This window comes from Mauremys mutica, chromosome 1 (assembly GCF_020497125.1).
Source record: "Mauremys mutica isolate MM-2020 ecotype Southern chromosome 1, ASM2049712v1, whole genome shotgun sequence".
NCBI lineage: Eukaryota > Metazoa > Chordata > Testudines > Geoemydidae > Mauremys > Mauremys mutica.
The window spans coordinates 209,549,578-209,693,756 of NC_059072.1; the positions used below are offsets into that span (position 1 = coordinate 209,549,578).

General features: G+C 42.4%; 1 protein-coding gene across 2 annotated transcripts; it reads left to right on the forward strand.

Annotated features, from left to right (window-relative positions):
* Positions 1 to 29,639: 29,639 nt before the first annotated feature.
* EFHC2 (EF-hand domain containing 2) lies at positions 29,640 to 114,849 on the forward strand. Of its 2 annotated transcripts, none has more exons than XM_045002640.1 (15): positions 29,640 to 29,802; positions 37,816 to 38,004; positions 46,289 to 46,439; positions 62,749 to 62,972; positions 70,942 to 71,193; positions 72,741 to 72,851; positions 73,185 to 73,323; positions 82,937 to 83,102; positions 84,408 to 84,550; positions 93,245 to 93,441; positions 97,125 to 97,258; positions 104,532 to 104,729; positions 105,439 to 105,531; positions 111,516 to 111,621; positions 114,519 to 114,849. In XM_045002640.1, the coding sequence occupies exons 1-15, from the start codon at positions 29,761 to 29,763 to the stop codon at positions 114,612 to 114,614; spliced, it is 2,241 nt and encodes a 746-aa protein (XP_044858575.1). In that variant the 5' UTR covers positions 29,640 to 29,760; the 3' UTR covers positions 114,615 to 114,849. The 2 variants fall into 2 exon arrangements, with proteins under 2 accessions (XP_044858575.1, XP_044858576.1); XM_045002641.1 differs by lacking the exon at positions 29,640 to 29,802 and adding an exon at positions 36,408 to 36,459.
* Positions 114,850 to 144,179: the final 29,330 nt, after the last annotated feature.

The following is a 144,179-nucleotide window of genomic DNA, read 5'->3' on the forward strand; positions in this document are numbered from 1 at the left end:
GATTAGTCTTACTGACTTCAATTTGACTGGTTATGTGAGTAAGTGTAAGCCCATGCTAAAGCGTCTGCATGTTTGGGACTCAAATGGAAGATATTTAAATGAAGGTTAGGAATAGTAAAACTTTTAAATTGGAAGTGGTAACTTGCTGGCTACACATTTTTACTCTTTCAACAATGAAGCTCGTTTCTTCACAAACTATGGTCGGCGGCCTACAAGTGGTCTGTAAAGCTTTTTCATTTGGATCACAAAACCAACAGAAATGGTACCATCTATTGAGAAAAATAGAGGAATTAAGGGGATTGGAGTAATGAGTGAGCCCCACTCTTACAAAGAAAGGTGTAACTGACTTTACTATTGACTAGCTGGCCTTCTGTGTTTATCGAGCTGTTAAGTATTTAACATTGTCAATTGAAGTCAACACTACTAGTATATATTATCAAGATGCAGGTGGCAGTGTTTTGGGTTGTTTTTTTTCAGTTCACGGCCTCCAGTGATTCTTGAAATGAATTAACTCATCTTTCAGTAGTGGGAAAGGCTGATAACATTGCAGTAGTACTGTAGAAGGCTGAGGTGCATTTTGGAGTTGCCAGTGTAAAAAAATCTGAAAAAGTCCATATTGTTCCTCTTTATTCTACCTTCCATTCTTGTGTGTTCCTGAAAAAAACCAAAACAAAACAAAAAGCAATCAAGTCCATGGCTTAGTTCCCCGCACATGAAACATTCTATAGAGGATGATGTAGTTACATTTATTTTATCCATGTGTTTTTGGTAGGTTACCTGCTCCCATGTCTTTTCAGACAAAGTCTTTCCATTAACTTCAGTGGGTACAAGATCAGGCCCTAAGTGCTTGTATTTCTGAGTATATAGAATAAAGGATCTTATGGTTAGTGTCCTCATACTCATGAGTCTCATACTGACCAGAATAAATAGGTACTGAGGGCATATTATGATGTTATAACTAGTTTAGGTCTTTGTTTTAAAAGGGGGAGTTCATTGTATAAAAGTTGAGAGTGTAAGATATCTACCAAACCCTTCTGTGATATTGGGATTTTTTTTTCACTAGAAAAATAAATTCCTTTGCTAGAGGGCATGTAGGAATATTTGCTGTGGTTTGCTTAGACTTAATGTTATAGTTATTTGTCAAATACCATTTCTGTAGAAGATGGAGAGCTACAGAACTAAGAGTAAAACCAGATGACTTTTTCTGTCTCCACAAAGCAGTTGCAGTTCCTGTTAAATACTGAGCAAAGAAAAGTAATCTGTGTCTACAAAGTTCTTAAAAAAAAGTCACGACAAACTTGACTTAAGATTTGCGTTTGTACATAAGAAACACGTTTATAATATGGAGCAGCAGAGCGACTTGGTGTATGATTCCTACAGCATCATAAGTAGGCATTTGATCACCCGGGGCGAGCAAGCATATTTGCTCCCCCTACCTTTTTTTCCCCATCCCTGCAGCTCTGCACCCTGAGCATCTGCCCCACTTGCCCCACACTGGTTACGGCTCTGGATTCCTAAACTACATTTAAAAATAGTAAATTGAAGTGGGATATATACCACAAAACCCGCTATGAGGAAAGTAAGCCTATGGAAAAGCACATAGATAAATTAAAAGGGTGGAATACTGACAAAGAAGATTAAAATTGCAAATAAAAAAAGAAAAAATGACATTAAATAACCAAATGTACAAAGTTGCTAGGGGCCATCAGGATGCAGGAATAGATGGATGAGGTTGATAACGCAGAGGGCCTAAAGGAATTCTTCGCCCCAGTAATCACAGAAGCAACAGAAGGTAATATCCCAGGAACCGGGATACATTTTCCTGGGGGAAGGAAGTGAAATATCAAAAGGTTTTACTGTTGCACTAGAGTGGATAATAAGGCAATAAGAACTATTAAAAGTTGATGAAGCACTGGGTCCAGAATGATAAATCACATCCTAGAATTCTAAAGAAAGCAGACCAAATTGGAAAGCTTTTATGGAACATTTTTGATAGCTTACTAAAAACAGGGTTATTAAATGCTGGTGAGTACTTAATGTAGTTTATACTCAGAAATGAGTGAGGGAGGATACAAATCCAGGAATTTATAGACCTGTAAGCTTGCCTTTGGTTCTACAGAAGAAACTGGAAATGTTGATGAGTCATGACTGTATAATTTAGTAAGTGACAGCATGGATACACAAACAGAATATATTATTCAAGCATAAGTGTCACCAGAAATGTAAATGATGCAAATAGGGTACAGTCTATCATTGTACAAAGAATTTACATGCGTTACCTATGCAAATCCCTTCCTACCGATGCAAGAACAAATTTCAATGATATTAAACTTTACTGTTACTCTTCCAATAATGTCTACAGTTTAGTTGATTTCAAATGGTTTTCTGCATTTATACATTTTATAGAGAAGTTTGAAGTAACACTTTTTTAGTCCTCTCTAAAATTATAAATGCACTCTGCCCCAAATAATTTGTTTCAGTAGAGTATCCTAGTTGTAGTTTATCATCAGCATTTTTAATTACAATTTTTGGACAAAAAATATGCAGTGTTCTGGATGATCTAGCTCCATTCAACTCTCTAGGTCTAAGCTATATAAAGGTATTTTTTTTAACAGTATAGCTATTTCAGATAGGGGTGTGATTTTTTAATGAAATAATTAAATTGGTATAAATTCAAGTGTGGACGGGAGGGGAGGGGTGGCAATTTGCCCCAGGCCCTGGGCCCCACAGGGGTCTCCACGAGAATATAATATTCTATAGTTTTGCAACTTTTTTTTATGGAAGGGGCCCCCGAAATTGCTTTGCCCCAGGCCCCCTGAATCCTCTGGGCGGCCCTGAGTGTGGATGCAGTTAAACCAGTATAAAAGAGCATTATACTGGTATAGTTTATTCCTCTTTTCATATGGGAATAAGCCAAACCAGTATAAGCAAAAATTCTTAACCTGGGGCTCATACCCTCCCTTTCTTTATGGCAGAGAGAGAGAGAGAGGTGTAAATTAGTGGCAGGGGCATCCCCAAACCTTTTTCTGTTATAATGTGGGGTCGTATCTTAGAAAGTGTTGAGAGTCACTGCGCTAACTCATTCATTGTACAATATGCTTTTTTTTCCCCATTTCTGCTTCTCTCAACTCATCATCTTCACCCCAACCAAGTGTGTTCTCAGGTGCCTGAGCTACTTGAATAAAAGTCTGTAAGCTGCTTCCATGACTCATCCCTGCTTACCAGCTGGACCTCTGCAACAGCACTTTAATTTTTTTGCTCTGATCTAAATAGAAGAGATTTGTGTTTTGTTTGTATAGCTTTAAAAAAAAAAAGGTAAGTGAAGCTGATTCTCCCGAGGGAGTCAGAGAGCTGGTCAGGGCCAACATAGCTTAGATTGGAGCTGTCCAAGAATCCCACCCATTTCTGCCAATGCACTCTAGTTCTAACCTCTGGCTAGAATGACCCAGCTCCTATTTTGTACCTCTGCTGTGTATAGAACACCCAGCATCCTCAAAAAGCGGGTGGGATTGTGATTTGATGAGGTGTTTAGTCCTCCTCATTCAAGTGAATCTGAGATGATTTCTCTTGTGAACCAAATCAGAATTTTTACTCATTTAGAAATGAACAGCGCTAGCATTTTCTTTATTTTGCTACACAACTTCTTAATTTCCCTGTTCATGTTGCCAGCTAAAGAAGACCTGGCTTCATGGATGTAGAACCACTCCTTAGCCAGCTGTTTCACATGGAATCAGAGTGGCAAAATGAGTATTGATGCCATTTGTGTTGTGCCATATTTTTAACCATATAGGTTGGTTTTTGGTTTGGCTTCCTGCAATACACACCAAAGACTTCTTCAGAACAACAGAAGATGGTCTAATCTATCATAGTTTATGTGTTTCTAATGTGCCTATACTTAGGCATCATTTATAATAATACTGTAGTAATAAATACAAATACTTAGCTCTTACACAGCAATTTCAGTTGGTATGTCTCAAAGTGCTTTACAAATGATGTAAGTATTATTAGCTGGAAAGGAATTTATGAAAAGATACTGGGTAGGAAGACAGCCAGAAACTATGTTCATCATTCTGCTTACCTTTGGTACCTTTGCAAACAGAACCTAGCTGGAATTGCATAGATTGCCAGGGAAGCAGGGAAACAAAGGGAGGGGGTAGAAGAGTATGTAGCTTCCCTAGCCAATGTCCTCAGCATGTAATAGCTGAAGAGTCAGTCCCTGGTGTGGATAGTAGGAGTACATTTATACAAGAAGATGTGGCAATATAAAACACATGCCCATAGAATACAGTGCCCAGCACAATGGTTGTACAGCACGGAGCACAATGGGGGCCTGGCCCATGACCGGGGCTCATAGGCATTACCTTAATAATCAATTATAAAGAGAATCAAGTAAGGGATGGCTGGGAACTTGAGCATACAATGCATGCTCCACACATCACGCTCTTTATCACCTTTTCACTGATGCCTCGGTTATGCTGGAGGCGGCTATGTGGGAGTGACAGTGCTAAATGATGCTGGGTAGAACTTCAGTGTTCAGCAACAACATCTGGGGCAATACAGCTGTGCAATGTGAGTGCTATCCAGATGAGATCCAGAAAATGTGTGGCAGATGGTACTGGCCCAGGCTAAGCCCATGTTCCGACACCTCACATGCCTGTGCTGGAAGAATGCCCTGTCCATACAGGTTGCTTTTCTTCCTGGTACCATAGCTAACACCAGTATGTCCATGCACTGCTGATTACACTGGACTGTACCCATGCTTCCTTATACTAACATAACATCACACTTCCATTGTGGTACAAAATACCTTCTGTGTACTGGGAATGGTTGGAATCTTAAGCATGTCTATCATTCCTGTATAGTGGGTTGGTTCATGGCTCCACCTGTGTGGTCTCGCTGACATCCTCAACCAGTGTAAGCTGATGAGATCACTATGCTGCCCAGACCATGTCCTTGTGTGGTGTCAATTGCACATGTAAACAGTTATACATCCTGGTACACTGCCTGGGGGATAGCAAGCCACACGCACTGTTGCTACTTGATGTGAGTGAAGACTATGAATTTGCAAGGGGACATTAAGTCTGAAGTATGGCACTAAGGGACAGTGGTCTCAATTCCTATTTGCTAAGGTGACCTGCAAAGTACATACCAATGCCTGCTATCCTCGCCTGCTCCTCAAACTGCCTGTGTCACATTGCTGAGGAATTACATACATTCATAGAGTTTAAGGCTAGAAGGGACATTAGATCATCTAGTTCAAGGTTTCCCAAACAGGGGTCGCCGCTTGGGTAGGGAAAGCCCCTGGTGGCTGGGCTGGTTTGTTTACCTTTCCTGTCCGCAGGTCCGGCCGATCGCAGCTCTCACTGGCCGTGGATCGCTGCTCCGGGTCAATGGGAGCTGCTGGAAGCGGTGCAGACCGAGGGACATACTGTCCGCCGCTTCCAGCAGCTCCCATTGGCCCAGAGCAGCGATCAGCGGCCAGTGGGAGCCGCGATCGGCCAGACCTGCGGACGGGGCAGGTAAACACACTGGCCCGGCCCGCCAGGGGCTTTCCCTACACAAGTGGTGACCCCTGTTTGAGAAACCCTGATCTAGTCTGACCACCTGGATATTGCAGGTCATTAAATTTCAACCAGATACCCCTGTATTGAGCCCAATAATTTATGTTTGACTAAAGCACAACTTGTGTTAGGCTAAATCATAGTTTCCAGAAAGGCCTCCAGTTTTTATTTGAAGACACAAAGAAATAGAGAATTCACCACTTCTCCTTTTGGCAGTTTTCTCCAATGGTTAATCACACTCACTGTTAAAAAACTGTGCCTCATTTTCAATTTGAGTTTGTCTGACTTCAGCTTTCAGCTGTTTGATCTTGTTCTGCCTTTCTCTGATTAAAAAGCCCTTTGGTACCTTGTATATTCTCCGCAGATGGTATTTATTCACTGTAATCAAGTCCTCTCTCAGTCTTCTTTTTGATAAACTAATCAGATTGAGCTCTTTAAACCCTTCACTGTAAGGCATTTTCTCCAGCCTTTGAATCGTTTTTGTGGCTCTTTTTTGCACTCTCTCCAGCTTTTCACCATCCTTTTAGAAATGTGGACACCAGACCTGCATGCAGTACTCTAGTATAACACTTACCAGTTCTGTATACAGAGGTAAAAATCACCTTCTTACTCACTACTCCTCTGTTCATACATCCAAGGACTGCATTAGCCCTTTTAGCCACAGCATCCCACTGGGAGCTCATTTTCAGTTGTTTGTCTACCATGACACCTAATCCTTTTCAGAGTCACTACTTTCCAGGATACACTCCTTCTGTAGCTATGGCCTGCATTCCTTGTTCCTAGACATGTAACTTTGCATTTGACTCTATTAAAAGGCTTTTTGTTTGAATGGGCCCAGCTCAGAGGCGGCAGTTCTAGCAGGATAGTGGGGGCTAATGTGCCCACAATGGAAATATTGTGGGAGCTGTTCCCCTCCATCCCCACACAATATTTCCTCTGTAGCTGGGGAGGGTGTGTGATGGAGCAGCCCAGGCCCTGCTCCTTCTCCAGCCAAGGCTCTGTGGTGCCAGAGAAAGGGGGTGCTTGGAGGTGGGGGCTGGAGGCGGACTGGGCAGGGAAGGAACTGCATCATTTGGGGACAGAGGGAGGGCTGTTTCCCCAGCAGGGCAGAACTCACTGACGTTTGTATAAAAGCAGCAGCCAGGGTAGAGAGCTGGAGTGTCTGGAGGTCTGGGGTGGGGAACCAGGGATACTATTCTGCCGCAGACACCCTCACCACTTCCTCTGCCTGCCATGCCTCTGTGAGGCCAAGGTGAGTGCCCGCCCACCACTGCTAAAGCCTTGGCAGTGCCTGAGCTCCCTCTGCACCCCGGGCTCCTTAGCATACCCACCCCCGGCTCCAAATCTCAGCCCTCCCATTGCCTCTGGCTCAGTTTACCAAGTGATCCTGATTGTTCTGTATTATTGTTATTTATCATTCAGCTGATCTTTCTGTCACTGGCAAATTTTATCAACTGCGATTTTGTATTTACTCTCAGATCATTGATGAAAGTGTTGGAAGAGTGTTGAGCCTAGTACTGATCCCTGCAGAACCCCACTAGAAATACCCCCATTCCATGATGATTATCCATTGACAACTACTTTTTGAGATCTATCAGTTAGCCAGTTCTTAATCCATTTAATGTGTGCTCCATTAATATTGTATAGTGCTAATAAATGTCATGTGGTACATAAATTGCAAAGTTGGTGTTTCTGAGTGAAACTTGCACATGCATATTTCCATAAAGGGATTTGCCAAAGGCCCTGATGTACAGTCTCTGTTATTCCAGCTCTTCTCCTGGGCTATCTTTCAGGACCCACCGGACCTGCTCCACTGTGCACTTTGCGGGTAGAGCATGTGAAGCTGCAATGCTCAGGGTTGGATATGTTGAGTCCAATCTGGCTATTTCATTTCTTGCTCAGGAATGCCTATCTATCATTACGTTAGTGCTGTGAACATAGGTTTTCAGCCATGATGTGAATATTGGCCAACTTAATGCCATTAAATGGAGTAAAAGGTAAATGAAAAATCTAAATTAATTTGTTCAGACTCAGAAGATATATAGTCACTTTTACTTCATATTCCTTTGCTAAACTAGTCCCTTTAATGGTAATATCAGTGGTGTGAATTGATCTCCCTTACTCAATAAACAAAACACTAAAACGATAGAACTAAAAGCCTGCAATTTTTTGCTTCCTTTCGAAAGGTGACTAACATCTCTCACAAATCAATGGAAATAGTGCCAACTTAATTCTGGGCTTTAGCAAATCAGACAGATTTCAATTTCTGTGATAAACGTCTTATTTTTCAAAACAGAAAAACACACCCAAGTTTCTTGCAGACGTGTTTTTGAAGAGAGAAGAAGAGACAATCTCAGGCACAGAAATGAGCAGCATGATCTACAAGAATAAGATGAGTCCAAAAAGGTATGTCAGAAGCAACAACATTGGTTCCCGGTGGGTGAGGTAAAGCTGAGTAATGGAGTGACTGCTCAAGACTATATCTCAGTGTGTTTTGATCTCCTTGATCATCCATATTGCTTCTCCTAATCTCTAATTAACCTTATTGGAGATGGAAAATCTATTGCCTTAATATCCAAGATGACCTAATGTAGCCTTCTTTGACTCAGCAACAAATCACATAGGCTGCTACAAGTTCAATAAGGGATCAGAGGCAAAAGTCAATTAAATGCTCCAAATATTTTTTTTGGAACCAAACTGCAGACCTTTATCTCATTAGAAGGATTTACAGATTATACAAGGCATGGATAAATGAAATATCAGTTTAATGTCTGACATGTCTCCTGTCAAAAGATTAAATTCTGCATTTGCAGAGGGATGGCGATGATAATCAAATAGGTATTTTCTCTCTCTTCCTTTTATGAAAATAATCAAAGTGATCTTGCGTCCAACTAAAACAAAAGGGAAACAATATGGAAGAGTTACCCTGAGGAGAGAAAGACCTAACAAGTGCCCTCAGAAGATTGATACAAATCCATTAATGCTATACATTTTCACTGACTGCAGTGTGATATTTAAACAAACAAAAATCCCATATTGCTTATCAAAATCTGCAAAAGTGTCCCAAGCCAAATAATTTATTTTAAATAAAGTTTAATTTCAGAAAGCCCGACGCTGTATTACAATGCCTCCCTTTCATCCTCCAAAGTAACCACAGAAACATAAGATTAATATTTAAAATTAAAAGAACAATTCTTAGGCTAAACACACTAATAGAATCTATCTATCATTACCCCTTTGGTCTGAGTGGTCAGGTTGTTTCCATTAGGATATGAAATTCATGACATGAGTCAGGTATATTCCTGGTGTAAACTTGTGTATTTACAACAAAAATGTACACAGAGCCTGTTTCCCTGAACACGGTATAAACAAACAATAGCAGGCTGTTTTCTTGCTCAGAAATCCCCAAGTCTGCTACTCCAATGAATTCTGCACTCAAGAAGCCCTGTCCCTCTGCTTCCTCTCAGCATCATGCTGACAAATCCCTCTTATGGCTTTTTTCTGTCTCCAGCACAAATAAGCCTGCCACTGATATTGTAGCCCTTGCATGTGCAACCAGGGAAACCTCTCAGTTCACATAACTTAGCTCTGCCCTGCCATGCAGCCTATTGCCTTTGAACATAAGTGACAGTCCTGACCATAACTGACCCAGCACTATAGACAAGGGCAAATTGTGCTGAGAAGTGGCTTTCAGGAAATTGTGCTCAGCATTACACCAGTTTTCCATAACCGGTTGATACAATGTTAAACATGACATCCCTATGTTAAGACTGCACAATTTTCTTTAACATTGTGCTAGCTAACACAACTCCTCAAGGCCATGTTCTGACACAACCTAATTTTCTAGTGGAGATAATCTTTCATGGTGCAATAAGAGAGAAATAACCTTAAAAATAAATAGGAAAATATGATTGTAGAATACAGAAATTGGCAAAGGGGCCCTTTGCAGGATTGGTATCTGCAACTACTTTAAATTGAATTTTTTAAGCTGTCTTTGTTTTGGCTGACAGGGTCCCTTTAAAACTAAGCAGGTCATGTAGCTAAACTAAGCAAGAGCTGGTCTTCTGTATGAATTGCTGTGAGTCATGTTTGTACTCACAGGGAATAGTGTAATGCGTTAATTGAATCTCTCTCTGATTTAATTTTCAATTGACAAGTAAATAGGTCTGGTTTAAAAAAATTAACATAGAAAAAGAAGCTGTCAGTAATACTTTGATGATAAATTTCTCTGGTGCACATTTTTCTCAGATCAACAAAAATTGCAAGGGCTTAAAATGTGCAGCATTCTCTTTTCAATGAATGTTACCACGTTTCATTGCATTAATTTGATGGCTCAGTATTTTGGCACTTATTTCCAGAGCGATTTTCTTCACATCTTTATATAAAGCTCAGTGTTTCCCGGAATTTTAACACTTAATAGAACGTGTCATTTTCATAACCCTGACCCAAGCCCCAATACAGAATGTACAAGTAATGCAAAATTGATAGATAAGAAGCCCAGTTTGAGAGCAACATGACTATATCTTAGAGGTCAAATGCTCCCATCCACTTACAGGAGCAGAAGGAAACTGGAACCTCTTGATGTCTATCCAGGGGTGTGGAAGTGGACTGCATGTTCTTCTAATTCCCCAGACTACGCAGGAACTCCTCTCTTCCTTCATGGGCTTTGGACTCCACTGTTCAGGTGGGGAACACCAAAGGTAGGAAGGGGTTGTGACTGGGCCTACTGTACAATGACATCATTCTCCACCCCAGTTGCATGGGGCCAAGCAGCACAAGCTCTCATTGACTGAGCCAGCATTCACATGTGCCGATTCTTGTTCCACATTGGAAAACCTATTGTGAGGGGGAATTCCAGGGGCAGGGATGATATGGAGAGCCTCTGGACACAGAGTTTCTTAGAAGCCCAACAGCCAAGGAGCCTCAGGAAGCAGGAGTCAGCGCAGAGAAATGGAGCGTCTGTGCAGAGGGCCTTGGCTTCTGGTGGCACCTTGGAAATCTGTAAGCTGCTGAGCTACTGCCATTTCAAACCTTCCCCACTCCCTGCAATAGAAGAATTATGAGGAAACGCTGCACGTATCAGCTCATGGAGTTCCCAGTGCTCTACCTGAATTATTCCCAGGCAAGGAAGCATGGTGTCCAATCTGGTTTTGTTTCAAACAGGTTATTTTATTTCAGTGGGCCACTCAATCTGAAAAACCCTCCCTTATTTAATCATAACCTCATTTGTGTCTATAATGTCCCCCTGGAAATTTGAGATGGAGGGCCCTGATTCTCCACTATAGTCGAACTGCACATGGATACAGGAGAGTGATGGTGATAGGGAGCCAGTTGCTGCTCCTTGATCCTTAGCTGCCCAACTCCAGTGGAAGTTAGAGTAGCCCACCCCCAACTCTAACATCTGCTGCTGGTAATAGAACTTACAACAGTGAAGGATCAGGCTTAATGGAGCTTTGCTCCACCACACCTTCTTCTGTGTATGCTCTGTCTATGACCCATCCATGTAACATGGCTGACATAGCCCATGCCTTGCCTTGCAACAGAGGGAGTTTGTGAGGGGGAGAGAGACAGCTGGCATAGGAGGTGGCAGAGTGATCTCTGCTGTCTTTCCACAGACAGAGAAAGTTCCCCTATGCAAGGGAATTCTCCACTGACTATCTTTAGCCATTTTAAGATGGCTTTTTGGTTTGTTGTTGCAAGGTTGCTCAGCTGTGTTGGCCTAGTAGTAATACATTTTATTTTATTTTAGAAAAAGCATAGTCAGTCACTGGCTTGGGAAAAACACACATATAAAGAATGACACAGGCTTTGTAAGCAGATATAAGGGGATAAACTAGCACTGTAGGCCAAACTGGGGGCCTTCCAACCTGGACAGCATCTCTTTAACTTTCCATAGAACTATGTATAATGACAAATCTGTTATAATTTGTCATTATAATACTGCCCCTTCTCCTCAGATTCTATATGCCATTATGGCTGGAGCTCCCATGACTTTCATGGAGTTGATCTGGGGTGACTTTTCTAGGTGTATGTAACCAAACTTCTGCCATGTATTATTATTTCAAAAATCCCTTTAATTAGAAACATTAATAATTTACTTCATAATAGCAATGAATGGCCTCTGTGCTGTGTTTCTCTTTATGTGGACATGTAACATTAATCTCTGGAATTAATTGTGATTGCTCACCTCATTGTTTTCCTTTGAACAGCGGACTTTCAAAACAAAACATTCATAAATGTATGAGGTAATAATAACAATATTTTACTACACACAGTTGATATTTTAATTTTTACTAATCTGTATGCACTATGTTATTGTAAGTTACACAAGACAGACAAATGTAATGGTTGATTGTAATAGTTTACTGCTATAGCTACCAGGCATCCCGCATCTCTACATTTCCTAATGTACTACTAGCACCAAGCATGCACAGAGCAAAATCAACACGCTCTTATCTTTCTCTTAAGGATGGCAGCTTCACTATTTATTTAAAAGAAGAGCCAGAAGTAAAGAACTCATCTTGATGGCCTTTTTCCCATCCCACTTGTATAGATACAAAACTAAAGTAAATTTCTTCCATAGGAAGCAGAGTGGTACAAAGTACATGCTTTCATTATATATAGAGATGAAGGGCTAGACTGGGGTACACCTCAGGCAATCTAGGACTGTATTCCCAATAGAGCTTGAGCATGCATTTATTTGCAGGCACCATATGGCTTTATCATTTGTTAGTAGGCATTCATATGAATAGCTCCTCATTGTTATCAGAAGAAGATGGACCCCAGGTGAATAGAACATTGACATTTGTGTAATCATTGCAGTGGTTAATCACAGCATAAGCATGAGCAACAAACTTGGCTGGATAGACACACAAAAATGTCCTTTTTGATGATGACATTGAAAGGTGGTTTGTTGGCTTCTAAATGGTAAACTGAGGGTCACTGACAAGCTAATATGGGCTGTAGCCCACGAAAGCTTATGCTCAAATAAATGTGTTAGTCTCTAAGGTGCCACAAGTACTCCTGTTCTTTTTGCGGATACAGACTAACACGGCTGCTACTCTGAAAAATATCAAACCAGTTTCTGAAAAATGCAATCCAACAGTTGCAGTTAGAATCAGCATTAATGAATGCAGATTCCTTCTCCACACTTCTGAAAACCTCCCTAGGGTGAGTTCTTGAGATACCTGGGAGCATGGCTTTGTGCCTGACCTACAAAATTTGGTTCTGGATTCAAACTTCCCCAAAGACTGGTGGTATTTAGATTTGGTGTTTTAGTATGGCTCATGATAAAGATGGGGCCATAAGTAAAGTCAGGGTCTGGATGTGAACTGACACGAAGTTTAGATGGTCTTTGGATCTGGAGCTTCGGTTTGAGCCAATTTTTGTTGAATTAGGAATGCCTTATTGCAAAGTTTACAGTCATTTCAATTCAGCTCTTAATGATGTTATCTATCACAAGGAATTTCATTTAATATGAATAAAATAGATGCAGAGGCTACGTACACCTCTACCTCGATATAATGCGACCCAATATAACACGAATTTGGATAGAATGCGGTAAAGCAGTGCTCCAGGGTGGCTGGGCTGCACACTCTCGTGGATCAAAGCAAGTTCATTATAACGCAGTTTCACCTATAACGTGGTAAGATTTTTTTGGCTCCCGAGGACAGCGTTATATCGAGGTAGAGGTGTAATAGGAAACATCCAACAAATATGTCATAGTTTACAGTTCTTTTACTCTGCCTCAGTATAGAAAGCTGTCATTGTTAAATGAAAGACTAATTTCAGAAGTCACTGTAATTTTTTCCGGTATAATGCTCTGTCTGATCATCAAGCTAATTTACAATAGGAAGAAAAAAAGGAAAAATTTAAAGCCTTCCATTTTTCTAAAATTGAATTGTGGCTGGTGTATAGATTAAACCCCTGATGTGCTGCACCTTTAAACTATTTAAACTCCACAACCCCTCTCCTCTGTGAAGCCCACAGACAGTAACCCAACTCAATAACATTACTGTCACCTACCCATAAGACTAAACAGATCTGAAGCCAAAAGAAATATAATGCTAAGGCAAAACCATCGTTTAGGTCTCCCAGTGCAGTTTATGTTGACCATCTAGTTAGATAATAAGCACATTGGGCTATTTTGTGGATCAGAAATATTGAACGGCTATCTATTCAGTGACCACCATCTACCCAGTGCACTAAATGAGGTAGAAGTCCTGTGGAAAAGTAGTATGTGATCATGTAATTAAAGACTATTCATAATACATATCCACGAGAGGGCACAGGTAGCCTTAATTCTGGAATTTCCTAAATTTTGAGGGCTTGACTTTGCAACTTTAACATTCTTGCAATGTCATGTTTTGGGATGTAATATGAAAATGATAATACTATGAAGTATCATGCTAGGGCCAATGTTGTTTAAATGTCATTATCTATAAAAGGAGGGAGCAATTAGGTGTCAAAATTTGCAGATGACACCAAATTATTTAGGTTACTCAAATCCAGAGAAGATGGAGGAATTCCAGAAAGCTCTAACCAATTTAGGTGAGTAGACAACACAATAGCTAAAGTATGTCAGTATTGATAAATGCCAAGTAATGTATATTGGAGGGAATAATCTGAACTGTCAAAAACATTGCTAGTTCCTAAATTAACTGTAGCAAGTCAGGAAAACGACCTGAATATCATTGTGGACAGCTCAGTGAAAACCAGTGGTCAAAAAAAGCAAAGCAGCTGTTAGGACACATAAGGAATGTGATGGAAAATAACACTGAAAATATTAGAATGTCGTTATAATTTCATGTATGCCGTGTTGTTGTAGCTGTGTTAGTCCTAGGCTATTAGGGAGACAAGGTGGGTGAGGTAATATCTTTTATTGGACCAACTTTTGTTGGTGAGACAGACAAGTTTTCAAGCTTACACAGCTTCTCTTCAGGTCCAGAAGTTGGCCCAATAAGAGATATTACCTCACCCACATTATAATTTCATGGTATGCATGGTATAGTGTGTTCAGTTCTGGTCACCCTTCCTTTACAAGGATATTATATGTAGAGGTGGTTCAGAAGCAGGAAATGAGAGTCACCATAGGTATGTAAGAACATCCAGAGATGGAATGTTTAATTAAGAGAGGAGATGAATACGAGGAGTATACAAAATAATTAATTGTCCACAGAAAGTAGGTCACATTTTTTTTTCTCATCATGCAGGAACAAAGGGACATTTGATGAAACTGAAAGGCAACATATTTCAAAATGACAGGAGGAAATACTTTTCCAAGCAACACACAATTAACCTATGGAGCTCATTGCCACAAGATATCAGTGAGGCCAAGAGCTTAGCAGGATTCAAAAAAGGCCTGGACATTTATATGGATGATGAGACATCCAGATTTACATTAGTAAAGATTACACTTTAAAAATCCAAAAGATTGGAAGAAACAAAAACCCTCCTGCTTCAGAACCTAACCTAACTTCTAAATGAGTGGATTAGGAAGAAATTTTACCTACTGTGGCAAGACATCTTTTCTGCCTCCTCTGGTGGTGGGGGCCTGGAGTCTGATGGGAGGACAGTGTTGTGGAAGGGACTGAACCTTCTTCACTTGGGAGATGTGACAGACCTGCAGGGAGGGGCCCATTTGTGTGGAAAATCTATAAGGAAGATTTCTCTACTACCTCAAAAAAACCCCAAACAGTAGTAAGTTAGCACTTTCCCTATCCTATCACCTAAAATATCAATAACAGTTACCTTATTTTTTCCACTTCCTTCCCTCATATCCAGTTTTAAATTCTGTATCAAGCATATTCAGCATCCCTAAGGTTAATCTGATTTGATCTTGTCTTATTCCGTATATTTAGACATCTTTATCAGGCACTACAACTTGAAACAGAGATGTCCCAGATACATTATATAACAACAAAATTACATGTAAATGTAAAAATTAACTTGTAATAACTTGACTTAATGCTTGGGCTTGAGGATCAGCATGATCCTGGCCTCCTCATCCACATAAAAATTATTCAGCCACAAAAGGCCCTTGAGCATAACATGACATTTACAACATCTATCTGTATTTCTTGTTTATTTCTCATAAATTTCCTTTGGTAATAACTTGATAACTGAGAAACATTCTGCAGCATCCAAATACCGTACACGATTATCCCATATTTTATACAACACATGTTAAAGTAATTAATTTTCCCAGGCAAATGTCATACCATTTAGTTCATAGTTAAGAGCCAAATATTTGTGCACTCATTTGTTAGAAAGATATGCATAAGCACAGAACACTTTAGTTCCATTGTACTGAACAAGTGTAATTTAAAGGGACACTGTCACGGCTGTTAAGTTCTTAACTTTCACATTAGTTGTTGTTCCAGTTAATTGCAATTCCCTTAAGGATTCTGCCCAGTTTTATTTTTTATTTAAAAAAAAAATCCTTGCTACAGCATTTAACATGAAAAAACAACACCAAAAGACTAGACCTACTGTGTTGTGGAGTGCACTGCAGGCAGTCTGATATTTGTGTCCTATGGTGCCAGAAGGACATGTTTTATTTTAACCCTCTCTCGCCTTTTTATTGACACGATCTTGAGCCTGCCCCATTTTTGGTTTGGAACCATAGCAATTAAGACCCTGTAGGTGACTCATAAAAGCAACTGCATTTAATAAGAACTTGAACAGAATTGCAAGTTGGAGAAAGAAACTTCTTTAATCTTTCCCCCTCCCCACTTCCCCCCCCAAACAATAACAACTCTGGAGCAGCAATTCACAAGACAATACCCTCCATCGATGAAATACAAGTTAGCAGCATTACATCATCATAACAATCTCCCATTGGCGCATCATGCTCTGAGGGCATGAAACCATTTCTGGCAGTTTCTCATAGCTGTTTATTTCCAAATGAACCTTTTTACATATACTACACCCTATAATACAAAAGACACTCACAGCATTATATTTAAATTGGAACTGAACAAACCAGTTCAGTGAACTGAAGAGTAGAAATACACCTGAGCAACTACAAATTCTCCTCTCACTTGACAAGATTGGATTTCCTGAACAAAACCAGAAATTTCCATTGAAGGTTCCAGTTCAGCAATTCTAACCTGCACAGCCTCTCCTATTTCCTGCATGGCCACTTGTTCTTCAGCATGCTCAACATGCTTCCAACTGCTTCAGGGCCGCCCAGAGGATTCAGGGGGCCTGGGGTCTTCGGCGGTGGGGTCCCCCACTGCCGAATTGCCGCCAAAGACCTGGCACTTCAGCGGCGGGTTCTAGGGTGGAATGACCCCCCGCCGCGGGTCTTTGGGGTATTTCGGCAGCGGGTCCCGGAGCGGAAGGACCCCCTGCTACCGAATTGCTGCTGAAGACCCGGAGCAGAAGAAGCTTCGGTGGCCTGCGCCCCGCAAAAGTTTTCCGGGGCCCTCGGAGCACGTGAATAACCCCGCTCCAGGGCCCCCGAAAAACTCTCATGGGGGCCCCTGTGGGGCCCAGGGCCTGGGGAAAATTGCCCCACTTCCCCTCCCCCCCCCGCCCCGGGTGGCCCTAAACAGCTTTGGAAGCAGGGGGGCCTGATTCTCTTCTCACTTACATTGGTTTTCCACCAGTGTAAATCCACTGACTTCTGTGAAGTGAGAGGAGAGGTAGGCCCACACCTCTGTCAGTCACTGAAAGGCAGGCAGTTCTGCTTCTGGAGGACTGATTCAGAAATGGGAATGGGTGGCTTGGCAAAAAGTATGAGGAGGACTGGCAGACATAAAAGCAAAACATGAAGCAGATGAGAAGATATGGATGATCAATGGGAAGAAGTACAAAAGAGGCCATGAGAGTAAGGGTGATCAAGAAGAGAAAGAAGTAGCCAGGAAAGGGATGATGTGGGGAGGGAAGAAGGGAACGTAAGAAATACAAGACAAAGGAGAAAGAGGACAAAAAGAGACAGGAAGAAGTGCACAAATAAGAAAACAAAAAGATGAGAAAATGAAAAGAGATGGGGTTATGAAACATCTGATTTTATTCAGATCTCTGGGGCGTTCACAGATTTTTGAATCCTTAGAGATGCTCCCAGCACTGCTTCTAGTACAAAAATGTACCAGCTGTTTTAATATCTTACACTGCGTTAACAGTCTATATGGACAATATGCCATCCTATTCCAGGCAAAACAGATGATTCCTCAAAGCAGCTTTGATCAATACCAGATCCTCAAAGCAGCCTGCAAGGGTAGCTTGAAAGCTTTGTATTTACAAAATAAAAGGCATTTCCTCCTCTATTTTCTTAATTGAAATAGATACTGAATCTAGGACACAGTGTACCAGTAGCATGAGGTGGAGTACAAGTGCATCCTTAGAAAAGCCTTGATCAATATTAGAGTCTCAAGACTGACTGGAAAAAGAAAGGTTAAACATGGGCTTGGGAAATTTTTAAAATGTTTTTGTTTTTATCCATCAGCCTAAAAGCTTAAGCTGGGAAATGCAGAATTTGGAGGAGAGGGGGAACTGGTAATTCCTTCATGCAGCTCCAGTTGATGTCAAAGCTTTAAGGCAGCCTTCAAGGGGAAACTTGGAGAAATGCCTGGGGAATTTTCAAAGGCAGTAGGAGCAGGTTAACAACCCTTGATGAGCAGAGACAGCAACTGGGCTTTTAAGCAACCTGCTGTATTTCAGTTATTATATTTGATAGTGTTTACAATAGAGTATTCAGGCTGCAGACAAGTAACCAATGGTGGAAACAAGAATAAATTTCTCTGGGCACTTCCTCTGGGACAAATCTGTACATTTTGTTACCTGGGAACATCACACTGCACAAAGCAGAAATTCACAAGATGCATGTGCTGTGTGTAGTTTGTGTACTATCACTGAAGGGAAATGTTACCCAGTGATTAAAGTAAAAGGAAGCGTATATAAGCAAAGTACACCCCCCTCCCCACTCCCCCAATCTTCAGTTGGTGCAGTGAGAGTTCCTCCTCCTCTTTCATTCTACTTTAAACTCTGATGTTGCCATTCTGTTTTTTAGGTACTGCACCTTTAAATATAGAGGCCTCTCTCTGGCAGCTGCAGGGTTGGCTGGGGGGACAGATTGCCATTTTGCATTTCAGTTCAGTTGCAGAATGTCACAGAAGGAGTCACAGGGCTCTCCTGCCTCATGGTGACTTTATATTAGTTCTTTCTGTGCAGTTTCTAAATCTAAAATAAATGTCACCTAGATTGAGAAATACGATTTGTGTCTGAGAAAATATAATAGGGAGGCCTCAGTAAATGATGAAAAAATGGTTATTGCTGCTGAGCAGTGTATTCATACTTCCCTTTGTTGCTTGGGTATGCATGTCACTTGGGGCTAGAGCTTTCCTAGTCCTCCCAGCAGTTGCTGTGTGTTTTAGTAAAAGTGTGTCTAGAGTTTTCCTGCCAAATCTGCATTCCAGCTCTGAGTTTAATCAGATGCTTTACTTTCACATGCATACTATTTCACATGCTTTACTTTCACATGCATCTCACATTGGCCCATAATGTGGGGATGAATAGGATCTGCACAGTTACAGCATATCCCAGGTCACACTGAATATATACAGTGGTTTCACTTTAAAAGTTTTTGTCAGCTGGAAAATTTTTGCTGCTTTTACTGGCGATCCCCAGTATGGGTATGATTTTCAAACGTGCTCTGTGTAGGCCTAACTCGGCTTTTTTTTTAAGTCAATGATTAAATTCTCACTAAATTCAATGGACTTCTTCTGATCACCTCTGCCTACATGGACAGGGTATGTATATCCAACTGGTACGAACTTCAAAACCTGTAGAGACACGTTAAAAGTGCCACTATACCTGATGTGACTTTACATCCAGGTCTATCTCATATTCATGCTCAGTATTATAAAATGGCAGGCTTTTACTATGAAGTATTTCACACAAGCTCAGATTCAACCCTGTGTTAGGGCAGCTTAGCCAAAGTAACTAGCCACAGGAAGGTCACTTCAATATAGGGGGATCTGCCAGCAGCTCTTAAACCATTCCTCTCTCTGCAGCTGGCACAGGCAGTATGGCTGGAAGAAGGGGATTATGGTCCATGTGCCGTGGCTCTTTCCAACAGCTATATTGTAGATGTTCCAATTACTTGAAGATTTTGCAAACATGAAGGATGTATAGATTAAATGCATTCTTGGGACCTAGTTCTCCACCCACGTACACTGGTGTGAATCGAGTGTAACTTCATTGAAGGGAATGGAATTACTTCGGTGTAAAACCAATATAAATGAGAGGAAAATCAGGGCCTTTGTAACAAAATGCCCAAGTGGTGAATAGTTTTGTTCAAAGCAGATCAGGAGATCATAGTTTGAATACTGAATATTTTCAGATTTGCTTGAAAAACAGTCCCAATACAGATTAGAATCACTATGTTTCTCTTTTCACCATGGTAATAATATATTGGTTTTGGGTTTTTTTAACCCTTTGGCTTCCTTTCTGCCTTCTTCCTCCTTGTACTATAGAACAAATGCAGTGTCTGATGTACATTCGCCATCATAACTCTCTGTTGCTGTCAGGAAGTACAACTAATTTAATATTACTATCCTTTGTCATTAAAATCTTCATTTAATACAAAGATTTTATTAAAAGATATTTTCTTTTAACACTTTTTCAGTAATGGTACTAATTAATTTGTTTTTGTTTTGGCCATATTCTCAAATGAATATAAAAAGGGAGGAACAAAAGATAGCCACGATGAATCAATCTCAAAGAAAACTTGATGTGGTAACAGAATCAATGGTTCTAGACAGGATATATTGCTCCTTCACTTCACACTGCAAAATGTGACTGAAGAGTAGATGGAAAATGTTTGCAATGGTGTGTTTTGTTCTTACAGAGGAACTGTCTAGCAGCAGTTCTCAAACTGTGTTTCAGGACCCCAAAGTGCGTTACAACCATAGGTGCCAACTCCGTGGGTGCTCCAGGGCTGGAGCACCCACGGAGAAAAATTAGCAGTGCTCCTCACCCACCGGCAGCCAAGCTCCCCAGTCCTTGCCACCTCCTCCCCCGCAAGCATGCTGTGTGCATGCTCCTCCCTCTCTCTCCCAGCGCTTCCTACCCCCCCGCCAGCTAACAGCTGTTTGGCGGTGCTTAGGACTTTCTGGGAGGGAGGGGAGAGGAGTAGGGACGCAGTGCGCTCGGGGAGGAGATGGAGAAGAGGCAGGGCCGGGGCGGGGACTTGGAGGAATGGGGCTGGAATGGGGACGGGAATGGAGCAGGGCTGGGGTGAGAAAAGGCGGGGTGTGGCAGGGACTTTGGGGAAGGGGTGGAATGAGGGTGGGGTGAGGGCAGTGTGGGGGCAGGAAGACGCGGGGCTGGGGGGGGTCAGGGGTGGGGGAGGGGGATCGAGCACCCACCGGGCAGAGGGGAAATCGGCGCCTATGGTTACAACCCCATTTTAATGGGGTTGCCAGGGCTGGTGTTAGACTTGCTGGAGTCTGGGTCCAAAGCCCAAGCCAAAGTTGAAGCCCAAGGCCCCGCTCCCCCTCCAGGTCATGTAGTAATTTTTGTTGTCAGAAGGGGGTCACAGTGCAATGAAGTTTGAGAACCCCTGAGACAAAGCATATGCTTCCCTCATCACCTGTTACAACATGTAGGCCAAGCGAAAAGTCCTAACTGTGCTGAGTAATTGTGCAGGATGAGGGATGATGTGGAGGGAAAGCAGCAATTCTGTAAGTGTTCTCCTCCACAGCTGCCTCTGGCCTCTCCAAGGCCACTATGGAGGAGCTAATTTCCATGTAGCTAAGAAAAGCTTGGCCAGAATGTGGGGAAGAAGTCATGGGACTGTTCACTGTGGATGTTCCCTTGTTAGTGAATTGTACTTTGCAATGATGTCATCTGATACAATAGTAAGGGCTCAGGCATTTTTATCACCATGTGGTCTAATCTTTCTCTGTGTTGTGTTAGATAACATGGTAGCAAAAAGGTCTGAATCCTGTCTACAGTATGACTTCCACTCTTACTACCTCTGATGGAAGAGCTACATGAAAGGTGAATTTTGGCTGCCAGTTTTCCTAGTTAGATGCATGAAAGAAGTAGGAAGACGTGTGAGTGCCTTTTGGGCTATAGCTGTGTGAGTCAGCCCTGGTCTACACTAAGCTCGGGGGTCGAACTAGGGTACGCGAATTCAGCTACGTGAATAACGTAGCTGAATTCGAACTACCCTAGTTCGACTTACTTACCGTCCAGACGCCGCGGAAGCGAACTCCGCGGCTCCAGGGTCGACTCCGGCAACTCCTCCTGCCGCGGTGGAGTACCGGAGTTCGAACTAGCGCTTCCGGGGTTCGAACTATCGCGTCTAGATCAGACGCGATAGTTCGAACTCCGAGCAGTCGAACTCGCCGCGTCGACCGTCCCGGTAAGTGTAAACGTACCCTCAGACTTCCATTGCTATGTGGAAACAAGGACAACACAGATCTTGTCTTCATTGGAAATTTAGATCAAGTTAAACCCAACGTTGTGGGTTCATGTTAACTAATGGGATGTTAAACACAATTTTGCAACCAGTATAGATTCCTACAAGTTGTGTTTAACAACATGTCAACTGGTTGCGGTTAAATGTATAGTTCCATGACCATCTGACACAATATTAAACACAACAGTCCCTGACTATATTGGTTGCAAAGTCTGTTTGACAACATGTTAGTTAACATGTCACCTCAAAGTCATATTCTAACATGACCTAAGTTTCCAGTGAAGACAAGCCCACAAAAGCAACAAGGAAACCCATATATAGCCTGAGATCTGAAGGGTGTTCCCTGGGTATTCCTGTAGGTCTCTGGGTGAATGAAAAATCCTAGCTGGGAATATTCCTCCTGGGCTCCTGCTCTATCCAGAAGTCAGGAGAGTGGCAGCTTTTTGAAAGTCCTGAAACTTTGGGGGCTGTGTTTCCATTCTGTGCATTTTTACACAGGAAGAGAAACATATGGCCCACAGTAAATAACATGTTTATGCAGAGTGTTAATTGTGCTAAGTATGGCTTTCAAAACCTCACTTGGAATTTACTTATGATTTTTAATAGGATGCTGATAATACTGTAGCATAAAACCATCTCTTGTTGCTCATGACAGATGAAAGCACACATTCCTCCAGCTACAGAGAGGAAACTGATTTTTGTACAATTTAAAAATATTTTTACAATCTGATGTTACCTAGAATCTCTGTGTTCTTGGGGAACCAGGGCGCAGTACCCAGCCTGTCTGACTCACAAAAGACCTTTCACCCCCGCACCACCCCAGCCTCTGCTTGAACCAAAACCGATCGGAAGAAAGACTTACAAAAAGCAATGAAAAGGCAGTGAAAGACACGCCTAAACCCCTGGGATAAAGGTGACAGGATTGAGGAAACTCCCCTAGCCTCATCTGCATTGAAGATGGGACAAGGAGGCATCTCCATTAGCATACAGAATGGAGAAAAGAAATTCCAAGGTAAGAACTGCATGGAACTCTGGGACCAGGAAAGCAGGGAAGCACTGCATGATGGGGGATTTCTGCTCCAGATGTTAATGAACCCACACCTGCACACAGGGCCGGCTCTGGCTTTTTTGCCTCCCCAAGCAAAAAAAAAAAGGGGGGGAGGGGCCGCCGGAGCGGTGAAGCAGGGGGAAAAAACAAAAACAAAACCACAGCAGGGCCAGAGCGGCAAAGCGGAGTGCGGGGGACAAAAAAACGGCGCGGCTGGAATGGCAAAGTGGGAGGGGGGGAAACTGCAGCACAGCTGGAGCAGCAAAGCAGGGAAAAAAAACAAACAACAACATAAAACCATGGTGGGGCAGGAGCGGTAAAGGCGGGGAGGGGTGGGGGAAACAGAGTGCTGGAGCGACAAAGCAGGTGAAGAAAGAAAAAGAAAACACAGCGCAGCCAGAGCGGCAAAGCAGGGTGGGGGAAAAACAAAAAAAACTGCACGGCTGGAGCGGCAAAGCAGGTGAAAAAAAAAACAACCTGCGGCGCGGCTGGAGCGGCAAAGCGGGGGTGGGGGAACGGCACAGCCGGCAAAGCAGGGGAGACCAAAACAAAAAAACCCTACAGGGCGGCCGGAGCCAGGGGACTCCCTGTGCTGCAGAGTGCACGCCCGGTCTAATGGGGGGAAGAGGAAGGAGCGAGGGGGGAGAGAGAGAGGGGGACAGCCAGGGTTTCAGGGAGGCGCTCACCCCGCAGCCCCGACCTCCGCGCCGCCTGACGGGAGGGCTCCGAGCTGCTCCGGTCAGTGGGGAGGGAAGGACTCGGGCTGCCCTGCCAAATTTGCTGCAGGGCACTCCCCTCCTCTGACCCCTACAGGGCGGCCAGAGCAGCAAACAAACAAACAACAAAAAGCGTCAGTGCCGCCCTAGGATTGGGCAGAATGCCGCCCCCTAGAATCTGCCGCCTCAAGCACCAGCTTGCTCAGCTGGTGCCTGGAGCCGGCCCTGCCTGCACACACCCAGCTCAGACCAATTCTAGACCAATTCTAGTATTAAATACTTTATTGTATCCAAAATAGTGAAGCTCCCTAATTGCATTGTGAGCTCCCTCCAAGGAACACCACCCATAGCCAGGAATGATCAGCTCCCATTGTCTAGCCTGAACAAAACAACTTTGGTATACTCCCTTGAGCCATCAGTTTACACATAAACAAATCTAGTGTTCTCCCTTGAACCATTGTTTCTCTACAGAACCCCCCTACCCATGCTCAGCTAAGTGTTCTGATGCCTGGATCCAAAATCTGCATCAGTTCCATTAGGACTTCATCTTCTCATGACTGATCGTGCTGGGGGCTCTGCCTGTCTCCAGCACTCCGGACCCTCAGCTACCTCCACCACCTGGGAACCCTGATTGATTCAAGCTTTACGGAGTGATGAGAACCCAGCTCTCTCTCTCTCTCTCTCTCGGTATAGCCTTCTGACCCTGACTTGTGTGATCAGTTATAGTTTTTAAAACCTGACTTTTATAATCAAATTTAAGTTAGATTTAATATTATAACTGTTTTGTTTGTTTGGCTCCCCTATGGTTATTACCTGGCAATAAATAACTTTCATGATAAGCTGGTTGCTTCTCTCTCTCTCCTTCTCCCCTCCCCCCCCCTCCCTGGGTGATTTTTGGTTTCCTCATTCGCTCTGCAGCAACATTTCTCATACCTAAGCTAAAAGATCACTGCAGCACCCAAAAATCCTGTGGGGTTTGCTCATCAAGTGGGTTACTACCAGAACAACTGTAATGTGAAAGTGGGGATAGGGACGTGCTGAACCTGGGACATATGAGGGTGGCAGATTGAAAGTGCTGCTCGACCCAGCCTGCTCAGGCGTACTCTATTCCGGTGCGGTGCTCATGGCATATGAGGGTCACAGCTTGGAGGGGGTGTTTGATCCAGTCTACTGAGTCCAGGGACATATAAGGGGTCAGTTTGGGAATGCTGATTAACCCGGTCCTCTCAGACGCACTCTGTTAATGTATGTGTGTGTTTGTCTGATTCTGGGGCTGGAAGAACCCAGCCCTGGGGAATCTAGGTCCTGCAGGATAGCTCCATTGGGAGGGAACTTGCAACAGGGAGAAGTAGAGCTCCATATGAGAACACAAGTGACACAAGCAGTACATTGACAGAAGTACAGAACCTCCCCCGCCCCCCGCCCCCAGAAGAGTAACCCTAATAAATGAGCATACCCCAAAGTAACGGCAAAGCTGGTAACACTGATGATTTGAAATAATAAAGTTAAGGACATTATTTCAAAAGTAAAGTATATAGGAGGAAAGTTTGCATTTCTGCTTATTTGTCTTGGATTCGACAGGGCTTTAATAACATCATGCATCGACTACAAGAAAGGGACCGAGACACTTTTTCTGTTGGACCATATGAATTGGACCTTAAACTCACTGAACGTTAATTCTCACTAAATGAGTGTCAATCCATCCTCATCATCGTATCCACTCATTATACTCCACACCTGAACATAGCCATGTTATGAACAACATACCTTCATATCTCAATGTCTGTACTTTGACCCATCAACCTTTTACCCCCAATCAGAGATATTGCAGATTATGTATTACTTACGCCATCTGATCTTAAACAGAACTTCGTACCCCTTGATAATCTGTACGTTATTCCCTGATAACTCTACTCTGTACCGTTCACTTTTTTTTAAATCATCTTAATAATGGCAGGAGTCCATGCTGATGGAAAAGCCATGCTCACTCCTGTATTTTCACACCTTTATAGAATTGTCTCTACCTAATTTAGGATAAACTTTGCAGAACTTTCTCAATTCTTTCTGAGTTGAAAACTGAGCTATTAAAAGGTATTTTACTAATGTAGTAATATCATTTCATCAGCCTATTGGTCAATATAACAAATGTCCATGAATAGTAGTTATGACATTGCACTAGTCCATTTAAGCTTTCCCTGTGGTTAACTTGTGTAGTATGGGACAGGAGTCAAGAGACTGAACAGAAAACTCTATTTTGCTCAGATATTTTAAAAGGTAGAAATAATTTCTCACCATGAATTAACAGTGAAATGTATTTGAAAGTAGAACTTTTAATTGGATTCTCTGAGCCTATTTTTGATAGCGGCCCTCTTGCTTTCAAATAGGATTTATGATGCTGGATCTTTGGAAGTGTAAAGAAACTTCTATGCTAGTTCATTAATCACAAAAAGAATAGGGGCATATTGGCATGTAAGCATTCCAAGATGCTTTGCGTCAATGTCCTCCAGACCCTCTCTTTGAAATGAAAGCTACTAACATTGAAAGTTTTGCTGCTTGAATATACACACAGTGTTTCCTGAGGACTATACAGATAAATAAAAGATAAAAACACATTGAAATGGATAGAGAAGGTACATGTATTTCATGGATGTTCTTAGAACTTCAGTCAGCACAGAAAGGGGTTAGTCATATGAGTGGTATAGGTGCTACATTCACACAATGGCCCCTTCAAAATTTTTACAGCTCTTTGCAAACCTTCTTTGAAACTAGAGGTGGTGACAAAACAGGTTATTTCCCCCAGGGAAAATTTCAACCTTTCTGCAAAAAATCAAAAACTGAAATATTTCTACCTACAACCAAAATAATTTGATTAGGAAATGCTGCCATGGGGAATGTCTGAGTTGTTGTTTGGGTGCCTCGTGTTCCCATTTTTCTTGATAGGCTGGGTTCCCTGATCAGACAATATCTCCTGTGATACCCCATGGTCTTCTTCCCTCCTGGTGAAGGGAGGCAGTGCATTATGGGAGTCTCATGATTGTGGTGCACCATGGGAACTGAAGTCTGGCTGCAGAGTTTCACCAATGGAGAATACAGATATAAAGCAACTGAACTACAGTGCCCATGAGGCACTGTGGTGGCAGAATATCAGAATAAAAAAAATTTTTTTTGGCTGAAATATTTCAGCTATTGGCCAAAAATCAAAATCTTTTTGGATTTAGGCTGTCCATTTTTTTTAATTAAAAATTGAAATCTGCTGTGGAAAGCAGAACTTTCTGCAAAAAGATTAAAAAAAAATCCAAATTTCTGTGGAAAAACAGTTTTGATGAAAAAGTTCTAGACCATCCGTATGTGAAATACAAGGACAGACAGGCCATTGAGCTGCTGCTTTTCTGGACTATGTTTTGGAAGTGCACTGAGTATCCAGAATGCCCTGAAGAGGGTGTCCTATTTACAGGAGAAAATTAAACCTCCCTTGGACACTATCAGCTTAGTTTGTGTTCAGAACCCTGCTTGCCACTACTTATAGTGAAGTTCTTGAGTAAAACATTATTATGATGTTTTTCTTTTTAATTTCAGTGAAAACAGTTTAAAAATGAAGAGTACTTGTAGCACCTTAGAGACTAACAAATTTATTTGGGCATAAGCTTTTGTGGGAGCTCCCTGGTCACTCGATTACAGACCTCAAAGTCGCAATACTCCAACAAACAAACTTCAAAAACAGACTCCAATGAGAAACTGCTCAATTGGAATTAATTTGCAAACTGGACACCATTAAATTAGGCTTGAATAAAGACTGGGAGTGGATGGGTCATTACACAAAGTAAAACTATTTCCCCATGCTATTTTCCCCCCTAGTGTTACTCACACCTTCTTGTCAACTGTTGTAAATGGCCATCCTGATAATCACTACAAAAGTTTTTTTTCTCCTGCTGCTAATAGCCCACCTTCATTGATTAGTCTCATTATAGCTGGTATGGCAACACTCATTTTTTCATGTTCTCTGTGTATATTTATCTTCCTACTGTATTTTTCACTGCATGCATCCGATGAAGTGGGTTTTAGCCCATGAAAGCTTATGCTCAAATAAATTTGTTAGTCTCTAAGGTGCCACAAGTACTCCTGTTCTTTTTGCTGATAGTATCAGAGGGGTAGCCATGTTAGTCTGGATCTGTAAAAGCAGCAAAGAGTCTTGTGGCACCTTATAGACTAACAGATGTTTGGGAGCATGAGCTTTCCTGGGTGAATACGTCGGATGCATGTAGTGGAAATTTCCAGGGGCAGGTGTGTATATATAAGCAAGCAAGAAGCAGGCTAGAGATAATGAGGTTAGTTCAATCAGGGAGGATGAGGCCGTCTTCTAGCAGCTGAGGTGTGAAAACCAAGAGAGGAGAAACTGGTTTTGTAGTTGGCAAGCCATTCACAGTCTTTGTTTAATCCTGAGCTGATGGTGTCAAATTTGCAGATGAACTGAAGCTCAGCAGTTTCTCTCTGAAGTCTGGTCCTGAAATTTTTTTGCTGCAGGATGGCCACCTTAAAATCTGCTATTGTGTGGCCAGGGAGGTTGAAGTGTTCTCTTACAGGTTTTTGTATATTGCCATTCCTAATATCTGATTTGTGTCCATTTATCCTTTTCCGTAGAGATTGTCCAGTTTGGCCGATGTACATAGCAGAGGGGCATTGCTGGCATATGATGGCGTATATTACATTGGTGGACGTGGAGGTGAATGAGCCGGTGATGGTGTGGCTGATCTGGTTATGTCCTGTGATGGTGTCGCTGGTGTAGATATGTGGGCAGAGTTGGCATCGAGGTTTGTTGCATGGATTGGTTCCTGAGCTAGAGTTACTATGGTGCGGTGTGCAGTTACTGGTGAGAATATGCTTCAGGTTGGCAGGTTGTCTGTGGGCGAGGACTGGCCTGCCACCCAAGGCCTGTGAAAGTGAGGGATCATTGTCCAGGATGGGTTGTAGATCCCTGATACATACTAACACGGCTACCATTCTGAAAAAAAGTTTAAAAATGTTTACATATTGCCATGTAATCCTGGAAATGCAAATAGCAGGGCATGGGACCAGTGCATGGGAAGCAGAAAGTGAAATCCACTGAGCTAAATTTCAGGGTCAGAACTGTGTAACATGCAAGATCAAACAAAAAAAGTAGGAGATTCTCTCTTTAGGGGGTGGGGTTTGCACCTTCCGGGGGCCACGTTGCAACCTTTTCTCCACAGCCACCAGGGCTGGACACTAAGCTCCCGTCAGAGGGAAGACAGGCGGAAATGCCGCCGTGAGCAGGGCCAGCTCCAGACCCCAGCGCGCCACGCGTGCGCTTGGGGCGGCATTTTGCCGGCAGGTGGGTCCAGCGGACCTTCCGCAGGCATGACTGCAGACGGTCCGCTGGTCCCGCGGCTCGGGTGGACCTCCCGCAGGCATGACTGCGGATACTCCACCGGAGCGGGACCAGCAAACCCTCCGCAGCTGCGGGAGGTCCACTGGAGCTGCGGGACCAGCGGACCTCCCGCAGGCAGGGTCTGCTGGTCCCGCGGCTCGGGTGCACCTCCCGCAGGCATGACTGCTTGGGGCGGCCAAATTCCTAGGGCTGCCCCTGGCTGTGATCCCCTGACTCCGGGAGCTGGCGTTTTCAGGGACGCACCCTGCCACCCGCTACAAAAACCCGGGATCCTTCCCCACGCCCCGGCCCGGGGAAGCGAAAAGCGGGAGCCCGCGCTGCGCGCTGGGGCCACACGGGCGGGGCAGCCCGCAGGCAAACGTGCAGTGACCGCCCCGAGCCTGCAGGGGGCAGCCGAGAGCAGGCGCTCCTCGGCCAGGCCCCGCCCCGAGGCCATGACACCTCCCCCTGTGATGTCAAACGCACGTCTCTAGGCAACAGAATCCCAAACAGCGCGTTCACGTTCCCTCTCCGCCTGGCCTCGCGGGGGGCGCGAGCGGCCCGTGTCCGGGCAGCAACACCAGCCCCGGAGCGGCGCCGGGCTCGAGACCGGCACGAGCATGGCGCTACCGCTCCTGCCCGGGAACTCCTTCCAGCGCAGCGTGAGTGACAGCGGCAGCCCCGCCCCCCCCCGTGCCGCCCCCTGCCCCTAACAACCCCGCCTAGCCCCTTTCTGCACCCCCTCCCCTACAGCGAGCCCCCTCCTGCCTCCCTCCCATAGCAACCCTGTGCATCGCCCCTGCCCAGCCACCCCCTGTGTCCCCCCACTGCCCCTAGTACCGCCCACCCCGCACCCCTGCATAGGTCTTTCACCCGCAACCCTGCATAGCCCCTGCCCTGCACCTACCACTCTGCATAGCCTCTGCCCTGCACCACCTAGCAACGCCTGCCCCAGAGCTCCTTGTATCTAGCAGTCCCACTCAGCCCCTTCACCTGTACTCTTTACCCATCGCACCTACCCTTCACAGAGTCCCTACCCCTGTCCCTGCAAACCTAGCCACTGCACAAGCTCCTTGCTCTGCACCAGAGCCCCGTCTGCACTGCTTCTACCTTCTGGAACCCTCACACATCTCCTTATAGCTCCTGCACCTAGCAACCCACCCTGCACCCCTCTCCTGGCACCTGCCCCATGAATCCAACAACCCCCCAGATAGTCTTTATAATTGCCCCCCACCTACCCACACACTCCCAGCTCCCCCCTTTGTTCCCCTCTATATGCTCCCAAGGTATCTTCCCCAGCATACTGCCTAATCTACCACACAGGTGTCTGATGCCTTTGTTTTCTCATGTGTGGGGAAATAGGGATAATGATACTTGGCTCCCTTGGTAAAAAGCTTTTGAGATCTACTGATGGAAAATGCTATGAAAGAGCAAGTGTTGTTGTTGCTCCCCTTCGGCGTACCTCCCAAGTGCACTCTAATGAACCCCAGGCTCCCCCAATATTCCTCCACAACATACCCTTCAGCATTATCACTTCCAGTATGCTCTCTCAATATACACAAGTATAGCTTTTGATTGAACTCAAGGTGTGATTGCTTCACCCTATCTCTCTTATACTTATCATGTTCCTAGAAACCCATACATTTGAAATGACTGTGCTTATTCCAGGGGAGAAGGGAGAGTAGGTCTAATTTTCAGAAGATTGTTCAAAAATAAATATTTATTGCTGACATCAGGCGTTGGCAATGTTTGCACCTGATGAACTGTTGCTATGCAAACAGGAAAAAGATCTTGGAGTCATCGTGGATAGTTCTCTGAAGATGTCCACGCAGTGTGCAGAGGCAGTCAAAAAAGCAAACAGGATGTTAGGAATCAGGGGCGGCTCCCGGCCCCAGCACGCCAAGCGCGTGCTTGGGGCGGCACGCCGCGGGGGGCGAGTCGCCGGGAGGGCGGCAGACAGCTCCGGTGGACCTCCCGCAGGCGTGCCTGCGGAGGGTCTGCTGGTCCTGCGGCTTCGGTGGAGCATCCGCAGGCACGCCTGCAGGAGGTCCACCGGAGCTGCGGGACCGGCGACCGGCAGAGTGCCCCCCCCCCGCGGCGTGCCGCCGTGCTTGGGGTGGCGAAATTGCTAGAGCCGCCCCTGTTAGGAATCATTAAAAAGGGGATAGAGAATAAGACTGAGAATATATTATTGCCCTTATATAAATCCATGGTACGCCCACATCTTGAATACTGTGTACAGATGTGGTCTCCTCACCTCAAAAAAGATATCCTAGCACTAGAAAAGGTTCAGAAAAGGGCAACTAAAATGATTAGGGGTTTGGAGAGGGTCCCATATGAGGAAAGATTAAAGAGGCTAGGACTCTTCAGCTTGGAAAAGAGGAGACTAAGGGGGGATATGATAGAGGTATATAAAATCATGAGTGATGTTGAGAAAGTGGATAAGGAAAAGTTACTTACTTATTCCCATAATACAAGAACTAGGGGTCACCAAATGAAATTAATAGGCAACAGGTTTAAAACAAATAAAAGGAAATTGTTCTTCACGCAGCGCACAGTCAACTTGTGGAACTCCTTACCTGAGGAGGTTGTGAAGGCTAGGACTATAACAGTGTTTAAAAGAGAACTGGATAAATTCATGGTGGTTAAGTCCATAAATGGCTATTAGCCAGGATGGGTAAAGAATGGTGTCCCTAGCCTCTATTCATCAGAGGATGGAGATGGATGGCAGGAGAGAGATCACTTGATCATTGCCGGTTAGGTTCACTCCCTCTGGGGCACCTGGCATTGGCCACTGTTGGTAGACAGATACTGGGCTAGATGGACCTTTGGTCTGACCCGGTACGGCCATTCTTATGTTATGTTCTTATGGTCTAGCAGCAAGTGTAGATGAGGACAAACACAACATGTCCTTGTCTATACTTGCAGGTAAATCATGTTTCAGCTGTACCTGTTGTCAGCAATAGTTATTTTTCTCTTTTGTATATGAGGCTTTGCTTCCAATACACTTGTCCTTTCTGGCCTTGTCTGCACTGGAGAATTATATAGTATGTGATTAAAATATTAGTCTTGGCCCACATGTAAGTGCTATACTAGCGTCCACACTACCAATAATATTTCACTTGCACTTATCTCTGCATCCACACAGAACTGTAAAATAAGCACATTGCCCTCAGGAGTCAGTGATGGGAGGACTAATTGTCATATACAAACTAGTTTTAGTGTTTCTCATGTTCATGAACACTGTAATATTGAAAGCTAGCATTGACTCAGAATAACTTTATTTAGACTTGCTTATAGTAGGGCAAACAAAAAAAATATATAAAGCATGCCTTTAAAACATTTGTAGCAAATCTGGGACTTTCCGGAGGTGGGTGGGAGGGGGGAACTGACCTCTAGTGCATCAAAAAAAAATCTCCAATATAGGTACATTGTGGGTGCTTTTTTCTGCTTCCATTGAAGTCAATGGCAAGACTCCTATTGAATTATTTGGCAGCAGGATTGGGCTCCACAATAGTTGTCACAAGCAGAGTTAACTTAAATTCTGGAGTTTGTCACCTTCTCATTATACATTTATTGAGCAAAAGTAAAATAGTGTTACATTTATAACATTTCTTCTTTTTGAGGGCTTAAGTCAAAAGTGAACATATTTAGCAAGTAAGGAAGAACTGAGTAATCAACCAGTAGTTTTTAGGACAGTTTGAACTTTGCTTATTTATGTAACAAAGGAAAATGGAGAGACAAATACACGGTTTTAAAAAAAACCAAACAAATCAAAACCAGGACAGTTCAGGGATAAACAAAGTTAAGAATGATAATACATCATTCATAGCTGACAACAGCATTCTTTATATAGTTCCATAAGTATTCATGGCTGTTCGTAAATATGTAGAAGGACAAGGTTCTTACCATGAACTCTAAAATAAAAGAAAATAGAGTTTAGGCAGCCACCACTTTTTCAAATCTGCCCTTTAAGGATGGGGAAATTTAAATAATAAATTTGCTGAATAGTACAAATATTATCAAATATTTTTGAATATCAGTAGGTAAATACTTGGAAGTGAGTGTGACAAAATGAAGTTCAGGTTCAAAGGCGAGAGAGAGAGAGTTAAATCTTCCTTAGAATATTCTACTCAGTCATGTGGCCTCATTCATCTATTTTGTAATCATTCTTCAGATATTTTGGGTGCTGGTTGTTATTGCTAGCTTGTGCTGGTCACAGTGCCCTTTTCTCGGAGAAGACTAGGAGGTGTACTATATACAGACTAACAAAGAGGTTTGGACCATTCCCGCCACCGCTGCCTTCCCTTCTCTTATCTTCACCATGAGCGCAACAGGTGCAGAGCAGCAGCAGCGTTCTGGATGTTTGTGGAGGTCACTGCTTTTATATACTGGAAAAAACAAAAGCCACACTGGTTACTACTAGGAGCACTGTCACCAGTGCCTCCTCTTTTGTGGAGAAATCTAGTTCCAGCAATAGCACCTACAAAGCAAGAAGGACTAGTGGCCTTGGCATTGCTACTCCTGTTAGCTCTTAGCTTATTTTTCCCCCTGCTGTTACTTCCATCATTGCGCTTCCTGTTGCTGGTGTCATCACTACTACAACGACCATTCTTTTCTGTTCCCACTGCTACCAATATGTCAGTTACTATGCCTATGTGAAGGGCAAGAAGAAGTGTGGATGGAGAGGTGAAAGTACCCATTTTATTTGATTTGTACATGCCTAATCAGGAAATTTGCCTAACTGGGATGTCTCTCAGGGGTCCTGGTTGAACTTTGTGATAATTTATGGCAATTATTCTAGCTCAGTGGAGATGATATTTTTGTTAAAATTGGAGCTTTCATGATGCTTAGGTCTTTGTGTATGTCTCAGACTTATTCTGGTTCTGTATTTGTCAACATTTATCTACCAGCAGCATTCAGTCTCTCCTTAGCTATGATACATCCAGAAAGGTTTAATTTCTGCTTGTTTCCTCTTTCCATATCAACTGTACACAATAGACTGCTAAGATGGACATCTCACAGCTACCCTGTTGCTGGCACTTGGTAGGTAGCAGTCTCTGTCCCTGTTCTACTGTAAATAGTGCCTCCTCCCAACTTGGCAGCTTCCTGGAAAACAGTATTACTACTGAAATGGTTTATTCTGTTAGTGGCCATTCTACTTAATTGGGACCGATGTCTAACCATTTGGGCATCCCAGTTAATTAGACTCAAGGGTTATATATAAATCCTTTTATATACACCTTATAAATACCTATAGATTTTACTGTACCCTAATGCTTCCTTTTCACTGGATGAAACAGCAGAACTAATATAAACAGTGCAAGTTTTGATGTTCCATTTGCTGCAGAGCGTAGGATGCTTTCTGGTAGAAATGGATCAGGAGGCATCGGAAGTTTGAAAAATTTACTGCTTGCAAAGGGAAAAGGGAGGTACTCTTTTCCCTGCCCCCTCCTTCTTCTGCTTTTTCTTTTAAGGCACTTATCATGCTCCACTGAAAAACAGAGAAAACTATATTGTGCAGTTCCATTTTCCTGATCCTGCTAAGGAGGCCAGGATTAATTAAGAACCAATGGTGTCTTAGTAGTAGTTACAGCAACAGGACAAGTAAGCACAGCTTCAGGAGCAGGAAGTCTCAAAGGCCAACTAGCATTGCTATTGTTAATGTGGTGGTTGATTTTAATCCATGTAGAATGGCAGTATTTTGAGCTTCATATAGTCAGTGCCACACAAGCTGTAGGCCTTCACTTTAGGAATGCTGTTTGCTGGGACAGAAACTTGTGAAGCCTGACAACTATGATCCATCTGTTGAATCATCTCTGTAATGGATGTCCCAATTTAGAGCATGAGAGGTATGCCCAAGTAGAGCAGAAAGAATGCACAAGCTGTTTCGAGTCCAGAATGGGTAAGGAAAGTGATGCGGTGGCATGCCTGGCACTATCTCCCTCTTCCTCCTCTGTCATCCTACTCTCCTGCTGTTAGTACTGTCCCATCTGCCTCCGCTCAAGGTAGCAGTACCATCACTTGTATTCTCCATTCTCTTCTCCACTGGGGCTAAGGGCAAAAAAAAATCCCAACCTAGCACATTCATGTGGTAGCAACATGAATGCCTATTATTGTTCCAGTCATGCAGTGCTTTAAAACCAAGATCAAGCACAGCTCCTCTCACCCCACCATGCAGCAGATCACACAGCTGAGATGATGACAGTGGGCATGCAGCCCTTTAAATTAGTGGGGTGAAGGGGAGAATGCTGGCTTTTAGCTGACCAATGGATTTTTGTTCAAAAAGTTTGAGATCCTGTTGAGATGCACCTTTTCTCAAACAGTTCTGCCTGGTACTTCTCAGAAGATCTGAAAGTACAGACCTTAGAAGAAGGTGGCTGTGGGGGAAGGTCTCATCTTCTGTGCCACTAATGTTTGGAACAGCTCAAATTCCATGCATGCACCTCTGACTTCAACAGCTTACTGGAATTACCCTCAACGATGCTAATGTTGCTATTGTTACCACGACAATTGCTGCCTCATGTATTCTCTGCTACTTCTCCAATGTTGCCAACCTCGAGATCACAAGTTGCCCCCCCATCATGAAATTAAAAAAAAAAAAGATTACATTGTGTAAGGAGAATTTTGGGCTGTCTTTTGATTTTTGAGCACCCCCCGCCCATCCCCATGACAATTAGTGCTGCCCACTCTTCCACATGTGCTGGGTAAGGGGATGTTGGTCCCTGCTGCAGGAGCTCTCACCTCCACATCTGCATAGCCCCCACCCAGCGATTAATCCTGTCCCCCCCCCCCAGCCTCACCTCTGTTCCTTCTCTTCATTCCCCTTTTCCAGGCCTGCGGGGCAGGGGCCCTCTCTCCCTTCCAGGCTGTTGGGGTTCGTCCAGGGACTCTTCCCACCCCTCTGCCCCTTCCCAGGCTGGGTGCTGCAGGGGGAGGGGGAGGATCAGGGGATAGTCTGCAGGAAATCTTGGATGGTACATGGCTAGAAAATGGTCAACTTAAATTTGGCTTCTTTGTTATAGCTGTAAGGTCTAACATGGTGAGAGAAATTGCCAATAGATATTGTGGCAACTTCTGTTGCTTTGCTCATCCCTCAGTTTCCTGGTCATCCATTATTTCCGGAGAGAACCTGAATGTCAGAGTCACGTAATTGCCACCGTGTACACCACAGGTATTCACTTCCAGTGTTTGGTCAAAGCAACCAACAAACTATATGTGTAAAGAGACCTTTGTTCTTTTCTTCCTTTCTTCCTTAAAGGAACTTGCTGGCAAATACACACTGTTTGAAAAGTTTATTGTTCACAGAACCTTTTAAGGTTAGTTTGCTTCTAATAATGATTCTGCATATAACCATTTTTAAGTGTTCTTTATGTAGAACCCTCTACGATTTTGCAGCAGACAGTGGAAGATTCTTGATGGATTTAATTATTGGGCCATTTGGTTTTCATATAAAAAGTTACATTTCCGGAAGAATTTGTATGGGAGCAAATCTTGATCACTTAACTTAACAATTTAAGACACAACTAACCAAAATAAAAACCAGACAGAACAACAGGAAAACTTTCTCAGGACAGGCTTGAGATACACAACACCTGGTTCTGAGAGCTGTTTTCCTTTACCTAGATAAAATACTTCCCTCATTTATTGGCCACGCTTTTGACAGCTGCCTTTTTCTCCCAGCTATTGCTTCAGTAATAGATGGGGAAAAAATAAGAAATATTAGATGTGCCAAAAGTGGTGCTATTCTGTAGAGCCCTTTGGTATAAATCAGCAATTTCTGTCTGCAAATTTCTCTTTTTAAATTCAGCTTTATTATATTTATTTCCCATTTGAACTCAAATGTAGAAAGCTTTCTCCTGCTCTGTACCCCCCATACCACCTCTCTCAGTTTGGTGAGGAGCTGCTACGGTAATAAAATAAGGAAACGGAACAAGAGAGCAGTTGACCAGCATCAGAAAAAAAAAAGACGGAAAACAAAAGTAGGAACCCCCCAGTCCCAAACCTTTTACACATAAATTGCCATACAGGATCAGACCTGTGGTCCACCTGGTCTAGTGTCCCATCCCTGAAGGTAACCAGCATCAGATGCTTCAGAAGAAGATGCACTGTGTTATAAAGTAGCACTTCTTTAGTTGCTTTCATTCCTGGACCATGAACGTGCTCCTTATACTCTTAAACAACACTTCACTTCTCACTGAACATATGGGCGTACATTCCTATTGCCAGAGGCAGGGACAGAACGGAAAGGAGAGATCTATTCACCCTTCTACAGGCATAGGGGAAACTGCACACAAGAAGATGAGGGCGGACCAGTGGAGTAATTTTTGTCCAACAGTTGGATGGAACAAGGAGCTCGTTCCACAGATGAGCACAATTCCCTCTCCCTAAATCCCCTCACCAGTACTATGTCCTACATTTATACCATAAAAGTTTGTGTGTGTGTGCGCTCAAATATATCAAGGATACAAATATCCCTATCTGTAAGATGGGAATTGAGAGTTGATCGGCTGGATTGGTTCACTCAACTGGCAGCATTCTGGTTATGATATATTTTTAGAATTTCCATTTATGTTAAAATTAATTTGAGGGAAGTTTTTAAGCTGTTGATTTGAATACATCGTTTTATGATAATTTAATAATGCCTTATTCTCTTTTTTCCAATCTGTTTACAGCTAGGGAAAGAAAAGTTCCATAAATCTCAGCATTGGGGTTATTGCAATAAAATTGCTATGTTGGTGGCAGAAGATAAACCTGGAATAGGAGGTGAACCTTTGCATGGACAAAAGCTGAAACCTAAATATAGTGTGTTTCCTAGAGGTGTGGGAAGTGATGCTCCTTCATGGGTAGCATTTGATAAACAGGTATGTAGAAGCTGATCTCTGTTATAAAAGTGTTTTTACAGATGGTTAATTTATGCTAAAAAAGTATAAGATAGGTAGAACCCAGTTAAAGAAAAATAAAATATTTTCTGTGCAGCAATGGTTAACATTTATTTTTCCATAGTATTAAGTATAGCTACACTGATCTATATACTAACTGCAACTGTCTAAATAGTCCACCACAAAGCTCCTAACTGGGGATTGGAGGGTATAGTGTGACTTCTGGAGGAGATAAAGTATAAGGATGGACAATGATATATTTCTTTTTAGTGAAATATATGGGGACTAAGAAATTATCTGGTTATCTTAAAAAACATCAGTGGAGCTCATATATGAAGAGTTACAAGATGTAATTGGTAACTTCTATCCCTGTCCAGCGGTGAGCTGTGTGTGGCTGAGAGACCCACTGGAACAGGGTTGAGGCTCTGATTCTACAAAGTAATCTGCCCATCTAGACCTTTATGCCTGTGCGAAGCCCCATTGGGACTCCAGATGGGTGTAAGGGTCTGGTTGGATTGATTCCCTTTGTAGGTTTTAGGATTTAAACTATTATTTTTGCTTTTGTTTTGTAACGGAGTAGTGACATCCTTCAAATTAGCAAGTTATTGAAAAACTGTAATATCTGACAGTGTTACAAAATCAAACTATCATTACGTTTGATGTTTAAAGTTATGTTATGTTATGTTAAAGTTAGGTTCTGGTGACAAAGATCATTTTGCCTCTTTTTAAAACAAATTGCACAGAAATATTATGTGACAAAACTATTGTGGTGGGTAAGTATTTGGAGGAATTTCTAATCTCTCAATTTCTGCTTTAAAATAAATCATACCAGTAAGTACAGTTAAAACACACATTCATCTTTTTGGTCAGCCAGCATCAATTATAAATTCATACAGGAGCTCATCCTCCAAACACATACAAAAACAACTTTATTCTCATTAGCTATTCCTTTGAAGTCAATAGCACTGCTCGCAAGTAAACGTACTAATATGTAGAAGTGTCTGTTGGTTCCTTAGTTTGTGAAAGTAGTAAGGCCTCAGTCAATCCTGCAGACACCTATGCACATACTTAACTTAGTGCATGTGAGTTGTCCAAATGATTTTACTGGTACTACACACGTGTGTATTTATGCAGGCTTGAGACCCAAGTATATGAAATAAGTCTGTAAACTACATATTACCCTGCATGTGAGCTACAGTGCGAACACTGCACCATTTTCAGACTTGTGGTTAAATAAACTAGATAAACTATTTACATTTTGACTTTTAATTTTTTGGTTTAAAATTATTCCGCTTTTGCCCATTTCTTCTTGTTTAGTAGCTTTCCTCAAGATCTAATAAGAAAGAAGAGAATGCGTAGTACTTCATTTAACTAATTGAATAGTGAAGAAACAGTTTTTTGTAGTTTTCAACATTCAGTAGGAAGTAAGAGATTAAGTGTTCACATAAATGGGGTAAGAGTTCACAAATGAGACATTTTGTGCTTGAAACATTACTCATAATTTGTCCATCTAACTATACTATCAGGTAGGCCAAACTAAATGATGTTTCCAGGTGCCCCACAGAGTTTGTCGAATCTCTGTTCCTGTTTGTTGTTGTTGTTTTTTGGTATAAAACTTTTATTAGTTTTTATTAACTTTTATTAAAAGAGGACAGATACTCCCTAAATTCATATATTAAACATGAGTCTGCTGTTATATTGCTATCAGGAATGTAAAATTCCCCAAAGCTGAGGGATTTGGAAAGGCAGATGTGTATTATCCTCCCTTTTACTTTGGTATTGTCACAGCCAGGTCATGCGCAGCCAGACCTAGTAGTCAGAGCCAGAGTCCACAGTCGTGAGACAGGAGTTAGCTGGGTCAGGATACCATAAGATCTGAGGTAAGAGACAAACTGGAGGTTAGAGCCATAAGGCAGGAACTAAAGTCAGGCCGGGTCAGGATCCCAGGGAGTTAGAGGCAGGAACCACAAGTCTGATACCAAGAGTCAAGCTGGCTCAGGCTGCCAGGAAATCAAGCCAGGGTGGTAGGCGCAGAAGGCACACAGTCCAGAGAAAGGTGAACCCAGTTCCGACAGCTTCCTGTTCCTGCTGCTGACTTAAGGCCAGCGGGCCAATCGGCCCTCTGGGTTGGAGCCTCATAGTGGGGCTGGGCTTCATCGCTCCCAGGTAAGCTGTTGCCCTCAGGCTGCCAAGTGGAGGGTAGAGCATGACTTCTCCCATAAACCTTGCAAAGACCCTGGGGTCAGGACAGATATTATCAGTTGTACGTTTCCATTTCTTAGTTACTAGCAAAATGCTTTGCTTAAGCACAGTACATTAAGTAAACTGAAACTGCATCCTAGTTAAGGGGTAAAATAGCATATGTGTCACTGAGTATGAATTTCATGCTGCAACTGCAGATTTGTAGTTCACTTTTATAGCTATTGTATGTATCACTGTGATAGATTGACTACCAAAATATTTTAAGACCTTTAATATCCAATAGAAAAAATTAGTTATTTGATTTGTCACCCTAAATTGTGTTTATTGTTAAAGCGCTTATGTGACTTTTTTTTTTGATTAAAACATAACTTGTCATTTTTCAGTTTAAGGCAATCTCCTTTTCTCTTCCCCTCTACCCTCCTTTCTAAATGATTTTGCATTATTGAAATGGATGACTTAGCAATTGCATATATTTCAGTCTTACAAAGCATAAGCATATTCATATACAAGGGTATAAAGAGAAACAATGTTTGTGGAGCAAAAAGCTTAATTGATCAAACTATTCTAACAAAGTAAAAAAGCAATTGGGCATATGCGTACAATAAGGAATCATTATTTAGGACCTGATCTTGCATAGAGGTCCTTGCATGTGGGGTCTTCCATCTAGACGGATTCCCAGGGCGGGTCAGTGAGATTCCATTTGGGCACAAGGGACCAACTGCATGGATTCCTGTGCGGATCAGGGCATTAATGTGTAGAGGTGTGTCAGCACATAATGCATCCCATTATTATGGGGCCATGACTGTGCTCCAGAGGTAGGCTTGCAAATAATCTCATTATAAACCCTATACTTAGCCTAATCACATCTGTTTAATCAAGAAGCTGAAAATTTGACATGCTTACTTTATGGCAAGAGGAGTTTATTTTGCCAAGTTTGGAGGGTCTAGATAAAACTGGTTTTCAGTAAGAAGCAAGTAAAAATTCCCCCTACTTTTATAATATAATAAAAATAACTAATACTTTTTGGAGTGCATGTAATGGAAATATTGACTTAGTTTTGCTCCTCCCTGGAACAATGACGCTCCTGGGGGTTGGTAGTGGAATGTCTCCTTTGAGCACTTGCAAGCTCTGAGAAGAAGGGCGCTCTGTGGAAATGTGCTGTCCAGACCGGGGGGTGGGGGAGGAGGGAGTGGATGAAATCTCTCTTCTGTTCTCCATGCTGATGTGTCTGAAGCACCACACCTCCAAAAGTCTCCTCATTTAAGAAGCAACTTTGTCTCAACAGGACTCCTCCCCAAAAGGCAGATGATTTTTTATGTACAGCACTCCTGGAGGATTCGGCAAGTAAAGGCAGAATCTATCTTTGCCCTATGCTGTTACCAACCTTTCCTGCTTTAGCCCTAGTTAATGGAACATTGTACGACTTACAGGAAAAAATAGAAAATGATGGAACCATGACTTCAAAGAGTCCCATGACAGAAGTACTTTTCTACTAAATGTACGAGACAAGGGTTTTTCTGGCACACAGAACACACTACTGTGTAAAGAACTGAATGGGATGGAAGGACATACCAGCCACTGGCAGCCTCATGGTCCAGGTGCCCTGCACAATCAACTTGGTTCCAGCTTTATTTAAGTGGACTTACAAGCACTGGTTTTCTAGAGAAGCTTGAGTGGAGGTGGGAATAACCGAGGCAGAGAAGCTTGAAGGCTTGGAAAGGGATAGGTTCTGGAGGGCTGTAGGGAATGTCAGGAATGAAGTTGTGGGATGACACTTCCCCCAGGGAGAGGAAAGAGAGGATGGGGGAATAGTATTCACCCAAACCATTCTCTGGTTCTTACCTCGCCCTCTTCCCTCCTTGGAGGAATTCTCATTCATCATTTAACATGCCTTCTTTGAGATGCTAGCTATACATATGTCAGGCTGCCCAGTCACCTCCAATGGTTATTCTTGCTACCAGAGATAAGATTTAAGCTTCTACAGAATTAAAAATACCGTATATACTCGTTCATAAGTCAAATATTTTTGGTAAAAAAGTGACTCATCAAAGAGCAGGAATCGGCTTATAAATGGGTCTACACCATAATTTGATGATTTTAAACTCTATGGAATCATTGAATTGAATATCTAATACATTGTCATTTTGTTTACCTGGAGTGTCTGCAGGCATGGAGCCCCTCAGCTCCCATTGTCTGGGAACAGTGAACCGCGGCCACAGGGAGCTGAGGAGCTCCATGCCTGCAGACGCTTCAGGTAAACAAAACATCCCGACCCACCAGCGGCATACCCTGACAGGCCTGGAGCCAAAGTTTGCCAACCCATTTATTGATGTCAATCTGCAGCCTTTTAAAGTTGCAAAGGCTTTGTTTAGTGGACTAGATTGGCTTGAAAGGAATACTAAAAGAGCAGTGCTGCAGATCTGCATGACATTTGACCCATGCATTTCACAAAATGCTATGTCTTACAAGCCAGACGGAAAAATACAATGAACGACAGTACTATAGTGTCGGTCTGCTACTGTGTAATTTGATCTCTTCATGCATTTCTACCAATGGACCTCATAAGTCTGAAGCCAATATGAAAATATAATGTGCAGAATAGATGGAATCTCTAATAAAATTGAAATAGCCTGTTATCCACACAGACATGCCAATCTACAGGGCTGCTTTGAAATAAACAAAGAACAATAATAATGTGACAGTGATAAAGCAGGTGACATTCCTATATGAAGTCCTACAAAATCTATAACTACAATAATAATAATCTATTTTCATACTAGTATTTAAAATGAATGGTGAAATCAAAAGAAAACGGTCTGCTTATCACGCAGCGTTCAAACTTAAAGTTGTTGAATATGCAGAAGCAAACAATAATTGCGCTGCTGCTCGTGAATTCTGTATCAATGAGAAGCAAGTAAGAGAATGGCGAAAAAATAAAACAACACTAAAAGACATGCCAAGAAGCAAGAAAAAATGTCCAACGAGGTGCGCTTCATTTCCTGAGCTGGAGAAAGATCTCAGCAATTGGGTTGTTGAATGTTGACAAAATGGGTACATTGTCATTAGAACTGGAATTCATCTGTATGATCTGCAAATGTTGAAAGACGACAAATACAAGTCAGTAAAGCCATCAGTGTTTGTCGCTTCAGCGGGTTGGTGTACTCGCATCATGAGCCGTCATGGTTTCTGTCTTGGTCAGCGAACAAAGATAGCGCAAAAGCTGCCGAGAGATCTGGAATTAAAAATTGAATCTTTCTAAAGGTTTATTATAAAATATCGAAAGGAATATGCATTTGAATGGTCACAGATAAGAAATATGGATGAAACACCGATGACATTCGATTTCCTGAGCAACAGAATGGTAACCGGTGATGGTGAAAAAACAGTTTTAACTAAAACCACTGGCCATGAAAAAATCCATTTTACGGTGGTTTTATCATGTTTGGCAAATGGATCAAATCTCCCTCCTGTTGTTGTTTTTTTAAAAGAAAAACCTTGCCTAAAAACATGAAATTTCCTGCTGGTGTCATCGTACGTGCACACGAAAAGGGATGGATGGATGAAAGTGGGACTATTGAATGGCTGGAAAAAGTGTGGAATAAGAGACCAGGAGCACTTTTCAAGAAACCTGCTATGTTCGTTTGGGACATGTTCAGGGCACACAAGACGGATGAGGTGAAAAATGTGGCCAAAAATATGAAAACTACTTTGGCTGTAATACCTGGAGGCTTAACTTCAGTTCTACAACCGCTTGATGTCTGCCTGAACAAACCCTTTCAAGACAGGCTACGCAAAATGTGGTCTGAACGGATGTGGTCAGGCATGGCGAAGTTGACAAAAGGCGGGAATCTTATGAAGCCCGAAATCAATCTGGTCGCCCAGTGGATCAAGGATGCGTGGATGTCCATTCCTTCAGAAATGATAGAAAAATCATTTAGGAAATGCTGTATCAGCAATGCACTCGACAGGTCAGAAGATGATGCCATATTTGATGATGACAGAACAGAGGCTGATGATGAGAAGGAATCTGAGTCTGAAGACGACACTTCTGACATCTACGATGACAATGCAGGTGCAGCTGTGACTGAAGCTGAGTTTAATGAACTGTTTGGTGAATCAGAGACTGATTCAGACTTTGAAGGATTTAAAGACTTTTTAGTGTCTCATATTGTTCTAAGTTACTTGTTTTAAATATCCATTTACTGATTTTAAATATTGACTGTAATTTTGAAGGTGAATACATATGTGTTTAGTCAGGGGCGGCTCTAGGAATTTGGCCGCCCCAAGCAGGGCGGCACGCCGCCGGGGGCGCACTGCCGGTTGCCGGTCCCATGGCTCCGGGGGACCTCTTGCAGACGTGCCTGCAGAGGGTCCGCTGGTCCCGCGGCTCCGGTGGAGCATCAGCAGTCATGCCTGCGGGAGGTCCACCTGAGCCACGGGACCAGCGGACCCTCCGCAGTCATGCCTGCGGGAGGTCTACCTGAGCCGCGGGACCAGCGGACCCTCCGCAGTCATGCCTGCGGGAGGTCCACCCGAGCCACCGGACCAGTGGACCCTCCGCAGTCATGCCTGCGGGAGGACCACCCGAGCCGCCGGACCAGCGGACCCTCCGCAGTCATGCCTGCGGGAGGTCCGCTGGTCCCACGGCTCCGGTGGACCTCCCGCAGGCATGACTGCGGAAGGTCAGCCGGAGCCGCCTGCCGCCCTCCCGGCAAAATGCCGCCCCAAGCGCGCGCTTGGCGCGCTGGGGTCTGGAGCCGGCCCTGTGTTCAGTTATTTTAACAGTTTTTTTTGTTAGATTACATTAAAATAATTCTAGCAAAACTTTTGAGTGTTTCTTGTGATGCCAGCTTTTAAAATATAGCAGGGGTTGGCAAGCTTTGGCTCCTGGTCCGTCAGGGTAAGCTGCTGGCAGGTCGGGACATTTTGTTTACTTGGAGCGTCTGCAGGCACAGAGCCCCTCAGCTCCCAGTGGCTGCGGTTTGGAGCAAAAAGTACTTTGATAGTCTCTGATGGAAATGCTAAAGAAAGGCAAAGTATTTTACATAGAGAATTTTGACATCTTTTAAAAATTTCCAAGCCTACTTCTGTCAGACACCCATCAGTACCTGTATGGCATGAAGAATGGATAGCTAGAATCTTTCTTCCATGGTCAATTTTATCTATGGAATCCAGATTAAAAATACATTCTTTCATTATGTAAATCTTGAAACTATAATGATTATGAAAGAGGTACTAATTAGCACTGGTTTGAGCCGGACATGGTAGGGAAAAGTATGCAAGTTTCCGTAGTGTTTTCTTGCCTGTGTGTGCTATGCCTACTTTCCTGTTGGTTTATATACAAATATTTTTTACAATGTTCCCCAAGCTTGACCTCATGAATAAAGACAATAAATGGTGTCAAATTGTTTAGTAGTTTTGCTATGTGCACAAATGAGTATTAATATGCAAGAGCAAAACTCACTAGTACATGTAACCATATGGAAGATGTCAGGGTCTCTAGAGGTGAAAGCTGCTGTAGTAAACTATTGAGCAGTGCACCCACAAACATTTTTTCTAGGATTACTACTACTGTAAGTTATAGTAAGGGAGGATCTAGATTTGTGTTTGGGGAGGCCAGCCCCAGCCTTTCCTGATATTCACACACTCACTGAAACACACCACCAGGTAAGTTTTGAAGTAATTGTTTTGTATAGCCCTAAATGGCACCCAGTTATAGGAAGCTGATATGGGCCTTCTCTGTGACAGTAGCCTGCTGATAGCTTAATAGTAGATTTTTTTTTTTTAAATTTAATTTAATTTTTTTTTAACTGGAGTCTTCCTTCTCTACTCAGATGTAGTGATAAAAATGCCAGCCAAAAGAATATAAAAATATGCAATTTCATGTGGATTCCTATTCTTATATTTCTGAAAAGTAAATCTACTTGCTGAAATCCACACATTTGTTATCTTTATAATTAATTGTGCATCTGTACAAATTCCCTTTATTGACATCTTTTTTATTGTAAACACACTGGATGAAGACTTTGCTTCTTTATATTTCTTTATTTATGCTTTTTTGTAGGTATTGTCTTTTGATGCCTATTTTGATGAAGAAGTGCCTGAAAAAAATCAAGAGCTATATAGAATAAGACATTGTAAAATTTACTTCTATCTTGAAGATGACACAATTCAAGTGGTTGAACCCCAAGTCAAAAATAGTGGAATACCACAAGGTACCTATTTATAATAGACCTTCCTTTGTTTCTTCACCTCTGATCTTTTCCTTATTGAAGTCTTTCTCCATCTAAAAGGATACCTAAAGCATCTGCTTACATAGGCCTATTCTACGCTACAAAGTTTTGCCAGCATAATTATGAATTATTTAAGCTTAGTACCAATGTGGACACAAGAACAAATGGATATAAACTGGATACTAGGAAGTTTAGACTTGAAATTAGACGAAGGTTTCTAACCATTAGAGGAGTGAAGTTCTGGAACTGCCTTCCAAGGGGAGTAGTGGGGGCAAAAGACATATCTGGCTTTAAGACTAAGCTTGATAAGTTTATGGAGGGGATGGTATCATGGGATAGCCTAATTTTGGCAATTAATTTGGCAATTGATCTTTGATTATCAGCAGGTAAGTATGCCCAGTGGTTTGTGATGGGATGTTAGATGGGATCTGAGTTACTACAGAGAATTATTTCGTGGGTGCTGGCTGGTGAGTCTTGCCCACATGCTCAGGGTTTAACTGATCGCCATATTTGGGGTTGGGAAGGAATTTTCTTCCAGGGCAGATTGGCAGAGGCCCTGGAGGGTTTTCGTCTTCCTCTGCAGCATGGGGCACGGGTCACTTTCTGGAGGATTCTCTGCAGCTTGAGGTCTTCAAACCACAATTTGAGGACTTCAGTAACTCAGACATAGGTTAGGGGTTTGTTATTGAAGTGGATGGGTGATTCTGTGGCCTGCATTGTGCAGGAGGTCAGATTAGATGATCATAATGGTCCCTTCTGACCTTAAAGTCTATGAATCTATGAGTGTGAAAAAAGATCACATCCCCCTAGCTGACATAGCTGTCCTGACAAAACCCTCCTGCTGTCTTGGCAGCGGAATGCTTCTGTCAGGATAGTTAATGTTTGTGAAGATGGTTCTGGGAGAAGAACTTGTGGTGGCTTATGCCACATCTATACTAGGGGGCTCTGCTGGCCTAGCTATGCTGGCCAAGTCTTTGTAATGTAGACAAGTCCATAGTGTAGCTAATTTTGAGTACAAATCTATGACAAAGAGTATAGATAGAATTCTTTTTCTTGCCATGGCCATTAATGAGTACTTCCTCACAGGCTTCAGTTTAGAGCAGGGGTCTCAAACATGCGGCCCGCGGAGCTCTTCCCTGCGGCCCGTGGAGCTCCCCAGGGCCGCCCAGAGGGGGGGGCAAAGGGGGCAATTTGCCCTGGGCCCCGGGCTCCGCAGGGGCCCCCAAGAGAAAAGCGGAGGCTCCCGCCTCCGCCCCTCTCCTGGAGCCTCGGCGCATAGAGCGCCGAGTCTCTGTCCAAGCGCCTGAGCCCCGCCCCGATCCGCGCCACGTGGGGAGGGGGTGGGGCTGGGAGCTCTGGGCTGAGCGCTGCGCTCGGCGTGGAGCTCACAGCCCCGCCCCCTCACCACGCGGCTCTGAGCGGGACGAAGCTCAGGCCTCGCCGGAGACGCGCTCGGGTAAGGGGGGGGAAGCGGGAGCCGCCGGGGCCGGGCCGGGGCCTGGGTGGGAAGCGGGACCCGCCGGGGCCGGGGCCGGGCCGTGGGGGGGGAAGGGAAGCGGGACCCGCCGGGGCCGGGCCGTGGGGGGGGGGGAAGGGAAGCGAGACCCGCCGGGCCGGGCCGGGCCGTGGGGGAGGGACGCGAGACCCGCCGGGGCCGGGCCGGGCCGGGGGGGGGAAGGGAAGCGAGACCCGCGCCGGGCCGGGCCGGGGGTGGGGAAGGGCCGCAAGACCCGCCGGGGCCGGGCCGGATCGGGCCGGGGGGGGGGGAAGGGAAGCGAGACCCGCCGGGCCGGGGGCGGGGAAGGGAAGCGAGACCCGCCGGGCCGGGCCGGGGGTGGGGAAGGGAAGCGAGACCCGCCGGGGCCGGGCCGGGCCGTGGGGGAGGGAAGCGGGACCGGCCGGGGCCGGGGTGGGAAGCGGGACCGGCTGGGGTGGGGAAAAGAGGGACCTGCTGCCGCCGAAGCGCAGCCCGGTCTTCGGCGGTGGGGGGCCCCTTCTGTTCCGGGACCCGCCGCCTAAGTGCCCCGCCGCCAAGCCACCAAACAGCTGTTGGTGGCGCTTAGCACTTTCCAGGAGGGAGGGGGGAGGAGCAGGGAGCCGCGCGCTTAGGGGAGGAGGTGGAGAAGAGACAGGGCAGGGGCGGGGCCTCATGGAAGGGGTGGATTGGGGGTGGGGCCAGGGGCAGCAAGGGGGCGTGTCAGTGATGCGGCCCTCGGGCCAATGCACTAGTCCTCATGCGGCCCTCGGGGTCATTTGAGTTTGAGACCCCTGGTTTAGAGGATCCAGACCTAGTAGACGAACCTCCTGTTTTTGAAAGAACATTCTGTGACCAAGCTGCTGGGCAAAGTCCCTATTTTTACACAGCTGTGATTGAAATTACATGATTATGGGTCTGTCAGCACAGTCGTGTAAACTCTTAGTTTTCCAAAGGCAAGTTGTATATTATAGACTTCCACTCTTGTCTTGCTGCTACTACCTTAGAACTGGTTGTTAATTTCTCTATAGAATTCTAACGTTGTTTATTGCCCACTCGGGTAGCATGTGCCTGCCTTTGGTGAGGAGGTACAGCAGCTTTTAGTTCCTCCAGCTGTCAGTTCCTTTATTACTAGAGGTGGTCTTAGCGTTTTTTGATAGGGCCTGCTAAATAATTTGTCACTGACACCCCCAAATTAACTGACTCCTGTGCACTGTGTTCACACCAGTATCTGACCCGTGATCTGCACTCCACTTTTTATAAGTATCTGCACCTGTGTTTTGGGGGAGGGCTAGTGAGTTGGTTTTTCTGGAATACCCTCTAAATCTAATGGACTGGTTTTACATAAAAACTGTGTGATCTGCAGACCATCGCTCTGCAGCAGAAGTGTAGTGCAGCTGCAGTTCCTTGGCATTTATGGGGCTAGCTATATACTTCCCAGTATTTGAAACGTTTGCAAAAGTTAATAGTACAAATAAGTAAGAAGGATGGGGACCATTATGTCTCCCCAACCACTGGAGCATTTTGTGTACATTCTGATGAATTTTAGTACATACATCGATATGCACACATTAACTACTCAATCACCACAGTCCCCTTTGAGGTAGATAAGTATTATTAATTTCCCCATCTATCAAACAGATGTAAAGCAGAAATGTTACCTAACTGATCAGTAGAGCCCTGCAGATATCCGCTTTATATCCATGGATATCTGCATCTGCGGATGCAAAGGTGGTTGTATTGTTTACAATCTCAGATGCAGATCCCATTTTTTGTATCCATGCAGGGCTTTAACAGTGAGCTAGGGTGCTGATGCAGGTGCGGATACTTATAAAAAGTGGAGTGCTGATCACGGGTCAGATACAAGTTATCACAGATGCGGATCCAAATGTTTATATCTGCACAGGGCTCTACTGATCAGTGTTAGAGGTGAATTAAGATTCAGGAGTCCCTTTTCCTTAAGACAGTGCTTTGTGTACTGAATGACACTGCCTCTCTTGGTGTCAAATGGCCCCTCCTTGTGGTCAGAGGTCTCGCTGGCTGTTCAGCAGAGGAACTGGCTCTGGTTCCAGTAGGCACTCCTAGTCCTACCTGGGCAAATGCTCTATCAGGCTCTGGATGAAGGCTTGTCAAATCTCTGATTCTCTTAACCTGGGAAAATATGAAGAATTTAAACCCTCCGTCTGTGATTGGAGATGGCAGCAGGTAAAGCTGGTCCTTGGTTTATGTGATACAGAAATGAGAGAAGCTACTTCTGGGTTAGATGTTCACAGCCTTTCTTGGCTACTAGAATGATCTTCAACAGCTGGTGCACCTGAAGCTTGAGAGCCTGCAATACAACATAGGGTGCCACTTTGGGGCTTGTTTCACTAAAGCAAGATAGAGCAAGACCACTCTCCATTCCATTGGATTTGGGTGGTGGACAGATATTTATCCCTATTGCCCGTGTAGTGGTAGGAGTTGGAGAGGCCAGGCTGCTGGGCTTAGAATCCCACACAGTTTGCTCAGGTTCCAGTGGGGACTGGAAGGTTCTGACTTATGTCTTACATACTTGATTGAAGCTAGTGCTAACTGCTATTGGAGTACTTTTATTTTTCTTCTTTTGGTTCTAGATACTGAAACTTACCTTGAACATTATTGTAGAGAAGCAAAAATACCATCAGTGCACTATACAGGTGTATCTGGAAGAACTTTATGGCTTATACAACTCGGTCCTGAGTCTTTACTACAGAATTAGCAACTATTCTTGAGCGACAAGGTGGGTGAGGTAATAGCTTTTATTGGGCCAACTTCTGTTGGTGAGAGAGACATGCTTTCGAAAGTTTGTCTCTCTCACCAATAGAAGTTGGCCCAATAAGAGAGAGTACCTCACCCACCTTGTCTTTCTAATATTCTGGGACTGACACGGCCACAACACTGCATACAACAACTCCTGAAGCGTTAAAATTCATTCAAAAGGACTATTCTGAGATTTTTTTTAAAAATCTCAAACTCTCTGTTGCCACTTGGGTTGTTAAAGAGGCTTTATAATTTCAGAGTGTCTATAGCAGAAGTTTTCAGACTATGGGGCGTGGCACTATAGGGGGCCATGGAGAAATAGTCAGGGGGGCTCGGGCCAGCCCTGTGTGGGTGGGGGTGTGTTGGGCAGGGAGTGCCACCTCTACCCATGACTCACCTCAGCAGGCCATCCGGCCTCTGGGTCAGTGTCAACATATGCATGCCCAGTGCTGGCTCTACCCCTGGAGACCATCGTGTGCACCTTCCCCAACCCTGAAAACCCAAGAGGGGAGGGGTAGGTATGGGGGGGTGCAATCAAAAATTGTAACTCAAAGAGGGGGCTCAGCTCAAAAAGTTTGAAAACTGCTGGTCTATAGAGAGATGATATGGATAGAAAGCCTCTTCAGCCAATCAGATTACAGATTTCAGCCAAGTCATTTGAATAAAATGGTCCATAAAGACAAAATGAAGATTTTAAGTGTTCTAAATTTCATGGCGGCTGGTGATCTTTCAGTTGCCTGATGTAGGTAAACTGTAAAATACAATGTGTTCATAAGGAGTTTATATTTTGTGTTAAATACCCAGGAAAGGTAAGAAGTATGCATTAACTTGGCTTTTCTAAAAGCCAGGAAACTAGATTTTACAGAAGATTTTTAACTTTCTCACACAGTTTGGCTGAACACAGTAAATTTCTATTACTGGTATATATGAAAACCTCTATTACGGGTGTATTGTTTAGCCTGAGCACATTAAAAATACTTAAGCAAAGACAACATTTTAAAAGCACTGTTTTTTAAAAAAAATAATAAAAAAATCCAAAATCATTAGTTGCCAAGTACATTCAGTTGTAGATACAACAGTAGTTTAATGTTGTTAATATTATTTATATTCTAGTAACCCTCAGGAGCCCCGTTCAGGACTAGGGTCACACTGCATTAGGTACAGTATAGATATGAGAAAATGCAGTCCTCACTTAGAAGACCTTAGTCTTGAAAAGGAGGAGGGTGGGAGAACAGACAAAGGGTGTGGGAAAGAATTACAGCAAATAAGTGAAGAGATCAGGATAACAATGGCTCATATGTTAGTTTCACGTAGTTATTTTTATACATTTATTTTTGTTCATACTTACATGTTCTCTTTCGAGTGATTGTGCACTTTCGTTACACTGCAGGTGTATGTGCACCCAATGCACTTGAGTCAGAGACTTTAGCCAGTAGTATCACTAGGTGCTGCATGTGCCCTCTCTCATCTTGTGCACCTAGCCAAGGGCATAAAAAGGGCTGATCCACTGCCTCCCTCTCAGTTCCTTCTCGCAACCCGTGGCGAGAGTTGGAGCTCCCCATACCTTTAGCTTAGGTTTGCCAGCTTTCTAAATAATTGTATTGTATATAGATAGGTATAGTTAGTTCTAGTGTAGCTATAAGTTAATGTAGTTACTTAGATCTAGTTTAGCAAAAACTGGTCATTTGGAATGAAAAAAAATCATCAGGATTCAGGCAAAGTACCACATGCAGAGCTGTTTTCCTTGTGACAGGCAGGCATAAAAGCTTTTTGACTTGGCTTGGTGAGGGACACATGCAGTATTTGTACCTCCTTCCCTACCAGGACTAAGGGCTGGTCTACACTACGGGGGGAAATCCATCTAAGATACGCAACTTCAGCTACGTGAATAACGTAGCTGAAGTCGAAGTATCTTAAATCGAATTACCTACCGTCCTCACTGCGCGGGATCGATGTCCGCAGCTCCCCATGTCGACTCCGCTACCGCCGTTCGGGTTGGTGGAGTTCCGGAGTCGACAGGAGCTCATTCGGGGATCGATATATCGCGTCTAGATGAGACGCGATATATCGCTCCCTGAGAAATCGATTGCTACCCGCCGATACGGCGGGTAGTGAAGACGTAGTGTAAGAGACTGAGGGTTTTCCACCTCAAAGCCCTGATGAAGCAGGGTGATGCTCCCCTTTTCCTAACTGGACCCCAACAACAAAATAATGAAATCAAGTCAACAGGAAGAGTTCCTACTGCTACCTGGGATCCCAAGCAGAAGTCAATGGGAAAACATCACTCTTCACCCTCCCGCCCCCCAGCCTCCTCAGAGCACTCCCAGCATTCTGACTCTTCATCTCATAAGAAGGCTTCCAGTAAGCACTCCAGTACTGGTTTGAGGCGTCACAAGCATAAGCACTCACCAGCACCATTGGAGGTGACACTGTCAACTTTGGCTCCTCTGGGGCTATTGAGAGTGGTGTCTTCATCCTTACTTGATACATGGTCAGTACAGCTGATTCAGACCCTATTGGCACTGCCAGCTCTCCAACTATCCTACTTGAAGACTTACCTGTCTCAGTCCTGTTGACTCCTCAAGCATTGCTGTCTGCAAGGGAATTTCTGTGCCTCCTCTTACTGGTTACCGGACTTTTCATTGTTATACCTGGCTCTAGTTGGGGCAACTCAGTGTCTTTGGCACAGTTGATACTATCAGCACCTTCAGCACAATCAGTACTGCCGGCATGCTCAGCAATGCCAGCACCTGTGACATAGTCTGGGCAGACAGCACGTCTCTCTACATTATTATGCCAGCACCATTGGTACTGCCAAAACCAATCACCTTGTTGGTACTCCGGCCACCTTTTCCCTTGGTTTCTTTGGATCTGCTGGTGTCTTCCATACCCTGACCACTGCAGACTCCAAGAGTGACTGCCCCTCCCTTTTCTGAAGAAACCTATGTTTCTTCTTCAGACTTTGAAAGGGAGGAACTTGTATCACTTTGAAGGTCTTTTCGATCATCTTATAGACCTCTTATCAGGGTTATGGGTCCTAAGAATCAGGACTGGTTTTCCACCCTGGGCTACTCAGACATTGCAGTATCCCTCCTAGTTTTACTAATCTTGGGCTGAAGAGGGTTTCAGGAAGAGCAACAGAAGATGAAGTTTGTTTCGAGTGGAAAGCTGACAGTCCCTTTGGAATAAACTTGAGGTGTGGCCTAAGGGAAACTTTGGCTTTATGAAAGATCATGAAAGGAGGATCAGCCAGAAGAGCTTGAAGTTCTGAAACTCTTCTTGCAGAAGTGATGTTAGCCAGAAATGCCATGTTCATAGAGAGTAGAGGTAGTGAAGTTGTTGCCATAGGTTCGTAGGAGGATCCCATTAGTCTGGAGAGGACTAAATTGAGATCCCATACAGGTAGGGGATTAGGCACAGGTGGGTAAACATTCAGCAGACCTTCTTGATATCTGGAAACCAAAAGGGTGAGAGAAAATCTGTTGCTGGTTGTAGTGAGATATGGAAACCAGGTGGACTCTCCCAGAACTAACTGAAAGCCACATGATTTCAGGTGCACCAGATAGTCCAGTGCATGTCTAAATTCTCTTTGATGGGGCAATAACTGTTGTGATTGCACCCAAGTCATAAACCTAAACTTTGCTGCATACATGGATCTTTGCTGCATCTCTACTGGATTTTTCTGTTGTTTAACAAGATGGCTTGTCTATCCTGGGAACACGATCTCTCATGAGTGTTCAACCAGGGATCATCCATGAAGTGGGGAGACTGGAGGTTGGGATGTAGAGACTTGCCCTGGTTCTGAGAGTGGTGTGAAGCAGAGAACATATCCCTCCTTTACAGTGCTGAGGACCTACTTGTCTGATGTGATGTCTTTCCAAGCACAGTGAAAGAGAGAGAGGCGTCTTCTGAAGGAAGATGATCTGGTCAGTGTGCTGTCCTTGATCAAGCAGTCAAAATGAACGCTTGGAAGTTGAAGATGTCTGGTGAGAAGGGCCAGCTGTAGACAAAGTTGACGGGCAAAATCAAGATGGTCTAGACCTTCTCTTCATGTAATCCTGTAATGTTCATGAATCTTATAGTATGCTTGATGTTGAAATTGTTTCATCTGTTCCTGTGGCGTAAACTCTTAGCATAGGGAGCGTTACATGGGAGCCTTTCAGGCTATGCATAGCACCATCTGTTTTTTGGGGGAAATAGCTTAGACCCTATGAAGGGCAAGTCCTTGATTGTATTTTGCAGCTCCTTTGGAATGCCAGAAGCCTACAGATAGGAAAAGCACTTATGGAGATGGAGGTGGTCATAGAACGCAAGATCCCATAAGCGTCATCAAGTGGTGGTGATCAGGGCATGAGATGTCCTTTTGAAACCAGAGCCAGGAACTGTTCCTTATGTTCTTGTGGCAACTTGTCATGACATTTTGGAAAAAATAATAAAAGTATATTTAGAGAAGATTGCTCGATAGTTGGCCACTCTCATTTATAGAGTAGTGGTAGAATAAGCCTTCCGGCCATATAAATCCAGTCTCTTGAGCTGCTTGTCTTTGGGAATGGCTTTAAGATGGGACTGTCAAGAGCAGCCATGATCACTGAGGAATTGGGAACTGGTTGGGTGAAAAAGTAATTGAAGTCTGGCTGAGGGACTTGACAACATTTGTCCACCCATTCGACTATAATTGGTATAGAGGTGAGGCTCTACCCGATGGTTTTCACCAGCTCCAACAAGGCTTCATTAATAGGAAAGGTAATTCTTTCTGAGGCAGGGGTTTGTAAAATATCAAGGAGGCTGTATGTATTTTCTTGCACAAGCTCAGCGTGCACTCCTAAGGAAATGGCCACTCTTCTCATCAGGTTCTCTCTCCGCCCCCAGAGGCTTCCAGTGTTAATGAATTTAACCTCTCAATACCTCTGTTAAGAAGGGAAGTAAAATTATCCTCATTATACAATTGGGGAATTGAGGCACAGAGATTAAGTGTCTTGTGCATAGTCACACAGGAAGTCTGGCAGAACCAGGAAGTGAACCCGGGTCTCTAAATCCCAGTCCAGTGTGTTAACTACAAGAGCATCCTTCTGGTGCTTTCTAAAAAAAGGGTATTTAATTATTACTGAAAATGTATGGATTTTTTGAGCGTGAGGGAGCAGCGCTCAGGGTTGAATTGCAGGAGAAGGGATTGTTGGCGTAAGGGGAGTGGATTAAGTGAGAGGACAGCTGAGCGGGGGGAAGTTGGAAGGGTGAGGGGAAAGAAAGCAGAGGGGGTGTAAGAAGGATAATAGTCATGGAGAATCAGGTTGGGTAGCTAAGGGGCTGCAGTGGTAGGAAAGGGGCAGAATGAGGGAGAAACAGCAAACAGTGGCAGTAGAGGTAAATGAGGGGAAAGAAGTCCATGGGCCAAGTATCGGGGTTGATAGAACAGTAATAGAAGACTGAGAAGGCTCCTGCTGACTGATCCCATTTTTCATTTGGAGAGGATATAGGAGAGTAATCCAGAGGGTCTTTCTGGGTGTAGTAGTGCTGAGGTGGCTGGAGGGCCTTGACTTATCCCCTACGCTTTCAGCTGCAGATGGTTGCTTCAGTGAAGAGGCTTGGGTTTTCTATTGTCCATTCCCTGTGAGATCTCTCTAGCTTCTGCTGTATCCCATGTAGTGTAGATAGGGGGTGCTGTTCTGTGTGGGTCTCTCTGGGTATGGTGGGGTCATGGAAGCTTGTGAGTTACCCACTGTGCTCTCTGTTGTGGCTAGTGCTGGCTGCTTTGGTGACAGAGTATTATATAGACTCACATGCCGAGAGAACACTCCAAGGTAGAGACAAATGAAGAAGAGTTTTTCTGAAGCAAAAATAATGAGTTTACAAATGTAAAAGAATTAGCTTACAAACAAAATGAAAACAGCAGAAAATGTATGTTTACCAGTAATCAAACCCCCCTAAGAGTAAAGGATCTCCAGAAATGATTTTCAGAGACTTGAAAAAAGTTTCTGTGAAATTGGCAACACTATAGGGATGTGAATATAGTACAAACTATAAATAAGGCTGCTGTGAAGGAACTGCAGTTGTAAACTACATTTAATGCTGGGAGATGAATTGCTAAAATTTGAACTTACAATACTAAAGGAGGAAAAAAACCTTTGGGCTTGTTTTACCCAGTGGGGAAATGCGCTCTATGGAGGTGTGATTTCTAAAGCTCACTAACATGTTGCCCATTAAATGGTTCATATAGACCCTGATGGTGCTCTTTAACGTAGTGCTGTTTGAAGCAGAACTGCATTAAAGCACATTAGGGAACCTTTAGTGCACACCAGCAGGGTCTACGTGGACCAATTAATACACAACACATTAGTGCTTTGTAGAAATCTCGCTCCTGTAGAGTGTTACCTCACGGTGTATACAAGCCCTTAGAAGTATTAGAAGAAAGCTATCCAAGCAGAGAAACAAATACATTAATTCATGTTTTGCCAGGCCAATTTGAAACTGACTTTGGAGAAACTGGAACCAAAGCTAAAAAATACCAGGACAATCAAAATACACAAAACTAAGTAAGGCTATGGGGGAACAGAGTGAAGGAGAGATCAGTAACCTTGAAAACACATTAAAAACTCCACCTGCATCTTTCCAGGGTCAGAGTGTTACTGCAGAACAGTAACAAGAAATCCTCCATGTGCAGAGGAGACAAGTTAGGGTGATTCCAATATCCATTTCATAATCCCCAGCTAACTGAACCCTGGCTAGCTGACGCTCTCTGTTATGAAAGTCATTTATGTCCCATGGGGTTAACTGTAGTTTCCAGTGTAGCCTAAGCCCCACCATCTAGAGCACAGTTAAGCAGCTGGCTGGCTTCCCCAAGGTCAGCCAGCTGAAAAGGAGAGCAGAGCTGCCTGCTGGCTGGCTTCCCCAAGGCCAGCTGGCTGAAGAGGAAAGTGCAATCAGGCAAGCGAGGTTACAGTTAGCTCCTCCAATTTAACTGACTCTGATTATCTAAAGTTTTATGATGTTTCCTGGAACATTTAGATAATCAGGATTCTATCATGTTTATTCAGGGCCAGATCATGCTCTTGCTGCATGCTCACACAGGTGAGTGGATATAAGGAGCCCTCTTACTCCTCCATGCTTGTTTTTTCTATTGTGGGGTGAGCAGAGGCTCCTGGAGTGTTCTGTGAATGTGGCCTTTGAGTGAATAGAGCAGGGGTAGGTGACCTATGGCACGTGTTCCGAAGGCAGCACTGCAAGCTGATTTTCAGTGGCAGTCACGCTGCCCGGGTCCTGGCCACCGGTCCAGGGGGCTCTGCATTTTAATTTAATTTTAAATGAAGCTTCTTAAACATTTTAAAAACCTTATTTACTTTACATACAACAATAGTTTAGTTATATATTATAGACTTATAGAAAGAGCCCTTCTAAAAACGTTTAAATGTATTCCTGGCACGTGAAACCTTAAATTAGAGTGAATAAATGAAGACTCGGCACACCACTTCTGAAAGGTTGCCGACCACTGGAGTAGAGTGAAGGCTTCACTCATTTCCCTCTGCCTCCCTTTACTCAATGCATGGGCCAACATAGCTGAGACAGTGTGTACGGAAGGTAAGATATACCAGGAAGAGTGCTGATGCTGTTTACTTTTCCTGTGGAGTTAGGAGGATGTAGAGACTCAATTTTGACATAATTTGTTCCCTGCTCCGCTCAGCAAGATTACAATTTAACTTTAAGCCTTCCTTGCATCCCTTTTTGATATTAAAGATATCTTGTAAGATGTCATTGGACTTGTCCAAATCAAAAATAAAAGCACACTTTAAAGAGACACAGGCAGGGGTGCTCTATAAATATATTAATAACTTCCTGACATCCAGACTTCAGTGAGGATTGTGGAGAGTCAGTCCACCAGTCATGCCAGAAAAGTTAACATGTTCTGGCTCCTGGAGTAAGCATATAGTGAAAATAAATGCCAGCACCACAGGCTGGTACAGAAGAGAAGCTGTATTCCAGATAGCAAAATGAGTATAATGAAGAAGAGGGTTGGCCCTACTGAACAGAAGGAGATTAAAAAAAAATCAATAATGCCGTAGAATAGTCTGTTGGATGCTGCACTGTATGAAGTAACATCTACTTAATGAGGTGAAAGAGGTGTTAGAGTGTTCACTCATTCTGAGTGATCTGATTGGCTGAGCATGCATACACAGGTCCTCTTATAATGGATTCTTATGGCAATTTTTTTATGTGGAAAAGGTTTCCCCCCCCCAACCCCCGACGAAAGTAGGATACGGTAATAAAAGTTTAAGCTGTGCTGCACACAATGTCTATTAAATCTCAGATTCACCAGTCTAAAGTTTATCATCTACAGTACATGTGAAGAAATGAACTTGATCAGGCATAACAATAGCTCAATTTTTTAAAAGGGTGCTTTTGATACCCTCTGCACAAGAGATTTTCCATTGGCAAAGAAATTCTTACCTACCTAGCACCAAGATGAAATGTGTATCACAACCAGACACAGTATTCATGAAAAATTAGTTGAAACTGACTCTTGGAGTTTTTGTCTACACTGGGAAGATGCATCATGTTAGAAAACCATCAGCTAAAGTATTTTAACTAAAATGATAATTAAACATGATTTTGCCCCTTATATGGGTAAGGAAAGTTGTGTTTAAAAATATGTAGCAGGTCATGGTTAACCCAGGGGGAGACCTGTCAGGGCGATCACTAGGTAACTCAGTGAGGCAGAGGTGGAGCTGGTTTGGGCAGGTGCAGGTGGATGCTGGTGTAGGGCCAGCTGGTGAGAGCAGGCTGGAAGCCTGAGGCAGGAGCCATGCAGGCTGGAAGCCCAAGCAGTCAGTAACACCACAAGGCAGAGGGAGAGTTCCCAGCCAAGTGGTGACGTTGCACAGACTGGCTCACTGCTCTCTCTGTGGGATAAATAGCTGTCCACGGGGGTCATCTGACCTGGTCCTGGCTTGTGCATTGGCTGTTGCAGCATGCCTGAGGGATGAGTCATTTCAGGCTCTGGCTGAGGGATTACCTCACAAGACCCAGGTGTTAACCATGACCAGCTAACACGTTTTTAAACACCATCTGTGCCTGTGTACAGTTGGTGCTAAGTAGGGTTTTACATCATGTTAATTAGAATGTGTTATGATTTGTTGTCTTAGTGGAGACATGGTCTAAATGTGCACATAGGTAATACATTGATACATCATTAACCCGGAGGAGTATCTTTGCAACTCATTGTATGGCTCCATAGAGCAGGCTTTGTCTATCGTGGGTATCCAGACCTGGTGTTGGACTATCTAGATAGTAGCTCATAATTATTTTCCAGTGAGAGGTTAGTGACACAGATATGATATATGTGTGACTTAACTGGGTCTTAAATTGTAGCATGAAAGTAGGGGGCAAACACAGGGGGAAATTGTATTTATTTATTTGGTTAACTACCCTGAAAATTAGAAGAAATTGGCATCTTTTCTGAACAAGAGTGAATATTTGACAAATAACTTTGAGAATGCAGGGCTGGAATGTAACCCATCTAGAGCCATTCCCCAGGGAAATAAGATCTCCAATAAAGAGTTTCCATGGGCTAACTAAGAAAAAAAGCAATTCACACACCAAACAGGAATACATAAGAGGAATCACAGCAAAATTACCACTTCTCAACATTGGAGAAATTTAAAAAAGGGATTCAGGTGGTACCAAGTAGAGTGCAAGATGCACAGTTGAAAGATATTGGGACGAGACCTCCTACTTGTGTGAAGAGTAGGGACAAGACCCCATAGATATTGTATATGACACACACTTACACAGTACACACTTAATGTACTTAAGCACATCTAACTTTAAACAGGTATAGTCCCATTGAAGACAATTTACGTTTCCGTAAGGTCCCTTTGTGCTGCTCACAGTGTAACAGTGCATTAGTATAAATGAGACTCGTGTACCACAGGACACCATCTGCTGTTCATTCCACCCTTTCCCTGAGAGTCCGTTTTTCCAGGCAGAAATATCAAAAGGAAAAAACAATGCAAGACTTGCAGTGTGATGGATGTAAAGTTTGTCATTCTCAATGTTGGGAGTGCCTGTTGGGAATGATCAGCCCTAGTGGGACAAGTATCCAACCAAGAGATGGAAGAAGGGCTACTAATTCATCAGTTCTCTTCCTAAAGTCAAATGCGCAGACATTTAAAAAATATTATCTGTGAGGGCTTGGAGGTGGCATTGTCTGTTATCAGTTGTGTCTGTTTTTTGACTTCCATGATTCAGCATGGAGAGCAACGGTCTCTAGGATAGATGCTTGCAGGCACCCCTGGGTATAGTAAAAGGCTGAAATATGACAGAGAGGAGGTGGGGTGGGGAGAGGAGATTAGACTTGTAAAAGCAAAACTAAGGCTGCTGTGGATGGGCCAACTATGATTCGGCAGCTGGTGTGCTGTGACCACTGCTTATTGTTCTGTATTTAATTTGTCTCGTTACCTGGTGCTTCCCCCACCTGGTGGTTGTTTGTGCTTGTTATCACTCATTTCATAGTTAGATTGTAAGATCACTGAGGCAGGGACCATTTCCTTGTGATGTATTTGTACAGTGCCTAGCACAATGGGGTCCTGCTTCCTGATTAGGGCACCTGTGTACTACATAATATAAATAATAATGGGTAATTGGGCAATCAGCTGATTATGGCTGTCTCTGTGTAACAAGAAATAGGGCAACAAGCAGTTTGAAGGTTAATAGGATTTAATAATGTTCAGAACCTCTGAAAAGAGATTCCAACAGTTATAAAACGCCAGGAGGACTGGGGTTACTAAGTCAATGAATGCCCTTGTCTCCTTATCCTGTAGCTGCAGCACAGGACGTGGACTCAGGATTTCTGGGTTCTTGTCACAGACTATCTGTGGGAAAACTGAGGCCCCAGGAAGGGTTAAATTACTATGTTTCAATTGATGGATATTAATTCTGTCTACTTCATGGGTGGGATGGTGTTTACAAATACTAGTGAATTAACACAAAGTGCTATGATTGTGAATAATAGTAAAATGTAAAATATATACTGGTCCCCCAGTGTATGGCAGATAAAACAATAGTGGTTTCCTTTCTTACGTGTGGATATTAGTAGTCACCTTGTTCCCAGAGAGCTGGTCCTTTGCTTCAGGGATTATAAAGAATAAAATTAAAGCAAGTCCTAAATTTGTCTAGGTTCAAAGTGAAGTTTATTTTTTTTCTGATAGGGTTTTGGCCCCTGTCAGATTGGTGAGCCCTGAGCCACTTCTCCAAGGCAGTGGTCTGCATTTCCCCTCTGGAAGCCAATCAGTCCAATATTTCCCCTGCTTTCAACTTACTTCTTGGTGACCTTAAGATGAAGGCCCCTGCCTCCATGCTTGGAAGTTAAGGCAGTTTCTCCTGGGCAGGACACTTGTCTTCTCTTATCACAGTGATGGATTACTGTTCTCACCCTGTAGAGTGTTGTATAGGGACATCCCATCTCTGCCATCCTTTGTTCCCCAGACCGTGTCATCCAGATGTCCACCTCCATAGAGTTTTAGCCATTTGGTTTTTGTGTGACTTTTCAACTTTCTCTTTAGAAAATAACTGGTGATAAAAGGCAGTAGGGGCTGCCATAGCTTCTCAATAGAAGTGGCAAAGACTGCCCTCCCCCTTGGATGGTCATCCAGTTTAGAATGCTGCTAAGAGAATACCTGCCAATCTAAGGGCCCCAAGCTGGGAATCTGTTCTAATAACATACTTGTAAATCTTGGTCTCAGAAGGTAATGATTTTCTTTACTTGCGTCACAGAGGTGTGTTTGACCTCAGTATTTGGAGAGTGATTTGGGAACTTCTGAAGGTGATGAATGCAAAGTATTGTTGTTATTAGAAGAAGAAAAAAGATCGCTCTTTACATATAGTTATGTGCACAATCTTTGCTGAACAAAGGAATAGTTGTCTCACTTTTGCTGATTTTTTTATTTTATGTGGGTTCTTTCATTTTTTTAAAAATAAAACCAGCCTACTAGGTTAATGTGAAATTTGATCCTTGGAGCAAAAGATACTTACCTTATCATTTTGATACAGGAACTATTGTCCGACGTCATCGGATTCCACTGCCACCTCCTAACGAAGATCAGTTTTATACTGTAGATTATTTCAACATCAATACAGAAGTAATCTTTTATGCCCGAAGATATAAGATTGTAGATTGTGATCAATTCACAAAAATTTTTTTGAGGAAGCTGGGAGTCAGATTAAATCCTCCAGCATATCATCCAGAAGACCCATACACCAGAGACCGGCAAAAGGTAAGGCAAGACAGTGATGGTGAAAATCTAATTTTACAAACAAAAAAGCCTCTGTGAATTCATTTGCAAAGTATATTACATAAGAACATTTCTCCTGCAGCAAATTAAAAATGTGTCCAAGTAACTATTTTAATATATGTTAATTAAATTTGGGATTAATACAAAAAGAATAAAGCAGAAAAGAAAATACCCATTTTGTTTACTTTGACTTACTATCAAAAGCAATAGCACATAATATAGTCCCAGATAGGTCAATTTTCCTGTTGATGTGCACATCTACTTTGAAGCAGAGGGGAAGCATTTGGGGAATAGCTAGCATGAGAAATTCTTACGATAAAAGTAATATTGGTTGTGTGTATTTGCTTGATAAAACAGTTCTTATCTGTTACTGAAAAGTGTAAGAACACAGGAGTGAAATTGTCTTCAATGTTTGTGTGCATGTAACTGCACAATATTACATTTAATATCTATATGTATAAAATGAGTTACTTCCAGCCCTACATGTGGTGAATCAGATTTATTGAGACAAAGTATAAAGAACGAGATTGTCTGTAATAAATCTGATTCACCACATGTAGGGCTGGAAGTAACTCTTTTTTAATATAGATATTAACTGTAATACTGTGCTAGCTGTTCCCCAGATGCCTCCCCTCTGCTGCAAAGTAGCAAGAATTCCTCATGGTTGTTTCCTACATAAGAGCTCAAACAGGGAGAATCCAGTAGATGATTGGGGATCTTCTCAAATAGCAAACAGGGGAGGGATCAGATGATCCGAGTGATGCGGGCCCTCAGCAATAAACTTTAACATCCTTTTCAGGGTCTGGTTGAATTGTTCAACCAGACCATCCATTGGCGGATGATAGACAGACATATATAGAGTCTTTCGTTTTAGTAGATCACACTTCAGTAACCAAGAGGTAAAGTTGGTGCCTTGATCAGTAAGACTCTCCTTAGGTACTCCTTACTCTGGCAAAGATTTTTAGCAGTTCTTCTGTAATAATCTTTTTGCATTGGGGACATGCAGTGGGATTGCCTCAGGATAGTGGGTGGTGTAATCAACTATAACTAATACATGTTTGTACCCAGCTGCACTTTTTTCTAAAGGCCCTATGAGTTCCATCCTGAGGCTTTCAAATGGGATGCTTACTGTGGGGAGTCAGACCAGAGGGGCTTTTGTCACTCCTTTAGGTCCTACTTGTTGGCATTTGGGGCAGGAGCCTATAACTTCTTGGTGAATTCTGAGCCAAAATAAGTTATCCGGAATCCTGACAGGGTCTTCTCATGATTGAGGTAACCCGCAGAGAGGGTATTGTGAGTCAGTTGCATAACCTCACACCTCTGAGGCCAGGGAATGAGGAGTTGCAGCTGAACTTCACCTGTCAGTTGGTCTTTCTCCAACTGGTACAGTTGCTCTGCCTGGAGCACAAACCAGGGGTACTGCTCTGCTTGTTGAGGGTCTAGCACCTCCCTGTTCACCACTGGCAGTTGGTCATAAATAGGGCCCTACCAAATTCACAGGCCATATTGGTCAATTTCACAGTTATAGGATTTAAAAAATCCTAAATTTCATGATTTCAGATATTTAAATCTGAAATTTAATGGTGTTATAACTAAGGCTACGTTTTAGTGATGGGTATTTTTAGTGAAAGTCACGGACAGGTCACGGGCAGAAAACAAAAATTCATGGCCTGTGACCTGTCCATGACTTTTACTAAAAATACTAGTGAATAAAACTTGGCAGAGGGGACTGCCTGGGGCCCCCACGGCTGCCTGGGGGAGGGCAGCCCAGCTGCTTGGGTGGGGGGAGAACGGCAGCATGTGGCCCAGGACCCCTGCTGGTGCTGGGGGGGAGGTTTGGTGGGGCCAGCAGGCTCCCTACATGGCTCCGCACCTCCCCCTGCCAGCAGCAGCAGAGTTTGGGTGTGGGAGGTGGCAGGGGGTTGGGGCATGGGATGGGATGAGGTGGGATCTGAGCGGCGCTTACCTAGGGGGCTCCCCGGAAGCAGCGACATCCCCCTCGCTCAGCTGCTGGGTGGAGGCGTGGACAGGCAGCTCTCTGCGCTGCCTCCGCCTGCAGGCACCACCCCTGCAGCTCCCATTGCTGCTGGGGGTGGGTGCCTGAGCTGCCCCTGAGCCAAGCGCACTGGCCGCTGCAGAAGTCATAGAGGTCATGGAAAGTCACAGAATCCATGACCTCCGTGACAGACTCGCAATCTTAGTTAGTTATAACTGTAGGGGTCCTGACCCAAAAGGAAGTTTTGGGAGGATCGCAAGGTTATTGTAGGGGATTCGCAGTATTGCCACCCTTACTTCTGCGCTGCTGGTGGTGGTTGTACTGCCCTCAGAGCTAGGTGGCTGGAGAGCGGCAGCTGTTGGCTGGGAGCCCAGCTCTGAAGGCAGCGCTGCCACCAGCAGCAGTGCAGAAATAAGAATGGCATGGTATGGTATTGCCACCTTTACTTTTGTGCCACTGCCTTCAGTGCTGGGCACCTGGACAGCAGCCACCGCTCTCTGGCCACCCAGCTCTGAAGGCAGCACAGAAGTAAGAGTGGCAATACCGCAACCCTCCCACCCGGTGACCTCCTTTTGGGTTGGGACCCCTAGTTTGAGAAATGCTGGTCTTCCCTGTGAAATCTGTATAGTATAGGGTAAAAATACACAAAAGACCAGATTTCATAGGGGAGATCAGATTTCATGGTCCGTGACGTGTTTTTCACGGCCGTGAATTTGGTAGGGCCCTAGTCAGAAACCTTCCCTCTGATTCTTGATGAGGTCAAGTCCCTCTAGTTAGAATGTCCCCTTCCTGTTAGGGGGACCAAGATCACTTTGTTGTTTGGTGGCCCTTCTCACTGGGATGGATCCCCCCTCTCCAGGGTCCTACCTATACCTGCCAACTTTGCAGAGTTTGAGATCCCATCTCCCAAAGCACCCACAATTAATTCCTCTGGGGCAGGTTTAGACTCCCTCAGTACCTCAGAGAAATGCTCCCAATCCCATCCCCAGATAATGGGGCAGGCTAGTTTTGAGGCCAGCCCCACACAAGAGACTTCGTGTTTTCCCCTATAGTCAACTGCACGTGTACATTAGGATAGGGTTTAATATCTCTGTGAATATACTGTAGAAAGATAGACTCCCTGGGTGCTCAGGATTTGGGACCAAGTCGTCCTGGACCAGGGTCTGCCCACACTGGGAATCCATCAGACCATCATCTCTGTACCGTTTATCCGAACAGAGACCATTACTTTAGCTGGTGTTTGCTTATCGGCACAGCTATCTGCCTTTCACAGCTGTCCACAACCACACTCCATGTAGTGGCACTTGTGATACCGATGACCTGGGTGCCCACATGAAAAGCAAACTTCCACTGCTGGCTGAGTGGGCACTGGCCCTAAGCCTAATGTTTGAGGTAGCATTTCCTTATGTGGCTTTTCTGCTCCCTTCTCCAGGCTTTCCTGCAGAGGAGTCCATGTGGCTCCCACCGACCTTTGTTGGGGCTGGGGCCTGAGATGCTGGGGTTTCCCAACAGGGACAGCCTGGGGCCCCTTAGAGGCTGGTGCTTCTGAGACCATACTGCCTGATCGCCAATACCCTTGGTGAGTCGAGGGGCTCCCTTGGCATCAGGCAGGTTCTTGTGTGAGCCACTTCAGCAGCAAGATCATCTTCCATCAGCCAGACAACATCGGCTAGGGACTCTGGCTGGTGTTTGAGTACCTTGTGTCTACCTCAAGCTGGAAGCATGTGGGCAAACTGCTCCACCCATGATGAGCTCAGCCAACTGAACTGCTGTCCAAATCTCTGGCTTTAAACACCTTCAGCATAAGTCTCAATTTCTGGGCAACCATGCAGGGTCAGGCTCCCTGGGGGAATTTCTCCCCATGGAACCTCTGTCAGAAGGTCTCCTCCATGACTGCAGGGTAGTCGAGTACAACTGCTTTCACTTGCATGCAGTCGTGGGCACACACTGTGTCCAGCCCCCAGTATGTAGCCTCTGTTGGTCCTGTCAGGTCAGGTGCCAACCGGGTGGCTCACTGGTCAGGTGGCTACTGGGCTGCTGTTGCTACTCACTCAGACATTACCAGGAAAGCCTCTGGGTCCATCCTCAGGTCTCATCTTAGTGAGTTTCACTGACAGGTGAGGCCTTTGGGCCCTGGAGGGGAAACCCCTGGGAGAGCCTGGGCTGCATCAGGCCCTTAACTGTTGGACCAGCCTTTGCTGTTTTTCCTGCTGTTGTGCCTCTAGGGGCCAGGCCAGCTGTTGCTGTTGGGCTGCCACTTGCTGCAGGAGTTGCAGCTGCTGCTGATTCTCTATCATTCCACTTGAGAAGATGCTTGAGATCCATGTTGTCTGACCTACCAACTCAGACCTGTAGAGGTGTAGGGTGTTTGACCATCTAGGTCAATCAGTCTTCACCCTCTCCAGGGGTGGGAAGGAGTCCTGCATTCTTCACCAGTTGTGAAGGGGTTGACTCACTGATGGTGTCTCCTTGTGGTGAGGCATGGCATAGTAGCTCTCTCCCCGCTGGGCATCTCCTGGCGATGGTTCCTCCTCTGTGGTGATCTGCTCCTTCCTGTGACTTGGTCCTCCAGCCAGGTCACTTCACAGTCTCTTCACTTCTGGGGTAGTCCATGAGCAAAAAATGAAGGGAATTAATGCAAATAAACGGAATTAATAAGAGTCAGAGGGGATTGACTCCGTCTCAGAGTATATCAGAGTCTGTCCCTCACTTCCCTCAGAGAAGGCTTCAGGCAGTGGTTGTCGGGGAAACTCCTGCCTTCAGTCAGCCCTTTCCTCAGGGGCTGAGTGTTAACAGTCTGTCCTCTTCGCAGGTATGCCCACTAGTGAGCTGCTGTTAAGCTCCTCCTTCAGCCTGTGCATGGTTTGCAAGTATAGCGGGCAGAGCTGCCTGGGCCCAGAGCATGTCTTTCACCCTTTGTTGTCCAGTGTGGGGTTGTATACCCAATCACAACATCCTACTTTTGATATTGCGTAGGCTGAATGAATACTAATAAACCTATTAGCCCTCATCTTCAAAGGAAACCTGCACAACACTTTCAAAAGACAAGCCTGGGAGCTTACATTCAGAACTCTGGTAGACACTAAGAAACATGGACTGCATAGAAACATTGGATTTATGACTTATTACAACAATCTGTAACCCATTAACAACCCACCCCCTCAGCTTCCTCCTCCCCCTCTCACTTCACCTTTAATAGTCCCTTGAAATATGTGTTAACTACTTGTTCTAAACAATCTGTTCTACTTTATATTTAACTGTGACACTAGAGTACATTTCCCAGATCTGAAGAAGGGCTCTGTGTAAGCTTTAAAGCTTGTCTCTCTCACCAATGGAAGTTGGTCCAATAAAAGATATTACCTCACTCACCTTGTCTCCCTAACATTTTTAAAGGTAGATTTAATTGGGCTCATGGGGGGTTACCAATACTTTGGAAGATAGAGCTAAAATTCAGAGGGATGTTGATAAATTGGAGAACAGGGCTATAGACGACAAAATGAAATTCAACAAAGACAAACGTAAGGTGCTACATTTAGGGAAGAAAAATCAAATGCACGAATACAGAATGTGGGATAACTGGCTTTGCAGCAGCACTGCTGAGAAGGATCTGGGAGTTGTGGTGCATTACAACCTCAAAATGAGTCAGCAATGCGATACTGTTTCAAAAAAAGCAAATGCAATTTTAGATTGCATTAACAGAGGCATAGCATGCAAGTCATGGGAGGTGATAGTACCACTCTACTCTGCAGTGGTTAGGTCTCAGCTGAAATGCTGTGTCCAATTTTGGTCACCAGTGTATATAAAGGATGTAGAGAAACTGTAAAGGATCCAGATGCTAGCAACAAAGATGATCAAAGAGTTGGAACACAAGCCATGTGAGCAAAGGCTAAAGGAACTGGATATGTTTAGTTTGGAAAAGAGGAGATTCAGAAGGGGACATGATAGTGGTCTTCAAGTACTTGAAAGGTTGCCAAACAAAAAAAAAAAGATGGAGAAGAGTTGTTCTCTCTTGCCACAGAGGGCAGGACAAGAGACAGTGGGTTCAAACTACAGCATAGCAGATTTAGATTAAATCTCAGGAAAAATTTCCTAACTGTAAGAACAATAGGGCAATGGAACAGACGCCTAGGGAGGTTGTGGAAGCTCCTTCACTGGAAGTTTTCAAAAGGAGGCTGGATAGGGATAGCCATCTGTCTTGGATGTTTTAGACACAACAAATCCTGTATCTTGGCAGGGGGTTAGACTAGATGACCCTTGCAGTCCCTTCTAACTCTATGATTCTATGGTCCAAGCACATGTGTGACTGTAGACTCATTCATTTGGGCACTTTTCTATGTCCTCATTAATCCCTACCCCTTCTACTTAATAAAATCATACACACAGCTGTAGTGCAAATTCCAGCTGGTTCTGTGGCTCTTATTTTTCTGTAACTAGTCAGTGGAAGACAAATCTTTTATTTTACTATGATTGGGCTGCTCAGGACCACTTTGAACAAGGTGAAGCCTCTCTTGGCTAGATAGACCAGGGTCTAAATAAGCAGATGGCAAAAAGAGAAAGATATGAGAGAAGCAGGAGGAATAAGGTGGGAGTGGAAAATGCTACACAAACAAGGTGCAGTAGGAACGTTAGATTCACAACTCTACAGTTGCTCAGACATAGCCATGGAAAAAGTAATGTTGCCTAGTTCCCTCTTCTTGTTTAGTCTGATCATGGCACCTTGGAGGTCTAGGGAAAAGAATGCCAAATTGTGTGGTGGTAAATCCCTGCATTCCAAAGTTGGGGGGTAGTGGTGGCGATGATGGAAATGCTGGTGCTGGTTGGTTGTGACATGGATGTGCAAAGCTTCGGATCACGTTCTAGAAAGTTTTCAAGTTCCCCTTAAGGAGAAGAAAATATCCAAAAGTTGTCCCATCTAAATGCTGTATAGGTCAAAGGATGCATTCACATATAAACCATCAAAAATTTGTCTCGATTCATCAAGTTTAGTCTGTTTCTAAAACAATTATGTAAGCTCCCCAGAAGCCTTGAAAACTCCAAATCAACAGTTTTTTTATTTCAGACACCTTGGTTTACTTCATCTCTTTGACTGAATCCTATGTTTTTTTTTCAGCAACAATTTTACATATTTTTTGCCAGTTAAAATGACAATTCTGCCATCTTTCATCCTCTTTGGACAGTGCAAGTTCTCAATTAAGGAAAGCATCTGTATTCAGGACAGCATTAAGCATGTGTTTAAAGTTAAACATATATAAAGGCTGTCCTAAATTGAGGCCTAAAACTTTAACCCAGAGTAAGATTCAATGCAACACTTCTCCATCCTGGAACTTCCTATGACTGGAAACTGCTGCTTTTCAGATCTTGTACTAAACGGGATATACTTTCATTTTGAAGCATATGTGTAATTCCTATTTATATAAATGAGTGCATGCCAAGAAGAGAATATACACCGTTCAATAAGTGTAAACCACATAGATCACTTTGTAGCTCAAGGTTTCATATAACCAAATCATTATCTGTTAAACTAAAAATTTTTTAGTTTAACCTTTCTTCCACAATAGTTAATTACTGATATAAAATATCTTCAAAGCAATCAAAGAGGGTGATGTTTATCATGAAATGTAGCCATATAGGTACCAGACATAATTTGTTGAAACTTGTGTGGTACAGGTTATTAATATCTTATCATTAAAAACGTGACAATTTTCTGATCAGAAGGACTGTTTATAGCAGGAGAAACAAGGATTTAAAAGTCTAAAAATAATTGATCTTTTCAAAAATATACCGAGTATCCTCTTTTTTCAAATACTATGTTGTGTTTGATTTACTGTAGCTAAATTACATAATTTGAAACCCGTAAACTAGTCTGAGAACATGTCTTTACCGTGTGTTTTTTTTCCTGCACTTGAGAACATGTAATTTTAAAAAAGCTGTCTTTCATTTCTCCTTGATCTTCAGATTGCAGATAGTATGAAGCCCTTGCGCCCTTATGAGCGCTGTGACACTCTGAGACAGTTTCTGGAGTACGATGGACACGTTTTACGTTTTTACTGTATATGGGATGATACAGAATCCACGTTTGGGGACCCACGAGAACTTATTCTGCACTATTTTTTGGCTGACGATACTATTGAAATAAAAGAAGTGATACCAGTAAACTCAGGCCGGGATGCTCTTCCACTTTTCCTCAGTAGGAAGAAGCTACCAAAGGTGAAGAATAAAAAATACAGCATATTTTAAGTTCTTTTGCCAACTAACAGCTTAAATGCATTATTTTGAAGTTCCTGTATTAGGAGTATAATGATAATTACAGTATATTATCAAAATGACTGAGAATAACCACAATTATAGGATTTTTTTCTTGCCTACGTATTTGATCACACAATAGGTACAAAAATTATAAAAAATAATAGGCTTGGGCATGCTGTACTTAATCAAGAAGAGAGAAAATTCAGATGGGCAAACTAATAGGTTTGTATTCTACAATTTCCTTTTACTTATAATTTTATACCAATGGAGAAGTTTAATAGTTTATTACTCCAGCACTCCAGAGGAAATCAGTGTAAATCTATTGAAATCAGTGGAGTTACACCATCATAAAACTGATATGCATTCAGAATTAGGCCATGATTTTTTCCTAACTCCTTAAAAAAAGTCCAGTTTCAAGATTCAGCAATGTAAATTGTTGCTAGCAGCTACAGTATCATTGCTTTCACTTGAATTCTTAGAGTAGTGCCTAATCTAAAGCCAGTTGAAGTCAATGGGAGTCATTCTACTGACTTCAATAGATATTAGATCAGGCCCTTAGAGAGGGTCTACTAATTAGTATTGTCCTCCATAACTTACTTACCATTTTAGAGTTTGAATACAATGTTTTTGTGTCATTCCGTTTTTATACTGGTGATGGACTTGCACCATTATAGGTCTGGAGTAATGCAGTGATGAATTATTTCCCCCCCTCCTTTGCTTTTAATATTTGTTATAATATTTAATTCTATAAGCCACGGGTGTTTACAGGCCAAGTTTAAAAAACAAACAGATCCCTGCCTTGAAGAGCCAACAGTCTGGGACCCTGATCTTGCAATAAGCTCTGACTTAGCAGACCCTGTACCCATGCACTGCTCATTGAAGGATTGGGATTCAAGGGTCTACTTCTCTCTGAAGCCCATGGAAGTTAGAGAAAGGGAAGCAAAGGATTACCCAAAATGGGGATGGTATACAGGAAGGACTGGGGTTACATTAAAGATAATGAGATCTGTTTTAGTTATATGCACATCTAGTTGATTCTTTTTGGTTATAACTAGAATAAATTACTAGTATAAATTAAAAACCTACTATAGGAACATTCATCACAATAGAATAGGCTGATTAGCTCTTCTCTATATTTGTGCAGCACCCAACACAATGGGGCCCCAATCCTGTTTGCAGCTTTTACATGCTACAATAATATAATAACTACCAGTAATAATAAGATATGCAATACTTTAGTTGTGCTAACCTTTGCTTTCCAGTTGCTTCAGAGAAAGAGACTGTGCCCTTGGGTGCACAATAGGACTCTGAATGTTTAGTTTGAACAGCAGAGTGGCTTTGGAGGTCAGTAACATAAACACACCTCAATATAGTCACTAAAAATGTTCACACAAAACCAGTCATATAAAAATTGTCTCATACAACCACTGGTTTTGTTTGGTAACTGAAGTCTCTGTTTTTTGCTTTATTAGATGCAGTTCTTAAGCATCTGTTCTCTTTCCATGCAGTATGCTCCAGCAGGGCTGTATCAGCCTGGTGCAATCACAGATCGCACAGTTCTCAATGTGTTTGGAGGCTTAGTAGGAAACAAAGGCCGTTACATTCTGGACAATCGTAAGGTCAGATATTTTTGAATACCTCAGGCAATCTAAAGTAATTACAGTTGTTTTATCATTTCTAACATCCTGCTTATCTAAAACAAAGGAGGTCATTTGTAAGAATGGTAGTGTCACTGTAGAACTGCTTAAATGAGCAGTGTTGACATTTAATATGCAGTGTTTGTGAAAATGTTTAGAAAAAACTTTAGCTTGGAGTGGGAGTAAAAACATCTAAAATGTGAAATATGGAGGTTTTTTGGTTAAAGATCAAATATTTATGTAAAATTTCAACAGTTTTTTTTTTTAAAGAAAGTTCCATAGAGGTGCTTCTTAAATCTTTTTTTCTTTTATTAGACAGGAACTGTGCATCAGGAATTTTACAAAGACTCTGACCTGACAATAGGAGCAGTGATCAATGTTTGGGGAAGGAGGGTAAAACTCTGTGACTGTGATGAATTTACTAAAGAATATTATATGACAAAGTATGGAATCAGTAAGTAGTTTATATTTATCCTTTTCTGTGCTTGCTTTTAAACTTTGAATTTTTAAAAGGTTAGTCTCTATTAATAGAAACCCTTTTATTTTTTTGAATTAGAAACTTGGAGCAATATAATCTGCTTTACGTAGCTAACAGCAAAATAGTAGTTTTGCAGGGGTCCCAGTGGAGTTGTTATAGAGTCAAGGCCAGAAAGGACCACCCGTCTGACCTCCTGCACATCACAGACCACTAAACACCATCCAGCCACATCCAGACCAAGCCCAACAAGCAGAATTAGACCAAAGTGTTACATTCTTCAGGAAACTGAAATATTGTGTGCCAAAGTCAGTGAACAGGACTGAGGTGTACCGATGCAGTGGCAGGGAATTGATTTAGTAAGATATACCCAGATGTTCCTAGCAAGTGACCTGTGATCCATGCTGCAGAAGGCAAAAAATGCCCAATGTCTGTGCCCATTTGACTTGTGGGAATATTACTTCCCATTCTTGGATATGGTGGTCAGTTAGACCCTGAGCACATGAGTGAGACCCACCAGAAGCCCCTGAAGTGTGAGATTTTAGGAACATAAGGCATGAACTGTAAGAGATGTCTAGAGGTGCCTAGCCCAGTCCTCTCTCAGTGCAGGCAACCCTGTCATACAATCCTACTTCATACATTATCTAAAAGCTAATTAGGTTGTTTACCCCCATAGCTCCTGTTGGGAGGCTGTTCCAGATCTTCACCCTCTGATGGTTAGAAACCTTCTTCAAATTTCCCCACCATGGTCAATTTATACCCATTTATTCTTGTGCTGACATTGTCCCATAGCTTAAATATCTCTTCACGCTCCCTGTAATTTAGAGAGAGCAGTCATATCCCCTCCCAGCCTTTGTGTTGCTAAACAAGCCAAGCTCTTTTAGCCTCCTCTTGTAAGGTAGGGTCTCCATTCCCCTCATCATCCTAGTAATCCTTTTCTACACCTGTGCCAGTTTGAATTCATCTTTCTTGAACATGGGTCATCTATCATGATCTATTTAAGACCAACACAGATTTGCATGTTGTGCCCTTGACTGTTTTTATTTCAAAACCAGGACAATAAAATGATCCTACATATCCCTACCTTCAGTCAAAGTATGTACAAGAATGTACATCTGAACATTTGGGTACACTGGCTTCAAGACTAAGCTTGATAAGTTTATGGAAAGGATGGTATGATGGGATAGCCTAATTTGGGCAATTAGTTGATCTTTGACTATTAGCGGTAAATATGCCCAATGGCTTGTGATGGGATGTTAGATGGGATGGGATCTGAGTTACTACAAAGAATCCTTTCCTGGGTGTCTGGCTGGTGAGTCTTGCCCACGTGCTCAGGGTTTAGCTGATCACCATATTTGGGCTTGGGAAGGAATTTTCCCCCAGGGCAGACTGGCAGAGGCCCTGGGGATTTTTCACCTTCCTCTGTAGCATGGGGCACGGGTCACTTGCTGGAGGATTCTCTGCACCTTGAAGTCTTTAAACCATGATTTGAGGACTTCAGTGGCTCAGATATAGGATAGGGGTTTGTTACAGGAGTGAGTGGGTGAGATTCTGTGGCCTGCATTGTGCAGGAGGTCGGATTAGATAATCATAATGGTCTCTTCTGACCTTAAAGTCTATGATTCATATTCTTCCCATCACACTGCATTTTGTAAAGATGTCAGATCTATTTTCTGAAAACTGTTGCTGAGTTTAGGTGTTTGTCACTTGAGATGATTCAGTGCATCCTCACAACAAATGCTGGCAAATCTACACTTAATGCTCTCTACTATACAGAACCTGTGCTGTTTGGAACATCACAGCAGCTATCCCATAGTGCCTCAAGAATTACAAACTGGAGCACTGAATTTTGGAAAACAATCAGCATTTGTCTCCAAGATGGGAAAACATTCTGGGAGTATGAGATTTAATTTAGTGATCCCAGAATTCCCCAGTCAGAATCAGAGCTGTTTTTAGTATGGATGTTTCCTTGGAAGAGCAGTTTATCCTACCATCGATTTAGTTATCCAGTGAATAGATACTGAGTATATGGACTGCTCAACAGTGGTGAGAAAAGTACTGCTACAACTCTTTTCTGACATGTGAAACAAGATATCTGGGTAGATCTGTTTGTGACCCTGATTCATGACCAGATGGAACACAGAGTTTGGACCGAAGTCCAATGAACTCCTTGGTGGAATGAGGTACTGTAGTGCTGTAGAACGACAGCAGGGAATGGCTGAAAAACATCAGAAGGAGGAAGGCCACCTTTTTATTTCTCTGGAGCTTGGCCCAATATTACAGTGGAAGCTTTTATTGAAGCTAACTACACATATTGAATACTGCTTCTTGTCTCACTTGTTGGCATTAGAAGAAAACAGTTGGAACAATACTGGTGCAAATATGCCAGGCTTTAAACAAGATCCTATCAGAACGTGTTGTTAAAATTAAGAATGTCCATACTGTGATTACTGGAATGGTGAATGGGACTTCCGTAATTGGGGTGGTGTGGTAAGTGGAACACACACAACCATTATCTGCCCACCCAGTAATACAGCTAAATATTACATCTGCAAAGGTTGTTTCTCTAGTGTAATAGTGGCTGGTTAACTGCTGGTACTAGTTTATGGATATTAACTTCAGCTAGTTGGGCAAGTTTATGAGAGGGCAGAATGGCACACTGTTTCCCACACACACATCGGAAAAATAAATAGTGTGTAATAGGGTGGTAGGATTTATGATTCTATGTAGAAATGCAGGCATCTCGATGTGACCCACCTTGTTAGCAGGGGTTAGAACCTTGCATAAAGCTGCTAAGTTCTGCTGATTTTCTGTGACACGTGTTAACCCCCTGGATACCTTGTCAGGATAGAAAAAGGCGTGACCTTTTAGTCAGAGGGGACTAAAGGCAGAGACAAGGAGGCCCTGTGGGTAACTCTTGGAACAGGTAGGGTTGGGGGAGAAAGCTCAAGGTTGGGGTTTATGTTTTGTTGTTTGTGAGTTGCCTATAAATTCAAACCCCAGGAAGAGGTTACGTTTGTCCTCCGTGGAGCTTGTGCACACTTTATTTGGAGTGGGCAGACATACCGTGTAATCTCTGTGGGCTTGGTCATGCAGTGTGCTCAGCACTCTGTCCCTGATCCAGCAAAGCCCTCAAGCAGGTGCTTAGTTTTAACTTGTCTTCAGTAGGACTGTGCCCTTGGCAAAGGTTAAACACTTGCTTAAGTGCTTTGTTAAATTGGGACCAGAGTGCTCAGCACCTTGCAGGACTGAGCTCACTGTTGCTGTTGTGATTTTGAGTTACTCATCTTACCCCCTACTGTTCTTTGTACAAGCATTTATTTGACTATATGGCTTCAGCAGGAGTTGTATGCTGATAGAATTGCCTTTTAGGAGGACCAGGAGATTTCTCTTGATGTGCAGTGGTTATGATAATCAATATGTTTCCAATGTTTCTGCCTGTTTTTCTTGGCATAATATTTGTGAACACAAAGGGAAATTTTTCAAAGGACAGCGGCTTTGTAAACGATAGCTCATGCCCTTCAGCAGAAAGCCTGACGTTATTATGGATGAATGCAGCACTGATCTGAATGCAAGGGAAAGACACCTTAATGTAGGATATATTCTGCCTACATTTTGCTAATGCAGCTGCATTGAAAGAGAAGGATGATCTGAATGCAAGCAATAGCCACATATAGATTATAAACAATGCATGCCCAAATGAAATGGGAAATTTACTCATGAATATGTCTCTGAGGAGAACTATATTTATGCTTTTTACTTACTGTCTCATCACAGCACAGAAGTAGAGTAAGAGGCATCCTTTCTTAAATACTTTTCTATTATTTATTAATTAAATATTATGTGGAGGGGGAAGAGGGATTTCTTGTGAGCCAAAATACATAGTGTCACATTTTTGGCTGCACTGCCAACCATGTGACAAATAGATGCTCTTGTAATATTTCTTTTGAAAGGCAGGAGAAAAGGAGGCGTTGCCTCCTTGTTTTACTTGGTAGGTGAACTGTGAAGCAGGATCCCATTTCACTAAAATAAAGTTGGAAACTAGGGGAGGCCTCTTCTATACCTGTTGGTTGTTGGCAAATGCATGAACTGAGCATTATGTCCAAGGTTAGTCATCTGTTTTCAGTCCAAGGGAGTTTCAAGTACTTTTAAAACTCCATTGAAATTGGAAGCAAAAGATGAAATCTCAAATTTGAAAGCTGATTTCTTGCTAGCGTAATGCTTTTGCTATGCCACCGAACTGGTCCTTATCACCATTTTTGCTACTGAGAAGACTAATATTCAAGTTTTTTTTATTCTTAAGGGGGACTGGATGGCTCTGGGGATTAATAATGGGCTATATAGTTTTTTGCCTTTATGTTGCTGGTTCAGATCTTGTTCAGATCTTGTTTCGTGATTGAAAGTGGTTAGAATGTAGTGACTGGTGTGTTACGTGAAATGAATTTGATAGTGTCAGTGGGCAGGTGTTCTGATCATAAAAACCAGCCCCACAGTAAGACTCTTTGAATTGCTTTGGAGACTGAACTGCTGTCTCATGCATAGAGTATATCTTCACTACACGGATAACTCAGGCTCTTACCTGGGTTTTTGCCCGAGTTCCCTAATATCTAGATAGAAAATCCTCTGACTCAGGTCTGAGGGTGCTTTAAGCCCAGGCTAGGTTACATTGCTCAGCTGGAGGACTGGGTTAGAGCCCACTTTCACTTAGGCTAGAACCCACCCACTTTGCAATGAAGATATAGACAAAATCACTAATGTTCTGGTAGTCCTCCGATGCCCTTCCCACAGTCCCTCCAGACAGACAAGTTCTTCCCTCAACTGGCTGGGAATGAATCCTACAGCAAAGGAATATGGGATATATCTCCCTCCCATCCCCCCTAGACATGCATGTCCAAAGGCAGAAACGGTGAGGACACATTAAAGAGGATAGGACTTTGCAGTGGGGGCACTCACACTTGGGCACCTAACCCAGGTGTTCAGACCCAGATGCCAGTCATCCGGGTTAACTGTGGAGTGAAGACATACCCATAGAGATGATCCTTCAGTTTCAGGATTGAGGTGCATTGATGCAGCATTGTGGAGAAAACTGCCAGTGCCTATGGTGTACCTGTTCTGTCCATGAATAGGATTTCATTACCAAAGGCTTTCAATACTACAGCAAATTCACATTAAAATGTTGGAAGGAATGTTAGAAGGTCATCATAGTAGGGGGCAACCAGCGAGGAGATGGATAGATGTTGTGCAGCAGATCATTGGGAGATCAACTGCTGTGTGTGCAAAGTTAGCTATAGATTGAGAAGGCTCCCGAAAATACTGTTATGCTATCACTAGTATTCAGACTTGAATAAATGGACTTTAATTTCTGCATTGTTCCCTAATGATTTGCAAGATGTTTTTTGGGAAGAACATATAAGAACATTGTGTTACTCTGCAGATTGTTACAGCAAGAGACATATTTACAAATGTTCAAAAATATTTCTGCTTAACTGTTTTGTTACAGACTTTCAGGACTTTAATAAAGATAAAATATGAGTTCGGGGATAACACATCATTAAATTGTTAGGAATTGGTTCTGAGGGTCAAAGTTAAAGACCACACATGAATATTACATAATTACACAGAGCCCAATCTAGACTGGCTTTATGTAATGGGACCTGGGAAGACAAAAAATGGACACCTCCATACTACAGCAATTGAAAGCTGTGGTATTTTGTTGAGATCATGACTTATTAGTGCTACATTAAGCATGGTTGATTATAGGTATGACTGACACATTAAAACAAATGTGCAAGTGCTGAGTACCAAGAGAGTAAAACTAAATTGAGCAATTATCGTTGTCTTGTCTACTAGACATACACTAGGTGGCACTGTTGGAGTGCAAGAAAGATCTTAATCAGTGTTCCATTTGTTATGTAAGTCCCACAAATTAAAGCTACCGTAGGTGAGAATAATCAGTATTATAAATCTGATCTTTTTTTTTCAAATAGAGAATACATGTGATCACCTTGTAATTCAACATACAAACTCATGTAGGGGGTTTCCCCCCTTCTCAATATGCAGAGACTTATATACACAGTTTGTTTTTTAACTAGAGTCGCACTTGTAACTCCTCACACACTACACTGAAATTGTCTAGAGAGTCAGTATTGCCAGAAATAATGTTTATTTTGTCATGTGTTTACTTATATGATGCTACTCTGTTACAGTGATGGTTTTCGGTATAAAATTTGAAAATGTCCTAGCAGGAGACTTCTTTTTATGTATTGATTTAGGATTTGAGCCCTCCCAGACTAGTTGCGGTATATCATGGAAAGGGCATGTGTAACTTCTGAGGGAAATACATTGGCTGCTTTGTTTTTATAGAAACTCCTCTTGACTGGTTCAAGAGGAGGCATGAGCTTTTCCATGAAGAACTTATTCTCGACAGGATATGTTGCAATAGAAGTAACTGCTCAAGGAAGGATGGAGAAGGTGCTTCTTGTGTTTAGGACTTTACTTAGGAGAAATTCTGACATCTGAATTCTTGCCGTACTTTTCAACAACAAACTTGTGTTTAGATAAATCTGAATTTAAAAGAGTAGGTTGCTGTGATCTTCGTTTATTAGCATGTTCTAAATCACCAGTTCTCAAACTCCGTTGTGCTGCGACCCCATTCTGACAACAAAAATTACTATATGAGCCCAGGAAAGGGGACCGAAGCCTGAGCCCACCTGAGCCCCCCAAAGCCTGAGTCCCACTGCCCCAGGCAGGGGGCCTGTAACCTGATCTCCATCGCCCAGGGCTGAAACCCAATCATGAGCCCCACCACTCAGGGCTGAAGCCCTCTGGCTTTGGACCCAGAAAATCTAACGCCAGCCCTGGCAACCCCATTAAAATGGAGTCGTGACCCACTTTGGGGTGCCGACATAGTTTGAGAACTCATATTTTAAATAGGCATGTAGACTGAAAAAGCACTTCAGGAAAAGTTTGAATTAGCCCACATTTCACCCTTTTCCTCTACATGTCCTGAAACCAAACCTATAGTACAATAATGTTGGGGATGTTTCAGATAAAAAATGTATTACTCATTCAATCAGTTTTTCTTCCTGTAGAACTATGTGTACATTTCACCATTTTCACTGGATACTTTTGTTTTGATGATGAAAAGGGAATTGGTGAATTAAATCTCTCCCACTCCAGGTAGAAGAGACAAGGCTTGGGAAGAAAAAAAACCTCATTTTTGTTTGTGGCCATTCTTGTACACTGCCTTTCTGAGGCCCTCAGTTCTTTCATGGACTGTGGATGCTGTGACATCCTTCTGGCTGGTGATTTGCCTAGTGCGTTGTACTTTTATTTTCCAACATCTATCAGTGTTGCTTCCACGTTAATAAACTTTATTTACAGGGAATATAATCATCAAGACTGTATTTATCTAGGTTCTTATGTTGTCTGTAAGCCTCAATAGCTGTTGTAAGTTGTAATACCAGGAAAAACAGGTTCAGGAGAGCAACTATGGCACGCGAGAACAGCAGCTGACACTGGGGCAGCAGGATTTTCGCTAGATATAGGGATCAGGGTGGACCTTATAACAGCTTGTTGAGTTGACAAGCGTATGTGAAGAGAGGACAGATTGGTTATTGGTCATGTTCATATGGAGAAAGGATCACAGTTGTGGAATAGTGCTGATGAGTGAGTCTGGAGCTAAGGCAATATTTAAGAGCAGGGTAGGGGAAAGACTATAAAAGTAAAGCTTCAGAAAATGTGGATGTATTTGGATAGGACTGAATTTATTGGCAACTTGCCAAGACTGACATAAACATTTGAGTTCTTCCAATACAAACAAAGAAATTGACAAAAAGCAGAGAAAAATATCACAAGCAAGGAATTTAAATTGTGGAATGATCCCAAGGGATAAGAGTTGAAAAGTGTTTTTTTAAATTTGGTTGTTCTGTTTAGGAATAATATTTCCCTTAGTATTGACTGATTTCTTCTAAACATTATAGGGCATGGGCAAAATCCTGTCCCCATTGAAATTACGATAGCAGTTTTGCCATTGATTTCAATAAGGCCTGCATTTCACCCTATAAATAGTGAAGTAAGCATGATTTAAAGCAGGGATCTCAAATTGAAATTACCACTAGGGCCACATGAGTACTAGTACATTTTCCCGAGGGCTGCATTACTGAAACCTTTTCATACAACGATTCAAAAGTATAGTCAAAACTGAAAAGAATGAAGAGTAATATATGTGACAAAGTTCCTCCTCTAGCTTGGTGGGTCCTGTGCTTATTGGAGGATTTGCTTGCCTCACAGATTCACCCTGTGGGTCGGGAAACAGCCCAGAGACCTTCCTCTCTGGTAGAGGCCACAGTCCAGGTCAATTCCTCTTGTGTGCGATCAGGAGTTGGGAGGTTTGGGGGGAACCTGGGCCCGCCCTCTACTCCAGGTTCCAGCCCAGGGCCCTGTGGACTGCAGCTGTCTAGAGTGCCTCCTGGGACAGCTGCACGTCAGCTACAACTCCCCGGGCTACTTCCCCATGGCCTCCTCCCAACACCTTCTTTGTCCTCACCACCGGACCTTCCTCCTGATGTCTGATAACACTTGTACTTCTCCATCCTCCAGCAGTATGCCTACTCACTCTCAGCTTCTTGCACACCTCTTGCTCCCAATTCCTCACACACACTTCCTCTCCCCTGGCTCCCTTTGGCCTGATTGGAGTGAGCCCTTTTATAGCATCAGAGGGGCCTTAATTAGAGTCAGGTGAGGCTGTTAAGCAGGTTAATTGGAGTCAGGTGTTCTCATTAGCCTGGAGCAGCCCCTGCTCTGGTCACTCAGGGAACAGAAAACTGCTTATCCAGTGGCCAGTATATCTCCCTTCTACTACTCTGCTCTGTTCCCAACTGGCCTGGGTCTATCACATATAGTATGCTATTAAAAGTCAATGTATTAACTTTTTAAAAACTGTAATGCGAAGAGGGGTTTTAATAAAATATAAACACCTGTAACTATTCCTTATGTGGTCAGTAATACTGATGATGATCTACACTAACAGACTATCAACATAGCTGTAATGGCAGGAACTTTTAAAAGTAACTATTCATACAAAATACGTTGCCACTTTTAACAAACATTTCTCCCAACTACTCACAGCAAAGAATCATACATGCTGAACTTCATACCCCAGACTGCTTGTCTAGTCCATGAGGTCCCGCCCCTGCCTCGCCTCTTCCCACCCCTTCCCTGCCCCTATTCCAACCCCTTCCCCAAATCCTCACCCCAGCCCCACCTCTTCTCTGCCTCCTCCCCTGCCACATCCCCGCTCCTCCCTTCTCCCTCCTGGAAAGTCCTAAGTGCTGCCAAACAGCTGTTTGGCGGTGGGAAGTTCTGGGAGGTAGGCAGAGGAGCGTGCTTGGGAGGTGGGGGATGGGGAGGGGAGCTTGGCTGCCCGTGGAGTCGGCGCCCATGGCAGGCCACATGTTCGAGACCCCTGATATAAAGGGAGAGGTTCTGCTCTGTTACACGAATACATTAATAGACATCTATACTGAAAATGCAGTATCTTAAATAAAATAGCATGATCTGAAAAAAATCTTGCTGTCTTATTTTCTTATAGAGGATTTTACCCCAATTCCATTCAAGGCTCCACCTCCTCCAAAAATAGAAAAGAAGTTTCCACCGTATACTGGATTTGGTTCTGAAGAGGATTCTCTGTGCTCCTGCTTGAGCCTTCTTCCTCAACCTCCCCAGAAAGATTTCAAGAAATTCATGGAGAAAGACAGGTATTTTAGTGAAAGATAATCCCAGTCAGTTTTTTAAATTCCTGGTTGCAGGGGAGAGGGGTGTTAAGTGAAATGCCAAGGTTACATGACTTAAGTGTCCAGGTGTATTAGGACTTGGTTAGCAACATTGCAGTCGACATTTCTGTGAACTAGGCAGATACCATCTTCCATGAAGTTAGGGTCTAATCTGATTCCCATTAAAATAAATACAAAGATTCCGTTGACTTCATTTGGCGTTGGATCAGACTCTGAGGGTATGTCTACACTTGGAGCTAGAATGTGATTCCCATCTCGAGTAGACATACTTGCACTAGCTCTCATTGAGCTATCATACTAAAACAAAGTAATGTAGCTGTGCTAGCACATGCAGTGGTGAGAGGTGGTTGGAACTAGCTGCCCCAACTATGACCCAACCAGACCCTGTGGGTACATACTTGGGGTGGCTAGCATGTACTGCTGCTCCCAATGTTACCATTGCTCCACTACTGTTTATAGCACGCTAGCTGGATGAGAGTTAGTCTGAGTATATCTACTTGAGGTGGCAATCACACCTCCGGCTCCAAGTGTAGACAACTAAAAAGAATTTCAGAAGATCCACAAATACCATATAACCCCCGTTTGTTTCTCTTGAGATTTCCTGACAGTTCCTTTCTTTGTTGGCTGGTTTTCACGCACAGTTGTACTAGAGCAATATGAAAACATTAGCACCTTTTATTTCCATATATAGACTGTGCTATGATTTATGAATCCTGAGTAAAAAGCAAAGCTGCATTGCAGAGCTGAGGTCCATTAACCCACATATAGCGCCTTCAGAAAAAGAGAATGCTTTTAGAAGACTTTATTAAAATTTTAATAATTTATATAACCACGGTACATTTTTAAATAGTGACATCTAAATCAATCGATTTATTATTGGCCAGATTTCCTGGAGAGGGTCCTGACATGTATTTTGATTTGTATTTAGGTTTGAAATTAATACATCTAAAAAATGTGTTTTCCCCCCAATGAAATTTCTGGAAATAAACTTTGAGCCTGATTTGCAATTGAGATTGAATACAAATGCAATCAGAATCTGTAATCAGAGAACCAGTTGTGCCCTGAAAAATAATTCCTTTCTATCTGGCTGATCCTGCTTGGCTTTGTTAACCCCAGCTGAAAATTATTTTTGAAAAAATAGGGAATTTCATTCCATTTCCTGTCCAGACCAAGAATAACACAGTTTATTTCACAAAATGCATTTCCAAGTGATGAAAAGTTTCATCATACTATGTACTGAATTTCTTGCCACTTCTTCTGCCCTCATAGAAAAGGCCTCGAAAGTAACCTGCTGCGCTTTCTTGCAAAATTTATTACTGATAATCCCATTGACAAGGATCGGCAGTTCATTATTTCTTATTTTCTGAGTGATGACACAATTTCAGTGTTTGAGACCCCACAGCGAAATACAGGTAAGAGATAATAATCCTCTGGAAGCAATTCTAAGAGTTCTGCTGCTTTGATTAAAATGTAGTGATCATTAAACCCTATGGCCGAACTCAGTCCTAATGGAAGCCTGCGCAAATCCTTTTGAATTCAGTCAGATCTACATCTGTTTCTTTCAGGCTTGACTGAGGTCTGCTGTTTTACCTTAATAGTAGTTAGCTGTGATAATTTATAATCTGTGATACTCAGAATGAAACCATTTGTTGTAAGACAGCACTTCACAACATTTAAAGTTATTGGCTCCTAAAGATGGTGGCACATTTTCTATTTGCAAATCTTACCCAGGGGGGTTTGCTTTTGTTATAAATAACGTATAGAAACTGTACTGTTGTCATTGATGGTAAATAGGGATAAACCCATAGAAAACTTAACACACTGGAAATCATACAGTAAGTTCTGTGTTTTGCAGGATCAATATTATTATGCTAGCTACTGTATATGTTTTCCATTATATAGAGGCACAGTATAAAAGCAAAATCATTGTAATCTATTTTAATATACATAACAATATCTTAAACAATGCACAGTTTATTGGCATTTGAAGGGTAAATTTGGTCTTGTGCCAGTAGCTGTCTTAGTGACCTGCTAGAGTGACATTGATTTGAATTCCAGGAGACAGCTCATCCAGCCTTTCTAGTGATGAATGGTCTGTGCTTCAAGTTCTTGTCCATATGTATTTCACTGTTGGTGAGCATGCATCCAGTACAATTAAGTCTAGATACTTTGGGCCAGCAATGTTCTTTGGGGACCATGCCTGCGCCCTGAATATTCCTGTGCCTCTGAGGGCCAAAAGGGCAGGGTGACCCTACCCTTCATTTCCTTCTCCCTTCCTCTGGGTATGGGTTGGAACTTGCAGTGTCCAAGCTTCTTAGCTCATTATGTGGCCTCTTCTTTGCCAGGTAAATAGTTCTGGATAGTTAGGTACTTAGTAGTTAGTTAGTTAATAGTGTTATTGTTACAGATTTTTGATAGTAATTCCTTTCTTCCTTTTAGAAGGAAATTCACTTTTTTGTTTTCCCGTGAGTTAGCTCTGGAACTGAGATCAGTCATAATGGCTGAGCAGAAATCTCCAGGCTTCAAAAATTCCTCTTCCCGTGAGGCTGTAGTGCCTTCCAATGATGTGCACACTAGATGCTTGCTGTGTTTGGGTGAGGTGCACATAACAGAATCATGTACTTCATATAAAGCATTTTCAATGAGAACCCAAAGAGCTAGGGAGTCTCCTCTGAAAATATTCTCCCTGGAGAGGTCAGTGCATCCCTTTCCAAACCCCGAGACACCTGGAGCAGCAGTTTCTTAACACTCATCATCTAAAAGTGCTCTGGCTGCCACCTTAACTCCTGGAGTCAAAGTGGGAGCAGAAGCAGCCAAACTAGGGAATGCTGCACTGGGGGTGGGAGAAAATGGGGCCTCATGGGCGATCTCTCACCCCAGCATCTCCTTGAACCCTGAATGTGCAAGGGAGACTTCCCCCTACTCTGGACATACTAGGACCCAGGTGGTGCCTCCCCTCTTCCCTTGCCATGTGGCCTAGCTGGCCAGAGTCTCCAGCTGGCTGGGGCAGAAATGGCCAAAGCAGGGACCTCTGGACATTCAGAGAATTTTCTACAGTTTTAACTGGACTTTCTCTGCCCTGTGTTTGATTGGCTGTTTGTTCCAACACACCCCTCTCCCACACCCCTCTCCCTCCCTCCCATTTTTTTCACCTCAGCTTCACTCCTCATCTGTCCCTCTTATCCTGTCTCCCTCATGCCCTGCCCTTCAGTGTCTCCTCTCCATTCCCTTTTCTTTCCATTTAACCAATCCCTTCCTAAGTAAATCTACACCCTAACACCCCCCCACAAAAAATTAAAAACTTGTGGAATTAGCTTAATGTTAGCTGCCATCACACTTTTCACTCTGCCATTGTTCGCGACTCCTTCTCACATCCTCTGTTTGTCTTGTCTATTTAGACTGTAAGCTCTTTGGGGCTAGGACCACTTACTGCTCTGGTTTGTACAGTGTCTCGGAAAGAGGGGTCCATTCTTTGTTGGCCATTAGACACTTCAATATTTTATTTATTTATTTATTACTGTAGCACCTAGAAACCTCCGTCATAGACCAAGACCTGATTGTGGTAGACACTGTTCAAAATAAACATGATTAATAATAAGAGCTGCTGCTAAAGATCCATCTTTCTAGTTTGGTAAAATCTCAGGGTACAGAGGAAGGAAAGAGCACTGGACCCACGAAGGAAAGAGATCTCTGTCCTCTTCCTCAAGGAACCATAAATCCTCTCGAGCTTTAGAAGAAAAGGCGCCCAGTCCGGCACTGTTCACTATGCCTCCCTTGGTAATGCTTAAATCTCTCAGTACAGACCTCTCAGCATTGAGGCCCTGATGTCTCCTCATACTAATAACCCTGGCACTATGACCATCTACTCACCTGTCTTTGATACCAACATAATTGATATTGAGGTCCTATATAGCATTGAAAGACCTACTGGTCTCTTCAGTGCTGGACTCTCCACTATTAGCAGTGATGGAACTACCTCCTCCAGCACCGACTGCTGCTCTGATACTGGTACCAGGTACATTAGTGGTACCAACCAGAGCACAGACTAAAGGTGCTCCTAGCACACCAGCTGCTACAGCTCCTCCTCTCCAGGAGGACTATATATTCTCCTCCTCAGGCTCTGCAGGCAGTAGGGAGGTTGGCCAAGTTTGTTCCCCAGAGTCTAGATATTCAGGCAGCATACCACGGAGAGGGAGTCAAGGGTTGAGTTCTATTACCCTCAACGTAGAAGCTGAAAGAGGGATCGAATTCTCTGGTATCCTCTCCCTTGGCTACCTGTGTCTTGTGCTTAACAGTACCTTTGTCTGTATTGGACTCTGTGAGGAAAGCATCAGGCTAGAAGGCCAGTGCCTGCCTCCCAATCCAGGATTAGATCCCCTTCTTCACCTCCACCAACCCAGTCTGCTCCACTCCCAGCTGAACAGACATTCATGGTTCCGGTGAGGAAGCCCAAGCAGAGGCCGTCCTAACCCAGTTTCACATGTTCTCATCATCCCGGTATGAAACAGTAGTCCCTGAGTCATTTACCTCAACCCCAGAGGGCTATGAGATGTTCCAGAACTTGTTATGGAGAATAGCTGACACACTGGAGATTCCAGCTGAAGCAGTACAGGAAAAATTGCAGAAGCTTCTGGACATCGTACACTGGTCCATACTTGGATCTCTTGCAGTGCCAATCAAAGATGGACTTCTAGAATCAGCTAAATTGCTCTGGCAGACACCTGCCTCTTTGGTATCAGCATCAAAGAGCTCAGATCATCATTGCCACCTAGTGTCTTCCCAGGGTATTGAGCAATTTTATACACAATGGCTGGAATCATGGGTGGTTCTTGTGGTGAATGAGAGAGATCACATGGAAGGCAACACAAAGCAACATGAAAAGACAAGGAACCCAAAAAATTAGATTTATTTGGCTGAGGAAAATTACTCCACATCAAGCCTGCAAATGAGAATCATTACCTACCAAGCCTGGTTGGCAAAATACAATTATCTGAAGTGGGATTACATGGCTAAATGTGCAGGCAGGCTTTTTTAAGACAGTAGGGAATAATTTAAGTTGCTCATTGCTGAAAGTGACCTTGTTATGCATATCACTGCAAGCAGCCTGTGATGCCATAGGTATAGCTTCTAGGTCTTTGGTAACCTCATTTCTATAAGTTTCAGAGTGGTATCTGTGTTAGTCTGTATCAGCAAAAACAATGAGGAGTCCTGGTGGCCCCTTAGAGACTTACAGATTTATTTTGGGATCAGCTTTTGTGGGCTAGAACCCACTTCGCCAGATATCTGAGACAATTCCGGTACTTTACACCTAAAGAATCTCTCCATCCAACCTCCAATACAATTGCCTCTCCAGCCTGATGTAATATCTCAGGCACTATGAGATTCTCCATCTGGATCCACATTCCCTGCACTTTATGGCATGGGTGCTGGCTAGCTGACCTGAGTGGAAAGATCCTATTACCCTGAAGTACAAAGCATCCTAATCTGCAGTAGAAAAGATTCTACAAGGCATACTTATGCTGCTAAATGGAAGAGATTCATAATCTGGGTGCAGCATCAGTTATCTCCATCCCTGGACCAGATTCCAGACATACTGGACTACCATCTTTCTTTAAAGGACTCTGGACTGTCAGTGAGTTTCCGGAGGGTTCACCTAGCAGCCATCTCAGTTTTCCACCCTCCTCTTCAGTGATATTTTACATTTTCACACCCTACGGTAGCTAGGTTTGTATATCCCCCAGTCAGAGAACCTCTTCCCTCCTCGGGATCTAAATATTGGACTGATTGGGGCTAATGGGCCCACCTTTTGAGCCAATGGCCATATGTTCTCTCTTTTTCCACTTTTTATTAAAACAGCTTTTCTGTGGCAGTAACACTGTCCCGAAGGGTTGAGGAGATACAAACACTTGATGGCAAGGCCCCCTATAAAGACAGGGTGCCAGTAAGACCGCACCCTACATTTTTATGGAAAGTGGTCTCTGTCTTTCACTTAATTCAGGTCATCCCTTGACCTGTTTTCCCCCCAAAAAAATCCACGTTCAAATAAAGTTGAGGTGAAATGGCATACTTTACAGAATTTCTTAGAGTGTTCTCCTTCTATGTAGATAGGACTAAGCCATTCAGGGTATCCCCAAGATTATTGCTATTTTATGCAGACAGGATTAAAGGACAAGCCCTTTCAATACAGATGTTCTAACTGGATCTCTGCTTGTAGCAAGCGATGTGATGAATTAGCTAACATACTCTCATAGATGGGTCTAACATCTCAGTCTACCAGAGCACAAACAACCTCTGTTGCTTCTTTGATAAATGTTCCCATACTTGGAGATACTAGGGTAGCTACTTTGGGCTCAATACACACATTCACCCACCATTACTCCATAGTGGAAGCATCAAGATCTGATGCTAATTTTGGTAGGACTGTCCTACAATCATTGACAAAGAGTCCTGTGGCACCTTATAGACTAACAGACGTATTGGAGCATAAGCTTTCATGGGTGAATACCCACTTTGTCAGACACATTGGTTAGGTAGACTCCTAGCATCCACCTCCTGTAATCTAAGTCATTGCTTGTGAGTTACCAACAGTGAAATGTTTATGGACAAGCTCTCGGAGAAGAAGAAATGGCTACTTGTACCTTACAGTAATTGGTTCTTCAAGATGTGTTGTCCATATATGTTCCATGAGTCCTGCCGCTGCCCCCTCCCCCCTGGAGTAGAGGCAAAAATGGAGTGTAGAAAGGCGCTCCACCTGTGTTCCATAGCCTCTAGCTTTCACACTTCACTGTTCCAGCCTACATATTAGATCCATAACTAGTTATAATGGAATTGTCTATAGAAACAGTTGCTTCCATATATGTTATATCAATAGAGAGGATGCTGGTACAAATCCCGCAGGCTGGAACAATATATCAGTGTCTTTCCATTCCCTTGGATTTTGCTTATTTTAGATAGTATGCAATGCATAATGCTTACATAAACCCTTTATCCATACTGATGCTTCCAGTTGCTGCTGCTGTTGTTTATTCCTTATTTTATTATTAAATATTTGTGTATAGTGCTATAGTCATGCATGGCAATTCACATAGCAAATAAAGACATGATGTCCACCTCAGTCAGCTAAATTGACATGAGAAGACACTGGAAAGAGAACAACAAGCAAGGGAAAAGGAGGGGTGCAAGGAAGAAGAAATACACAGAATAAAGTTAAGGGTTTGTTTGGGTACTACATTACCTATTGTAGTAGCTCCTGGGTGGTCTTTTTTGTTTTGTTAATTACCTTTAATAATTGTTTTAATGGAATTTGCAGATTGTTGTTTGCGGGATTGTGAAAAGCAGTGGGTTTTGAGAAGATATATAGTAAGGGAGATTGCTTGGCCTACCAGACCAGTGAGACCATTTCAGGCTTGGAGGCCAGCACTCAGGAGAGCACAGGTACTTGTGCGAGAAGGGAACAAAAGGGGATCAGTCATTGGCAGAGAGAGAGTCAGGTAGTAGCTCAAATCGAGTGGATGAGGTTACCCAGGCATAAAGTGCAGAGGAAGAGGAGGAGGAGGCCAAAGACAGAATTTGGATGTAAAGAGGGGGTAAAGAGCAGGTGGTGCCTCCAGAGGAGATACTGGAGGGAGCGCTCCAAATCAAGTATCTGATAATCAAATAGAAGTACATGAGTTCAGAAAGGCGAAGAAGAAGTGTTGAAGGTGGTAGAATGGTCAAGCAGGGTGAGCCTGGAGAGGTCAAGGAGGATGAGACTGAAGAAGAGAGATTTGAACTTGGCCAAGAAAAGCTAATTGGAGACTGACTTAGTGAGAGAAGCCTCTGTGGAACAGAGGAGTGAAAGGAAGTACAAGCAACAGGAGGACCTAGGATGTGAAAGGGGTTAGGGAGACAGGGTAGCAGTTGGAAAGGTGGGAGAAACTGAGGAAGATTTATTTTTCAAAATGCAGAGAAGTAGGTATGTTTGAAGGCCGAGAAAAAGGAGCTAGCTGAGAGAATCGAATTAAGAATGAGAGAGGAGGGGTGGCAGAGGTCACAGTTGGGAGAGTACAAGGGAAAAGGGCAAAGGGACAGGGATTGGAGGAGGAGAGTGGGTACTTTGGCATAGGGAGCGAGGTGGGACTGGAATGAGTCTAAGTAGGGGAAAATAATAATGACCTCAGAACAGATGGGAGTAAGTAACAGTAAATTGTTTTTTTAATGATCATCCCTCTTTTACTCAGATTCAAAATGCTTATTATTCCTATTTTAATTTTAGAAATTGATGTTAATAGGCAAATTAAACTATTTGGAGTTGAAAAACTAACACTACAACCTTAACATTGTTCTCATTTTTCTCAGTACAGCATCCTGAAAATCACAGGGAGAGAAGCAACTCATTATTAATATTTTTCAAATTAGATTAGAAATTTAATTTTTGGACATTTTGAAGCTTCTGTTGAAAAGGGGGGCAAAATCTGAGACCTGTAGCTCCCCATATAGGAGACTATAACCCATTTTTCACCTTGTGTTAATACTAATCTAACAGCTGTACAAACACCTGCAAGGACTGAGCTGATCTCAGTGGAAGACTTTTTTGTTGGTGTTTATTTTGAGTCTGCTTCTTATAGATTTCCGTTGAAATTGCTCATCTGATCTCAACCTAAGGTCCTTAACCTGGCGGTGTTCCTTATTGTTATTTTAATTTTTCGTTGCAATATTAGAAAAGCGCTACTTTTAAACATTAGAAAAACACATTAAGGTAAATTTCTAATTTAAACACACACAAGGAGGGAAGTGCAGTCAGGGCTGAAATTCCAATCTCATGGTGACCAGTTGTGTTTAAGTATTGCATACATCTTCTAAAACTGTATGATCTAAAGTATCATATGTGCTGTTATACCTAGGTGAAAAGGAATGTGTTAAGTTCAGAGTTCCATCCTTAACTTTGAATTTTCGTGCTTTTTTTGGGTTTAAGCTAGACCCTGATCATTACCTTAATGTATTTTTTCTATCACTTTTATGATGTTAGTGGAGCAATTAAGTAAGATATCTGATCCAAACTCTTGTTTAATAAGTAGTTGGGTTTCACATTCACTTACAGTTTTGATTATAAATGGCATTATAATTTAATGTCCATCAGCCTTTTATTGGATTTACATCACTACAGAATATGTAAGACATCATAAAAAGTTACAAAAGTATGCTTTTTGGCTTTTGGTTTGAAAGGTTAGATATAAACAGGAAATGAAGCCCAGGCACTACAGAACTGGTGTAGTGCACATTTAACATAGTAACATATCTTGATAAAACATAACACTTGACAAACTGTTTTCTAGAACTTGGTAAATGTGATGCAGATTTGCTGGGCATTGCAAAACTATAGTAAATCAATTAAAAAGAAAGCCTATTCCTTCTAGTATTTTACATGCTAGTCACTTTAGCTTTACAAACAACAGTACCCATTCTGCCCTACTTGCACTTGTACTTGGCACTTAAATGTCATTTACATTTTAAAATCCACCTATAGTATAAATCACACAGTGCCCTTCAACCACATGCTCAGTTCCCATGATGTAAATAAAATAATTATATATGAAAACAAAATTATCATGAGGACGTCAAGTTTACAAAGGAAAACAGATCAGAATTAAGTTGCATTGGAAGAGCTATCTGGGAAAGCTAGAGCTATCTCAGTCCGATGTTTTTCACATTGATAAGCTCTTTAAAAGAAGTTGGAATAATGGTAAACCAAAAATTCAGTATATATGACTAGGACTTTCTCCTTATCCAAAGCTGTATTTGGCTTTAGCTGTTCAAGTGCAATTGCTTGTGTTGTATCCCTCCCAAGGTTCCCAGTGCTGGTGTCCGGGTTGTGGAAACCATGAGAAGAGGCAAACTTCTGTCACATTTTTATGAAAAAAGGAAGGTGTTTAGCAGGCATTAAAAGGATTACATGTCATGGAATGTGCACAGTGTAATTGTTGCTGTGGGCACTGATTATAGATGGCCCTTTTCAGGAATGAGAGAGAGAGAGAGGGAGTATAGGAGATGAAACTTGAAGATGAAAACTAATATTTAAAAACAAAATAGCAAAGTACAGCTAATTATTTACAATTCTGTTCCTCCAGGGATACTTGGTGGGAAGTTCCTGGAAAGAAGTCGTATTAAGAAGCCCGGGCAAGAGCTTTTTAAGAGTGAAATATCTGAGTACTTCAAAGCTCAGGATCTGTTTGTTGGAGCCAAAGTTTGTTTCCATGGTCACAACTTTCTTTTGGTGGATGCTGATGAGTATGCTTTCAACTATATGGAGAAGCATGCAGATGAGGTGAATTGGGCTTTTGCTATTTTATTTTGCCTTTCAGGACTGTGCATTGAGTATCTTATCTATATAATTTTCTCAGAACCAAGTTTACCATGTTTCTTCACACTAAAATGTGTACCGAACTATCATCATTTAATTATTTATCTTAACAATTTGATCATTTCACTGCCCCCCTCTCTGTATGTGTGTGTATATATATGTATATAATCTCTGATAATGTGCTTTGTCACAAATATCACATATTCCCTTCACGGCTGGGGATTCAAGCTCTCAGATGCATTGAGTTTCATGATCTGCTGCCACTGGCATTGTTTTCAGAAAGGAAAGCAATAATTAGCAGAGGGAGGGGAAAAACTGATGATACATACTTTTATTGTGCCAGTTAATTTACACATGGTCCTGGTAACAGAGTCAATGTTAACCAAAGCCACACAGGTATCTCATAGTTGTCCTGGCTGCATCTTCCCATAGCAGTTGTACATGAGGCAGTGGCAGAAACAGTAACTTGGAGGAGAAGATAAAAACAAGCTGCTATAAAGAATTGCAGAGTATTATGGGTGGACTACTGGTCTGGGTATGCTGTGCAGAAGCATACACTTAGGGAGATTCTGATGAAATAATTATAACTGTAGGTGTACATATTTGGGAAGTTTTTTCTCTGAAGTGTTGAAAATATTATTCTGAAATTATTTAAAAATGCATTTGAAGAATATGTAAAATCAGGAACTCCTGAGTTCTAACCCCTGCTCTGCCATGCTCACCTTGAACAACTTGCTTAGGGCCAGATTGTGCCCTGAGACACAGTTCCGTGCAGCATATAAGTTGCATTGCTTGTGGTGGATCACAGAAGGAAATGTGTCTCAGACTCAGTGTGTCTGAGTCATAATTTCTCCAAAGCTGCCCTTTCCCACAGTGGCAGGTGGGGAAGGGCAAAGAATATATTGAATCAGTCCTTAACAAGAAAGGGGATTTCCCTCCAGCTTTGTGTCCTGCCATCTTGTGGGTGGGTGTGGTGGTGGTGGTGGTGCGGGGGAGGGTCAGTGTTACTCTAGTCAGGTCTTTACCTATTCCCTGACCACCTACTCACTGAAAGGGAAGGGGGGCAAGAAGCAGCCATTCAAGGACTCTGCTGTGCCGAAGTCCCAGATCCCAGGGGTGGGTACGCCTAACACTGGTTTTCATGTGGGAGGGTGGAAATCCTTATTCCACTACCCAGTCATGGTCGAGTAGCCCTTAATGCCTTTGGGCCCCATGCACTACTCATCTGAGTGAGACAAACAGGTTTTCAGCCTCTGTTTCTTTGTAAAATAAGGATACTAACATTGTCTACTTCACTTGGTGAAGTAAGGATTATTTGTTTGTAGAGTGATTGTTGATATAAAGTGTTTTAACTGTTATGTATTAGTAAAAAGATAAAGCTATATACACCTCTTATTCCCTGCAATTTGTTTGTACTCCTAGTATCATAACCAAACTATGCTCCAAAATATACAGTGCACCATTAAACTACAAATGTTCTTTGGAGCTGCTGTTTGCGTTTGATTAATCCCTAAGCAAATAAATGAGATCCTAGTTTTTCAGACTAAGTGAATGCATATATCAGCATTACAATTGGCAGAATATGAACAAGAAACATTGAGAAAACAGTCCTTTAAAAATGAGTTTTGAAAACTATTATTCTTGCAGATAAGATTTTAAAACAGATGGTGAGAATAAGCTTTACTGTTGTATTGATGCCTAGGTGATTTATGCATGGTATTTGAATACTGAATATTAGGATTAAGTATACTAATTTGTCACAGTGGTCCAGGGAGTCACGTACTTCACTTACCTGAGCAAAAGTTGGAGATAAACAGATGAAAAATAAATACATTCTAGAGGAAGAGAGTTTTAAGATTATTCTTAATCCTTTTATTTTTAAATTCAATATTTCTTTAATCTTTAGTTCTCTGTTTCCTTCCTTTGCCTTGATCACTTTCCTCATCTGTGTCTCTTTTTAGAGCTGGTCAAAAAAGTTCCAACTGACCATTTCTCCATTACAAAATGCCATTATACCAAAACAGAAACTTTCTGCAGAAATGTGTTGATTTTTGATGCATTTTTGTTTAGATTTAAAAAAAAAAAAAAGGCATTTTGATAAAGTTACATTTCTATATTTTTGGAGCAGAGTATTTTGATTTTAATTTTGAAATTTATTTCATTTTTATAAAAATGTAAAAAGTCATAATCAAAGGAAACATTTTGATTGATCCAAAATGAATTATTTTCAAAAATATCATTTTGTGGGAAATTTTGAAATTGTTTGGTTTTGTTCCCATTTGGAATGAAAACAAAGTTAGAAACTGAGGAATTTCCCACTAATTAGAAATTCCAGTTCCCACACAGCTCTGCATATTTTAGCCAAGTTGAAAAGACTAGATCAAAGCACCTTAAGGAACTGTTAATGAGTGTCAGCAAGGTACACAGGATAGTTAACCTGCCATGCACTAGTGCAGGGTAGATTCATACTCCAGCTTGCTGCAAAGTAAGTGTTGATGTAGATAAGTCGTAAATGACAAAGTGTGCATGTCCTGTCTAGCAGGTAGGTTAATTCGAACTGGTGATTATTAATTACACTAAGGCCCCTTTGTGCTGCTCAGGCAATGTTATTAGGGTTTTAAGGTACACCCACTTTTAGGGCTCTTAACATAACCAGGGTGATGTAAAGATGCCTAAGAGATGCTGGGCCTGACTCGTGGTTATTCTAAGTGTAACTGAGAGTCAGGCCCAACCTCTCATGGTTAGGTCCTTAATTGCCAGCCTTATCTAATTTCAATATTTGCTACTCAGAACAACACCGTGTATCAAATGGGAGAAAACAGTTTTACATTTGTTTCATTATACTGTATGTTCTGCTGCAGAGCATGTCTGACTTTCTAGAACTTGATTCAGCATCTGTTAAATGACTGTTTATTCCAAAAAATAAAAATCAAAGTTTTATTCTTCTTGACTACACACTTTTAAGAGTAGCAAGCAAATTATGTACAGGGTTTTAACATAGCAAAACTGAATACTGAATTTGAAGCTCAAGTGCTCAAGTTTAATTGGAACGGCCTAATCGGGAAGAATGCCACTTGTTGAAAGAAATGTTCATCTTACATTCTGGGAAAAATTGGTTCCTAATAATACAATCTGTGCTGAACCCAGTGTGAATGACAAGTTTAGATGACTGAGAATATGCATTGGGACTGCAGTAAGCTGTTCACCAAAGCGAAGGATGAAAAGGTTTATTTTAAATTGATCATATGTATTAAATGAGGATTAAGTGGGATGCAGCAGTGGACAGTAAGGGCAAAAATAATTTTTAAACTTGTGCTTTAAAATGTACCTCTACCTGCTTTGATGTTGCATTGAAGCAAGACTGGACATCGTTTTCAGTAATTAAAAACTAAGCTTTCTGAAGGTCTAACAGATAAGTACATTTATTGAGCTTTTAACATTTTCAGTAAAAAGCAAATTTTCTCAGCAGTTGGCTTTTTCTCAAACTCACATAGAAAATGCTGTGATATGTACTGCACATTTGAGATGAGACAATGAGGATGATAATGCTTAGCGATTATACAGTGCCTTACATCTCCATAACACTGTGTATACATTAACTAAATAATGCCTTTCTGAGCATTTTCTGTTCTTCCCCATCCATTAAGTTCCCAATGGCCAATATCAGCCTCATCCTGAACAAACTGAAGGCTATAGGAGAACCTAGTTCCAGAGAGATCAAGCAGATTTTTGCAGCCACTGACCCTGAACACAGCAACGTGATTGAATATAACCCTTTCAGGTAAGAACGAGGGATTCTCAGTTTTAACGTTTACTTATAGGGTGATTTTCAAGAAATGTACAGAGCATTGCTGTTTCTTGAAGCTCTTTGCACAGTTGTGTGTTAAGTGATAGATGACTTGTATTTGATTTCCACTAGTTTTAGGACTTTGTGTGAAATGCAATACAAAGGAAGGTTTTCAGGTGAATTTAAAGGAAGTGATTCTGGCTTAGAACAAGAGAATATTTTGAATAGCTTGGATAGCACAAATGAATGTGGCTGTTCTCTGTGGAGTTAGCAGTGTGGCCACAGGAGAATAAGATCAGAACTGCATAGGCAGGGGAGTAGGTGAACGTATGGGCAGACAGGTAGGGTTAGCCAAGTCAGCTGGAAGTTCTGAAAATCAGGAAGGCAATTTTGAGTTGAATTCAGAGATGGATAGGAAACAACAGAGAATGGGGTTAATTGAGTCCTGATTCTTTGAGCAAGATGATAGCCTGGTTACTGAATCCAGGCCCCTTGAAGTGTAGGAAACAAACTAGGAAGATCTTAAGAGGGGAATGTAGTAGTTCACTCAGGCAGTGATTAAAGCATGAATAAGTATTTGAGCAGAGGCTGGGTTAATGGAAATCTGGATTCTGGCAATGATCCAGAGGTGGTAATGAACAAATTTATAGGCAAGTTATATATGGAAGGGGAAATTAAATTCAGGATCAAGGCCAGCTCCAAGGTTTCTGGCTTTGGTGGTAAAGGAGGGGTCTGAGCTAAGGAGAGTGGTGGTAAAGTCAAAGCTGTGGGACAGAGAAGTTTGTTTTACTTAGGACTTCAGTTTTTGAAACTTTGAGTAGTAGTATATGATGATATCAGGAGCTTCAGAGATAAGTTGAGTAGATAAATGGGAAATAACGAGATGTACCATGGGATGTCATCCATATAGAAATGTTAGCTCAGATAGAAACGACTGATGAACTATATTAGAAGAGATATAGGTGAGAAGAAAAGGGCCAAAGACAGGTCTTTGTAATATTTTATAGTAGAAGTATCAACGAAAGAATGAAACCCCATCTTCAGTAATGAAAAATGAGTATCTAGAGAGGTAAGATTCATACCAGGAGAAGTCAATGCCACTGGCACCTTCTTTTTGCTCAAGGTACTCAAGGATCAGTGTTAGAGGTTTTATTGAGATCAAATAGGTGTTAGTCCATGATCAAAGTCAAGATATTAGACCATTAAATGCATTGAGATGGTTGGTCTTACTACTACAGTAAGAAAGGGCAAAACACCAAGCTGATGATGTTATGCTGAAAAACCTTACCATTTGAGTAAGCAGTTTATTGCACATGCCCAATAATCTGTTTAAAAACCAAATAACTTGGTCATTAAATATTTGCTTTGGTCCAAATTATGAACTAATTATCTGAAGTGTTTTGTTGTTCTCTGCCATGCACTGATAAAGTGTCAAAGTCTCTAGCACTTGTATTACCAAATTGGAGTGGCAGACTTGAGAAGGACTGACTGCACTTAGGTATAGTGGGAAAGGTTTTTATTCTGGGAAGTGTAGCTTTTCTTACATGTAAGCTTATTGTGTATTCTTTGAAGCCCAAATTCTGTGCAGCTATGAACAGCCTGAGTGCTAAGCTGTGTGCAGGGCAGTGTGAGAGGGGTGTGGAATGAGATGAATTTTCTCCCCAAAGCTGTGGAGCCGCTCTGTGGTCTACTCTTTAAGCAGCGATGCTTCAATAGCTTCCTCCATGAATGTGAGAGGAGAGGAGGACTCACAAAGCAGTAGATCTTCTAGCCTCATCTCTCACATGGATCACCACAGGCCTCCTCTTCATACCTCATGTGTGCTGAGGTGCAGGGCTCCTGTAGGGATGAGCTGTAGCTCATAAGGTCTGCCCATCACCTGCAACTGCTGGCCTTCTGAACCCCCTTGTGGAGTGGAATCCCACCAATTCTGACAGGGGAGTATCCACAGATTGGAAATATCTTAACCATGTCGTCCCGTTCCATTTTGCAATATATGCATTACTATAGAACTGCCTGGAAATATTTCCACCATTCGGGGGAAAAATATTTTTATGCCAAAGCAAACAGAAAACCTCTCTGCTTCTATAAAAAGTCAATTTTTTGAGGAAACATATGTCTTTTATTTTATTTTCTCATATGTTACTATTGCTTTTAATCTTTCACAGCATTTCACACTTAGAGACCTTTACAAAATGCATATTTTTAATACATGCACTCACCTGCATGACAGCCTGAAGCTGTAAGGGACACTGAAGTTTATGCTCCAGTACTACAGTCTTCCTGGCTTGTCTTAGAATGAGACAAGAATTTCACTATGCTCTGAAGTTTACAGTTCAAATATACTCCTGTCTGCCTAGTTAATGAGTCAAAATAGCTTTCTCCATAATGTGTAATTTTCCTCAAGTTACACTGAGAAGATACATCCTTAGATATGATGCAGTGAAGCAGAATTATAATTATAGCATTTATTTATTCTGTTTACAAATCCCAAATCATACAGCATAGAAAACAGGAAATAAATAAATAGAATATACAGAAAGTATCAGCAGAGGTATTGTTCATACTATTGAGAAGCTTTGTTAAAGAGACCAGGACACTGATAGTGACTATGAAATGCTAAGGGAGATTAGAGAGGCTACCAAAATAAAGAACTCAAAATAGTGGGGGATTTCAATTATCCCCATGTTATCTGGGTTCATGTCACCTCAGGACAAAATGCAGAGACAAAATTTCTCGATACTTTAAATGACTACTTCTTGGAGCAGCTGGTACAGGAACCCACAAGGGGAGAGGCAATTCTTGATTTAGTCGTGAGTGGAGCGCAGGAGCTGGTCCAAGAGGTAACTATAACAGGACCGCTTGGAAATAGTGACCATAATATAATAACATTTAACATCCCTGTGGTGGGAAGAACACCTCAACAGCCCAACACTGTGGCATTTAATTTCAGAAAGGGGAACTATGCAAAAATGAGGCGGTTAGTTAAACTGAAATTAAAAGGTACAGTGACTAAAGTGAAATCCCTGCAAGCTGCATGGATGCTTTTCAAAGACACCATAATAGAAGCCCAACTTCAATGTATACCCCCAAATTAAAAAACACAGTAAAAACTAAAAAAGAGCCACTGTGGCTTAACAACCATGTAAAAGAAGCAGTGAGAGGTAAAAAGGCATCTTTTTAAAAAGTAGAAGTCAACTCTTAGTGAGGTAAATAGAAAGGAGCATAAACACTGCCAAATTAAGTGTAAAAATGTAATAAGAAAAGCCAAAAAGGAGTTTGAAGAACAGCTAGCCAGAAACTCAGAAGATAATAACAAAATGTTTTTTAAATATATCAGAAGCAGGAAGCCTGCTAAACAACCAGTGAGGCCCCTGGATGATCAAGATACAAAAGGAGCACTTAAAGACGATGAAGTAATTGCGGAGAAACTAAATGAATTCTTTGCTTCAGTCCCAAACCTGAGCCATTCTTTTGTAGGTGACAAATCTGAGGAATTGTCACAGATTGAAGTCTCACTAGAGAAGGTTTTGGAATTAATTGATAAACTTAACGGTAACAAGTCACCGGGGCCAGATGGCATTCACCCAAGAGTTCTGAAAGAACTCAAATGTGAAATTGCGGAACTATTAACTGTGGTTTGTAACCAGTCCTTTAAATCAGCTTCTGTACCCAATGACTGGAAGATAGTTAATGTAACACCAATATTTAAAAAGGGCTCTAGAGGTGATCCCGGCAATTACAGAGCGGTAAGTCTAAAGTCAGTACTGGGCAAATTAGTTGAAACAATAGTAAAGAATAAAATTGTCAGACACACAGAAGAACATAAATTGTTGGGCAAAAGTCAACATGGTTTCTGTGAAGGGAAATCATGTCTCACTAATCTATTAGAGTTCTTTGAAGGGGTCAACAAACATGTGGACAAGGGGGATCCAGCAGACATAGTGTATTTAGATTTCCAGAAAGCCTTTGACAAGGTCCCTCACCAAAGGCTCTTATGTAAATTAAGTTGTCATGGGATAAGAGAGAGGATCCTTTCATGGATTGAGAACTAGTTAAAAGACAGGGAACAAAGGTTAGGAATTAATGGTAAATTTTCAGAATGGAGAGGGGTAACTAGTGGTGTTTCCCAAGGGTCAGTCCTAGGACCAGTCCTATTCAACTTATTCCTAAATGATCTGGAGAAAGGGGTAAACAGTGAAGTGGCAAAGTTTGCAGATGACACTAAACTGCTCAAGATAGTTAAGACCAAAGCAGACTGTGAAGAACTTCAAAAAGATCTCACAAAACTAAGTAATTGGGCAACAAAATGGCAAATGAAATTTAATGTGAATAAATGTAAAGTAATGCACATTGGGAAAAGTAACCCCAACTATACATACAATATGATGGGGGCTAATTTAGCTACAACGAGTCAGGAAAGAGATCTTGGAGTCATCGTGGATAGTTCTTTGAAGACGTCCATCCAGTGTGCAGCGGCAGTCAAAAAAGCAAACAGGATGTTAGGACTCATTAAAAAAGGAATAGAGAATAAGATGAAGAATATCTTATTGCCCTTATATAAATCAATGGTACGCCCACATCTTGAATACTGCGTACAGATGTGGTCTCCTCATCTCAGAAAAGCTATACTGGCATTAGAAAAGGTTAAGAAAAGGGTAACTAAAATGATTAGGGGTTTGGAACAGGTCCCATATGAGGAGTGATTAAAGAGGCTAGGACTTTTCAGCTTGGACAAGAGGAGACTAAGGGGGGGGTATGATAGAGGTATATAAAATCATGAGTGGTGTGGAGAAAGTGAATAAGGAAAAGTTATTTACTTGTTCCCATAATATAAGAACTAAGGGCCACAAAATGAAATTAATGGGCAGCACGTTTAAAACAAATAAAAGGAAATTCTTCACACAGTGCACAGTCAACCTGTGGAACTCCTTGCCTGAAGAGGTTGTGAAGATTAGGACTATAACCGTGTTTAAAAGAGAACAAGATAAATTCATGGAGGTTAAGTCCATAAATGGCTATTAGCCCGGATGGGTAAGGAATGGTGTCCCTAGCCTCTTTTTGTCAGAGGGTGGAGATGGATGGCAGGAGAGAGATCACTTGATCATTGCCTGTTAGGTTCACTCCCTCTGGGACACCTGGCATTGGCCACGGACGGCAGAGAGGATACTGGGCTGGATGGACCTTTGACCTGACCCAGTATGGCCATTCTTATGTTCTTAGAGCAAAGACCAGTCTGGAAACTTAAACACTCTGTCTTAGTCCTGTCCTGACCTCTGGTTTTCAGAAGGTGATATGCAGGGCCATTTACAGTGAGAGACATAGCAGAATCACATGGGTTTAATGAAGATGCTGCTCTTTCATTCATCTTGTGAAAGTTTTCTTGACCAGTTAATTATAATTTCTTCTCTGACCCTCCTAATCTTAGATTGCAATCTGATTCATTCTTATAGAATAAAAAAATTAAAAGAAAAGAAAACTAAGGTACAAGGAAAATTTATGAGATAAGGTGCGTGAGGTAACATCTTTTATTGGACCAACTTCCGTTTGGTGGGAGAGACAAGCTTTCGAGCCACACAGAGCTCTGTGTGCCTTGAAAGCTTGTCCCTCTCACCAATAGAAGTTGATCTAATAAAAGATGCTACTTCACCCACCTTGTCTCTCTAACTTCCCGGGACCCACACAACTACAGCTATACTGCATAGGGAAGATTCATGTTACTTGACATTGTTTCCTGGCAGGAGAAGTCAATAAAATTCTGAGTTGGAATTTTGGGTCTTCAGCACTCTTCAGATCATAGTAACCCTAGGAAGTCCCTTAAATCCCAAAAGAGAAAATAATTTCATCTGAGGAAATCTTTGGTGCTTTGATTTTCATTGTCTGAGTTGAGAAAACATATGGAAGGACTTATTTAGATCCTAATCTTGCAAAGACTTAAGTGTGGATGTGAATAGACCCACTGAAGTGTGACTACTCATATGTGTAAGGTTATGCATATGCTTAAATCATTGAAGGATCCGGGTCTTAGTTGTAAGCCGTTTGGGGTGTGGATAGTCTTCTATGGTGGTAGTATAGTGCCCAGCACAATGGGCTTTAATTTTGATTGGGGCCTCTGAGCGTTACTGTAAAACACATAATAACAAGGGCGGGAACCAAGCTTTGGTATAGTGTTGTATTTCATGCACTCAAATACAAATGCTCAGTTTGCTTGTGTCTGGAAATAAGATTTATCTGGAGCTCTGTACGCCTTGTCCTCTCCTGTTGTTCATCTCCAGTCATTGTAAATAAAGGGTCTTTCTGTGTTACTTAGTACAAGTCCAGCTCAGAGTGAATCAGCTGAATCAAAGCAGAGAGTACGTTGTGTTCGGTGCCCTTTAGTGAATAGCTCTGAGAATTTAGACTTTATAGGCCCTGGATTGACACTTTTATTTGGGCAGGGCTCCCCCAAAAGCAAATCATTTAAAAGAAACAGATACAAAAATCATTAAATTTGTGGTAGAGTTGTGTGTGTGGGGGGGCAGTATGTATTTGTGCTATGAATTAATTGTTGTCTATTAAGGGCTGCATTATCAGAGAATAGTGCAAGGTTTAGCCATGCTCCTGACATCTCTCTGCCCAGCTCCTTGTTTTTTTATCCCTCTGCCAATCAGAGCTTCTGGGGTGGGGCCAGCTTTCACAGCACTTCCTCTGTGCTGGGAACTTTACACCTCTGCCCCATTTGCGTGCCTAGCTCTATGACTCTGTCCTTTTGGCAGTATCCTCGCCTGTTTTCCTATTTTATGTATTTTCTGCGTATGTGACGTAAGTGTGGTTGTGTTGCTAGCTCATAGTTCTACAAATATCTGATCAAGTAGGGTGGAAGGTAGTTTTCAATTGATAAGATGAAATAAAATCATGTACAGTAGTTGGACAAAGACAGTGATACAATAAATACTATCTTCAGTATGACTCCAATAAGACAATGCTGTGACAAGGTACTTCAGAGATTACAAAGATTTGTATAGTACCAGTATTGTGCTAGGTATTCTACAGACCTGTAGGAAGAAATGGTCTCTTCTCTAAAGAGTTAAAATTTAGGTAATTTCTAAAACAGTTTCTTGAGTAGTGTTGAGTTCATGTTAAACTATATGGACTTAATATCAGCATCACAAATTGAGTACAGTACATCACCTAATTTCACAGAACTCTTAATTACATTAAATACTCAGCTTTTAATTGACTGTTTTGCTTTATTTTTCTATTTAATTTATTTGTTTCTTGCTAACAGAAATTTGATGGTGAATATCACTGGTGGAAAATTGTCAGAACATGAAATTATGACCATTGGACGTCATTACAGCGAGCAAAATGAGTTTGAAATGGACATCAATTTCCTTCTTGCAGTGGCTCAAGAACAGCTAAAGAAAAATAGCTTTGAGAATTTTGGACAACTGTCTGCTACCTTTATATACAATGACCGTGAAAAGTAAGATTTCTGTATTTAATTCAAGCTAATAATTGACTCTTTTTTTTAAGCTGGTTCACGATTTGATAAAATTCTATTTGGAGACCCAGGTTCTGTCTCTCTCTTGCCTAGCATGTAATGAATGCATTCAAAGGATCTGGTTTCTGGTAGGAGCCACTTGAGGATGGATGAGAACTAGACTGCTTCTCTGTCCTCCTTTTTTTCTTTCTGATTTGCTGATGGAGTCTGCATCATTTCAAGTGTATTGAGTAGCCTGTGAAATAGTTATGTTCCTGGCCCTGCCACCATAGAAAAACATTTTTTTAATCTAAGAGGAAAAATAGACATTTAACAAAAAATAAAAAAATCTGTGATTTTTATTTAATTCAAAATAATCACTTACATAAATTGTTTGTCCTGGTTTTGTAGGATCATAGATTTAGAATTAGAAATCTGTAAATGTATACTTTCCACCTGTATTATACATGTGACTTAAATACTTCAGGGGAAGAGGGCTATGTGTGTAAAGTGTTGGTTTTTCCTATTATGCAAAAGTGAAGTTGTGTGAAATACGATTTTCATTTTTATCCTTAGATTTTCAACAAGTTTTATATTATTTCCTTATTCACAATACATTCATTTGAAATATACATTTTGCTTCCATGTTGTTAAACCTGTGAAGATAGACAACATGAAGGACATTTTTTCACTTCATTTTATATTTGTGCAGATGTGGGTTGCTGCCCCATGAGAAATGCAGGACTATTTGCAAGTCCTTCAGATTGCCATTGGCTGATGATCTTCTGCGAGCTTTACTGACCATGTAAGTCAAGGCCAGATAAAATGTTGTGTGTGAGTACAAGTCACTTGCACTGTAATATAATGTATGTTTAATGGTAGGTGAGTATTTTACATAAATTGTAGAAATATTTTGTAAGAATTTCAGCAGTTCACACAATTGTGTATGTGCTGTGGTGCTGAATCTTTCCGTGCACTTCTTTGAGTCTTCATACTGGTAAACATTTGCAAATAACAAGGAAGAGAATCATAGAAATGTTGGGCTGGAAGGGACCTTGAGAAGTCTTCAAGTCCAGCCCCCTGCTCTGAAGCAGGGCTAAGCCAGCTGGCCAACGGTCTAGTTTATGAGTTTTAGAATATGGTCTTTGGTCCCTTCTTTTCCCCTACTAGAAATCATTAAGAAAATTATTTTGAGGATATGGAGACCTCTTAGCATCAGGTCAAAAGCGGAGGGAGGTCTTATTTCTTGTCAGGAATAGATGCTTTCATGCATACAAGCTTCTAGCTTTTAGCAGAAATTCAATGTATGCTTCAGGGATTTACCATTGAATGACAGGATTCTCTACAAACAGGAAGGTGAGGGAAAGTTTGACTATCTTTAAATCCTTAATGCCCAAATCTAGCCCTCCACACTTCACCAAGCTCACAGGACACTGCTTAGGGGAGAAACCTTTTAAAGTCATTCTTTACCTGCAAGTCTGCCTTAAGAAACCTAAGGCACCATTGTTTCTAAGCTCAGTTTGTCTATGGACCAAAAGCATTTAGAGGAGTTCCCTGTAGTAGCCAGATGGATGACTTCTACAGATTGCTGGCCATTCATCACTTCTGACAGTTGAGTCACAAGCATCAGTCAAAAGACGTATAAAATTCATTTTTTTAGAATTCTCACCAAGCTGTCCAGCACAAAAAGTGCATCGGGACAATTGGCATTTAGAGTTAGAATTCTCATAGTCTCAAAGGCTGTGATTGAATAGATGCAACTAGAGGAGGGATGAAGTGGAGTTTTCCTTTATTTACTAACTAACACCAAAGAAGCACTGACAGACCTGATACATCACAGGCTTCAAAAATAAATATATCTTGGTTGGTATTAGGGAAAGCTTTTGAAAGTTGACAGCTTTTCTTATAAGGGGGGGCTGAATGGAGTCAGCTTAAAAAAAATCCACCAAACCCCTTTCATTTAAAATTATTATTAAAATAATATACAAGCTTAGATGACAAGGAGGATGCTTAATATCTTTTGGAAGATCATTTCATTCTAAAAGTTGCTTTACATGATAACGGACTGTGAGTAATTTTAGTGATAAGATAAAGATTCATTGAATGAAAGATCTCAGTGTATGCAGTGAGACCTTATGTTACAGATAAGAGGAAAGTATTTACATTTTTAAACAAAGGCTTGTACAGTTGGTACCACTTCAGTAAGGATGTGTATTTAATAGTGACTTTTTTGTTTATTTGGAGTTTGTGGTTAGGAAGATGTTTCCTGTAGTGGATTTAATTGGAATTAATTTCCAGTTTATTGGGAGCCCTCAAACTCTACCTTGCAGGTAATAGGAGTGGTTGAAGGATATTTAGTATCTTGCCCTCCATCCCCCCATTTCTCATGAAGGTTGAAAAGCCATGAAACATCTAACACAGCATCATTGCTGCTGCTAAGCCAGTTTCACTTCTGGAAAGTCCACTGTTTAATCTAAAGCAGTGCCGCTTATCACTGATGGCCCTTCATCTGTTTTTATGGATAAGGACTAATTTGATTTTTGTTTCCATGGGTATTTGTAATGAACATTTCTGAATTTATTAAATATATTAAGGAGGAAAATGAGGCAAATCCCACACCACCAGCAGCTTTAGCTAATGCATTAGCTGGGGGTATATATCCTACAGCTTGCATTTTTTTTCTGAGGTTAAACGATAAATAACTTATTGTTACTTTTTAAATAGAAAATTAAAAGTTAATACCCATAAATATTTATTATTTAACATTTGTATATAATACCGCAGGTGTCCATAGCGCTTATCAAACAGAGTAAGGATTTAGGACACATTGAAGTAAATAGGAGTTTTGCTTTTGGCTTCAATGAGCCCAAGATTTCACCCGTGGTTTCTGTCCCAAAGAGCATCCCAATCTAAGCAAGTGAAGAGAGAATCCTGGCCAATAATGTAAAGTTATAGTGCATTGAAAGTACTAAGGCAATTCTTAGTGTCTCATTGGTATAAATATAGTTTTTAAAATTACAGAGCAGGTGCAGATTTTTTACCATGATATATTAAGATATGCAGAGGCTTCCTATTTGTTTCTACCAGTAAAATGCAACATTTATTATAGCATTTCTTTAAATTTATGCAAACATACAAGGAACAACGAGCTTGTTTAATACACAAGCACAATTAAAATGCTTGACAAATAAAATTTGGTATTTTCTTTTGATCCTATTTTTATTTATTCACTGTGAACCTAACAGTGCACTAATTGACAATTAAAAAGGGCTTACAAACTAGAGACATGGTGAATGAGGAAAGATAAAATGGATGAAAGGAAGCAGGTAGAGGGAATGTACGACAAAGGGTTCAAATATAAGATCATGAGTTAATTCATCTGTGCTGCACACATCTCGTGGCTTTTAAAAAAATATTGTAAGTTTTATGCTAAATAATTGCTATGGACACATCTGGGTGGTTTCTCTCAGCCCTGCTGCTGTGAGGTGGTTGTGGTGGGCTTCTAGGGAAGATGGAGGCTTGGCAGCTGTGGCTCAGGAAAGCCTGTGGGGGCAGCTGCCAGGCTGGGGAGGGCTGGAGCGGGTGTGCCTCTGGAACCTAATATCCCAAGTGGTTGCTCCTTGTGCCAGGAGGCCCACTCACTGTAACTCCAAAGTTTACTGTAATTCCTATATGGAATGAAGTGATGAACAAGACAGTAGAAGACATGCATCAAATACGATCTTTATGCAAACTAGATGCATTTTGAGTAGAGCTGTGGAAAATGCAGCAACTTCAGTTTGCAGCTGTTTGCTGGATGTTTTTTAGTTCCATTGTATAACCCCCAAGTTTCCATGTGTGTATGAGCCAATGCATAACAAATCCATTACGTTTTGCTTCAATTTTAATTTGAACAGTGCAAAACTGATCATTTGTTTTTACATGGTACCGCCCCGGGGGTCACACATTACTCTAAGCACCCCACGTCCCCTGGCTTAACAGAAAGAGGGAGAAGACCTACAGGCATCTTTGATCCTCAGAAGGGCCAGAGCAATGAGATTTGGGCCAAAATAATTCTGTCCCTAGATAGCAGTTTTCAGGTATCATAAGGAGGTGGGAGAAAACTTGTTCCTCTTAGCCTCCAAGGATAGAACAAGAAGCAATGGGCTTAAACTGCAGCAAGGGAGGTTTAGGTTGGATATTAGGAAAAAGTTCCTAACTGTCAGGGTGGTTAAACACTGGAAAAAATTGCCTAGGGAGGTTGTGGAATCTCCATCTCTGGAGATATTTAAGAGTAGGTTAGATAAATGTCTATCAGGGATGGTCTAGACAATATTTGGTCCTGCCATGACGGTAGGAGACTGGACTCGATGACCTCTCAAGATTCCTTCCAGTCCTAGAGTCTATGAAAAACTTCCATCCCACAACAGGCCAGGACCTCTCTGCTTTTTTGCTATCTCTTGGTGCGTGTGCCCTGGTGACTTTTACCCAGCAACCTACCCTCAAAAATCTGTATATTTTGGGGGTGCTATGCTCCCTCCAGTATGGTAGGCATAATTCCCCATCCACAACAAAAAAGATCTTGAGGCAGACAGCAGGACTCAGAAGGCACCCCTGGTCATCCTGCTATACTCTCTCTCCAGCTCAATGTGTTTGGCACCATAGACACACCTGTCTCTACTGTGGCCTTAAGGAACTCGCAGGTACCAATGTTTAGAACTTAACCTTTTACAAACATTTTTTTGGTTTTCAGTACCCTATGACAGACAGGTGGCACAGTATACATTTGTTGGGTACATGCTAATCAATATATTTACCACAGGTTAGCCACCAACATTACTTAGCTCATACTGACTAGTTGTACAAACCAGCTTGTGTTAGTCCTTTAATCTTTTCCTATAACCAACTTAAACACTTATTCATACCCAGAATATACAGAAGCTATCAAACAAACTGAAGTAGCAGCACAGCATACTCGACAAATATTCCGTTAAGTCGAAGTGACATAGTACTTACTACAGCTATCAGATTAACATTTTAATAAAGTGTTTTTCAAAACAAAGGAACTTAAGCTCTGTAAATATTGCTATCTAGAAAAAGAACACGTGGGTTGCAACTTTCCTGGCTGGAAAAGAAACATTTGTAAACAGGTTGGGTCACTCAGCACTACATTCTTACAAATTGATAAAGCAGGCTTCTACATGTTGGGGTAGTCTAAGGTGAACACATTTTGCAGAGGCCACAAACAAGAGCGGTCTGTCTTCTGCCAAAGAAAAGAAAATTGTTCTCCAAGTGTTGTGGGGAGGAATGAATCTTATAACATATTCTAACCTCAAATGCTTTGATGACGTTCTAGAGCTAAACTAAAGGGGGACAAGGTGTCAAGTGATCTTAGTTGCCTCCTTTTGGAAGAGGCAAATCTAACTTCCTTTATTACTGAAAAGCATTATAGTAGCTACTCATATTAACTCGGATCATTCAAATGTAGGGCATCTCTTTCCAGCCTATCTAGTACCTTTGGCTCCAAACTCATAACTCAAAAATAAGGCATCTCCTTATTCAAATTCACCTATGTAAGCGGGTGCAGTCCATGGGAGTCAAGGGATTTGTATCCACCTACCATATATCAGTATGAATTTGGAATATTTTCAAGCCACTTTTACATAGCTGCCTAAATATGGATTTAGGAGCCTAATTTTCAGCGCCCAGGCTTGAACATTTTCGCTCTAGTTAAGGGTATTAATTCAAAGACAGCATTCCTAGCTGTTCAGGGTGCTTTCACAGTCAGATCAAAGGACTTTGGCCCCAATCCAGTGTTTGTTGAAGTCAGTGGGAGTCACTGGATTGCACCTATACAGTCTTAGATGAAAGTGGTCCAGTATAGGTTTAAGTAATTAAATTCTTTCACTTTTCCTATATAAAAAAACTGCTCGGTTAACTTGTACAACTCTGAGTCTGTGCTGTGGATTATATCTTGACTTTCCACAAACCAGCAAAAGGCCAACCTATATACTGAGAACATACAACTTCAAAGGTTCTAATTAATGAAGTTTTAGGATGTCAACATAATGTAGTACTCTAACTTTTTCTTCAGAGGGTTGAAAGCAATACTACAGGTTGGCAATAAAAACAAAAACAAATCACATGTCATAAGGCTTATGAAATTCAATGCGTGTGCACCATAGATCATATTAAGATATATGTGCAATCAAAGGTTAATGCCTGTCAACTTTTATGGCGCATGCTTGCTTCTTAATCAAAAAGTAGGAAGTATTTGTCCTGCTCTACACAGCACTGGTGATCACAAAATGAGTGCCCAGAGCATTTTGGATGGGTGCTTATTTTTATGAAAGGATTATAAATCAAAGTAGCAAAATAAACCAGATCAGCTGTATTCTCTTGTGTCTATAGCACCAGCAGGTTCTCTTCTAAACATGAAGACAGGATTTTCACTCTTTATCCCAAAACTATAAGGCTTCCACTGATCATAACATTCGTGTATTGAAGAAAAATTGGCTAATAGTAATGTTTAAAAAATGAAATGAGTTGAACTCTAATACACTTTAAAGACAATGAAAAGTCCTATGTGACAGACAACAATGAAGAGTAAAGTTTTATATGAAGTGTAATATATAGTACAATAGAGAGACATATTCTGCAGAGTCTTCTCCTTGGCCTGTTGTCCATTTTCTATATTAATTTTTTAAATTAATTATCAAAAATGCAATTTGTTGTGTGATGTAAAATATGGAAAGTATATTAAAATAGGTCACAATTGAATCAAAATATATATAAATATTCTGCTTTTAGGTTTGAAGATGGCAAGGAACAAGTAGATTATAAGAAGTTTGTCAATGGGCTGAATTGGAGAGAGAATCCAGTTCCGACTTTCCAGACAATAAAGGTTCCTATAGAGGTAAAGTTAAGACGTTCAAAACAAAAAAGCAGCGCACAAAACCTGAAAGCCCCGTTCATGCTGCCGCTGATGTCGTTCAGTCAAAACATATTAACATCATTGATTTATCCAACAAATAATATCTGGGACTCAATCTTTATGGATCTTGTCTGGGTTTTCGAGCAATTTGTTTCTGTTGTGATGGATTGGGCGAAGCAGAGAACCAGTGTAAGGCACGGGAACTCTGTAACTCTGTTGTGCACAGTGGATGCCACATCTCTAATGGATTTCTAGGGAATTATAGGAAGGAAAAGGGCTGTGCTCTCCTGTGAACAAGGGCATGACTATCAGGTGCTCACACTTTCTATTACACAAAAACCTTATGTTCAGAAGTCACAATTATCAGTTAAGTCTACAAACTCCACTGACACTGCAAAATGTACCTAAATTTTTCTATAACTCTGTGGAAACTCGCACAGAATACACCACTTCCTTGGTAGGTAGTGGGAGTAGTATGGAGAAATCAACTAATATGTCTCTGTCAGCCTAGTACTTAGGATAAGTAAAAATGTCATTTCAGGAAATGGCAAAGATTAATCTGACCTGGCTGTCTTGTGCTGGTGTGAGAATAGAATGGTTTAAAATAGCATTGTGCATAATCCAATCAAATTGATTTTTTTAAAAATGTCATAGCAAAGAAATCCAAAGCATCTTAGCGCGCATATAACATCGGTCTTCTGACCCAGCCCTTGACTGCTAATATTGAATGTGTTTCATTTAGTCTCCTCTGCTTCTGCTGGTTTAGAAGCATAGGGTTCATTGCATTTTAAATTCAGCAGCTGCATGTTTTCACCAGTTATATGCAAGTGCTGTGTTTTCATCCTGACAACATAGTGGATTCGCTACTTGCTCACTTTTCTGGAGCCTATAAAACTGTCTATAGGGACTAGTGAGGGCACAGTGCTGCTGAGTTGCTAAGCTTTCCTTGGTGTCATTTTCTTGGACTGCATAATTTGGAAAAAATTTCTTGTATGCATCTAAGCAAGATCCTGTACATATCTTTACAACATCCACATTATACTGGATATGTTTCAGATTTTAAAAGTATGTGCTCCATGTTAAGATGAGGGCACTTTTCAAAAAGGGGGTTCAGAATTCTACTCAAAGATATTACTCAATGATTATGTTGTGATAGCATCCAGTGATGCTTGTCAGGATTAGGGCACTGTTGTACTAGGTGCTGTGCAAACAGAGATAGATGCAGTTTCTGACCCAAAGCACTTACAAAACTAAGAGGATGAGCACCATATGAAGGGGGTGGTGGTGAAAGAGGCAGAAAAATATACAAATATGTTGGCTTGTGATTTATTTCATATTTTTCTCCTAGCTGTATTGGCTGCTTGCCCAACTGTCTCAGACTAGTCATTGGGCACTGACTGATTTCTTGTAGGTGTTGTGCCTGAAGTGAACCTTGAATAGGGGGTGGAGGACCTGAGTGGTAGTGAGGAGAGGCAGTGTGTTCAGTTTGTAGTCATAATAAGCCCATCAGTGGCTGTGATCACAGCTTGCTACTTTGCCTCTCTGTTATCAGATGACAGTGTTTTGTAGGCATCATGGCAGAGGTGATTTGAGGGAGGATTGGTTTTATGGGTTTTGGCAGGGAATTTTTCCAGTGTACATGGGACAGCAAGGGAGAAAAGACAAAGGCATTTGTGAACCAAGAAGTCAGTCAGGGTTGGCATCTTTAGTGGAACAAAGGCTGTGATCAGTATAATAAAATACCAGGAATAATTTGGACAGGGTTACATTGTAAAGGTCAGGAAAAGACATTTGTGTTGGCAGTGGAGCTTACAGAAAGTGAGCTGACAGAGCTACAGGCTAGGAAGACCATCTCAGTGGCAGCACAGTGAACGGACTTGAGGGGAGCAAGGTTGCAGACAAGGTAAAAAAGATGGAAGTTGTTGGTTATATTCTCATTTTATTATTTGCAGTACTGTAGTGCCTTAGAGTCTCAGTCCTGGACCAGGACCCCATTGTGCTAGGCACTTTGCAAACACAGAACAAAAAAAACTCAACAACAATCCCTGCCCCAAGCCACAGAGGTGTATTCCGTTATCTCACTAGATAGAAGAATCACTTCTGCATTAATTGTTTAAAAAAAAAAAGCTGTACATTACATAACATACTGAGATATCCGGAACTATAGTACATTAACAAACAAGTTAGTAAATTATCCACATTGGCTGTGGTGGCATTATTTATTCAATTTATTATTTTGTTGGTTAGCTGTAATATATAATAATGAATTTATTTTAGATGAGTACATTTTAATGAAAAGATGAGTAACAAAAGAAGAAAGAGAAGATACCCAGAATGTAAATCCTTTTATTGATTCTTTGACTTTCTCAGCTGAATCTTTATCTGAGCTGTGATTTAATATGCACTACAGTCATTTTGTCTAGGTGTAAGATGATTATATTTGACAAACAAAAATTTCAGTTTGTATTCGTACTCAGTGATTTAGTCCTGAAGTTTTGATCTTATAACGTACATTGCTTCTTCGTTTTGTCTACTAGTTTGAAAGCTGACAATTCCTACAAAGGACTTGTTCTCTTAGCTGACCTACATATCTGTGAAGTATAGGTGTCTAACTGAACAAAACAGTACACTAGTCTTTAATTTTAAAAAAATGGGCTGAAGTGGAGATGATGGGATATTTTTAATTAAAACTTCAGCAGCATTGATCAAAATCAATACCATATTCTTTAGGAGGATATGCTTTACAAATTTGTTTTTTTTCCACAGGTGATTTGCATGTAGAAATGAAATAACTTGCTTAACATTATTTTGTGACATTTCTAGTTATTTTTGTTTTCAAAATGGAGTTCTAAGTTTGTCCTCTTGTTTATCACTTTCAGTATGAAGATGACTGGAGTGGGCAGCCACCATCCCTTCCAGTGAAAAGGATAAAATATTTACCCCTAATAGAGGATGTTTTTGGCACTGAAGAATAATCTGGTCTATGCAGGTCACTTCTTTTGAATTACTGTTGCAACTTCACCAAGCGTATCTGGACAGATACTGTAAACTTTCCTTAAAAAATAAAAGAATCACAGATATAGATTTTATTGAATTTAAATGTCTTACTCCAATGTAGAAATATAGTTCATGTATTTTTGTAATTCTTTCAAAATACAAAGTACTGTACTGTAAGTACATGAGCACAAATAAAAATATTCTTTAAACTGATCTTCACATTTGATTATATGTAGAATACACAAATATTCAGAAGTCTTACAGTGAGAATCAAATGTAGCAAAGTGTGACTGACCCTAAACCATTCTCATCTGCAAAGAAACAAAAATGATCACTGACAACTTTAAGTCAGACTATATCAGCACAATAATTTAATACACCGCTACCTCGATATAACGCCACCTGATATTTGGATATAACACGGTAAAGCAGTGCTCGGGGGGGGGGGGAGGTGCTGCACATTCCGGTGGATCAAAGTAAATTCAATATAACACGGTTTCACCTATAACACGGTAAGGTTTTTTGTCTGCCAAGGACAGCGTTATATTGAGGTAGAGGTGTATTCTCTTCCATATTTTTTCATGCTGCTTAGTTTTATATTGACGTATCCCTGCTGAATCTTAAGTGTTGTTTATGTCAAAGCCAGTTAGTTTATGGAGGGGTTCTAGCAAAGCACATTTCCTGGTATCAAAGATAATTGCAGCCTACCCAATATAGAAGTAAACTTATTTGGGGAATCTGTGTGAAATGAATTGGTGGTTTTATTCCAGTCTTAGTGAACGGGTGTCCTCAGTGTAAAACAGCACTTTCTCATCTGAAATGAATTGATACCCTGCTCATCGTTCAAGATTGTGATGATCAAGTGGAGTTCCTGTCAGTACTTTGCACATATATAGCACTGTATGAGTTCAAAGCCATGTTTAGACATGACTTCCTTCATTATCACTATAACCCTGTGAGCTGGTAAGTATTATTCCAGTTTAAGAAGGGTGGAGAAACTTGAGGCAAAGATGTGGAGGGACTTGCCTGAGGCAATAGCGAGTCAGTAGAAGAACCGGGATTAGAACTCAGAAGGTCTGACTCTCAGCTCTGCACTAGTATTTTCTGGTTACTTTTGTGAAATTATCAAATTCTTTGACTGGAGGATCACAATTTCAATTTAAGAAAAAGGGCAAGTGCTTAATTTACAAAGACAAATACTTAGCTTATCTTACGATTCTGTATTACAAACAAGTTTAATAGATTATTTAAATCTGATTTGTTTTGTGGTCATACATTTTAAAGATAGATTAGACTCCATAATGTCGTAGATTCCAAGGCCAAAAGGGGCCATTGTGATCATCCACTCCAGCGTCCTACAGGCCACAGAGCTTCCCAGAATTAATTCCTGGTTGAACTAAAGCATATTTTACAGAAAAAACATCCCATTTTGATTTAAAAATTGCCAGTGATGGAAAATCCACCACAACTATTAGTAAGTTGTTCCAAAGGTTAATTACCCTCATCATTAAAAATGTGTGCCTTATTTCCAGTCTGAATTTGTCTAACTTCAGCGTCCAGGGATTGGATCTTGTTATACCTTTATCTGATAGATTGAGGAGCCCTCTATTACCACATTTTTGTTCCCTGTGTAGGTACTTATAAATTGTGATCAAGTCACTCTTAAGCTATTTTAGACTTGAAAATGCCTTCTCACGTGTCTGACAAGATCTCTGTGTAGATAAGTAACAAGACTTGGTTTTTTTGGAAAGAAAGTTTGAGAACTACCATCTTTCTGTCTTTTGACTATTTTGTAATGCTGTTCTGTGTATTTGTAGTAATACTCACTGAATTTTCTCCCCACTTCTGTCTGTGCCTTCTTTTCTTTCTCATGCCCTAGGCAACTTGGATAGCCACAGAAAAATCTACTAGGAATGGTGCATAGCAGATTCATGTAAGGATTTTCATTCCTTGCTACCATGTTCACAATGCGCCTGGCAAAGTTGTGTGGAACTACATAGTACAAATAATTTTCACCAGATCTTCTGTTCACAAGTGGCAATGAAGAGGCCCCAGCCAATCGTCAGCCAGCCTTATTGTTTGTATAATGTAACATAGAGCATACAACCCCCTGACTATTTCAACCCCTTAATCCTGCCACCAGCTTCCTCTCTCTCTTCACATTGCTAATGAGATGCCTGAATGAAGACAATATCATAAGATTATGTTTCCAGATGGCATAAGGCCACAACTTTAAAGCACTTATCACATAAAGTGGGACACAGTCCTTGCCATTGATCTTAACGAACAATCTCTAGTGAAGAGCCTCCCTTATATCCTAAATATATTTTCTGTCCACAGACATCCCAGCTTTACATGACAGTAGCTAAGAGATGCCCACTGAGGTACTGCCTCACCCCACTATGCTGACTGGATCTTGTAAAGTACCCAATGTTGACTTACTAGCTCAACCCAGTACCTGAGATTGTGTCAGGGGCCATAGTGGGGCAGCATCAGAAGCCAAGACAGGGTTAGAGTCAGGAGCCCAACCAAGGGTCAGGACCAGGGTGGAGTCGGTAGCCATGCCAAGGATTAAGCCAGAATCAGAGTGAGAATTCACATTGAGGGTCAGGCCAGAGTCAGTCACTGGAATTAAGGTGAGGAAGCAGGAGCAAGGAGCAGAATCAGCTGAGGAGGCAGGAACTAGGACCAAGGTATGGTAACAAGGTCGAGGGTCAGGAACTCGATATCAAGAGTCTGGTCAGCAGCAGACCTGGCAACTAGTTGCTCAGACAAAAGGTCAGACAACAGGAAACTTTATGCTTGGTGGTGTCCAATCAGCAGTCTGCTGCTAGTATCCTGACCCAGCTGAGTCAGTGAGTGTAGTCTGTGGTGGTGAGGCGTTAGCTGCACTTTCCTCATGTAAGCTCATGGCACAGAGACTAAGGCTTTTGCTTGGCATGTCCCCCTTCCCCACTCTCCTTCCCCTCTGGCCTGGGTTCAAGAGCTGCGGTACCTGACAGAATGGGAATTCTACATATTCCTCAAAAAAGCTGCTTCAGCCAAACAACAATAGAAGGAGCTGATTCCATCTCATGCCAAGGAGGCCCCCCCTGCACCAAAACAAACTGATAGACTCTCTCTTTGGTCTTTTAGCTCAAAAGGTAATTCAGTAGCCCCAGGTACAAACTTCCCATGGAGGATCTACAAAGATCTTAATACCATGATGTCTGAAGCTTCAGAAGATTTAATCACTCAACAATAATAGGAGAGAAATGTCCCTCTTTCACCAATAGCAACTTGACAGTTTATTTCTGGTTAAACACCATCAGATGCTCCCACGGTTCCTGATAAGGAATTACAGAGCCATTAGAATAACTTTTCTCATCTGGGTGATCCAGCAGTTGGGAGAATAAAACTAGTATCTTGACGGGAAGGAAGAGAGAGGAAGAAATTCCATCCAGGTATAGCATATTAAGATTATATATTATATAGGCTGTTACTGTATACAGCTGGATGGTCTGAAACATCTGGCAGTTTTTGTTTTGTTTTGGAATATGTTATCAATAAATAAATTCGCTGTCCTCAACTGCCCTTCAGCTGAGCCATCTGTCCGCTTCCTCTTCCCCTTCTTTAGCTAATAGTTTTACATTGAGAATTAGCTGTAGTAAAAACTGGGGAAGCCAATTCAGAGTCAGCCGCTTCTCAGGACCAGGGTGTAAGCCAATGGTTAGCAACTTGGTAGAAATACCCTTTAACAGTTCAAGTTCATAGTGTTAACTACGGTAGTTTAGAAAATTTCCTCATTGAAAAGGAAAACTGTTAGAAGAATGACGTTGTCTTGAAGGTTCAGTGGTACAAACTTTCCACTTGCATGTATTAGAGGAAACTCAGGGCTTTCGGTATGGTCACCATGATCCATAAGCTCACTGAAGTCAATAGAAATACACCCATTGTCTTCAGTGAGCTTTGAATGTTTCCAGCTGTAGTATCCATAGATAAAATTCTTGCTCTATTGAAGTCAACAGCAAAGCTCACATTGACTTCAGTGGAGTCAGGTTTTCTCCTTAACTGTGTTGTGCTTCTAGACCCTAGTTCATCAGAGCATTTAAGCATGACCTTAAGCCCATCACTATTTAGCAAAGCAATGTAAGCATGTTTTTAAAATCTCATTGAACACAGTGCAACAGACACACGTGCTTAAATGCTTTGTTGAACTGGGATGGACTGTTGAACCGAGGCCCTGATGAATTTAGTCACTGTAATAAAAATACATTATATTAGAAGATAAAATAGTATCTTATATTATAGAAGTGTGTGCGTGCCTATGTGTGTGTGGGTGTCTGCACTCATGTGCATGTGCTGTATGTCATTCGTTATTACTGTATTTTTTTCATAGTATATGCCAACAATTAGCAATTAAATTCCCATTATGGGATCATGCTGGTAATTGTGATAAATTGAAACTATGTAACTGCTTTAAACTGGTCTCTTAACTAACCCAAATACTGTAATACTTCTATAATGTAGAGATAATATCCCCATTAGTACTGTTTATGACTCAATAAACAGCTCCCAAAAGTTAATAAATGCCAAAGCCGTAAACACCAAGACTATTAATGCAGTAGAATTTCTGTGCCTCCCTCTTTTGTTGGTGGTCTAGATACAGCAAAGGGAAATGCTATCTCAGGAAAAACATTTATTCTGGCTATACAAATATAAATGAATTGTCTTAAAACCCATCTGGAAAGCTCCCATCCTCCCTATGTCCCAGGTGGTCTGGCAACAGTGATGAATTCTGAATTTGTCTGTAGGCAATAGGAAAATCTTCCTTTTTAAATAAAAGAAAGAGGCTTAGTTTTAAAAGCTCTGATGATGTCTTCACCTTGTCTTTCCCCTCTGTGGAAAGTGGGAACAAAAATCCCCTCCACTGCGATTATTCAAGTATGTTCATTCAAAAACAAAACAAAACCCCACCACCAGTAGTGTCTGGATTTTTACATCTCTTTAACCGTTTTGCTGCCAGCATTCTTCCATTTTTATGGACAGATGGATTTGATGGAAGAGTGTCTGTGGGCGTTGATGGCAGCCTGAAGGTTAACACAGGCAAAGCTTTTCTGTAGTAGGAACTCCTTTGGATTCAGAGCTGAGGGAGTGATTAATGAAGTCATTTGCAAACAACACCAACCCCTTTGCTTTAGCTAAAAAACAAATGCATTGAAATATGTTTTGCAAGATGCCAAGACTCCATTTCATTAAATAATCAGTTGTTCAATGAGCCCACTGTACCAGGGAAGTTTTTTGCTGAAGTACATTAATTTTGTGTATATGTTTGAATTAATCAAAATAGCTGAATGTTTTGGCCTCTGCAGCTGAGTTAATCCATTTCTGCATGAAAAGCCAGAGTGTATGCAATGGATCAATTTCTCTCCATCCCCCCTCTCCCACATACTTCTTGTCCTGCTTATGTAACCCCTGTTTTAATTTAATTTTTCCCCATCATTTCATAGCTTCTATTCTGTTACTTTTTGTGAGAGTCTCTTTCAGAGCAGGATCGTGTCTCAAATGGCTATTGAGATTAATGCTTTTGACCTCTGTGCTATTGCATTTGTCACCTTTATGCCTACGGGGTGGGGTGGGCATTGAAGGCTTCCACAGAGCTAGTTATCATGCAGACAGAACCTCCACAAACATCGTCATCAAATATTTTTCTGTGCAAGTGCAATTAGCCGGAAGCAAATGTATACTTTGTTGGCTTTAGATCTGTTCTAATGTAACTATCCTCTTTATTTTGCTCTTGGGTTATGTTTCAGGAATAATTGTAGCTAACTGGTGTAATCCCTAAACCAACATGCAAATGCATTTCAACACTTTCCATATGGCACATGCACGGATATTTTATGGCCACTCAGCAGATCCAGAGATGCACCCATTGATTTCCTATAGGAAAGCAAAAAATGAAGAAAAGAAAACCCACTGAGGCAAAATCAGTTTTTCTGATTAGAAAAACAAGAGACCCGGCACCCTAGTGGAGCAGAGGGCTTTGTCTGAAGAGGCAATCCTAATGGTCATTAAGTCAGTGGCAGTTTTATTATTGATTTCAGTGTGAACAGGATCTGACCTTAATTCAGCATAAATGGGTCTTATTTTGCTGCCTCCCTTAACTCACAGCATCATACACTGTACATGATATAAAAATAGATTGTGACTCCAGTGAAAGCCAGAGCTCACAACTGACAGAGGGTTCTTAAGTAACTTTAGCAAAACTATCCCTGGATATTAAAAGCAATAATTCCTATCCATCAGAGAACATTCTTAAAATGCTCTGCATGTATATTGGTGAGTGGTACAATGCATCACACACATCATTTTAAGAAAAGTCTATACACTGGTCTGTAAAGCCTATTATACCTGCAGGTCTGCAATAACAGCACTGAAGTATAGGGAACTAGTAAAGTGACGGACAAATGTTTATATATAAAAACCTCCAGTGGGAGCAGAACCAAGGACTAGAATCAGTTCATTATTTTGAAATTGTCCTTAATTTAAGCAGGCAGGCAAGATGTTACATGAGTGACAGAGAAGAAGAATACTGGAATCATCAGGGTTATGCGTTTTAACAAAATATATACATTTAGGCACTGCTCCAGGGCCCGTTGAAACCATTGGAAAGATTCCTGTTGACTTAGCCAGCTTTGGATCAGGCCCTTCACTCACGTTGGTAATCACTCAGTTGAGGTTTAAAATTAGGATTGTGGTGACCTCAGTGCCCTATTCTTTTAGTCATTGAGCACTTTTTGGGAAGCCCAGAAAGCCCTCAACTGCCACTGGTTTCTTGGAGGGAGAGGTCCATGCTTTTCTGTATTTCTTTTCCTTCCTTTATCAATAAGCACTTTTGCATGAAAACGCATGTGTGAGGGGGTGCATCCCCTGTTGTGAAGCAGGGTTACAAATCAAAGGCAATTGTGTCTATTACCTTCTGGATTATCAGTAAAATGGTATTATGATATTTTTGGAATATTTACTCTCCTCTGGAAAGCCTCCTGGGTAAGCTTTTCCATGCTAGTGGGGTACATAGAGCTGTACATGGCTTTATAGTGTTGATGTTAACGCCACACATGCTGGAAGGCAGAATCAAGCCTTCAGCATGTAGCTGTCAAGGGAATGAGACCCTCCTCTTGAGGGCCTTGCTGTTAGTGAATTCAGTTTTGTGTTTATGTAATGTTTCTATCATGGGGTGACTGGACCCTTTAAGGTGAAGCTCCCCTGTGATGGAGCAGGTGGCCCTGCTGAGGGACAACTGATAATATCAGGAAGGGCAGCTAAGGGGGTGAAAGGGAGCCCAAAGGGGCTAGAGAATGAAGACGTTGCAGATATGGAAAGTTCTTCAGGTCCTCCCTGTGAACAAAGAGGAGGGGGTTGTCTAGAGTGGAGTGGTTTGGGCAGGGATCCCAGGATGTGCTGGTGAGAGGAGACTGTAGGAAGCCCTTAGCCTCTGGCAGGGATCCCCGGATCTAGGCATAGAACGTGAAAGGAAGGAACTCTAAACATTCAGCAGAAAGCTATGGTGTGTGGACTAAGAAAAGTAACCTCTGGACTAGTGGGGTCCTGGCTGAATGCCTTGAACAAAAGGGGAATGACTCAGAAAGGTCTGGACACTACAAGCCTTTGATGAAGACTCTGTAAAAGCCTATACAAAGCATTGCAGCGTTGTTTATTTCTCTTTTGTTTTGTTTTGTTCCAAGAACCAGTGATAGCCTAAGGAAAAGGCGTCAAACTGGACTTGAGACTTGGTGTTGGTTCTTCTGATCTGATGTGACAGGACAAACCCGTGGAAAGAGGAGAGGTGGATTCACTTGCATCATTGTGACCAGCCTGAAGTAGGTGCTCCAGGATGGTGAGCTGGTGATAGTTGTATTGATTAAACCTTTAGGATTACTCTGTTATCTGTTGTCAAAAGGCTTTCACATGCTCCGTTGTCGCATGCACAGCATAAGTTAGAGTACAATATAGAATTCCTTTTTATTTAATATTGCTGTTGCTCACATCAACTCTTTAACTGGCTCCACATTTGCTGCACTGAGTTGGTATCACTTAAGGATAACAAGCAGCTTGCCATCATTCTGGAAGCAGACTGTGTATTTTCATAACCAAAGCATGAAAACCAAACTTAAACAGTGTCTACAGTTTACAGCACAATGTACAATGTAAGTCATTCTTGGATCTACTTTTTATAATGTTGCATTTATTTTTGTAGCACTGATGGTAAGTTGAATACTACACCAACTCAAATGGATTTAGATTTAAACACTGTAGCATCTAATCCTCGTGCAGCCCAGAACATTCTGTACAGTATAGTGGTTTAAAAGTGCCAGTGTTGCCACAGTGAGATTTCAAAAATGGAAAGTTACCAGACATTAACAAAGTGAAATACAGGGGCTTAAAATACATTACAGTCCTACACTGAAGACAGGATCCCACTTGTTCACAATGAGTTTCATTAGACAGTGGTCCAGATTTCACCAAGGACTTTCCCTGACTTCTCAGCAAGGACATCACCAATTAAAACACTAGTTAATGCAAGCCAGGCATTAACTGAACATTCTTAAATAAAACTAACAGGGAGTCCGTGGTCCAATACAAGGTGTTTTCTGCAGATGCTGGAACTGGGGAGCTAGAATTGCATTGCCGTGAAGCTGCACCGTGTGCTGTAAAAGCGTAAAGTAACCCCTTCCAGCCCTGCCCAGATGTCAGCTGCATGAATCACCCACAGTGATTCAAATCAGCCTTGTGTGCTTCATAAGTGTTGGCAGAGGTAGTGTTAATATTCTGGTGACCTTTATAGCCAGCAGTGAAGTCCCTTGTTTTGGGAATCAGGCTGAGCACAGTGTATTGGTGGGCTCGGTAGTGAAAGAAAATGTGACAGGAGTTATTTACACCTTATTCAGCCTTGATCAAAAAGTTGTTCCTTTAAAGAAGAACTCAAGTGATGCAGTCTTTTGTTATTGTTTGACCTTGAGGTGCATTGTATTCATCCTTTATTGGCTAGGCAGCAGAAGGAATTGTTCAAGTTGCATACACAAAACGTGGAAAGCCTAGAGATGTCTCCCAAACACTTGTACATGTGAACTTTCACTCATGGGAGAAATGACATTGATAAAGTGAAAAGTCAGACACACGAAGAGGTTCATGCCTCTCTGAACTGAGCCTTAGTGTTCTGACACCCAGTTCTGAGAACACACTTTGCCCAAAGACAGAAGTGGCAGTTTTGTTATGATTTACTACTTGTATTCTAGTAGCACCGAGGGGGGCTCGCAAGCTTCTGGGTGCTTTACAGCTACACAGTGAGAAACAATCCACGTCCCAAAGATCTCACAATCTAAATAGACAAGACAAAGAACCAGATAGGTGAAGTGATTTGCAGGAGGTCATAGTGATAGTGCTGGGAATAGAACCCAGGTCACTGGCATCCTCGTCCAGGACCCAAGGCACTGGGTCACATGGCCTCTGGAGTTAATGTGGCATCTTCAGAAATAATCTGAGTATGTTGTGCAACAGGCCATTTTCTCTCTCAACTAATCTGTTGTGTCAGGGATCAGGAGTTGTTTTAGTTTTAAGATCATTTCACTTTCTCTGTCCTTGCTGCACGGAGAGTCTGCCACATCTTGCAAAAGGGGATTGGGTTGGGGTCATGGTTTGCCTCCATTCCAGAGTGGGCGATGAGCATGGTTCTTCCAATCCACAGAGCGCTTGAGAGCCTCACTGAAGTCCCCACAAATCTCAGGGCCTCAGTGGTACTCACTGGATCTCGTAGAACCCGTCGGCCATGCGGGAGCCTCACTGGCACAGGCTCCCTGTTGCACCTGAGCAGTTAGTGAAGGCAAACGGTGCTGAGAAGTTATGTGCATAAGATAATCCTGATCTTTGTGGGCTGATCCTTATAGGTTTGAGGGATGATGCCACAGCGAGTCTCTGTAATCAGGCTTGACTCACCCCTCCCCGCCCTGGCACCTCCCTTTGAAGCCACAGATTGGCAAATACATGGCGTTTTATGGGGTGAGGTGGGGATCTGTGAGATTGGAGAGAAGAGGGCTGAGGCCACAATGGCTCTTCCCCCCTCCCTTTGACAGAAAATTGGCCAATGGGTTAGTGTTATTTTACTTCTGTTCCTTTTTTCCTGTCAAAGGAAAATAATTGGGACCAACTCATCATCATATACTCTCTACTCGGCAGTGCTTCTGGGATCAGGCCTTTAAAAAGCAAGCCATGTTTAAGACTTCAAGCAAGCCAAGTGTGTATTTTAAATTACATCTATATTCATAAGCTGCGGAGACATGAATTTTCAGATCTTCATTCAAAATGAACGACATCCTTCTTGGGCAAAGAAAGCAACACATCTTTCTACAGAAATATAATCCAAAGGGACTCGTCTTAATTAAATTGACCAGTGAGAGGGAAATAAGGGAGATCCAGGGTCCTTGCAGGAAGACAGGGATGAGCGGGGATGAGAACAGGGTCTCTGCTGGGGGGCCTGGAACAGAATTTGCCCCCAAGAAATATCTGAATTGGCACCACTGCCTCCTGAGATTCCCCCGTTATGGGGTACGAGTATTTTCTAAAAAAAACAGGAGTACTTGTGGCACCTTAAAGACTAACAAATTTATTGTAGCATGAGCTTTCGTGAGCTAAAGCTCACTTCTTCGGATGCATAGAATGGAACACACAGACAGGAGATATTTATACATACAGAGAACATGAAAAGGTGGAAGTATGCATACCAACAGGCAGAGTCTAATCAATTGAGATGAGCTATCGTTTTGATTAGACTCTCAATTGATTAGACTCTCAATTGATTAGACTCTGCCTGTTGGTATGCATACTTCCACCTTTTCATGTTCTCTGTATGTATAAATATCTCCTGTCTGTGTGGAGTTCCAGGGTCTATGCAGGAAGAAGTGAGCTTTAGCTCACGAAAGCTCATGCTACAATAAATTTGTTAGTCTTTAAGGTGCCACAAGTACTCCTGTTTTTTTTGCGGATACAGACTAACACGGCTGCTACTCTGAAACCGAGTATTTTCTAGTGAGTGAGCTGTGGCAGCTGAGAGAACTGCAAAGCAATGATGAGCAGTTCTGAAAACCAAACCACAAATGAACCTTTGCCTACACGGAATCTGCGGTGATTCCTGTTAAAGCCCCAATTCTGCAAGGCATAGAAGCTAGTGCCTAACTTAAAGCACAAGACTGGTTGTGTTGATTTCAAGGGTACTGCTCTAGTGCTTAAAGTTAGCCATGTACTTAAGCACCTTGATGGAATGAGGCCTTTATTGTTAGCGCTAATTCCTATTTTTTGCATTTCATATTTTGTGAAATCGAAAACATTTTTACACGTTTACTGACTTATTTGTCTACCTATCTAGTCTAGTCTAGTCTCTCTCTCTCTCTCTCTCTCTCTGTATTGTATATCAGGTCAAATTTTAAAAAGGGTCTGAATCTAGATACCAATTTTATGACTGTAGATAATTAAAATTGTGAACAGTTATGTTCAAGCAACATAAACTAAGCCAAAGAAAGGCCACTGTCATTCCGAAAAAGAGATCCCACTCAAGGAGTTATAACTGCATAATTATAGCATTATAATTATACTGGTATAGTAATGCCAGTAAATTTCCATGTGTAGACAAGTTCTTAATTGTGGGCTTAAACCACATCATTTACTGCAGATGTCTAACTACGTGACTTCTGCAGATTTAGTCCAAATACTGTCATTTGCCTCCACTAAGTTTTGCTCAAAAGAGATTGCTAAAGCAAAATTCTGAGTGCAAAATTAGAGACTGTTTAAATGTCCAATTAAAAATGCAAAGACCTAAGTTAATGGAAACATTAAGGGAGCAAAGGAAATGTAGGAAATGCAACTTCTAAATGTTTTAGGTGAATTGAATTTGGTTCACTTGATATAAGAAGTTATGCTTTCAACAGCAAAGTGAGTAATCGAAACTAACCCCTCTACAGTGCATACTTGTAGTCATTTTGATTACTAATTACATCTCAGATTTAAACCATATTTTTTCAAACATAACAAGTTGAGTATTTTTCACTGAGAACTATGGATGTACCATGCTGATAACTAAATACAAAAAAACCTTCTAACTCTAAATAAACAAAATGTTCCCCTTGAACTAAAAAAACCAAAAACAAAACCGAGATAATGTTGATACTGGGAAATGTGCATTTTTTTGCCTCCTGGATAATTCTAAAACAGCTGTAAGGGTTTTGTTCAAACTTCCCCCCAAAAGTTCATATTTAGTTTGAGACAAAGTTTTGCTCCAAAGAAGACATGTTTACAGAAAGCTGTAAGAGGGAGAAGATGGGTTTATAATGGAAATTACATTTTGCTGCTACCTTACCTAGCCATCTTGCAATTTACAGTAATTTTTCTAACATTTGTTTGTCTTTAAGGAGAACAGCTCTGATTTAGTGGAATCTGTGTTCTGCTGGGGGGTAAACAAAATTCTTATTGACTACTCAGGATTTCTCAGTATCCTGAAAGCTTCAGGACAACAGGCTGGGTATGTCTACAGTGCCACTGGGACTTTCCCCCAAGGTGGATAGACAGATATGTGCTAGCTCTGCATGAGCTATCATGCTAAAAATAACAATGTAGCCAGGGGTTGCATGGGTGGCAGCTTGGGCTATCTACCAGAGTACGTACCCTGGGGTCTGGGTGGGTTTACAATCAGGAGGCTAGCCCGAGCTGCCCCCCATGCTACCCTGCCTCCACTGCTATTTTAGTGCAGACATAGCCCTAGAGTTAAAAGTTGCCTAAAATTTTCCTCTTTAAAGAATTGCTCTTAGTTTCTGAACCCCTTTGGGGGACAAAAGTCCCCCACAACATAGTTAAGGTAACATTTTTCTCAGTACTGGATGAAGGTGCTGCTTACAGTGGCTTATAAGTTTGTCAGCTTTAACTGTTTGGGCAGAAATTCTCCATGCTAGCTGTCTGCTTCTGGATGAATAATTTGGGAAAACGTCAGTGGAAAATGGTGAAGCCATTTCTGAGAATGCAGTAAGGAAAACAGGGATGGTTAAAATCTCCCTCCCCCTCCTCCAGTCATGTCTTCAAAGAACTCTGAGATCTCCAGGGGTTAAAGCAGAGACTTGAAAAGAGGCTGGAGGAGTAGTCCTGGCTCCGAGAGATGCATTTTTCTTGTCACCATAAAAAATCCACCGTCATTCGGCCAAGTTCTGAGCCTCTGAAAATGGCCATTTGTGACTGTCCAGAGCTTGTTAGAGACATGACGCTACATTACCAGAACATTCCATCAGCACTAACCATGCTCCTGCTCCAGAGCTTCCTATGTGCCATTGTAACCCACACGCCTCCTGAGTGTGGTGTTCTGTCCCCTCTAGTGGCACCAAGACCACTTGGAGATTACTGAGTCTGCTACAGCCTTAGTGGACAGCTATGGGGCTTTTAGCTCATGCAGTAGAGACTCATGCATTTAGCTCCAGAGGTCCTAGGTTCAGTTCTGCCTGCCACCAACCAGGGTCTGTTAGTGTTACACCATCAGTGCTGAGTACTTCTAGCCTCCCATTAAAATGCCTAATTGGTGGGCACAAAGCTAGAGTGATAAATAAAGTGGTGAATGATTGCAGCTGTTCCAACCACTACTTTCCTCCCCTGGCGGAAGGAAATGAGTACTGGCTTTGGAGTCAGAGGCAATCATGAGTTCTAAGTTCAGCTCTTCCACGTATTGTTGTTAATAAGGAGGATATTACATTAGATTACAAGAACATAAGAATGGCCATACTGGTCAGACCAAAGGTCCATCTATCCCAGTATCCTGTCTTCTGACCGTGGCCGTCAAGAATATTAAGAATGCAAAGTTAAGCATTCAAAAGTTAGGAAATACCAAAATTAAGGTTGTCCATGCAATGTTAATTTGGCTAGTCTTTAACTAAAAAATCATGTAGTATTTGTTCCAGAGGGCCCTGCCTCAGTTAGGGCTTGTCCCTACACTCCTTTAAGTCAGTGGCAAAGCTCCCATTCACTTTAATGGTGCAGCTTCAGAGCCTCAGTGGACAAGATGGATAGTGAATGAGGCAGAAGATAGCACGAAGGAAAAAAGGCTGCTACGTGTTAAAGACTCTGGACTGGAATCTAGGACAGCTGAGATCTTCTAGTCCTGGCACTATGACAGACTCCCATATGATGTTAGGCAAGACTTTCATAATGCATATGCATGCAAAAGGGGGTCAAATTAAGTTGTTTTTGTATGTAATTAGTGACATAACTATTCCAAGAGCATTAAGGAAAACAAGAACCGGAGAAACTCTTGCTACCCTTGAGAAGATTTGTGTGGTCTGTAACAAAAGTAGATCTTCACGTTAGCACTAGCCCTATCTTTCTTGAAGGGTACTTAGAAGAGACCTAGGGCCTTTTGTACTTTGTCGATCTGCAGCTTATGACTTGCTTTGCATTGGCTTGACCTTTTTTATTATATAATACAACCTTGAAGAAAGAAAAGCAAGCCTGAATCCTATGATTTATAGCTGGATATTTAGTTATTCTATCCGGGAGCAAGACCTAGTCCAAGAAACAAAATGATATTGTGTGCCCAGAACAAAAGACACACACTTAAGCACCAAATGTGTTTTTCTTGGAGCTCTCTCCCCACTGGCTTTAATTGGAAAACTGACCGTTTGCTCACCCCGTGGGTGTTTCCAGGCTCGCGTGCTTTTACTTTTAAATTTCTCTCTTGGAAAGTTATTCCCACTTTTATTCAGTGGAGCTAAATCACTGTCCTTGCTGCTCCGTGCCTAGTGAGAACCACACTGCTTCCATTTATGCTGAATAAAGAAACACCTCTTCAATAAATTAAGACAGAACTATGTGATGCAGGAGCATCTGGTGTTCCCTGGTCTGATTTATTTCTGCAGCAACACACACAACCCCAAGTGATAAATGATTCAAGGTAGATGGGCCCTTGGAGAGTAGGGCCATGATGAATAGTCAACAGTTGGCATCCTACATAACACTGTCTCCCTGTGGGCTCCCTAGGGAGGCAATAGGGGAAAAGAAGAGGTAAAGCTTTTGAAGGAAACAGCTGGTTGGAAAGTCTCCCTTTGAGTGAAAGATTAGTTTGATTTTTAATGCCTTATTTCAGTAATGAGAAATTGGATGAGTAATCAGTTGGTGATAAATAGTGAATACTAAACTCACTTTCACCTGCAGGCTAGTTTAAGATGGGATGGCAACAAAGCAGAAAATGGACACATTTTTCACTAAAAAGGCTGGTAGTGTCCTTATGGGATATCTCTGTTATCAGACAAGTGTACTGTGGTTTCCAGGACATGGATATTTACAATACGTCCTTCCCCAGAACATAGAATATGCGTTGTTATTTTCCTTAAGAAAGTCAGAAATCCTGGTGAAGTATTTTAAGAATTGATGTTTGATGATATTGGGAGCACAGCTCAGAAAGGGCAAATGTGAACACAGCTCCTCAATTATTCTGGCTACTTAGGATTTTCACTGCTCGTATTTTTGATGCCCAGTGAGGCCTTGTCTACACTACAAGACTATTTCGAATCAACTTAGTTCGAATTTGTGGATTCGACCTTATGAAGTCGAATTTGTGTATCCATACTAAATACACTAATTCGAATTTATGAGTCCACATTCACGGGGCCAGCGTCGACTTTGGAAGCGGTGCACTGTGGGAAGCTATCCCACAGTTCCCGCAGTCCCCGCTGCCCATTGGAATGCTGGGTAGAGCCCCCAATGCCTGCTGGGGGGAGAAATGTGTCGAGGGTGGTTTTGGGTAAGTGTCGTCATTGAACCGTCAATCACAACCTCCCTCCCTCCCTCCTTGAAAGCGCCTGCGGGCAATCTGTTCGTGCACTTTTCTGGTCAGTGACAGCGCGGACGCCACAGCACTGCAAGCATGGAGCCCGCTGCGATCATCGCCGTTTTCTCCTCCTCGCACTTTATCGTCCACCTCTTCCACAGTCAGCTGATGAGAAATCGGGCTACTTTTCAATGGTGCTGCAAGCACTGGGGGACCATAGGGGACGTTTTGCAAACATCAACGTCGGGTGGCCGGGCAAGGTTCATGATGCGTGTGTTTTCAGGAACTGTGGGCTGCTCAGACGCCTGCAGGAAGGTAGTTTCTTCCCGGACCACGAAATAACTGTTGTGGATGTGCAGATTCCTAAAGTCATCCTCGGGGACCCAGCCTGCCCGCTAATGCACTTGCTCATGAAAGCCCTATACAGGCGCCTGGGACAGCGACAAGGAACTCTTAAAATACCAGCGAGCAGCATGACCTGTGACTGTTCAGTTTCTTTACAGAGAAGCTGAACCTGCCCCTGTTTCTTTACCCACTGACTGTTGACTCTCCTCTTCGGTTACATACCCCGTTCACCCCATTTCCCCCACTTCCAACACACGTGTAAACATAAAATACATGTCCCATTGTTACTGAAGAAAGGTTTCTTTATTCATGACTTTGCGTTAAAGGGTTGAAACTGGGAGGCAGACTGTGCTGGGTAGGGTGTGCGGTGATGTAAAGACCGCCTCTAAACTCAACGAATGACAGGCTCCTGCTCCTAGAGCGGTCCGCAGTGCCGGAATGCTTCTTTCAACGGAGCCTGCCATCCCTCTTTTTCGAATTCTGTGTGCGGGGGGATATGTGACCTTGTGGCGGAGGAGTACGGATACAGATTCCTTTGCTGCGTGACTCAGCGGTCCAGGACAAGGACCGCTGTATAAGATCTGTAACCGCCCTCCCCCGCTACAAAGTCACATCCCCCCCGCCCACACAGAACCTGGAAACCACCTCCCATACCGACCATGGTGCCTACTGACTGCACTGTGTGTGTGACCCGCTGCGGATCCTGCCCCCGTGTCTGTACCCTGGGAAAGGTGACTGTCCTATGCAATTAACAACCCCCTTCCCCACGCCCCCCATTCAAACACAGTCTTCTTTGAAAAAACATGACGGAAACAGTAATTAACAGCAAAGTATTTTTATTACTTAAGTAGACACTCAGGGGATGGAACTGGGATTGGGACTTGTGTGAGTCCGGAAGGGAACGACTTCTGCAAATGTAGGGTATGAGAGCTTTTTGGTACTTGAGCACTCTGCTGGGGTGCAGTGACAGTTTACACGGCCTCTGGCGCCCCTCCTTCTGGTTATTTTGGGTGAGGGGGGTATGGGACTTTGTGGCGGGGGAGGGCGGTTGCAGATACACTGCAGGGGGGCTCTGTGCTCCTGCGGTCCTGCAGGACATCCACAAGGCGCCTGAGCGTGTCCGTTTGCTCCCTCACTAGTCCAAACATTGTTTGAGTCGCCTGCTTGTCTTCCTCACGCCACCTCTCCTCCCGTTCGCTGTGTGAGCGCTGGTACAGAGAGACGGTCTCCCTCCACTGGCTCTGCTGGTCCGCCTCTGCTAGGTAGCAGCCCATACGTTCATCGAACATCTTGTCCCTTGTCTTTTTCTTTCTCCGCCTAATCTTTGCCAGCCTCTGCGAGGGGGATGCTGTGGCAGGTCTGGAGACAGTGGAAGCGGTGAGATGGGAAACAGGGAGTGAATTTTTGCGAACAATTAACTGAGTCTAGGCTGTCTCTGTGAATTCTGGGTTGAGAACCCTGTGCCTGCTGGGGCACAAATAATTTTCGCGGTGGATTCTGGGTAAATGTCGCCAGACATTCCTTCCTCCGGGAAAGCAACGGCAGACAATCATTTCAAGCCCGTTTTCCCAGAATTGCCCTGGCATACGCCATAGCGTGGCAACCATGGACACTGTTTTGCCTTTTGTGTATGTCACCGTATGTGTACTAGATGCCGCTGACAGAGGCGGTCCAGCAGCGCTACACAGCAGCATGCTTTTGCTTTTGCATGACAGCAGAGATGGTTACCAGCCATATTGTACCATCTACCATACCATAAATTGGTAATAAGATGGTAATAAGATGGGCATGGTTACCTGTCCTTTTGCACTGCACCATTTGGTGCTGTCATAAGTGCCCCTGGCCGAGCAGCCAGGGGTGCAAAAGCAAAAATTGGGAATGACTCCCTGAGTCAATCCCTCCTTTTTGGTATCTAAAAATAGAATCAGTCCTGCCTAGAATATGGGCAAGTGTACTAGAGAACCACTGTATCAGAGAACCAGAGAGCACAGCTGCTCTGTGTCAGATCCTGCATAGATTATGAGCTGTATGCTATTCACAGGGGGTGCTCCTGCAACAACCCCACCTGTTCATTCCATTCTTCCCCAGCCTTCCTGGGCTACCATAGCATTGTCCCCCAACTTGTGTGATGAAGTAATAAAGAATGCAGGAATAAGACACAGTGACTTGTTAGTGAGAAATGAGTGGAAGGCAGCCTCCAGTTGCTATGATAGTCCACATAGGACATTAAGGAGTGTGGAGGAGAGGAGCCCAGCATCCTGCTGCTAGTCCAGGGGCAATTGAATCTTTTCTTTACACATGAAGGGTGGGGGCTGATGAAGCTCAGCCCCCTGTTGCTATGATGATGATGGTTACCAGCCATATTGTACCATCTACCAGGAAAAATTAGGTTCACCTGACACTGGGGAACCTGACAGATAGTAGTCGGCATGGTTACCAGTCCTTTTGCACTGCCCCATGTGGCAATAGGCTGATGATGAGGACGGGTACCAATCATTTTGTACCATCAGCCATCCATAGCGTGGGGGAAGCAAGGATGTTGGTGTTGAGTGCTGCACCATCGCGTCTATCTGCAGCATTCAGTAAAGATACGGTGACATGTAAAAGAGTCAAGAGAGGATTGTTTTCCCTTTCACTTCTGGGGGTGGGTGGGGGGGTGCGTAAATTGCCGAGCTATGCCCTGACCCACCGCGGACACTGTTTTTGTCCCTAGAAGCATTTGGAGCTCAGCCAAGAATGCAAATCATTTTCGGAGACAGCAGGAACTGTGGGATACCTTGCATCCTCAGTCCCCCCTCCCTCCATGAGCGTCCATTTGATTCTTTGGCTTTCCGTTACGCTCGTGTCGCAGCAGCGTGCTGAGTCTCTGCTATGCCGTCTGTCCGGAGATTTTTTAAAAATACTTTGGACCAGGCGTAACATTACAGTAATTCCCCTAATTAGATGCATGAGTCTCCTAGCGAGATCACCGTGAGGATGGGCACTGAAGGAGATAGAGAGCGCATGCTGCGTGAAATCTATCACGAACCACGGACCGATGCAGCCGTGGTCGGGGAGGCAATGCTCCCTGAATACCGCATGAAAGCCTCGCGCGGAAAAGGGTGCTATCACGGAGCACCCAATAAGGCAGCTCTCCCCAGGAACCTCCTGTTGATGCTTATCGATTAACGGAAGTAGAGCTTCGTGGCGATCTCCCAGGAGGATTTCTGATCTATCACCATATATAGAGAGACCTCCTTCTCACACACTTCAGATTCCTGTTATATTAAGAATAAAAGTTAACATGGTTAAAGCACTTACCGACTGCTCCTTCCCCTGATTCAGGATCCGGGTTCATGGCCAGGGAGGGTTGGTAGGGGATCTCCGTGACGGTGATGAATAGATCCTGGCTGTCGGGGAAACCAGCGTTGTAAGCGCTCTCGCCTGCCTCGTCCTCCACAAACACTTCCTCATCTTCCCTGTCCGTGAACATCGTCGAGGAACTGTCCGTCGACACTGTCCCATCATCAGAGTCCATGGTCACTGGTGGGGCACTGGTGGCAGGCTCCGTAGCGTCCGTTTGCCGCTTCGATTTTTTGGTAGCCTTGTCTGGGGTCCTTGGTTTTCACGCGGCGATGCGTTGCATGACGGCTGTATCCTCTGTCTGGATCATGGCTTTGGAGACCTTCTCGTAGGTCTTTGCATTCCGTTTGTTGGAGCGCAGCTCCGAAAGCACAGACTCCTCGCCCCACACACCGATCAGATTCAAGAGTTCCCGGTCAGTCTAAGCCGGGTCCCTCTTTTTATTCAGAGATTACATGAACTCCTCTGCTGGAGAGCTCTGCATTGCTGCCGGTGCTGCTGAGCTCGCCCCGATGTCCAACCACAAAATGAGATTCTAACTGTCCAGAAAGGAAAAGGAATTCAAATTTTCCCGGGTCGTTTCCTGTGTGGCTGCTCAGAGCATCGAAGCTCGGACTGCTGTCCAGAGCGTCAACAGAGTGGTGCACTGTGGGATAGCTCCCGGAGCTACTAAGTTCGATTTGCATCCACACCTAGCCTAATTCGAGCTAGCCATGTCGAATTTAGCGTTACTCCACCTGTCGGGGTGGAGTACCAAATTCGAACTAAAGAGCCCTCTAGTTCGAATTAAATGGCTTCCTGGTGTGGACGGTTGAGCGGTTAGTTCGAATTAACGCTGCTAAATTCGAATTAAAGTCCTAGTGTAGACCAGGCCTAAATGAATGGCAAAATATAGTGTCGACAAGTCACTCAAATGTAAGTTCTTTAATTGATTCTGAAGTTTGTAGTGATGGTGAAGATCTTGCACTTAGTGAATCTGATAGTCATATTCATTACTGTTGGCATCCCAGTTCTGGGTGTGGAGGATAGGTTCATCAATGGCTATTAGCCAGGACTGGCGGGGTTGCAGCCCCATGTGCTGAGTGTCCCTAGCCTCTGTTTGCCAGAGGCTGGGACTGGATAACAGGGGATGGATCACTCGCTGATTACCTGTTCTGTTCATTCCCTCTGAAGCACCTGGCACTGGCCACTGTCGGAAGACAGAATACTGGGTTGGGGGACCATTGGTCTGACCCAAGATGGCTGTTCTTATGTATTGAATTCTTAGTGCAAGCACGACATATAATCTTGCATTGTACATCTTCAAGTATGAAACAACTTGGGAGGAGGTGGGAAGTAAAAGATGTAAGATGTAGAATATGTGATGGATGTATGCTTTGAAATAGTAGTTTCACTGGGGGCTTAGAATGTCACAAAGTTTGATGTAAATCAAACAAATTATTGTAGCAGTTTTTTCTAAGTCTGCATCTACAGTGAAATTTTCAGCAGCAGCCTATGAGGCCATGTATTCCTATATCCTGCATACAGCAGTGTGGGAGCTAAAATGAGACCTGCATCTCCAGAAGTGACAAACTAGGGCCAATATGGATGCTCAAAGTTAGGCTCCTGAGTTGGTCCTTCTGCACCCAAATATAAATAACCTGATTTTGAAAAGTCCACATGCAGGTGTTTTAATTTTTATTATAAATGGCTCAAGAAGCCACTTTTGGCCACTTGAGTTTGTTTTGAAAATAATGGTGGAAATAGCAAAACTCCATGTGTGAAATGGGACTAGCTGACTGCAGAGATTGGGAATAGCATATGGTGCCTATCACCTCTAGGTCACTGCTTCAAGTACTGGATGGATTATCAAAACAGAACTATCTTCTTCGCCTTAGAGGTAAGTCTGCCAGGACTGCTTTATGGTATATTCATAGATTGGAAGGTGTCATTATGGTCATCGAGTCTGATCTCCTTCATAACACAGGCCACAGAACCTCAGCCAGTCATATGAGAACTTTGCCTGGTGGTTATTATGGCAGGCAGTAGGGAGAAGATGGCACAGCAGTTGTACCTGCTCTGATGATGGAGGACTTCGGAGTTAAGGATTCCAAGCTAACATTTTCACTACTGCAGTACGTTTTAGCCCCATGCCACCCTCCCACATGTGATTTACAAACATATAATTTCAGATAAATCTCATGCTGAGACATATAAATATCAGCTTTGTTGTATGGTGTGAATCAAACATTTAGTCTTTTTAATTGCATTTTATTCCCCCTCTTGGTAAGAACAGTGGCTTATTATTGCCATTTCCACTCCTGACGTGCTTCATGTTCCCTGTGTGATTCCCAGTCAGATCTCTAGTTTATTTAATCTCCTGCCCTGCTGGGGTCAGTTTAATGTATCAAAAATCAACCTGACTTGCATCTGTTTTGCAGATCATCAGTGGCATACTTTTAAAATGGTTATATGTCTATAACAACTTCTTCCTTGCCTCCCCCCGCCCAATAATGGCAAGATTTATTGAATCTGAAAGTCCAACAATGACCTTCGCTCTCACTCACTAAATCTGAAGCTCATGGGTCTACAAATCTTTGTGCATAGTTCAATTCATAGATGCAAACATCTGCTTATGATACAATATTTAGGTTGCAGGTGTATTCCGCTAGTAAAATAAACACATGAATTCACAACCATGTAGGCTACAGAACATTAGACAGATGTTAAAGAAAACAGTGGTATCATCGGTGAGAAAACACTTAAGATGTCTAGATGAACACACACTATCGACAAAGCTGATGTGCAGTGGTGGGAGGGGGGTATTGTGGGATGCACAGTATCAAGAAACAAAAGCAGCACAGCATTATCCCAAGGCCCCAGACTAACCATCTCACTGCATGGAGATTGATTGCTCGTTGAGTGATACACAAACAATTTAAATGAAAAATGCCATGCCCTTCTCCTCATACATCCTGAATTTGGTTTGGAAAACTGTTGTATGTGTGATGAATATTTACTACTTCCATATGAAGGTCAATAAGACACACAAGCTTAAGACGACTCCAGTTATTTATTTACATGCTAAGAAATACAGCATGTGAGATAACTGTGATCACCCAGACTCAGAAAAGAGTTACTATTCAGCGAAATGTGTGAGAGGCAATAAGGAAGAAATCAGCCAATGAAGGAGCTCAAGAGGAAGGCATTCCTGGGTGACTGACAGATTCAACTACAGAGTCCCTACTTGGACTGGTGAATGACTGAAAATGAGAGCTGGTTGGTGGGCTCTGTGCTTCTAGGGCACTGTATTTCCTGTTTGGGGGATGAGAAAGCAGCCAGAAGCTCTAAATGAGGAAGTCAGAATGATATGGATTTTTGATATCAGTTACCATGTGCGATTTGAACTCCACATAGAAAGGAATGGGTTTATGGAACAGAGTAGTTGAAAGATGACACTTCAGGAGGACAAGTGTCAGCAAATTAAGAAATATATTGTGATGAATGTGGTGCAGTGGGAAAGAGAGGGCAGGGCATTCAGATACCGTGGTGATGGGCACAATATAAGAACTTAAATAGACAGTGAGAGATATATTGCAATCCATGCATGAGGAAGGAGGCTGGAGAATCCTACCCCACAGCATAATGAATGTGCTACAGACTACAGTCTGACTGAAAAAGAAAAATGGAAGGAATGAAAAGCAGCTGGTACCTTTACTGGGAAGCAAAAAGAGGGACATGACCAAAGAAGAATAGCCAGAGTTAGTTAGGACTCACCGGGAAACATAAGGCAGCACAAAAGCAGCATGAGGTAACAAGCCAGAGGAGTTAACAGGAGCAGGAGAGCACTTACAATAAAACCAGTAAAGGAAAATCCAAGAGGCATAGCAATTTCATGACTCAGTGAAACAAGACATTAAATGAATGGCTCTAACATGGCAGAGATTCTGAACTACTTTTGAAAACCGACACTTTGGAAGAAAAATAAAGGAAATGTGTTTGGATAATTAGGCCCCAATTCAGCATGGTACTTAAGCACCTGACATGTGTGAGTAGTCCCACTGAGGTCAAGTGCTGACTTGAGTTCTTAGAGAGTAACAAAGACGTAAAAGAGTGGAAGGATGGTCTTGTGGACTGGGATTTGGGGAGCTGGTTTCAATTCCTGGTTCTGCTACATATATATTTTGTGACCTTGGGCAAATGCCTTAATTTCTCTGGTTTCAGAGTAGCAGCCGTGTTAGTCTGTATCCGCAAAAAGAACAGGAGTACTTGTGGCACCTTAGAGACTAACAAATTTATTTCAGCATAAGCTCTCATGAGCTACAGCTCACTTCTTTGGATGCATAGAATGGAACACACAGACAGGAGATATTTATGAGCTCATCTCAATTGATTAGACTCTGCCTGTTGGTATGCATACTTCCACCTTTTCATGTTCTCTGTATGTATAAATATCTCCTGTCTGTGTGTTACTTTCTATGCATCCGAAGAAGTGAGCTGTAGCTCACAAAAGCTCATGCTGAAATAAATTTGTTAGTCTCTAAGGTGCCACAAGTACTTAATTTCTCTGTCTCTTGATTCTCCATCTGTAAAATGGTGATAATACTTCCTGTCTTCCATCTGACTCTGTTTTGTCTATTTAGATAGTACATGCACTAAGGGCTTACAATCTCTTACTCTGTGCAGTGCGTAGCACAATGGGACATTGTTCCAGCTGGGGGCTCTAATCACTACCAGAGTACATATAACCATAGTAAAAATAGTTGTTGATAAAAAGTGGGCAAAGGAATACTTGGAAAATGTAAACATATTCTGATAAGTGTATCTAGGTACCTTGCATCTTATGGTGTTGAGGGAACTAGATAATTATTGGTCAAAGCCACCAATCATTATTTTTTAAGAAGCCTAGAGAACTGGAGAGGTGCTAGAGGGGAAAGGAAGAGCAGAGATGACACTGATGTTCCAAAAAAGGAAAGGAGTGTGATACTGACAAATATTGTCAAATTGCAATCTCTAATGAAATAATGAAACAAATATTGAAAAACACCATACCTCTCCATCTCTATCTACAGAGGATCATGGAATCATGGACAATAAACAGCCTGGGTTATTATACAACAGGTCAGATGTCTGCTGTTTCTAGCTTCTACTGTAGTAAATATTGCCAGACAAACAATGCATTTTTCAATGAGAATTTAGAAAATTAGGCCCTTCTCCTGCAAGCACGTGTGTTTGCAGGGTTGGGTTATATTTGACAAAAGGAAAGACGTCAATGTCTTATAGCGGTACCTCACAAAAGGATTTGTCACTGTTAGATCTGGGTGAAAATTTTTGCCTGAAACTTTCTTTGGTGAGAAATGCAGATTTAGTGACGCCAAAATGTTTTGTGATTTCATTTCTTTCACCCCCAAATCGTTCGTGTTGAAAACAAAGAAAGAAACAAACAAAATTCTGAAAAAATCCAAATGTTTCATTCTGATATTTTCAAAACAATTTTTTTTATTTGATTGAAAATGACTTTTTGTTTCAAAACAGCCTTAATATTTTTTCAAGTAAACAACATTAAATGTTCAAAATCAAAACAAAATATTTTGTTTTGGGTCAAACTAAATGAAACATTTGACCCCAAACAATTTTTTTTAACTTTTCAATTCACCGAAAATTTCAAAAATTTCATTTTCAGTTTAACCAAAAAAATTTTTTTCTCAATTTTTCAGAATTGCCATTGAACCAAAAAAAGAGGAAAAAGAAAAAAAAATCTTGTTATTCCCAGTTATTCTTAGTTTCATTGCATTCAATAATTTGCACTTCACATGTGTGGAAAATTGGTATCAGTCTATCTAACCACATCATAAAAGACTGCCCCTCTGACAGAGCAGCTACATGAGAGGTGTGATCAGCAGGGGAATTTTTGCAATGGTATCCAGATTTTAATAGCTGGGGACTGCTGGCAAGGCCTTTGGCCTTGTCTACATTAGAAAGTTGCACCACTTTTAACTATTCCGGTATAGTTAAAGCAGTACACCTCCCACAGTGTAAACGTAGTTGTATCTGTATACAGGTACTTTATACTGGTATAGCTATTTCTGTACAGGAAGGGTAATAAATTATACCAGAATAAATCACCTTTACATTGGTATAACTATGTTCACACTAGGAGTTGAACCAGTATAACTCTATTCGTGATCCCCCCCAACACCTAATTGAAATAGTTATACTGGTACAACTTTCAAACGGAGACCAGGTCTTAGTGATGGGGTTTTGGCATTGAAATTTGCTTCACCTGTTGGTCTAACAGATACCTTGTTTATTGACTTCCATGTTGTGGTTTAATGTCCATTGCCTGTGGGTATGATGTGTGGTTTCCACTGAAGGAGGGAAAGGTATGTGAGGTTGATGGTCAGTAAGCAGTGCATCTTGGTTTTAAATGAATGCCTATCTGCTTAGAGAATGTCCAGTAGGATAATTTTCTCACTGTCAAATTAAATGCTGAACAAATAAAAGAAACCTTTTAAAAATTGAATGGTGCAATGCCAGTGCACTGCTGGTGAGAGACTGATACATAGGGACGTCCTGGAGATTGCTCTCCTGGTGAGACTGGTGACCCAACTTGCTCAGTTAGACTTCAGCTGGGGCACATGTCATTAGCAATAAGTGATGCTCCAGGCAGAGCTGTAGGAAGCAGAGCTTTATTAAATACGTTGAGAGGCCTGTGTTACATGCTGAGGTTCTAGAGTTTCTGAGGTAGCAACCTGGATCAGGCAAGCATTGCTGAGCCCTCTGGTGCCACACCAAACTATGTCCCTCTGCAATTGACCCTCTTGCTCCAGTTCCACTCATCATACTACCAGGTTCTTTATTTGCCTTAGCTCTACCCTTGCTGATTAAATAAACGAAGGTGCCTCTCAGAACTTCACAGTGCCTGAGACGCTGTTCTGTAAAGATCTACTGCTGCTGTGAAGCCCCCTACAAGAGTGTGCTCATTGCATATGGATGCCCCTCAATGCTCTGCTGGAGCTGTTAGGACAGCCAAGTTAGACCCAACGGCTCCTGGTTTAACACCCCCCCCCCCCGCACCGCTGGAGTGTGCACAAGTTCACTGGGTAGTTGGTGACACCAGCACAGCTGCCCCCCAATCATACATTTGGGAGGGCTATTCTGGTCAGTGGAACAGCTGTGTATGCTCCAAAGCCTCTGGATGTGTAACAGGGCACGGCTTCACTCCTGTCGTCCTTCAGAAACTGCGCAGGCTCCACTAGTTGTGCATTCACAGGGCCATTTATTTTGACATCCCTTCACCAATACCACTAGTGTCTTCAGGCAACAGTCTATTTACAATGTCTTCTGTGCTTTTGGTCCTCTCATCAGGAGCCGAGGACCAACAGAGGTTTCCCTTCCCTCTGTGTGGGTGGGCTCAGCCAACCCTTTTCCCTTTGTTTCTTTTTTTGTCCCTCTCCTCCAGCCAGCACTTTCTTGCTGTGACTCTTTACCAGACGTGGGCTGTTGGGCTAATTGGCTCTTTATCCCACCCAACCCACTGGTCTGATTGTCTAATTACCTCAGTCAGTTTTCTCTGGGGAACTAATTGGCATCTAAGTGATCAGAGTGCAGGCTCATTTATCCACTCCCTGCACTCTGTCACAATGTGCATGTTATTTTACTTGAATTTCATTTTCACATTTGTCTGCATGGGGCAGTGTCCATATGGTAAAGCTCTCTCGCTCTCCCCAATGAATTTGTCTCCAGTATTTTGGAGGAAAGGCTACTGCATTCTCAGACCACTTCACAGACTGGATGTGCCTGTAAAAAGAGGCGTGAGAGTTTATGGATTTACTTCTTTTGCAACATCCATTAACTTCCATAGTCACTTCTCCCTCTCCCTCCAGGTTAGCCACTCCCAGCCATGATTTAGCATGAGGCATGAACATCCTCACTTATTTTATCCATAAAAGAAGAAAATTGGGAATTCGTTCAGATTGCCAGGAATCTGGAATTTGTTGATGAATGGACGTTTGGCTGAACACAGTGAATTCCCAGCTAATTGAAAGCAGATAACAAAAGTAATGCATCCACCTCAAAAAACATTACTTTCCTAATAAATAATTAAAAATAGCCATTTTCTGACATATGAACTAGGAAAAAAAAAACCTAAATAAATTCAGGACTAATTCCTGTCATATATATTATACTGTACTTAACAGTTGCAGTACATGAGAAGATTAAAAGCCATAAATCTTTTTGCAGCATAGCCTAGACACCACTGCAAATCCAGAAAGGGCAAGGAGCTATGGTGGTATCTGGCTTCAAAGATCTTCAGTCTGCTTTTATATCTCCACTTACTGTATCTATGCAAAGTAATATAGGCTTATGGGAAAATAATAGTTAAGTTGCAAATGAAGAATATAAATGGGTCTGAAGAAAAACAAAGATCCAAATAGTGTGAATTTTTTGCGCTTGGAATTTGAAGGGACACTAGGTCCTGACCTTAGCATCTGGTCCCTCCTGTCTTTATAATGGATGAAAATAAAACTCCAGATCTGAGTCCCACTGAAGGTTAGAGTTTTCAGAACTGAGTTTTAAGGCATGGGCCTATCTCTAATGAAACATTTGGGGCAAAGTAATTCGCTATTAGAGCCGAGCCAAATGTTCACAATGAGATTTGAAACCTGACAATATTTTACGCTGTCTAAACCTCAAACTTGGCCATGTTCACTGGAAGGGTTGTCAATCCCATTTAATTTCTGATCAAGTTTTGAATGAATCTGGAGCAAATTATGATTTTGAGTAGACACTATGGGAGACGTGGAAGTTTCACACAGTTTAATGAGAAAACAGAAAATACGTGGCCATTTTGGATGAGTTAGGATTTAAGCTGTTGGGCTTGTTCAACCTCAAAGAGAAATTAATGGGTTGCAAAGCCATGTGAACTACAATGGAACAGTCACTGCAAACTGAAACTCTGCAAATGAGAGCTGCGAGATTGCATTCAGATATGTTCCCAATCAGTTCTGTATCCATTAACCCTGAAGAGGCACAATCCACTGCTTCATAAAATCACCTTGCAAGAAATATACACAGGGTCACCAAAGGGAACTAAACAGTGAGAAGAGCCTTGATGAAAGGCTTGTTGTGTGTGGCCCCTTCACTGTTAAACTCACATCAATGCATAAAATCCATAACTGCCACTAGAGCTGAGGAATTGAGATGTGCTCAAAGTAGAGGTGAAATAAATGAATAGATGAAAATTTAATAATGATCGAAAAGATATAGCACAAACATATATTGCATGTTTGCATTAATCCTTCCTAGCAGTGTCAGTGTAGACAAGGGGTGGGCAAACTTTTTGTCCCAAGGGCCACATCGAGGTGGGGAAATTGCATGCAGGGCCATGAATGTAGGGGCGGGGTAAGGGGTTGGGGTGCAGGAGGGAGTGCAGGGTGTGTGGGGGCTTGCGGTGTGCAGGAAGGGGCTTAGGGCAAGGGGTTGGGGCACGGGAGGGGTGTGGGATGTACGAGGGGGCTCAGGGAAGGGGGTTGGGGTGCAGGAGAGGGTGCACAGTGCGGGAGGGGGCTCTGGGCAGTGGTGCAGGGAGGGGTTTGGAGTGTGGGAGAGGGCTCAGAGCAGGGGGTTGGGGTGCAAGGTGCAGCAGGAGGTTAGGGTGCAGGAGGGGTGCTGGGTGCAGCAGGAGGCTCAGGGCAGGGAGTTGGGGTTCAAGAGAAGTGTGGGCTGCAGCAGGGGGTGCGAGCTGCAGGCAGGGGGCTCAGGGCAGGAAGTTGGGGGGCAGAGTGCAGGAGGGGTTTGGGCTCTGGCCCGGTGCCAGGGTGGCAGCGGTGCACACCGGGGCCAGGGCAGGCTCCCTGGCTCCAGCCCCGTACCGCTCTGGGAAGCGTCCGGCACCATGTCCCTGCGGCCCCTGTGCGAGGGGATGCAGAGGGCTCCGCATGCTTGTGGATACCTCTCCCAAAGCTCCCACTGGCTGCGGTTCCCCGTTCCTGGCCAATGGGAGCTTCTGGGGAGATATTCACAGGCAAGAGCAGCAAGCAGAGCC

Excerpts from the sequence above, each read along its gene's own strand:
- EFHC2 (XM_045002640.1), top strand. The coding sequence starts at position 29,761 with ATGGCGCTACCGCTCCTGCCCGGGAACTCCTTCCAGCGCAGC. Across the intron at positions 29,803-37,815 it reads GGAACTCCTTCCAGCGCAGC|CTAGGGAAAGAAAAGTTCCA; the intron begins GTGAGTGACAGC and ends ATCTGTTTACAG. Across the intron at positions 71,194-72,740 it reads GTAGGAAGAAGCTACCAAAG|TATGCTCCAGCAGGGCTGTA; the intron begins GTGAAGAATAAA and ends CTTTCCATGCAG.